The sequence below is a fragment of the Vitis vinifera genome, chromosome 9 (genome assembly GCF_030704535.1).
Source record: "Vitis vinifera cultivar Pinot Noir 40024 chromosome 9, ASM3070453v1".
NCBI classification, from domain to species: domain Eukaryota; kingdom Viridiplantae; phylum Streptophyta; class Magnoliopsida; order Vitales; family Vitaceae; genus Vitis; species Vitis vinifera.
In genome coordinates this window covers 24,158,229-24,286,861 of record NC_081813.1, presented here as the reverse complement: position 1 = coordinate 24,286,861, position 128,633 = coordinate 24,158,229, and the positions used below count along the sequence as shown (strand labels likewise).

At 36.2% G+C, this 128,633-nt stretch overlaps 9 protein-coding genes and 1 long non-coding RNA gene across 24 annotated transcripts; 6 read left to right on the top strand and 4 right to left on the bottom strand.

Annotated features, from left to right (window-relative positions):
• Positions 1-12,331: 12,331 nt before the first annotated feature.
• LOC100245966 (uncharacterized) lies at positions 12,332-17,075 on the bottom strand. Of its 6 annotated transcripts, none has more exons than XM_010656903.3 (2): positions 16,702-17,075; positions 12,332-15,576 (listed from the first exon to the last, which is right to left on the bottom strand). In XM_010656903.3, the coding sequence occupies exon 2, from the start codon at positions 15,537-15,539 to the stop codon at positions 12,504-12,506; it is 3,036 nt and encodes a 1,011-aa protein (XP_010655205.1). In that variant the 5' UTR covers positions 15,540-15,576; positions 16,702-17,075; the 3' UTR covers positions 12,332-12,503. The 6 variants fall into 6 exon arrangements, with proteins under 6 accessions (XP_010655205.1, XP_002267070.2, XP_010655206.1 ...); XM_002267034.4 differs by having other exon boundaries at positions 12,332-15,551; XM_010656904.3 differs by lacking the exon at positions 16,702-17,075 and adding an exon at positions 16,508-16,693.
• A 29,488-nt stretch (positions 17,076-46,563) lies between these two features.
• LOC100251355 (protein FAR1-RELATED SEQUENCE 4) lies at positions 46,564-51,375 on the top strand. Of its 2 annotated transcripts, none has more exons than XM_002274591.4 (4): positions 46,564-46,699; positions 48,112-50,306; positions 50,412-50,468; positions 50,996-51,375. In XM_002274591.4, the coding sequence occupies exons 2-4, from the start codon at positions 48,246-48,248 to the stop codon at positions 51,146-51,148; spliced, it is 2,271 nt and encodes a 756-aa protein (XP_002274627.1). In that variant the 5' UTR covers positions 46,564-46,699; positions 48,112-48,245; the 3' UTR covers positions 51,149-51,375. The 2 variants fall into 2 exon arrangements, with proteins under 2 accessions (XP_002274627.1, XP_010655208.1); XM_010656906.3 differs by having other exon boundaries at positions 46,565-46,699; positions 50,999-51,375.
• Positions 51,376-51,408: 33 nt separating this feature from the next.
• Positions 51,409-54,791, bottom strand: LOC100258126 (zinc finger protein GAI-ASSOCIATED FACTOR 1). Of its 2 annotated transcripts, none has more exons than XM_059739795.1 (5): positions 54,707-54,791; positions 54,058-54,510; positions 53,398-53,876; positions 52,715-53,111; positions 51,409-52,631 (listed from the first exon to the last, which is right to left on the bottom strand). In XM_059739795.1, exons 3-5 carry the CDS (start codon positions 53,558-53,560, stop codon positions 51,803-51,805), a joined length of 1,389 nt encoding a protein of 462 aa, XP_059595778.1. In that variant the 5' UTR covers positions 53,561-53,876; positions 54,058-54,510; positions 54,707-54,791; the 3' UTR covers positions 51,409-51,802. The 2 variants fall into 2 exon arrangements, with proteins under 2 accessions (XP_059595778.1, XP_059595777.1); XM_059739794.1 differs by having other exon boundaries at positions 54,623-54,733.
• Positions 54,640-57,725, top strand: LOC100263263 (DEAD-box ATP-dependent RNA helicase 21). Its single transcript, XM_002270608.4, is given in 3 exon segments — positions 54,640-55,420; positions 55,422-55,467; positions 55,470-57,725. Coding segments are annotated over 3 exon segments (2,127 nt in total). The 5' UTR covers positions 54,640-55,256; the 3' UTR covers positions 57,387-57,725.
• A 14,027-nt stretch (positions 57,726-71,752) lies between these two features.
• Positions 71,753-78,764, bottom strand: LOC104880408 (uncharacterized). Of its 6 annotated transcripts, XR_002030753.1 has the most exons (6): positions 78,429-78,747; positions 77,043-77,542; positions 76,701-76,907; positions 76,333-76,530; positions 74,726-75,262; positions 71,753-72,011 (listed from the first exon to the last, which is right to left on the bottom strand). It is a non-coding gene; the product is annotated as an uncharacterized LOC104880408 (long non-coding RNA). The 6 variants fall into 6 exon arrangements; XR_002030755.1 differs by lacking the exon at positions 76,333-76,530; XR_786661.3 differs by lacking the exon at positions 74,726-75,262 and having other exon boundaries at positions 71,808-72,011; positions 78,424-78,764.
• On the top strand, positions 72,569-73,737 carry LOC132254339 (ethylene-responsive transcription factor LEP-like). Its single transcript, XM_059739793.1, has one exon. The coding sequence runs from the start codon at positions 72,698-72,700 to the stop codon at positions 73,496-73,498; it is 801 nt and encodes a 266-aa protein (XP_059595776.1). The 5' UTR covers positions 72,569-72,697; the 3' UTR covers positions 73,499-73,737.
• A 13,509-nt stretch (positions 78,765-92,273) lies between the features above and the next one.
• LOC100251243 (histone acetyltransferase HAC1) lies at positions 92,274-108,277 on the top strand. The gene is made up of 17 exons (XM_010656911.3): positions 92,274-92,709; positions 93,540-93,824; positions 95,735-95,846; positions 96,181-96,496; positions 96,578-97,063; positions 97,141-98,978; positions 100,280-100,576; positions 100,672-100,950; positions 102,622-102,750; positions 102,840-103,040; positions 103,151-103,293; positions 103,416-103,728; positions 103,975-104,114; positions 104,664-104,742; positions 104,869-105,261; positions 107,266-107,483; positions 107,575-108,277. Exons 2-17 carry the CDS (start codon positions 93,631-93,633, stop codon positions 107,687-107,689), a joined length of 5,253 nt encoding a protein of 1,750 aa, XP_010655213.1. The 5' UTR covers positions 92,274-92,709; positions 93,540-93,630; the 3' UTR covers positions 107,690-108,277.
• A 499-nt stretch (positions 108,278-108,776) lies between these two features.
• Positions 108,777-119,652, top strand: LOC100256501 (protein HIGH CHLOROPHYLL FLUORESCENCE PHENOTYPE 173, chloroplastic). Of its 3 annotated transcripts, XM_002274145.5 has the most exons (13): positions 108,777-109,592; positions 109,688-109,900; positions 110,198-110,402; positions 110,651-110,726; positions 110,862-110,997; positions 111,123-111,227; positions 114,970-115,050; positions 115,998-116,087; positions 116,215-116,280; positions 118,898-118,954; positions 119,026-119,103; positions 119,176-119,223; positions 119,330-119,652. In XM_002274145.5, the coding sequence occupies exons 1-13, from the start codon at positions 108,996-108,998 to the stop codon at positions 119,399-119,401; spliced, it is 1,824 nt and encodes a 607-aa protein (XP_002274181.1). In that variant the 5' UTR covers positions 108,777-108,995; the 3' UTR covers positions 119,402-119,652. The 3 variants fall into 3 exon arrangements, 2 of the variants coding, with proteins under 2 accessions (XP_002274181.1, XP_019077878.1); XM_019222333.2 differs by lacking the exon at positions 114,970-115,050; XR_009466630.1 differs by lacking the exons at positions 119,026-119,103; positions 119,176-119,223; positions 119,330-119,652 and adding an exon at positions 117,847-118,794 and having other exon boundaries at positions 118,898-118,941.
• A 4,447-nt stretch (positions 119,653-124,099) lies between these two features.
• LOC100256402 (uncharacterized) lies at positions 124,100-125,636 on the top strand. The gene is made up of 3 exons (XM_002270477.4): positions 124,100-124,696; positions 124,921-124,965; positions 125,426-125,636. The coding sequence occupies exons 1-3, from the start codon at positions 124,275-124,277 to the stop codon at positions 125,481-125,483; spliced, it is 525 nt and encodes a 174-aa protein (XP_002270513.2). The 5' UTR covers positions 124,100-124,274; the 3' UTR covers positions 125,484-125,636.
• Positions 125,637-126,040: 404 nt separating this feature from the next.
• Positions 126,041-126,948, bottom strand: LOC100261598 (uncharacterized). The gene is made up of 2 exons (XM_002274076.4): positions 126,460-126,948; positions 126,041-126,352 (listed from the first exon to the last, which is right to left on the bottom strand). The coding sequence occupies exons 1-2, from the start codon at positions 126,799-126,801 to the stop codon at positions 126,182-126,184; spliced, it is 513 nt and encodes a 170-aa protein (XP_002274112.1). The 5' UTR covers positions 126,802-126,948; the 3' UTR covers positions 126,041-126,181.
• Positions 126,949-128,633: the final 1,685 nt, after the last annotated feature.

Sequence of the window (128,633 nt, the reverse complement as noted above, 5' to 3'; positions counted from 1 at the left end):
AAAAGATTACTCAAGAATTCAACCCTTTGTTCATCAATAAACTCATCATCACTATTACTATCATAAATCACTATCATGCATAGATTCTGCGGATGCAATAAAAACTAAGAAGTCATTAGGATCGTATACTGCATCTTCAAAAGTTGTGGAAACACTTTCTTCAAAGTCGGTATCACTCCAAGTAGCCTACATAGACTTTTTGATATCTTTGGGGATAGGATAATCATTAGCAAAGTGTCCCAAACCTTCGCAGTTAAAGCATTTAACTTTCTTACCTTTGGAGGAACTTTTTCCTTTCTCATTAAACGATTGCTCATTAGGTCTCTTTCTTTTTCCAAATTCTTGGCTTTTGTAAAACCTTTTGTTAAATTTCATGATTTTTTTTAATTCTTTTAGTCATATGGCATTTCGATATCTTTCTTTTCATTCTCAGAAGCCTTAAAAGCATAGTCCTTAGGTTTTTGAGAACTAGGTGGGGTTATCTCATAAGTCTATATGGAGCCTACAAGTTCTTCAATTCTCATGGAATTGATGTCCTTGCTCTCATTTCTGGCAATTACTTTAGGTTTAAATCTCTTTGGTAGAGATCTCAATATTTTTCTAACTACCTTTTAATCTATAATAGGTTCTCCAATTTTAAAAGGGTAATTAACAATATATATCACTTAATTTAGAATCAAAGGAAGAAAAGTTTTGATTTTCATGCATTCTAATATTCTCAAATTTAGTGGCAAGCATTTGCAATTTAGAAATTTTTACAGCAAACATACTTTCATGAGTAACAATATCCCATGCTTCCTTTGCATGTTTACATTTTGCTCTCCTATGAAACTCATTTGGACAAACTTTGTTAAAAATACTAAATAAATCCTTTACATTGGCTTCACTACCTTCATTATTGGTTTTTCCATATTCGTGTTTAGGTTTAAGTTCTCTAATTGATCTTTCTTGAGCATTAAGGATTAATGGGGATCCACATCCATATTCTACAAAATTACATACCCTTTCACCTTACATTTTAAGGAAAAACATCATTCGTACTTTCCAATGGGAGTAGTTATTATCAAAGTAGGGTAAACCATTCAAATGGGTACCACTTTTTCACTGTTCCATATCGAACTTACAAGATCAATAAAAATTTCATTTTTTTTATCCTATGTGATTAATAAAAAATTGATTTTTAAACAAAATTATCAATAAAAATATATTTTTTAATAAAAATAAATAAAGAATTGATTATTTATCCCACTTTGATTCCAATCGATTATCTCACAAAATTAATCTTGCAAGCATATTTCTTAATTTTGGCCTAAGTTATATTTTCAGGTTGTCAACTTAGCAGAATTTTTTTTTTTTTTTTTTTTTTGTCGTATGCAGGTTTTCAACATCGCGTTGTAACAGTAAATACCCTTTGGAGTATGAAATGTAGTAAGTTCTTCATCCCTTGGCGCCATTTGTATTTGATTGTACCTTGATGATCAATCCATGAAGAATAAAACTTTATGACTAGTAGTTGCATCGACCATGAGCTCAGTGATTGGTAAGGGAAAGTCATTTTTTGGGCAAGCATTGCTTAAATCTCTTAAATCCACACAAACGCGAACTTGTTTATTTATTTTCTTAACTAGAACAATGTTTGCAATCTAGATCATGTACTTTACCTCCTTAATGAAACCAACTTCAATTAGTTTGTTGATTTTTGTTACTATATGTGAACCAAGGTTCAAATCATCTCTAGGTTTGTTTAATCAGTTAGACACCATGCTTCACCATGATTTGATGCACTGCAACTTTTGGATCAAGACCTTACATTTCTTTATATGTCCATGCAAAGACATCTTTATATTCTAGTAACAACTCAAAATAACTTTATTCTTCAGAAGAACTTAAAAGAATACTAACATAGTAGGGTCTTACATCCTCATTTGTACCCAAGTTGAGTTTTTTTAACTCATCTACAGTGGTTTGCCCCTCATTCTCAAATGCTTGAGGAGCTTTCCTTAGTTCATCATCTGAAGATTCTAAATTAGAGTAAACTTCTATCGTAACATGATAACTAGTGTGCATTGAATTTTCTTCAACATCCTTAGGACATCTCTTGGCCGACTGCTTGGTAATTACGATGGTACATCGTTTTACTTTTAATGAACCATAAGTACAAATTTCCCAAGTTGAATGACGTTTCATCTGTGATGGGATTAAACTTTTTGCCTCTACATCCTCTTTTAATTTGATACACCGTTTCTTTTTGGCATTTCATTGCCATGACTTTCGGGATAGAGTCTCAATCCTTTGTTGAGTTGACCTTTGTGGAATATGTGGAATATGTAGAATATGTGTTAAATTACATTCCACTTGGTTAAAACTATCCATATTGGTGAACATTGAAGTTTGTGTAGTTGGAGCCTCAATCCGATCAAACATTGAAATTCAAGGAGGAAAATTTGACCTACTACTCTCCTCCATATCTTCCATAATGATATGTTGTGTACTTACCCTAGTCTTTTTAGTCTTAACTAAAATTTTGATAAGCTCAAAAGGTACAAATCCTAAACCTGCCCAAAAAGGTTTGACTGCATACCCTTGTTGTTTTAACTGCTTTTTGAGTTTTGTTAAGACTATACATCTTTTCACCTGTGGTCTTGGACTAAGTTCTCCTAATTGTGATGACAAAGTGAAATCATACCCTGTCTTGGCTAATAACTTGTAAGCCTTAGGGTCAAACCTCCCATTTGTTTTTTGTTTTTTATTAAGGAATAATCTTTGTTCCCTTTGATCTCCTAAGGATTTGATGGATTTTTATGTCTCATCTCTAAAGATAAGTTGTAAGTTTGGAAAATGAATGATCACCTCTTCTTTCAAGACCTAAAGATTATTTTTATTTTTTTAATCTTCGAGGTTGTATTTTACTTTTGTCTTTTATGAAAATTGGTTAATCCTCACTTCATCGAGATCTCATAATGTACCTAAAAATTGAGGGAGTAGTGGCACTTCCCATGTCTGGCGTCGATCCTTCAAAGAATTTCTTTTTTTCTTCAATTAGAGTCATCCATAGCTATGAAATATCCCTTGTTAGTGTTGGATCAAAATGCTTAACCTCTTTATTAAGTTTAGCTTTTCTAGTGGAAGGGATAGTTGCATGGAGGACTCCCTGTATGACATCATTTCCTGTGTAGAATTTAGCATCAGCGAAGTAAGACTCAACTTCTGTAAATGGCTTAGAGTCATCCTCTACTTTTCTCACTTTTCCTTTATAGAATTTGACAATGTTTTCAAAACCAGACTAGACATTGAATTGGAAAAGTTATCGGTTCACGATTCACTAGTCGGACCGGTGGTCAAACCGCTGTTGAACCGAAGACGTCTTAAATATATAATTTATATTTTATTAAATTAAGAATAATTTTTAAATATTTAAAATATATATAATTAAAAATTAATAATATTTATGATATTATTTATTTATTTTATATAAATGTATTAATATTTTAAATTTATTAAACAAAAAATATATAATATTTTAAATATGAAAATATATTGAAAATGGTAAAAGAAATTGTATTTAACTATTTAAGTATGAAGACATATTGAAAATGAAAAAAAAATTATGTAATATATATATATATATAAATAATTTTTTGAAATAAATCCTAAGTTTCTAACACATGGAGCATGAGGGGCGGGGACTTGGGGGTAGGGGTGGCTATTGCAGTTGCAATTACAGGTTGCAGTTGACATAGAAGGAATAGGGGTTTTAAGTTTTAACACGAGGGGTGGGGGAGGGAGGGATTTACAGTCGGTGCTGTCGGGGTAGAGGGTTTACAGTGGATGCCGCTAGGGGAGGGTTTCACAGCACTACAAGAGGGTGGGGTGGGGGCTTTGCTGTCACGGGGAGCCGCTGGGGGAGTGACGTCCGACCATTGGCAGCTTCATGTCGAGGATAGTGGACAACTCCTAGAGAGGTTGTTGGATGGGAGGGTTGAAACGTCGTTTTAATACTGTAAAAATAATAATAATAAATAAATAAATTGATAATTGAACCAATAGCTCGTTGTCCCCCTTGATTAAAGCCTTGGAACATTAGGTGACTCTATGCTAACTCTTTTTTGACAATTCCCAATCGTTTCATTGTCGTCTTAGGCATGATATTCACAAAAAATCCTCTATCAATTAAGATGCGAGTGACGTTTTATTCTTACATATATCCGGTAAGAAATAAGGGTTGATTATATGGCTTTGACCCTAACTGAAGGTCTTCGTCGATGAAGGTGATAGCTACACAACATGTGACACAATTGTGACTTTCATTTACCCCATTTATTTTGGTGTCATAGAGTGTTGGATTCTTAAGTACTTGAATCAATGCACTTTGCATCTTATTAGGAAGTTGTAGTATTTCATGGCTACTAAAATGCGAGGTAAGCATTGTAGGCTTGCTACTACCTTATTTTCTTCCTTGGTTTTACTTGGCTCTACAATAAGAGTCTTTTCTTCGTCTTTAGTTGATCCATTTTCTTTTGAAGTCTCGTTACAAGAGACCATATGAGTTGGTGTCGTCACTCTTTTATCGAAAAACCCTAAATGGAAGTATTCTCCTAATGTGATAGAGGTGATAAGTTTATGCACCAAGAGGTCATTTACTTGTACAACTGTTTTTTTTTTTTTTTTCAAGCTTTTTTATTAATTTCTTTTTTGGATGTTGATGGGTATTTTGCTCGTATTGTTCCTTCCTAAGAAGGTTTAAGAATAGATGGGATACTTGATTCTTACGACATCTTCTTCATATCACCAATGTCCAACATTTTTCGCTATATGACATTGATTCATTATCAAGGCAAATGTGACCTGGCACAACACTTGTGTTTTTTATGGTTTTGGTGACTTGCATTGAATAGTACTAGCACATGCCCCCAATGTCTTAGGTAGAACATGTAACTAAAAATGATTGAAGGACCCAAATGTGATTGTAGCATGATTTGACTCTACTACTTCATCTAAATCTAAATGAATTCTTCCTTGTTTTGCAAGTTTCATTATGAGATATTTTAAGATGAAACATTTTTTCACCGAGTGATTGACGATTTGGTGGTAATGGCAGTAGTTTGTATCATTAACACGACTCATTTATTCTAGACGTTTGCACTCAGATAGTTCAATAACCTTTTTCTAGAGCAGATCTTACAACATGTTAGGCACATCAGAATCAAGAAAATGATACTTCTTCTCCTCTAATTCCTTCAAGGTGAGCCAACACTTCTCATTTTCTTGGGTTAATCTATTGGGAAGTGTCCCAATTTCCTAATTACTAAAGATTCTTTTTTGTAATTGATATATAATTGTAATATTATATTTCCTTATAGAATAAGGAAAGTTATTAGGAATATCTCTATTCATGAGAGAAAAAAGTTATGAGATGAAGATGGATTTGTAGAGACTATACGAGGTGAATAGAAATATGAGAAAGAACGAGAGATACTTCGTAGAGTGAAAAAACTCATGGTTCGGGGCATGGATACAAGGAGTGAGGAAATATGAGATGTTTTGTGAACCCAATAGTTGTTGGGCTTTGTGGAGCCTAGTTTTGTTTGATCCGGTTTGACAACCCGACCCGAATAATATTGCTTGGCCTTTTTAATGGGAGATTTATTGAGGCCTGTTGGGCCCGTTTAGCCCATTGTGGAACCACCTTTTGTAATTAGGGTTTTTTAGTATGGTAGGGTTGTCGTGCTATATATATATAGAGAATATTGTAGCCGCTAAGTTGTACTCTGTATTCTTCTCTGATAATAGTGATATCCCTGCAACTCCGTGGACGTAGGCAAATTGCCGAACCACGTAAATACTGTCTTGTGGGTGTGATTGTTTTTCTTTGGCGTGTGTTTTCTCTAATTTTTGTTTCTCACGGGTTGGGAATTCGGTTTAATTCCCTACAACTGGTATCAGAGCTTGGGTTGAAGATTTCTGGAAGAGTAAAAGATCACAAAGCACACAAGATGAAAACAAAAGGAATTTACACTGAAGGTGGAGTCGATTGCTCTTTCGTGGTGATATGATACAAAAAGGTTTGTGTCATGGAGAGATTGAAGATTAACTTCATGTAATTTGGTCCAAGGTGGAGATTGTTAGGAAGTGTCCCAAATTCCTAATTAGTATAGATTCCTTTTTTATAAAGAATATTATATAGAATATTTCTAGGTTGATATATTATTGTAATATTAGATTTCCTTATAGAATAAGGAAGGTTGTTGGAAATATCTCTATAAATATTTTAGGTCATGAGGGGAAAAAGTTATGAGATGGAGATGGGCCTATAGAGACTATACGAGGTGGATAGAGATGTGAGGAAGAACGGGAGGTACCTGGTGGAGCGAGAGGGCTCGTAATAAGGTATGGATACAAGGAGTGGGGAAACATGGGATGTTTCGGGAACCCAATAGTTGTATCTGGTTTTATCCTCTGTAATATTCTCTATTGTATAGTGGAATTATTCTCTCTCATCCGTGGACGTAGGCATGGTTGGCCGAACCACGTTAAAACCTCGTGTACCGTATGTGTGATTGTTTTATCTTTGTGTTCTTGAACTAACATTGTTGGCATCAAAGCTTTCGTTGGCACTACAATAGTTATATCTGGTTCTATCATTTATAATATTGTTTATTCTATAGTAGAAAGAATCTCTTTCATCCATGGATGTAGGCATAATTGGTTAAACTTTGTTAAAACCTCATGTACCGTTGTGTAATTTTTTTATCTTTGTGCTCTTAAATTAATATTGTTTGCATTAAAGATTTCGTTCACACAATATGGTCCAAACTCTTTTACTTCCATTGTCATTGATTCTTGGACGAGTTTCTTTGAGGTCTTATCACCATTTTTCCTATCATGGCTCTTTCTTTGTTGGTCTACAATAAGGTCCTTCTTAGCATCATGGTTGGCTATGTTAAGCTCCATGTCATGTGCTTGAGTAGTTAACTTTTCAAAGGTGTGGGATCATATCCCTTGGAGAACGTACAGAAAACCCCAATGCATTCCTTATATGCACATCTACACAATTGACACCTCAAATAATCTATCCTTGTAGTTAAGGCTTAAGGAACGCCAACAATTAATGTAGTCCACAACCGGCTCATCTTGCCATGGCATAGTATTAGTAAGTTTCATCATGCTTATAGTTCATTGGGTACTATAGAAGCGGTTAAGGATCTTGCGGTCCATTTGGTCCCAACTGTCGATACACTCAGGTGTAAGGTCTATGTACCAATCAAAATTGTTCCCTCAGAGAGAACGAACAAATTGCTTGACTAACAGGTCAGCATTTGTACCTGCATTGTTTCAAGTTTCGATGAAATATGCAAAGTATTGTTTTGGATTTCCATTTCCGCCAAATGATTGAAACTTTGGAGATTAATAACCTACAGGTATACGTAAGTTATCAATCCTCTTAGTGTAAGGCTTAGAGTACATGAGTGTACTCTATGAGGGTCCACCATATTGCACTCTAATGGTGTTAGTTATCATGTCCTGAATTTGTTGGATAGATAATGACACCACCGAGGCAAATTTTGTCATTTGTTTCTCAACTTGCACCGTCTTAGACATATGTGGTGCATTATCAGGAGAAGATGCAACATTCAGAAGGTGATTAAGTCCTTGACTTGACTCACCCATATTTTGTACTTATGCCTCAACCTTATTTATGAGGAAGACTATCTACATATCATTTTCTTCGATTGTCTTGGTGAGTTTGGAGATGGCGCGAGTCATTTTTGCTAATTGTTCCTTTATGGATATAATGTCTGTTGCCATTACCGGCATAGTCATCAAGAAGAGAGAAGTAAAAGATTTGGAATGATTGGAGTAGTTATCCTCCTTTGTCATTTCAATGGTGATTTGGAGTGTAAGTCGATGTTGGAGTTGGCATCGGTAATAGGGTAAGGGGACTTATTCCCAAAGTTTTTCAATGTTGAAGGGAGTTTTCTACTACTACGAGAACTATGGCCTTTTGCCCCTAAAAAGGCCAAGGTGATGAATGGTTTGTGCCCATCATGTGTCCTTACTGGTTTTAGCAAACAAGTAGGCTCGCTTTTTTTTTTTTTTTTAATGTGAATATGTTGATTTCTCTTTACTATGAGTCATGGGGCCCATAGCATTATTGTGTGTCGATTGTATAATGACGATCTTGTCACTGCCCTTGTTGACATACGCAACTTGAGTCTTTTTGGATGTCATCAATGTAGTAGTGATTAATCTTCTAATGAAAGATATGAAAGGTAGAGAGGTCACACCAGGCGGGCCAGAAATTTGTACGCACAAATTTCACAAAAGTCCTACAAAATTAACAAAATAATAGGAAAAAATAATGCCAACAAAGATTTTGTTAAAATTAAAATTGTGGGATACAATCTCAAATATAATATTCTTTACAAAAGAATATTTTCTCTCTGATTCTTTCGTTTTGACCACAACTCAAAGAACGATGGCGGAATTATTTTCTTAGATTTCAATATCAATCGAGGGCCTAGAGTGCCTTTTTCCTTAATAAACTTGTTGAATGGCCAAAAACACGTGTAGCCCTTTTACTGTTTACCAAACTTGCAGGGAGATTTCATGAAGCTCCTTTTCTTTTTGTGAAACCCCTTTTCCCATATGAAGTCACTTTATAGATCTCATTTTCTTGATCTGATTTTTTTTTATCTCTTACGGATTTTCTAATCTCCCCATTTCTTAAAGGAAGTCACTTCTATTTATAGGTGAATGTAGAGAATTGAATTTTGAATTTATGATATTTAGTTGCTTAATTTAAGGGATTTAGTTTCATGATTCTAGAAACTTTTTTTCTTTAGAAGGTTTTATCAATAAGATAATAATAATAATAATTATTATTATTATTATTATCTTTTTTATAGTTGGAGATTAGTTTTTTTTTTTTTTTAAAGAAACTTATCCATAAGAGGATATTTCATATATATAAAGATCAAATTAGTGATAATTTAATCCACTAAATTTTTTATGCCTACACTTTGTTTAAAATATCAACCACTATTCTAAAGAAATTTTAGACAACGATATTTAACCATTTAAAAATGGAATACCAAACATATTTGAGAGAGAGAAAAAAAACAATTTTTGATTCTTAAAAAGATATTTCTCCTTTTATTTGCTCATGATTTCTCTATATTATGACTTTGTATTACATTCCAGTAACACAATTTTTTCTTATGTAAGTAAATTAATAAAATTAAAGGAAATTGACAAGGAAAATATGTACGTAACAAGTATAGCTTTGGATAAATAATCTATTTTTTATTTTTTATTTTTTAATATTCATCTACTTTTCATAACATTAGGACAAGTGAAATTGACATTCTGCTATCTCCAAATTGCAATGAATTTGAATAAACAATAAACTCAAACTTGAGGAGTGTCATTAGAAAGTTGATTATGTTAATTGTTGAGCTAGCAAAAATATTGGAAATACAAAGATAATGAATGATAATGACTTGTGGTTGTTAAGAGAAAAAATTATTTAAATTATATATAAAATGATCAACTAAAAAAATATCATAAATTTAATGTAAAAGAAATGGATGATGTGTTTAAATAAAATTTGGACTAAGGTTGTATTTATTTTACTTTACTTAGAAAAATTGATTTTAAAAAGAATTTTAGTAGAAGACATCCCATCACACGTGGTGAAACACTTACTAGTTTATTAAAACGTATAAGCATCAGTTCTACTTTAATGTGACAAATTGTCTGAATTTATTAACAATTCATTGTTTGGCCATATTTCGATAAGAAATGGAGATGGAAAATGTGAAGCTCGTGGGTATTTATTAACAGCACTGCACCTCACTTCTCTTCATATCGTCATCATTCCTCTATACCTCTCTGTTCCTCTCTCAACAGTCTCCACACTTGGAGCCATCTCCACGCCCGTCACGAAATATGTTTCCCTTTTCACCTTTTCATATTCCTTCGTTTTACCATACCATCGGTTACATTTTTGTCCAGAAGGTTATATGTTGATATTCGGCCAGGCATAGTGATGCACCTCCTATTACGCCTACATTAGTCCTCGGCCTTGCTTTTGTTTTTAATCTCTGGGCAAATAGTAAATTTTAGAAAATAAAAGAAAAATAATCAACCTGGACTTACTACTTGGAAGGGGTTTTCAAGTATCTATAAATAGATATAGTCATCGCTAATGCAAGTAAATAACTTCCAATGAATTTCTAAGGACTAACAACATAGTGTGATATGATCATTTCGTGAATTTGTTAGGTGTTTCAAGTGATTTGCAACCTTCAACAATACTAACAACAGTGCATACTTCATGGTGGATTGAATAGAAACTAAAAGTCCACCAATAAATTATCCGGTAACCTTACACAGGCAAGTGTGAGCAAATGAAAAGCAAGAGGAATTTTTGGTAAAAACCTCAAATCAGCGTAGTACTTGTAAATTGATAACAGGTTGCTGTGTACAGAAAACAAAAAAATAAAAGGAAAAAAAAAAAAAACCTTTCTCCTCACTTGAAGCTCAACCAGTTTCCAAAGTCTTATTTGACTTGAGTTCAAGCTAGTTAATTTCTGTTTTAAATTAAATGAACATTAAATATTGTTTCAACATTAGTAGTTGCATATAAACTTAACTCAAGTCTCAACCTAAAGTGAAAACTGAGAAATTGCCACCTCTCTCTCTTTGGGATACCATGCAGCAAAGGCTTTTAGGAAATAATAATAATAATCCCATTTCTAAAAATCACTGTTATAATGGTGAAAGGGAGAGGCAACAATTAAAAAGAAGGCAAAATATGAAGTGTTTAGTAGGCACTAGGCAGTTGTCCTAATTGCTGATGCGTGGAAGCAAACCTAGGTGATATTTGCCTATGCCTCTACCTTCGAATTCAAGAGCTTTGGTTCATTGTCGGAGGGCACAATTGCACAACCATTGAGCTACAATTATGGGGGTAAGAAATGGTTAAACTGTGACTGTACTGCGATTATGGGGGATATCTAAAATGGCACACAAGTAACTATTAGATGACAAACACTTGGTGGTTGTAAGTTTGAGACTAGAAACTAATTTTCCCCACAATGTTCAGCTAATTGCAGAGAATGTTTATTGCTTTTAAAATACATAACTGCAACTTCATAGTATTAAAGAAGTCAAATCATTATTATTATTTTTTTTGATAGGTTAGGTCAGAGTCAATTATCAAAATGACGATAGGTTAAAGTTTGAATCTGAAGATTAAGGCTACAGATATATGAGAAGCAAAGTAGATGAACCGGTTGCCTTCTTACCTCTTAAAGCACAGAAACATAATCGCTTCCCCTCTCCCACCACATTTATTGATCACTTCTTCCAAGTGGTGGAAACTTTAAGTTGAAGTCTTCAGATGAGCAGGTTGCCAGCCTGGCTGAATTGAAGTCTCACTTCCTGTTTGATAACTGGTAAACAAAGTTAGAACGGTAGAAAAGAGAATGAGAATATCAGATCATGAAGTCAACTTCCGGAAAAGTGAACAAAAATTTTTCCAGCAAGGAGTTCAGCTTTGTATGCCCAGTTTGAATAAAGCAAATGATTTGTTAGCCTAACATGAAACCGAGAGGTTCATGCATAGAACAATACAAAAGCTCCAGAAGGAAAGTTATAAAAAAAAAAAAAAAGAGGAAAAGATTAGAACTAAGAAATTTCCGAACCATTAAAGGAAGAAAAAAGAATAAATAAAGTTCCATAGAGAGAACAGTTGAGAGTGGAGATACTAAGAACTGAACATGGTTGGATTCCTATTTGTCCAAGTACCTAATTTCGCTCCCATTTTCAGCAACTTCTATGATTCCAAACACCACTCAAAGTTGAATCAGCACACTTCAAGATTCAAAGCAGTGAACCGAGGAGCAAAACCTGCCAGGTCAAATTTTTCAAAATGGAGGATTCTGATTTTCAGCAAATTTCAGAACATATGGGTCCCAAAAGGTCCTGGATGGTAAAAACTCCAAAATGATCATGCATTACAACATGCAACACAAAATGTTTTCCTGCTGCAACAATGATGTAACAGGATGCCTAGATATCAAATAGTAGAAATCATCCAACTACCTATACCTGGAAGCCTTGGAGGGAAGAGTGAGTCCCAATGCCCTCATATTACCACATGCAATTTTTTGCAATTGGTCACTGCCCACCTATAAAGTTTTAGTTACAAAATAAAAACCTTAACCAAGAACAAAAATTAGATATAGATATCATAATTAAATAGTTCATGTAAGAGAAAATGCATAAAAAGGATTTGAAAGCAACAAGTAATTTATGATGAGGCCTATAGAAACGAATTCACATCAAGATAACATAAAGAAGGAATTCAAAAATGTATGATCATCTCATTCGGAAAAGAAAATGGTATAAAAGAATTTCCTCTAAAATGTTTAACAAAGTTTTATTCCAGATCTCTGTATACGTCTAATGTAAACTCTTTCTTACAAGAAAATTAGAATCTATGGGGATGTATGAATTTGAACATTTGCAAGAAGCCTTGTGAGCTTGCTCAGAGTTTCACGAGCAGATATGGTGTCTGGATGATCATCACCGCAGATAGAAGTTCTAATAAAAACAGCTTTTCGAATTAGATCATCCGCTATGTCAAATTGCCCCCCTCTTAGCATTAGCTTAGCCCTAGTTTCCAGCACGGTTGCTCTCGAGAGTGCCAGTTCCTGCCAAAGGCAAGGATTTAACTGAGCATTAGTTTGGATGGGTTTCCAACAAAGCGATGAGTCCAGCCACTTCTCTACTGGTGTGACAAATGCTTGATCTGCTGCTTCCAGTGCATTGGTGCATAGCCGTAGGAGTTCTAGAGCAGCACTGCACCGTGAAAATGTGATGAATGTCCGAATTGCAAGAGGGAGAACCACTTCTTTTACAAGAAATAACAATTCCGACACCTTTAACTCAACCACAATGGGATCATTCCCGAAACCAAATAGCAAGAAACATGCTGCCCATAAATGTTCTGAATGTTGTGAAATAGACCCACGACCAATTACTGCTTGAACCATGGCCTGTGCAACTCCAGTTACTCCTTTTTTGAGGGCATAAAGCTTGATGAGTTCATTGAAATGGAGGTAACCTTGCTTGGTACTGCTTCTAGCAATATTGAACCTCAACAACATGGAAGACGCTTCAGCTTCTGATCTCTTGGTGTAGGATGATGTAAGGCCACAAGTTAAGGAATGCAAAAACTTCTTCCACAACCTAGTGCCTTGGTGCTTCTCAGGGACCTTGTTAGCAGCTAGTGCTAATAGGAAAATGGGAATTGCTGAGGGTGCAAACCAACCACTCACCTGAACCATTCTAGTCGCCAAACTCCTTGGGCCATCAGCATGATCAAATATCGAGAAACAAACTTCAAACAGTTGGAAGAGGAAGGTATTCCGTCTCAATAAATGACCCTCTCTTCCACTCCAGGTCAAGTCCCTCAAAGGCATTCTATTAATTGTATCCAAGAGCCTGCTTGGATTTATAGGAAGCTCGGATAGAATTGCTCCTACAATTGCAAGGCCTAAAGTGAGCCTCCCAAGTTTCTCCTCAATAACTCTGAGAGCATCAATTTCCACAATAGGGTAATCTTTGACACTTCCCTGCATTAAAGACATAGCCTCAACCCCAGATAGGTAAGAGAGTTTCAAAGGCTCCAAGTTCATTATGCGAGGAAGGCGTGTGGAAATTATAAAGTGAGTATCTCCGCCAAACCGGGGAAGGAGATCCATTATAAGTTTCTGATCCCACCAATCCTTTTCACTCTCTAGGTTATCAAGCACTACCAAAAATGGGATGTTCCGCATGAGCTCTTTTCGAACTCTAGAAATGGCTGCTTCTTCATGCTCCTCAAAGCTTTTTATCCTGCTTTTCTCCGAGCAATTCTCAATCCCCACATCAACTTCTAAAAATGACCATAGATTTAAATAATTCTGGCGAATGTATCTACTTCCCCCGCCTACCCATAATACCATCTTGTACCTTTGGTGATACCTGTAAGCAAATTCAAGAAGAAGATCGGTCTTTCCAATTCCTGATTCGCCTGATACACAAGCTATTCCTTTTCCATACAAAATTTTGGCGGATCTTCTACTTCTCCCATACTTTCCTCCATTCTTTGACCTCAAAGAGTACTGCCTTTGAGGGAGTTCAGAACTTTGCATCTCAATTTCCTTCTCTGACTCCTTCCATACCACAGCTTGTTTCCCTTTCCTGTGTCCACTCTCCATATGTTGTTCCCTCCGTCTTTCCTCAACTGAACTTCCCTTACTCCACCCAATTGTCAAATTCTTCCGCCTAGGTCTAGCTTTAAGTTCAAAATAATCTTTTTCTGATTCTCCACTGACATCACCAAAAAGTATAAATTCAAGCTCGGACAATTCTTTCTTCCTACCAATAAAATTCTCATTTCGAGGGAAGGGAAACTCCTCTTTCTCTGCCTTCTCTCTCCATTTAGTCAACCGCTCCACAACGCTTCTCCTTCCAAGCCTTATAGCCAGAAGTGTGACTGCCCTCAGTATGCAATCTCTCCACTTACCATCTTGAGCCTCCAGTTTCCAATCATCCACCCGAGAAAGGCCATTTACTGCTTCTTTCCATTCGTTCTCTAAACCTCCATACAAAAGCCATAGCTCTCCCCCATGTTTCTCCCACATCTCTCCCCTCTTCTCAACTATATCCCTGACAAGGCAATCATCCGGACCCAAATCAAAGAATAACGGGACCAAATTCTTCTTTCCTGAGAAAAATCGCAGTTCCTCAATGGTGTATGGATTCCTAAAAGACTTTCTAGTTAAGATTACAACCCCAAAAGTAGAAACATCCATTGCCCTCTCAACAATACCATGTTTTCTTGAGTTCCGACACCGAGCTCTGTCAGATACAAAGCAGCTCATTCCTTGAACTTCCAACTCAGCACGGAGCCAATTAGCAAACCTCAGCAAAGGTGGTTTTCTACCATGCAAACCAATGAAGACATCACAGCTCCTCAATCTATTAGAGGAAAATGAAGCTGAAGTTGGCGCAAACGAGATTCCATGGCTTCTCCCAAGCTTTTTCTGTTTCTCTGTATGCTGAGAATAACCATTGCCATGGCCATGACTGTGATTGGACATGGTGGTACTATTGGAAATGCCAGTTGAGGGAGAAACACGATTGAACTTCTGAAAATCACTTGAAACATGAGATCCTGGGATGATTGACATGTTTGACAAGGTAAACCGGACATTTTTTAGAGATTGAGGATCAGGATTTCCTGAGCTGGAACTGAGGGGATCAGCACTTAACACAGTACTGAGGGGATCAGCACTTAGCTGAATATTGTCACATGGAATGTCTGATAGTGTCGATTCAGATAATTGACACGTTGGTGATCTTGGAGAGAAAAATGGAGACTGATTGGCTGAAAAGAATGTTGACGAGGAAGACGACAAATTCCTTGAAGTTGTGGCTGGTAACGACAAAAACCGGGAACTTTCTTCTCCAAGATCCATGCTCATATCATTTCCTACCTTCAAAAGATGAAACCCATGCAGTCTGAAATGGTGAGAATGGTTTTAGTCAGTAACATTACCTCCTAAAATGAAATAAAATGATCTGAAACCAAAAAAAATCAGTAGAAATTAAATGACTGTTCTATTGGATACCATCATTCATAAAAGTTAAGAAAATCATATCAACATTTCGTACAACAGTGCAACTTGAGCAGTATGTATGAAAATCTTAGATGGCAAAAAATTAAAATATATAACTATATATTTAATAAAATAAAATTAAAATAAAACTAAAGGATTTCAAATGCTACAAGGAAACAGAGAGCAAAAATAGGGAGCATCAAGATTAATGATGGGATTTAATACCTCAAACCCAAACACAAACTGAAACTGAGCAAAATCTACATATTTGAAAAGCTGAGAAAAAGGAAAAAATAATACACCATTTTTCTGGGAGTTACAGCATCCATGCTAAAAAGGGATTGACAAAATAAAGGAAATCCATCATCTAAATCTAAAACGCGGAAAATAAGATAAAGGCATGAACTTTATAAATTTTCATGCTTCTAAGATCCATGTAATCTCATTCAAACATATATACATCTCAAAACAAAGAAACCAACTTCCAAAAATTGAACAAGAAACTATGAAAGACACCTATAAATCTTCAAACTTTAGGGCATTATAGATCCAGAGAAGCCCTAGAACACAGAGAAGGTTTCACAACAAGAGACCGACCTCTCAGTTAAAAAGAATAGAACAAAAATTCCATGATGATTCAGATCTGAAAACTTGGTTGGCTTGAAATCCTGAAACGGTCTCCTAGATTCAAGCTTCTATCATCAAATCAAGCAACCCACTTCCTCAAAACCAGTGATATACACAAAAACAAATTCAAATTTTGAACAACCCAAAGTTCTGAGATTGCTCTACCATAGGAAAGGGAAAAAAAAAACTCAAATCGATAAACATACTCCTCAGAAATACAAATCCAATCAAATAAACACTTCAAATTGCGAAAAACTTTGCCCCATAAACCATTCTCTTCTCGCTGTAAAAACCTAGTCGCCAAAATTTGAGACACAGCTGGTTGAGAAAAAAAAGCCAGACAAACAGGAGATTTGAGTGAATGTGAAAGCGAATGCAATAGAAAGAAGGAATGGGTTACCTGGAGCGAGAAAATCTGAGGCTTCAGCCCCACAAAACCGAGTCGCTCAGTCACTCTCACTCCTCTCAATGTCTAACAAAAACGTCCCTTTCTCTCCCCAAAACACTCACTAAATGTGTCCGCAAATCTTAAAGAGAAAAAAATGGACTGATTTCTGACAGCAAAAGAGAGCAGTGGAAGAAGAAAATACATGGGACCCAAAGGACGGACCTGACGAGGATGTGGTTGGCTGCACCTTTTATAACTGGTCGTTCCAGAAAATCCACTGTTGTTTTTGGGTTTTGGATTCACACCTACTCCAATCCACCACTGCTCTTGCTGTTTTCCTGTGGGTACTGTAGTAAGAGTAGGCTTTTAACTCTATGCACTGCCCTTATGGTAGTCTTGGAGTGTGGCTGGCTTTGTAACCATTAGATGTGGTTTGGTTGGTGTGCCGAATGCCGATAGGGGCTGCTTTTAAGGTATGTTTTGGTTGTCAAAATAACTTTCATCTCTAATATTTTATTTTAAATCATTGTTCCTGGTATTTAACCATTAATATATATATATATATATATCAAAAAATTATGAAAGTATTTTCAAGTTTAAAAAACTATTTCTCATTTAAGAACATATTTCAAACCAACTCTTATACTCTTTTCATGAATTCCCTGGTATTCAGACTGTTAGGACTCTTATGCATGGAATGGGATAATAAATAAATTAAAAAATAAAAAGTGAAAAATTTTCTAGGAGTCAGGTTTATTGCTTAAAAATTACTAACAGGCATGACTATGGTTGCAAGGTATTACCCTCATCTATTAAATTTTGAATTTTAATAAAGAATCGAAAATTTTACAATCCAAATACGATAGAGATGGATGAATTATAATCATAAAATGGTCTAAATGTCTCATTTAGGAAAATTACATTAAGTCAAGTAAGAATCATTTGTAAAATTTTAATTTAATTAAAATTTGTAAATGTTTACCTTGACACACATTAAATAATTTGTTCAAAAATTGCATATTTAATATATTTATGTGAATCATAAAAACTAAACCCATGAGTCAAATTATATGATTTCAAAAATCATAGTTGGCTAACTAATATTCAATGAACAAAGTTATTGCATTTCAAGTTACTTTGCCATTCACAAAAAAGTTCCTACTCATTTCAATATTGATTTGGACTCCACTAATTGGGAAAAAAAAAATGAACATTGGCTGACCACTACAAATCATGCCAATTTGATTCAATTGCAAAACCCATAAAAGCATATGTATGCCAAACCAAATTGTCTCTCTCCTATCATTTTTTATGTAAGAAAATAAAAAAGTCTTTGTCCATCGAAGGACTGGACTGTCTTGAGTTGACTTAAATCATTTTGGATTTGGCTCTTTCAACATCACTCCAAAATACCCATTTGGTATTCTATCAGTGAGCACATGGATCCATGTGAGGCCACCCATCACTGGACCACTCTGATCTAGTCTCACTTGTGATTTGTCAATCTGATCAATGGCCCAAATATCTTTGAGGGTTTGATATTAGATCAAGCGCACTCCTAACTTGCTGACAACTTTGGAGTACAAACATGTAAAAGCATAAACAAATATCAACTTTTTTCTTTCCTATTGTTTGGTAGCTCTCCAAACCACAAAAGCTTTCAAAGTTTTGTTTTAACTAATTTTTATATTTTTATTTCTCTTCATAAAAACAGTAAGTTAAAAGATTCAATTGCACACAATGACAAGATATACATGAAAAATTATTTATAAAATCTCTCATACACGTTATGAATGCAAAAACCACGATATCAATAGATGACAAAACTCAAATCCACTACTCAAATAAAATATACAAAATTACCTAATGAAAGTTATCCCTAGAACTTACAATTCATAACTTATACTTAATCTCATGTTCACGACCAACTACTCTCTAGTGAATTCCTTGATGTCTTAAAATCGATGTGGATCTCTCTCATGATCCTAATAGCAAATCATAAATAATTTTTAAGAATTTTGTGATGTAAAAAGGATAATAATCTTTTTGACAATGTACACATCTAAAATAAAAGAAACTTTTTGTCACGCCCCAAGACCCACTCCAAGGGCGTGACGGTCATTTTACACCTCAAACCCGAAGGCTTAAAGTATAACCTGACCCAAACAATCATATTACAATTGGAAGTAACCAATTACCAAAAACCTATTCAAAGTAACAGAATAAAATTCTAAAATCTCCAAACTTAACTTTAGAACTAAGCATCCATCAACCAAAATCCATTATCCAAATAGATTGCAACTCAACAAATCAAGTACTAACGAATTTTTATAATCTCCAAATCTCAACTTCAATCTATCATAAAAAAAAAATATTTAAAAGCTCAATATCTAAATAGTTTCCAAAAACTAAATAAACCAAATGAACATAAACTTATAAGCTAGCAATGTTCAAAAATAACATCCTAAGAAAAATCCTAATGATGACCAACTTTTCCCCCTAGTCATCACTCCTCGCCCGAACTAAAGGTACCTGAAAAATTTTCAACAATTGGGAATGAGCTCACAGCCCAATAAGGAATATTAATGCAGTTCATGGATCAAATATTTTCATTTCAAATAGAAGATATCATTTTTTTTTCTCATCAAATATCAGAGTTTCAAAAATACCAATATATTTAAATTTCAACCAACCATTTTCATATTAAATTCAAACACTTTCACATAAGATTCAATTAAATCCATTCAATTTTCATTACTCTGGTTATCAAATATCAAATGCCTAGTTAGGTGAGACTTTTCAAATGGGTGGCTAGCCTCAAATTGTTCCTGGTGGACGGAACCAAACACTACTAGTACTAGTAACCTCTAACCAAACCCCTAGAGGCTGGGATCCAAATCAATTACATTCTCACCATGAAATGTAAAGGTCAACTATTATATCCCGTTGACAAGGGCCAAATAAACCAAAGTGATGTTTTTGTTCGAGTATTCAAATTTACACAACATAATATCTCCATATTTTGTGTCATAAATAAAACAAAATATTCCAACATAATATCTAGTGCAAAACAATTTGATCCATGCATGGTAACAAAATATCATTTTCTTTTCCATAATTCAAAATAACATATAAAATAATTTAATTTTATAAATATTGCATTAACTTCCCTTACCTCAAAAGAAGTCCTTGAAAGCTTGGGAGAAGAATAATTCTGAAAAAAAATCTACTCTTCACCTAATATAACATAAGAGAAACAATTATTACTTTTTATTTATAATTTAACTAATCTATTCCTTATTTAAATAAAACTAATAAATTCCCAATTTGTTTCTAATAACACATTACTAATTTAATTAAATTACAATTTTATTTCATTATAAAATTCTATATGTATATATTGCTAAATCTCTCATTCTATTTATTACAAAAAGACCATTATTACTATTATCTTATTTATTAATCTAAAACTAAATATCATTATTTTTTTAATTATCCAATTCAATAGCCAACCAACCATTACTCATCTCGGGTACACACCAAAAAGCAAGTTTTTTTTTTTTTTTGGCTAATAGCACTGTCACGCCCCACCTGTTTTTTTTTTTTTTTTAATAAAATTAACCCTAATATAAAATCGAAACCTTCAAAGGAACCTTTTTTTTTTCATCTAATAAAACTTAAGATCTCCCAAATACTAACAATAAATCAAAATCTTAAATTTTTATTTTATTATTATTATTATTATTTTACTATTGACATTAAAACGAATTTAAAAAAATAAAATAAACTAACCTTAATCTAGATTTGGGTTTTCCAAAAGATATCTAATGTGTTTGAAATTAATCAATGAATCTAAAATATTAAACTAGGGGTTAGAATCTTACCTATAGAGATCTGTTCTTCAACCCTGAAATCTGACTCCAACCTACGTTCTTTGAAATTCTGCGAACAGGAACTCTATTCAGAAAAGAATAGGAAGAAATAGAATTTCTAATTTATACCTAGGGTATTTATTCGTAAAATTACACTTTTACCCCTCTTCCACTTTATTAAATTAATTAATTAACTAATTGAATTATTATTAGTAATTTCCTAAATTACCCTTAAAAAAAATACTTGGGCGTTACATCATCTCTTCCTTAACAAAAGTTTAGTCCTCTAAACTTGACATACCTGAGTCTTGAAATAATTGAGGATGTTTTTCTCTCATCTCTTCTTCTAACTCCCAAGTGGCCTCTCGGATACTATGATTGCTCCACTGGACCTTTACCAACTTGACAACAGCATGTCGCAGTACCTTATCCATCACATCCACAATTTGAACGGGTACCTCTTCATAGGTCAAGTCCTCCGAAATTTGAATAGGCTCCAACTCCACAACATGAGATGGATCATAAATATACTTCCTCAAGGTTGAAACATGGAAAACATTATGAATCTTAGATAGACTTGGGAGCAAGGCTACTTTATATGCCAAAGTGCCTACTCTTTCTAATATTTCAAACGAACCCACAAAACGAGGACTAAGTTTTCCTTTTCTCCCAAATCTCATCACAGACTTCATAGGTGAAACTTTCAAGAACACATGATCACCCACCTCAAACTCCAAATCTCGCCTACGATGACCAACATAACTCTTATGTCTACTTTGAGCTGCTTTTAATCTTTCTTTAATCAAAGCAACTTTTTCAACAGTCAACTGCACAAGTTCAGGCCCCAAAAGTTTCCTTTCTCCAACATCATTCCAATAGATAGGAGATCGACATTTCCTACCATACAATGCCTCAAAAGGTGCCATCCCAATGCTAGCTTGAAAACTATTGTTATAGGCAAACTCTACTAAAGGTAAATGATCATCCCAATTACCTTGTAGGTCCAAAATACAAGCTCTCAACAAGTCTTCTAAAACCTGAATTACTCTTTCTGATTGACCATCAGTTTGAGGATGAAAAGCAGTACTAAAACTCAACTTAGTGCCCAAAGCTTTTTGTAGATTATGCCAGAATTTAGAAGTGAAACGAGGATCTCTGTTAGACACTATAGAAACTGGTACTCCATGCATTCTCACAATCTCCTTCACATAAAGAGAAGCTAAACGATCTAAAGAAAAGTTGACTTTCATAGGCAAAAAGTGAGCAGACTTTGTCAACCGATCAACAATCACCCAAATAGCATTATTACCTCCTAAGGTTCTTGGCAATCCTATCACAAAATCCATGGTAATATGCTCCCACTTCCACTCAGGAATAGCAAGTGGCTGCAAAGACCCTACTGGTCGCTGATGCTCAACCTTCACCTGTTGACACACTAAACACTAAGCCACAAATTGTGCAATATCACGCTTCATACCTGACCACCAATAGTTTTGCCTCAAATCCTTGTATATCTTTGTCCCTCCTGGGTGGATTGCAAACTTGGAACAATGAGCTTCCTCTAAAAGCTCCCTCCTTAAGTCTTCATCATTTGGGACACAAAGTCTAGTCCCAAATTTCAAGATCTCATCATCTGACAAAACAAAATCAGGCTTACTGCCCCTCTTAACTTCCTCCATAACTTGCACTAATTGGGAATCATTCTTTTGTAGGGTCTTAATTCTCCCAACTAAGTCTGGTTGTACTCTGAAATTTGCTACAAGTGTTACTAAGCCCATAACTTGAAAGTGGACTTGTAAACTCCTCAACTCTTCAAGTAATTGCCTTTGACAGCCTCTAATAGCTACTAGAGAACCAACTGACTTCCTACTCAAGGCATCAGCTACAACATTCGCCTTCCCAGGATGATACTGAATAATACAATCATAGTCCTTAAGTAGTTCTATCCATCTTCTCTGTCTCATGTTCAACTCCTTTTGGGAAAATAGATACTTCAAACTCTTATGATCTGTGAATATCTCACAAGTTTCACCAAAAAGAAAATGTCTCCAAATCTTAAGTGCAAAAACCACAGTAGCTAACTCCAAATCATGAGTAGGGTAGTGATTACTACTCAAAAAGTGCTATTTGATAGCCTTTAATTAATCATTTTTAACACTTTTGAGTAGTAGTTTAGGCCTTTTAACTCAATTGGCATGTTAAGGATCCTTTAAAGCAATTTTGATCACTTTGTGTAAGTTTTGGTGTTTTTGTTAGTATTTTGATCACCAAAGCAAGTCAAGAATGAGGAAAGCTATGAGGAATCTTGGGCAAAGCTTAGAATTCAATTGCCAAGAGTGAATCCGGATTGCAAGGAGAAAAAGCAAAGAGGATCAGTCATGGAGCATATTCTTGATGACAGTCGTAGCAGCCACTTTTGGAGTACTTTCTGAAGTCCAAATGATGCAAGCTATATACCATTTCAAAGCTCAGGAAGTCAACAATCCAATGCTTCAAACGGTGTGCGATTCGGAATTGAAACGAAGAAGTTGCAGCCATTACAAGCCAGTCACTCTGAAGTGTTGCGGAATCAGCCTTTTGTTGCGAGAATTTCGCAACACTTTTGTACAGTAAGGTGTTTCTCCTTCTAACGATGCACGAACCATGCTGCAAGAAGGGAGCTGGAAACTTCAAGATGGAAGCCAACTTTGCAGCCTGGTGAAGATAGCTCAGTCTTGCGAAATAATTTCGCAGCCCTCTTGGGTGTCTGCGAAATTTCGCAGACACCACTTTTCTCCTGCGAAATGGCTCCTGAAGCCTCCCGAAGCTTGCTACCGACATTGGGAGATATTTTCCATTAGATTTTTGTTGTCTAAATCCCAAAATACTCCTTGTAAACCACCAATTACATGATTCCTTAGTTTTTAAGTTAGTAAAAAGACCAAATATCTTTGTAACAATTAGTTTTATATTTTGTTGATATAAATACCTCTCGGGAGCCTGTTCTCAGGGAGGAGTTCCTTCTGTAACCATTTTGGAAGCAAGTAAAGGTCTTTTCTTTCTACTGCCTTACCTTCTCACTTTGTATTTTCATTTTATTTCTAAGTTATGAATTCTCTGAGGAGTTTTCCCCAGAGAATGAGTAACTAAACCTCCGATTCCTTGGAGCTAAGGTTGCCGGGGAAGGTTCCAAGTGCAAGAATGCAAAGCTTTGTGGTTTTAGTTTTTAATGAAGAGGAAGTGAAATCCTTTAGTGATTTCAATGTTTTTAGTTAACTTAAAACACCTTGGAGTCACCTGGGCCAACACTTGGTAAGGCAAGTGATTTCCAACCATGGAAATGCACTAGTTTACCCCTTGCGAGCCTCTGGTAGGTGACTTCAAGGTAGGATTTTCTGGAATTACCAACACTTGGTAAGCTTTTGGACTCCTAGGAGACATCCATTAGTTATCTCTTGCGAGTTTGTGAAGGGGAATCCAAGGTTAAAGATCACCTTGAATGGTAAGTGCTCGTGAGAGGCATGAACCATTGCAAGTTGTATCAGTGAGAGAATTAAAGTGAAATCTAATTGAAGGAGTCTCTGTACATCACCGGTTAGAGAATTGACTCTAAGTTGAATCTCTAATGCGAGGAAATGAACCATCTGACCGGAGCTATGTATTTTGCATGAGGAACCACCCCAGTGAACCTAAATCTCCAAGGAATGCTTTTCTTCCTAAATTATTCCAAACTTCTGTTAAGTTAGTTAGTTTAAGTCTCAACCTTTACCAATCAAAATTTTGTGTTTTATTTCTTAAGCTAACCGTGAAATGAAACAAGACCAATTCACTTGGAATTGGTATCATTGATTGCTTGCAAATCATTCCCAGTGAACGATCCTAGAGCCACTATACTATAGTAGCTTTGTATTTGCTACCCTAGTGTATGGTGTTATAGGTATAAATTTTGTTGATCACTTCCTCAATCAAAGAGCACCAGCTGAACACAAATCAGCTGAGACACCAATTGGGCATGAGTCAAATGGCGCCGTTGCCGGGGAATGAGTGTCAAGTTCATTATGATACCATTTTTTGAGCACTTGTGATTTTCATCACAAGTTGGTAAAGTTTCTTTCACTTCACTAATTTTTATTCTCTCTTTTTTTATTTACAATCTAAGTTTATCTTTTTAAATTTTAGTCTAGTTTAATTTTGCTGTTGTAGTCCTCTGTTCTTGTTGCCCTCTGTTTTCATTTTAGTTGCAGCTGAATACTAGTTGTGTATGCCCAAGTGGATACGAGACATTGGAGGTAGGCTTGTTAAGTGTGATACACCTCAGAGAGGATAATTTGAAGTAATCTTGAATATCATGGAGGCTGCACCTGAAGATCAGCATAGTCACCAAGGTCGTCAAGATAATCTCAATGAATTCAGATCAATGAGGGACCGTATGCATCCACCTCGTATGAGTGCACCATCATGTATAGTGCCCCCTACAGAGCAGCTAGTAATCAGACCATATCTTGTTCCACTTCTACCAACTTTCCATGGGATGGAAAGTGAGAATCCGTATGCACACATCAAGGAATTTGAAGATGTTTGTAATACATTCCAAGAGGGAGGAGCTTCAATTGACTTGATGAGGCTTAAGTTATTTCCTTTTACTTTAAAGGATAAGGCCAAAATTTGGCTTAATTCTTTAAGGCCAAGGAGTATCCGCTCTTGGACTGATTTACAAGCTGAGTTCCTTAAGAAATTTTTTCCTACTCATAGAACAAATGGCTTGAAAAGGCAAATTTCAAATTTCTCAGCTAAAGAGAATGAGAAATTCTATGAGTGTTGGGAAAGATACATGGAAGCTATAAATGCTTGTCCTCACCATGGCTTTGATACTTGGCTATTGGTGAGCTATTTTTATGATGGTATGTCCTCCTCAATGAAGCAACTCCTCGAGACAATGTGTGGAGGAGATTTCATGAGCAAAAATCCAGAGGAAGCTATGGATTTCTTGAGCTATGTAGCTGATGTTTCAAGGGGATGAGATGAACCAACTAAAGGAGAAGTGGGAAAGATGAAGTCTCAGTTGAATGCTTACAATGCAAAGGCTGGGATGTATAATTTGAAAGAAGATGATGACATGAAAGCAAAGTTGGCAGCTATGACAAGAAGATTGGAGGAGCTGGAGCTGAAAAGAATGCATGAAGTGCAAGCTGTTGCTGAAGCACCAGTGCAAGTGAAGCTGTGTCCCAATTGTCAATCATTTGAACATTTGGTGGAGGAGTGCCCTGCAATTTCAGCTGAAAGGGAAATGTATAGAGATCAAGCAAATGTTGTTGGACAATTCAGGCCCAATAACAATGCTCCTTATGGAAATACCTACAATTCAAGTTGGAGGAATCATCCAAATTTCTCATGGAAGGCCAGAGCAACTCAATACCAACAGCCGGATCCACCATCTCAGCAATCTTCAAGTATTGAACAAATAATAGCTAATCTCAGCAAGGTAGTGGGAGATTTTGTGGGAAAGCAAGAAGCCACCAATGCTCGAGTGGATCAAAGAATGGACAGAATGGAGAGTATGTTGAACAAAAGAATGGATGGAATGCAAAATGATATGAATCAAAAATTTGATAACATCCAATATTCAATTTCAAGGCTTACAAATTTGAATACACTGCAAGAAAAGGGAAGATTTCCTTCTCAACCTAACCAAAATCCCAAAGGTGTCCATGAAGTGGAAAGCCTTGAGGGAGAATCATCACAGGTGAAAGATGTGAAAGCTTTGATCACTCTAAGGAGTGGTAAGAAAATTGAGCAGCCAACACCCAAGCCACATGTTGAGAAAGAAGAAGAGATAAAGAAAGGGAAGGAAATGGAAGATAAAGGCAGTGAGATCAGTGAAGAAAAGGACTCTGATGCAACAATGAAAGCAATTCCAGAGAAAGAGCTTCTGAAGGAAGAAATGCTGAAGAAATCAACTTTTCCACCTTTTCCTCAAGCATTACAGGGGAAAAAGGGGGTTAGAAATGCAGCTGAAATCCTAGAAGTATTGAGGCAAGTGAAAGTTAATATTCCACTGCTGGATATGATCAAACAAGTTCCAACGTATGCAAAATTCCTAAAGGATTTGTGTACTATCAAAAGAGGGTTGACTGTAAACAAGAAAGCCTTCTTGACTGAGCAAGTAAGTGCAATCTTACAATGCAAGTCTCCTTTGAAGTACAAAGACCCTGGAAGTCCTACCATTTCAGTCATGATTGGAGGTAAGGTAGTGGAGAAAGCCTTGCTAGACTTGGGAGCAAGTGTGAATTTGCTTCCATACTCTGTCTACAAGCAACTGGGACTTGGAGAGTTGAAGCCAACAGCAATCACTTTATCTTTGGCAGATAGATCAGTGAAAATTCCAAGAGGAGTAATTGAGGATGTATTGATTCAAGTAGATAATTTCTACTATCCTGTAGATTTTGTTGTTCTTGATACTGATCCAACTGTAAAGGAAGCTAATTTAGTTCCTATCATCCTTGGAAGGCCATTTCTTGCTACTTCAAATGCAATCATCAATTGTAGAAATGGGCTTATGCAACTCACTTTTGGTAACATGACACTGGATCTCAATATTTTCTATATGTCTAAAAAGCAAATCACTCCGGAAGAAGAAGAAGGTCCAGAAGAGCTATGTATAATTGATACTTTGGTAGAGGAGCACTGCAATCAGCATATGCAAGACAAGTTGAATGAAAGTCTTGTGGATATTGAGGAAGGTTTTTCTGAATCTCCTATTGGGCTTGCTACTCTACAAAGTTGGAGAAAGATAGAAGGAATTCTACCTTTGTTCAATAAAGAAGAGGAGGCAGCTGTTGAAAAAGAAATTCCAAAACTCAATCTGAAGCCTTTACCTGTGGAGTTGAAATATACATATCTTGAAGCAAATAATCAATGTCCTGTTGTGATATCCTCATCTCTGACCAGTCATCAAGAGAATGGTTTAATGGAAGTTCTCAGGAGGTGTAAGAAGGCAATAGGATGGCAAATATCTGACTTGAAAGGCATTAGTCCTTTAGTTTGTACTCATCATATATATATGAAGGAGGAAGCAAAGCCAATTCGTCAATTTCAAAGAAGGTTGAATCCTCATCTACAAGAGGTGGTGCGAGCTGAGGTGCTGAAGCTACTTCAAGCAGGAATCATTTACCCTATATCTGATAGCCCTTGGGTGAGTCCTACTCAAGTGGTACCAAAGAAGTCAGGGATCACAGTTATTCAAAATGAAAAAGGGGAAGAAATTACTACACGCCTCACTTCAGGTTGGAGGGTGTGTATTGATTATAGAAAGCTGAATGCTGTCACCAGGAAGGATCATTTTCCATTGCCATTTATTGATCAAGTGCTGGAGAGAGTCTCTGGACATCCATTTTATTGTTTCTTGGATGGGTATTCAGGGTATTTTCAAATCGAAATTGATTTGGCAGATCAGGAAAAGACCACTTTTACATGTCCATTTGGAACATTTGCTTATAGAAGAATGCCTTTTGGTTTATGCAATGCACCTGCTACATTTCAAAGATGTATGTTGAGTATTTTCAGTGATATGGTGGAGAGAATTATGGAGGTTTTCATGGATGACATCACTGTATATGGAGGTACATTTGAGGAATGTTTGGTTAATTTGGAAGCAGTTCTTCATAGATGCATTGAAAAAGATTTGGTGCTGAATTGGGAAAAATGCCATTTTATGGTACGTCAAGGAATTGTCCTTGGCCATATCATTTCTGAAAGAGGCATTGAAGTTGATAAAGCAAAGGTGGAGCTTATTGCCAAATTACCATCTCCAACAACTGTGAAAGGAGTAAGGCAGTTCCTTGGCCATGCAGGGTTCTATAGGAGGTTTATAAAAGGTTTTTCAAGTCTTTCAAAACCTCTTTGTGAGCTATTAGCTAAGGATGCTAAGTTTATATGGGATGAAAGGTGTCAGCATAGCTTTGATCAACTGAAGAAGTTTTTAACAACAACTCCAATAGTGAGAGCCCCTAACTGGCAGTTACCTTTTGAACTGATGTGTGATGCCAGTGACTTTGCTATAGGAGCTGTGCTTGGCCAAAGAGAAGATGGGAAGCCCTATGTGATTTACTATGCAAGTAAAACACTAAATGAAGCTCAGAGGAACTACACAACTACAGAGAAAGAATTGTTAGCTGTGGTATTTGCTTTGGACAAATTTCGAGCTTATTTAGTGGGGTCTTTCATCATTGTGTTTACTGACCATTCAGCCTTGAAGTATTTATTGACAAAGCAAGATGCAAAAGCAAGGTTGATTAGATGGATTCTATTGTTACAAGAGTTCGATCTTCAAATCAAAGATAAGAAAGGAGTGGAGAATGTAGTAGCTGACCACTTGTCAAGGTTAGTTATAGCACATAATTCCCATCCCTTACCTATCAATGATGATTTTCCTGAAGAATCACTTATGTTCCTAGTGAAAACTCCTTGGTATGCTCATATTGCTAATTTTTTAGTAACTGGTGAAATTCCAAGTGAGTGGAATGCACAGGACAAGAAGCACTTCTTCGCCAAAATTCATTCTTATTATTGGGAAGAGCCCTTTCTCTTTAAGTATTGTGCAGATCAGATTATTAGGAAGTGTGTCCCTGAAGATGAGCAGTAAGGGATTCTATCTCATTGTCATGAGAATGCATGTGGAGGCCACTTTGCCTCTCAGAAAACAGCCATGAAAGTATTGCAGTCAGGGTTTACTTGGCCATCTCTTTTTAAAGATGCCCATATCATGTGTAGAAATTGTGATAGATGCCAAAGGCTTGGAAAGCTAACAAAAAGAAATCAAATGCCTATGAACCCCATTCTGATAGTTGAGTTATTTGATGTATGGGGCATTGACTTCATGGGACCTTTCCCAATGTCTTTTGGTAATTCTTACATCTTGGTAGGGGTAGATTATGTTTCTAAATGGGTTGAGGCAATCCCCTGTAAACAAAATGATCACAGGGTGGTTCTCAAGTTTCTTAAAGAGAACATTTTCTCAAGATTTGGGGTGCCCAAGGCCATAATCAGTGATGGAGGAGCTCATTTTTGCAACAAACCTTTTGAAGCTCTGTTATCCAAGTATGGAGTGAAGCATAAGGTGGCCACACCTTATCATCCTCAGACTTCCGGGCAAGTTGAGCTAGCTAACAGGGAAATAAAGAACATCTTGATGAAAGTGGTGAATTCCAACAGAAAAGATTGGTCTATTAGGCTTCATGATTCATTGTGGGCATATAGAACAGCTTATAAGACTATTCTAGGGATGTCTCCCTATCGTCTTGTCTATGGCAAAGCGTGCCATCTCCCTGTGGAAGTTGAATACAAGGCTTGGTGGGCAATAAAGAAGCTGAATATGGACTTGATCAAGGCCGGAGAAAAGAGATTTCTAGACCTTAATGAGATGGAGGAATTAAGAAATAATGCTTATATCAATTCCAAAGTTGCAAAACAAAGGATGAAGAAGTGGCATGATCAACTCATCTCCAACAAGGAATTTCAAGAAGGGCAAAAAGTTCTGATGTATGACACAAGACTCCATATCTTTCCTGGGAAGCTCAAATCAAGGTGGATTGGTCCATTTGTTATTCACCGAGTATATTCCAATGGAGTGGTGGACTTATTGAATTCCAATGGCAAGGACAGCTTTAGAGTCAATGGATATCGTCTTAAGCCGTTCATGGAGTCATTCAAATCAGAAAAGGAGGCAATCAACCTCCTTGAGCCTCAAAAAGCTTAAGTGAAAAGGGTTTGCTGGGCGTGGTTTTACCACAGTCCAAAATTTTTGTAAATTTTGTAAATTTTCAAGTTGTTTCCATACTTTTGATCTTAGTTTTTGATTTTAAATCATGTTTTTAGGTGTGTTTTAATCGTTTTATATGATCCCAGGTGGAAGAAATTTCAAGGGGATTGAAAAGAAAAGAAATCGGGCCGAAATTGGAGCCGAAACAGAGCAAAAACAGGGGAAAAACAGAGCTCTGCGAAATTTCGCAGGGTGAAGGAAACCTCTGCGAAATGAGCATTTTGTTGCCAAACCATTCCGCAGCACTGTAGAAGCCTCTGCGAGTGTATTTCGCAGCTGCGAAAGTGGATTTGGCACACGAGTGCCACTTTGCAGTACAGTAGCACCCATTTCGCAGCTGCGAAACTCATTGCGAAATGGAAAAGCGTGATTTCGCACCAAAAGTCCCATTCCGCAGGGTATTTCGCAATTGCGAAAGTGGTTTTGGCACACGAGTGCCACTTCGCAGCACAGTGACATCAATTTCGCAGCTGCGAAACTCACTGCGAAGTTGCTGCGAAAATGGCAAGTTGCTGCGAAATTGGCGTTTTGTTGCGAAACGTAATCTGACCCCTGGGCTTCCGTTTTTCCTATTTATACCGGTCAAAAGTGCTGCGAAAAGGGTTTCAAAAATCAGAGCACCATTCTCGCAGCCCCTTCGTCTTCTTCACCAAGCCACGCCGTCCGTTTCTCCGGTCGTCTTCTCCGCTTAGCAACGCCGGCCAAAGATCGATATCTCCAAAATGGCACGAACGCGAGGAGCAAAATCTTCATCTCCTTCGAACCGCAAAAGGAGTCTGCGAAAGGAGCCAAGTCCAGGCTCTGTTCCAGAACCTGCTCCACAGCCTTCGCCGTCGAGACCACAACCTTCTCCAGTGAAGCCGGCGCCACCAAAGCCGCCGGCAAGACGATATTTGACAAGGTCAGGCGGTCGGCCATTGAAGAAGAAGCCCAGGGTTGAGAGCTCTGAACCAATTGATTTGACTGAGCAATCCCCAAACCCATCACCGGTTCAATCTCCGGTATCTTCACCAAACCCTTCACCGGTACAAATTCCAGTGCCGTCACCGGTTCCCTCGCCAATTCCCTCACCAGAGGCAACTCCAATTCCATCGCCGGTACCATCTCCGGCACTCCAAGAAAAAGCTCAGGAGCCTCAAGCGCCAATTCCAGAGCCCCAAATTGCAGCTGAAGCACCTCTGGAAGAAGTGATCCGAAGGCCAATGCTGCCCCAGCCCCCAATCGAAGGAAACTTGGATTGTCGAACTCGGGCATTTCATTCTGAGCTCTGCTTCGACTTAGCAGCATTCAGAGTGAGGCCAGAGCTTGCCCAATCATTCCAGCTGCTGAGGAGATATCATATGGAGCATCTGCTAGCTCCAAGGGATTTTTTCTATCCTCGGGTAGTCACGGACTTCTACCAGACCATGACAACCAAAGAAGTAAGAAATCCAACTCTGATCCATTTCATAATTGATGGAAGGCATGGTATTTTGGGAGCAAGACACATTGCTGAAGCTCTGCAAATTCCTTTTGAGCCAACCCAATTCGACAATTATAAGGCTTGGGTAAATCCAACTGAGCTAGAGATGGTTAGCACCCTGTCCAGAGGAGCTGCCAATCGGTCACACCTGTTGAGGGGGGAGCTACCTCCAGTGATGTTTTTGATTGATGCCTTTTTGAGGCATAATATATATCCCCTGCAGCATTGGACCCAAAGAAGGGGAATTCTCCTGGAAGCCCTATATAAAATGTCAGAAGGATTCTTCTTTGGGCCTCATCATCTTATCATGGCAGCCCTTCTCTACTTTGAGGAGAAGGTTCACAAGAAGAAACTTCAAAGAGCAGATTGCATTCCACTCCTCTTCCCAAGGCTGCTATGCCAAGTTTTGGAGCATCTCGGATACCCCTCTGAGCCTCAGCAGGAAAGAAAGAGAATATGCCGTGAGCCATTTACCCTTGATAAATGGAATAATATGACGGCCTACAAAATTGATCAGCCTGGGCAGCCTCAGCCAGCAGCAAGGAGAGCCTCCCCAAGACATCCACCTGAAGGTATAACACTTGCTACTCCTGCCATCCCTCGAGCTCCACCAGCTACACCTGCTGCATCTCAGCCATCCACATCAGCTGAGCCGAGGATGGCCATCCCTATATCCGAATATCGAGAGTTGTGCCGTGCATTGGAGACTCTTACAGCTTCCCAGAGCAATCTTGCTCAGGAGTTGGCAGCCATCAAAGCATGCCAGGAGCAGATGTTAGCCTCTCAGGCTCAACAAGCTGCCATCCTAAGGCAGCTTCAAATCCATTTCGATCTGCCACAAGCTGTAGAGCCCTCCACTGAGACTCCACCAGAGCCACACTCTCAGCCTTCAGAGTCTCATCCTCTAGAGCCCGAAGCCCCAGCTGATCCACCTACTGAGGAGGCAGATCCTTCTGCCTAGCACCATCACCCCACTCATCAGACATTATATATATTTGCTATTTATGTTTTTATGCATGTTGTTTTGTTTTAGTTGAAATGAAATCCCAGTATTTTGGTATATATATGGGATTCCTTGTGTTACTTGTCCTTAGCACTGTAATCAAATGAACTCAAAGTAATACAAGTTGAATATTTCTTGTTAAAAATTAGCATTAAGTTATTATTATTTCCTTTTCTCACATATTCTATTCTTTTTGAAACATGTGGTTTTCCCCAATCAATATTCGAATTTGATATCAGCATGGAGGTACCACTTCCTCCCTTTTATTACAGTCACTCAAATCACATTGAGGACAATGCTCAGTTCGGTTGGGGGGTATGAGGAAGGAAGTTTTCTAAACCTTTTTGGTATTGCAATTATATTGGTTAATTAGTTGTAGTTTTTACTTTTTACTAGTGTTACTCTATTCTCCATGAATTTTGAGGAAAAATTTTCAAATTAAACCAAGAGAAATTGAACTGTTGTTTTTCACTTGACTTAGAGTATGGATTATGCTTACTAAAGTGGTCCAATTGTTGAAACTTCTACTGAAATTGAATTGAGTTCTTCCATTTTAAGCTATCCACACACTGTGCACATTAGTTTCCGATTATAAGATGAAAAGCTATTTCCCTCTTGACTTAGTATATTTTTGGGACTTGGTATATTTGACCTCATTTGATAAAAATTGAAACACCCTGCAAAAGGCCAATGAGCCTTTGAAATAAAGAAAGTTGTTTGCTTGCCTTGAAACCCGAGCAAGGTCTGAGGGGTATATGGTGAAAATCTTTTAAGCCTGGTGCCCTAAGCCTTAATTGGTTGGGAGACACCGACCTCAATGCTCGTTACAAGGGTGAATAGGTAGAGCTAGCATATGGTAGATGCTTGGGTATTAGAAATTCATTCTTAAAAGTCCGGGGAAAAATCCGAGGAGTTAGTGGTTGAAAGATCCTTAAAACTTGGTGCCCTAAACCTTAATTGGTTGGGAGTCATCGATGGACCCCCATTACATGGACAAGTCAGAAAGAGTACCCCATAAAGCTACCTTGAAAAAAAAAAAAAAAAAAAAAAAAAAAAAAAAAAAGATGAAAGTGTGTTCTTTTCTTATTGACTTTGGTCAGTTTGCTAAAGTGTTGAAAAGAGATAGGTTGGGGGGTGAGATTAGTAGCATATTATTCTCGGAATCTAAAGATCCAATACACATAGATTTTTGTGGAAGATCGAAGTTTAGTTCTTAGAAAGTGAAATGATTTTAAAACTTCAGTTTGCATAATGCACTCCCTTGATTGACAGTGTTTAGCATAGTTTGTTATGACTCTTGTTGAGATTTGGGTTTGTATTTCTTTAATGATTCATGTGAGAAGTAGATCATCATGCCACTTGAGAATTATTTTCCTTTCAGCATGATGTTGTAAATTTTAAATTAGTTTGCTATTTATTTTCATTTTTCTCTCCTTTATTGCTAAGGGACTAGCAATATGTCGGTTGGGGGGAGTGATTACTACTCAAAAAGTGCTATTTGATAGCCTTTAATTAATCCTTTTTAACACTTTTGAGTAGTAGTTTAGGCCTTTTAACTCAATTGGCATGTTAAGGATCCTTTAAAGCAATTTTGATCACTTTGTGTAAGTTTTGGTGTTTTTGTTAGTATTTTGATCACCAAAGCAAGTCAAGAATGAGGAGAGCTATGAGGAATCTTGGGCAAAGCTTAGAATTCAATTGCCAAGAGTGAATCCGGATTGCAAGGAGAAAAAGCAAAGAGGATCAGTCATGGAGCATATTCTTGATGACAGTCGTAGCAGCCACTTTTGGAGCACTTTCTGAAGTCCAAATGATGCAAGCTATATATCATTTCAAAGCTCAGGAAGTCAACAATCCAATGCTTCAAACGGTGTGCGATTCGGAATTGAAACGAAGAAGTTGCAGCCATTACAAGCCAGTCACTCTGAAGTATTGCGGAATCAGCCTTTTGTTGCGAGAATTTCGCAACACTTTTGTACAGTAAGGTGTTTCTCCTTCTAACGATGCACGAACCATGCCGCAAGAAGGGAGCTGGAAACTTCAAGATGGAAGCCAACTTTGCAGCCTGGTGAAGATAGCTCAGTCTTGCGAAATAATTTCGCAGCCCTCTTGGGTGTCTGCGAAATTTCGCAGACACCACTTTTCTCCTGCGAAATGGCTCCTAAAGCCTCCCGAAGCTTGCTACCGACATTGGGAGATATTTTCCATTAGATTTTTGTTGTCTAAATCCCAAAATACTCCTTGTAAACCACCAATTACATGATTCCTTAGTTTTTAAGTTAGTAAAAAGACCAAATATCTTTGTAACAATTAGTTTTATATTTTGTTGATATAAATACCTCTCGGGAGCCTGTTCTCAGGGAGGAGTTCCTTCTGTAACCATTTTGGAAGCAAGTAAAGGTCTTTTCTTTCTACTGCCTTACCTTCTCACTTTGTATTTTCATTTTATTTCTAAGTTATGAATTCTCTGAGGAGTTTTCCCCAGAGAATGAGTAACTAAACCTCCGATTCCTTGGAGCTAAGGTTGCCGGGGAAGGTTCCAAGTGCAAGAATGCAAAGCTTTGTGGTTTTAGTTTTTAATGAAGAGGAAGTGAAATCCTTTAGTGATTTCAATGTTTTTAGTTAACTTAAAACACCTTGGAGTCACCTGGGCCAACACTTGGTAAGGCAAGTGATTTCCAACCATGGAAATGCACTAGTTTACCCCTTGCGAGCCTCTGGTAGGTGACTTCAAGGTAGGATTTTCTGGAATTACCAACACTTGGTAAGCTTTTGGACTCCTAGGAGACATCCATTAGTTATCTCTTGCGAGTTTGTGAAGGGGAATCCAAGGTTAAAGATCACCTTGAATGGTAAGTGCTCGTGAGAGGCATGAACCATTGCAAGTTGTATCAGTGAGAGAATTAAAGTGAAATCTAATTGAAGGAGTCTCTGTACATCACCGGTTAGAGAATTGACTCTAAGTTGAATCTCTAATGCGAGGAAATGAACCATCTGACCGGAGCTATGTATTTTGCATGAGGAACCACCCCAGTGAACCTAAATCTCCAAGGAATGCTTTTCTTCCTAAATTATTCCAAACTTCTGTTAAGTTAGTTAGTTTAAGTCTCAACCTTTACCAATCAAAATTTTGTGTTTTATTTCTTAAGCTAACCGTGAAATGAAACAAGACCAATTCACTTGGAATTGGTATCATTGATTGCTTGCAAATCATTCCCAGTGAACGATCCTAGAGCCACTATACTATAGTAGCTTTGTATTTGCTACCCTAGTGTATGGTGTTATAGGTATAAATTTTGTTGATCACTTCCTCAATCAAGGAGCACCAGCTGAACACAAATCAGCTGAGACACCAATTGGGCATGAGTCAGGTAGTTCCTTTCATAAGGCTTCAACTGTCTAGAAGCATAAGCTACAACTCTCCCATACTGCATAAGAACACAACCTAAACCCTGATGAGAGACATCACTATACACCACAAATCCTCCTGAGCCTGAAGGGATAGTCAAAATAGGAGCTGACACTAATCTATTCTTCAACTCTTGGAAGCTACATTCATAATCATCAGACCACTCAAACTTAACTCCCTTCTATGTCAACTTAGTTAAAGGTAGGGCAATCTTAGAGAACCCTTCTATAAACCGCCTATAGTAACCAGCAAGTCCCAAGAAACTTCAAATCTTAGTCACAGTACTAGGTCTTCTCCAATTAGCTACAACATCTACATTTCCAGGGTCAACTGAGATGCCATCATTGCTTACCACATGCCCAAGGAAAGAAATTCGGTCTAACCAAAACTCACACTTCTTCAGTTTAGCATACAACTGCTTATCTCTGAGGGTCTGTAATACAATACTCAAATGGCCCTCATGCTCCTCTCTACTTCTTGAGTATACCAAGATGTCATCTATAAAAACCACCACAAACTGATCTAAATAGGGTTTGAATACTCTATTCATCAAGTCCATAAAAGCAGCAGGTGCATTAGTCAAACCAAAAGGCATAACAAGAAACTCATAGTGCCCATACCTAGTTTGAAAAGCAGTCTTGGGTACATCTTCCCCTCTAACCCTCAACTGGTGATAACCCGACCGAATATCTATCTTAGAGAACACACAAGCACCTTGTAGTTGATCAAACAAATCATCAATCCGAGGAAGGGGATACTTATTCCTCACTGTCACCTTATTCAACTCCCTATAGTCAATGCAAAGTCTCATTGAGCCATCCTTCTTTTTTACAAATAGAACAAGAGCTCCCCAAGGTGAAACACTAGGCCTGATAAAACCCTTGTCTAATAACTCCTGAAGCTGAACTTTCAACTCCTTAAGCTCCACAGGTGCCATCCTGTATGGGGCCTTAGACATAAGACCTATTCCTGGTACCAGATCGATGGTGAACTCCACCTCTCTTTCTGGTGGCAAGTCAGGCAAATCCTCTGGAAAGAAATCAGGATACTCCCTTACTATGGGTATGTCTTCCAACTTCAAATCACTTTCATTACTCACCACACTAGCCAAAAATCCTTGGCAACCCTTCTTGAGCAAGCTACTAGCTTGCAAGGCTGAGATCATACGTAGTGGTCTGTCCACATGCTTCCCTTCAAAGCTAAACTTAGGCTGACCAGGAATACTAAACGTCACCCTTTTCTCAAAACAGTCAACAGAGGCATGGTAGGAAGCTAACCAATCCATCCCCAAAATCACATCAAAATCCTGAAGGTTAAGGAGTACTAAGTCAACTGGCATTTCCCTATAACCAATCATCACAATACAATTTCTAAGCTTTCTACTGGCTACAACAGAATCTTCCACAGCAGTAGCAACAATCAAATCAAAGTCCATGCTAGCAACAGGCAAACCCAACAAACCAGCAAAAGATACTGAAACAAAAGAGTGTGTTGATCCAGGATCAATCAAGACTCTAACAAATAAGGTGTGGATTCGGAGAGTACCTGTCACCACATCAGCAGTGGCCTGAGCATCTCGATGAGTCATAGCAAACACCCGTCCTTGGGCTTTGGGTTTCTGTTTATCCTCCTTATTTTTCTCTTTAGGCTTCCCAGTGATGAACTTCCTATTCTCTGGACAATCTCTGATCAAATGTCCTTGCTTCCCACAACCAAAGCAAGCTCCAGTCTCTCTATAGCATGACCTACCCCCATGCTTCTTACCACAAGTAGGACAAGCCCCATCTAAATTCTGCGCTGCCTTCCCTTTATTCTGATTTCTTCCTGATGTAGACCTTCGTTGTTCTTGATTACCATGAGCACCATCACTCTTATTTCGCTTCCTTTGATGTTCCCTATACTGATGAAGCTCCTCATTATCTTTCTCTGCTATAAGGGCTCTGTTAACAACCTCTGAATAGACACCAAGTTTCAGAATAGATATCTTGTTCTTCAAATAAGGCTTCAATCCATCCTGAAACTTAATGCCTTTTCCTCCTCTGTAGCAATCAACTGTGGGGAAAAACATGATAACTCTGTAAATTTGGCCTCATAGTGAGCCACAGTCATATCCCCCTGTTCCAAACGAATAAACTCCCCCACCTTCTGTCGCCTAACACTGTTAGGGAAATACTTCTTGTAGAAAGCCTCCCTAAATTGTCTCCATGTTATGGGTCCCTGATTCTCCAAAAGTCTCCTAGTCATACGCCACCAATGATCTGCCTCTTTATCTAACATAAAAGCTGCATAAGAGACTTTTTGCTCCTCAGAGCAATCTATGACACCAAAGAATTTCTCCATCTTAAGGATCCAAGCCTCTGCCTCTGTGGGATCTGTAGCACCAGAAAAGTAAGGAGGACCCAATTTCTTGAAGTCATCAAAAGAGCTACCCCTAGAAGATGAAGATTGTCCCTGAACATAAGTCCCAACAACTCGAGCTTGGCGTTCAACTAAACCAGCTAGTGTCCCAAGATACCTATAGATCCCTTCTGCACTCACGGGTGGCAAACCCTCAACTGGAGGTACATCATCATTAGCCTGACTGTTTTGTGAAGAAGTTGCTCTTCTTGGTCGCTGATTACTACTCAAAAAGAGCATATTTTAAATAATAATTCTCATGAGTTTCACGTCTTTTGAAAAATAATTATGCCTAAAACACTCAATTAGCATGTTGTTATCCTTGCAAGAGTTACTAACAAGTTTTATGAAGTTTTGGAGTCATTTCAAGGTATGATTTTGATAAATTGGTGACAAAAGAGATAAATCAAATTAAAGAAAACAAATAAAGTTGATGATGATCCAAATGCATAATGAAAGAAGCAATGCAATCGGTTTGGATTGGGATTTGGAGCTTAATTGAAGGTGGTGGAGATGGATTAAAAATGAAGAAATGGGAGAAATTGCAAGGAGGAGTCGGAAAAACATGTTTTTCAATTTCGCATGACCATGCGAAATGAAACAGCATGGGTGTTGGCTGCAGCATACTAAGGGAAAAGTGAAAAGCAATTTCGCATGACCATGTGAAATTTTCGCACAGTCATGCGAAACGCTCCAGAAGAACGAAAATGAAGCTAATGGACTCTCCACTTTACACCATCATGCGAGATTGCTAGGGGCTCGTGCAAAAATGCATTTTCTCCAGATTCCTTGATGAAGAAGCATCCGAAAGACCTCTAAAATGTTGCCAAGTGTCCTTTTAACCTTGGCCTATAAATAGAAACGGGATTTACTCATTTAAGAATTTTTGGATATTTTCTAATTATAGATCTTTCCAAATTTCTTCTCTCTATATAATTCTCTACTTTTCTTCATTTTCTCTTATTTTCTCGGTAGCCAAACATGTCTTGTGAGATCAAATCTCCAAGCATGAGTGGCTAAATCTCGTTTTTCTCGGAGGAAAGAGGATCTAGAGGCAAGATCTATGGTGAATTAGAGAATTGAGCTTAAATTGCAAAGGTAATTTGATCCAATTGATTGATTAATTGAAATTTAGGGATTTTTCTCTTCAAATTGTCTTGGATGATTACTACAATGCAAGCTAGGTAGATTCATCAAATTCTTAATGCTAGATTTGATGAGATTGAATAGTTGCATTGTGTGAATCATTGGAAGATAATTTAAGATGAATTGAATATATGATTCAAATTGATCTCTTGGATTAGATTACCTAATTTGAAGAGAAATTAGATTTAGATCTAAAGCTAAATCAAAAATCAGTTTAGATGAAAATTTAGGTTTTCAATCTAACTTGATGAAAATTAGATCTTAACACCTATTCACCATGGAAATTGCTCTCTAGAAAATCCTAACTCCGAGAATCTCACATCTTATTAATTTTCTTCTCTTTTACACTTCATTTTCATTTCAATTTGAATACATTGCTATCTTGAGATTTTATCATGCAATTTCAAGTAAATTTCACTTGATCACCATCATTTCTTATCATCTTGTTCAAGCCTTAATTACCAAGAATAATTCATCCTTGTGGACGATACCTAAAAACCACTATACTACAGTAGTTTGTACTAAAACCACTTTTTGATCGGGTACAAATTGCTATAGAATAGTGAATTGGGTTATAAATTTTGTTTTGATCCAACAAACGACAAAAATCCGAGCGATTAGTCGCATGATGTCCTAAAATAATAAGGCATAACTAAATTAGTCACTAAAGAACCAATTAGAAAATTTACAAATAAAGAAAGAATTGGAATTTATACTAAATGAAACTAAAACTTAAACAAATGCGTCACTCATCTATCCCCAATCTAAACCAATTCAAATTCCCATCAAAATCAAAACCTAGTGCTTTGATACCACTCTGTCATGCCCCAAGACCCACTCCAAGGGCGTGACGGTCATTTTACACCTCAAACCCGAAGGCTTAAAGTATAACCTAACCCAAACAATCATATTGTAATTGGAAGTAACCAATTACCAAAAACCTATTCAGAGTAGCAGAACAAAATTCTAAAATCTCCAAACTTAACTTTAGAACTAAGCATCCATCAACCAAAATCCATTATCCAAATAGATTGCAACTCAACAAATCAAGTAATAACGAATTTTTATAATCTCCAAATCTCAACTTCAATCTATCATAAAAAAATATATTTAAAAGCTCAATATCTAAATAGCTTCCAAAAACTAAATAAACCAAATGAACATAAACTTATAAGCTAACAATGTTCAAAAATAACATCCTAAGAAAAATCCTAATGATGACCAACTTTTCCCCCTAGTCATCACTCCTCGACCGAACTAAAGGTACCTGAAAAATTTTCAACAATTGGGAATGAGCTCACAGCCCAATAAGGAATATTAATACAGTTCATGGATCAAATATTTTCATTTCAAATAGAAGATATCATTTTTTTTTTCTCATCAAATATCAGAGTTTCAAAAATACCAATATATTCAAATTTCAACCAACCATTTTCATATCAAATTCAAACACTTTCACATAAGATTCAATTAAATCCATTCAATTTTCATTACTTTGGTTATCAAATATCAAATGCCTAGTTAGGTGAGACTTTTCAAATGGGTGGCTAGCCTCAAATTGTTCCTGGTGGACGGAACCAAACACTACTAGTACTAGTAACCTCTAACCAAACCCCTAGAGGCTGGGGTCCAAATCAGTTACATTCCCACCATGAAATGTAAAGGTCAACTATTATATCCCGTTAACAAGGGCCAAATAAACCAGAGTGATGTTTTTGTTCGAGTATTCAAATTTACACAACATAATATCTCCATATTTTGTGTCATAAATAAAACAAAATATTCCAACATAATATTTAGTGCAAAACAATTTGATCCATGCATGGTAACAAAATATCATTTTCTTTTCCACAATTCAAAATAACATATAAAATAATTTAATTTTATAAATATTGCATTAACTTCCCTTACCTCAAAAGAAGTCCTTGAAAGCTTGGGAGAAGAATAATTCTGAAAAAAAAATCTACTCTTCACCTAATATAACATAAGAGAAACAATTATTACTATTTATTTATAATTTAACTAATCTATTCCTTATTTAAATAAAACTAATAAATTCCCAATTTGTTTCTAATAACACATTACTAATTTAATTAAATTACAATTTTATTTCATTATAAAATTCTATATATATATATTGCTAAATCTCTCATTCTATTTATTACAAAAAGACCATTATTACTATTATCTTATTTATTAATCTAAAACTAAATATCATTATTTTTTTAATTATCCAATTCAATAGCCACCCAACCATTACTCATCTCGGGTACACACCAAAAAGCAAGTTTTTTTTTTTTTTTTTGGCTAATAGCACTGTCACGCCCCACCTGTTTTTTTTTAATAAAATTAACCCTAATATAAAATCGAAACCTTCCAAGGAACCTTTTTTTTTTCATCTAATAAAACTTAAGATCTCCCAAATACCAACAATAAATCAAAATCTTAAATTTTTATTTTTTTTTATTATTATTATTATTATTTTACTATTGATATTAAAACGAATTTAAAAAAATAAAATAAACTAACCCTAATCTAGATTTGGGTTTTCCAAAAGAATTTCTAATTTATACCTAGGGTATTTATTCGTAAAATTACACTTTTACCCCTTTTCCACTTTATTAAATTAATTAATTAACTAATTGAATTATTATTAGTAATTTCCTAAATTACTCTTAAAAAAAAAATACTTGGGCGTTACACTTTTCAAACATAATATACATAGGGATTAAACCCTAGTGGACAAAATCTTAATTTTCCAAAAAAACCAAATTAAAAAATGAAAAGGATTAAGAAGTCACAATATTAATTTTTTTCAAAAATTTTCTTCAAATGATCAAGTATTAGTTAAGGGTGCTTGAATATTTTAAGTCAATGTTTAAGTGATAAGTTTTAGCACTTAAGCGTTGGATCAATTATTTTATTTAAAAATTAACTTTAGTGCTCAAAACTATAACAATGTCAGTGTTTTCAAACTTTTTTATACTTATATATCATCTTTGATTGACTGTATGACAATCTTAAATCTTCAATGAAATGTATGTCACAAAAAGATATAAAAGATTTTAAGTTATGATGAATGGTAAAAAATTATCAACTTAAATTAAACAACCTAATGCTCTAACACTTGAAAAATATAAGCATAATTTCCTTAAGGCAAATACTTCTACGTGTACCTCTGTCAATTGATTTACAACATACTCTCTTCTCATAAGATGACACCTCTTTCAATTGATTCACAACATACTCTATTCTCATAAGGTGACAAACACTAGCTAATAATTCTCTAGGTGCTACATAATGGGTGTAATGCGAGCGTAGATAATTATAACATAGTTGTTTCTAAGGTTTATGCCTTACCGTCATCTTAAGCTCTTCCATCCAACCAGTGCTAGAAAAAGGTGCTTAAATGGAATATCAATTCCCATACTTTATTTGTATATTCTTTATTCCTCAAGAATCAAAGCCCAAAGATCTATGAACCAGCCCAAGCTAAACAAACAAACAATCCTTATCTTTTTAATCTCTATTTGATTGACTCTATAATTAAAATTTTAATATGATTAAATAAGTTGTATCTAATTGGTTGCCCATACAAGACTAACATGTCATTTTTCTTACTAAAACATGATCCAACCCAAAGTCATAGGTTGTGTTTTTTTAACCCATGTAAGAAATCTACGGTGGTTGTGTCCGAATGTGGATTCTTCTCAACTTGAGTATGTAATTATAGTGTTTTTCACTTTCACATAATATAAGAAGACTAGCTTCCCAAGTAAAAGGTATAGGTATCAACTTAAATAGAGATGAATATTATCTAAGATGGTCTATTTATTGTTTGATAAATATTTCGGTCACATGAGTACATTATTTTCAAATTAAAAGATCTTGAAAGACTTTTTAGAATAATTTTGCACTCTAAACTTGTGAAAATTATTAACAAATTTTATTGGTATAATTATGTTTGCAATATACCTGTAGACCCCTTTTAACAGGCCACCCGGAGGAGTAAAATTTTCGTTTTTTAGGGGTGGGGGACGGCTACCAACGGCACATGCATGGGACGCATGGTGAAAGGCACCACCACCTTGCCATGGTGGTGGTTGAGAATGGAGACGGGGCTGATGGCTAGAAGAGGAGAGCAGTTGGGAAGGAAAAGGAGGAGAGTTTTTTACTGAAAGAGAGTTTTTGACTGAAGGAGAGGGTTTTTGACTGAAGGAGAAAAGGAAAGAAAAAGCGTTCTGGAGGTGGCTGGGATTTGCTGGAAAGGAGGCCCAGGCGGAGTCGCGGAGAGCAGGGAAAGAGCTTGTTAGTTCGATCCAGAGCTACAAGATGGTTTTGGGTTGAATGTGATTATCTGCCCATATATGCTCTGTTTTGGTCCTCTTTGCTGCTCTCGTTTTTTTTTTTCTCTTGTAAATGGCCCATGTGCATGGAGAAAAGTTTAACTTGTCCAAGCAAAGGCTTCATGTTCTCATGATGAATAACACGGTTACCACATGCCTACGCCTTCTTCACTGTTCGCGTCAGCCATACCCATTTCCTCACTCAAGCTTGCAGGAATCAAGCATCCTCCACCACACCCATTTTCCTCTCATTCATTCTCCATCCGACTCCCTCACTTACATGGAGTCTCACGGGTGCATGCTATCCTTCATTCCTTCACATACCCATTAAAACCACTCACCTAAGCCTCCATATCCATACAACCCATACCCATCCTTCATGCTACTCATAACCATGTTCTACCATACCCATGTGTACACCCATTTAACCATACCACCAAACCCGTTTCTCTCTCTAAACCTTTACCTACCTGTGGGATCCTCCCTAAAATACGCCACGTGGCTCTCTCTCCTTTGCACACGTAGACGATCCCCCTTGCGACGCGCGGCATAGCTCATTCCACCCGGGAAAGAATTCTGTCCGGCCGACGTTCAACCTTCTTCGGATATCTCACATCCGGAATTCTGTCCGGCCGACGTTCAGCCTTCTCCGGATATCTCACATCCGGAATTCTGTCCGGCCGACACTCAACCTTCTTCAGATATCTCACATCCGGAATTCTGTCCGCCGACATTCCACCTTCTCCGGATATCTCACATTCGGAATTTTGTCCGCCCTGACATTCCACCTTCTCCGGATATATCACATCCGGAATTCTGTTCGGCCGACGCTCAACCTTCTCTGGATATCTCATATCCGGAATTATGTCCGCCGACGTTCCACCTTCTCCGGATATTTCACATCCGGCGCCTGATGCCGGATGGGAGAGGAGGGCGATTCAACTTCCCCGGTCAGACATGTCCGGATCCTCTAATAGCGTTTTATGGATCACTGCCCAGGTACGCATCCACATCCGCTCGGGTCATTTTCTGTATGCATGTTTAGATTCTCACATGTGCATGATCACTCTGAGTATTCATTGATTCCCTCATCAATTGCCATGATTGCTTCATTTTATTAGTAGAGACCCAACTTTAGGGACTTAGAGGGGTGCTACGGTCTTTACCGTACCTTCCCGATAAGTAATCTGACCCCCGAACCCGATCCGGTTTTTCGTAGACCAACCTTTTCCAAAACAAGGAGTCACACCTAGGGTTTTCTTTCTTATTTTGTTTACCCCTTTAAAAATAAAACAAAAATAAGTGGCGACTCCAAGTCATTCTTTTAATAAATAAAATCATTTTTCAAAATGAAAATCAAGCTCGCCATTGAGTGGGAAACGCATGAGCCGAAATGCGGGGTCCATAATACCATTCCATAAAAACCAAGTCAAATTATAATTTATATGGTTCTAATAGCTTAAAGAAATTAAATAGTCCTTCAACTATACAAGGTGAAAGCTGTTGTTTTTTTTACTTTTTATTCTTAATGTTATTCCTAAGGTCTCAATTCGATATACTTCTTTTAAATAAATAAATAAAAATAAATTTTTTATTTTTGATTCCTTTTTAATATTTAGGGAATGAAAAGAGAAATCAACCATATATAATACAACGAGATTTTTATGTGAAAAATTATCCACACGGTCTCCCAAGGACCATGCAGACATAAAAATTATCTTGATGCATCCAATGGATGTTATCCCCGAGCCCTGCTTCCCAATGGATTACTTTAATACATGAAGGAATCTAGATCTCTTCATGAACCCATGATAAAACAAACTTTTAAGAATTTGGGATGTCAAAAGCCTATACTTAGGCTTTTCAAAGTTTATATCAAAAAGCAAAAACATTTTTGATAAGGCAAATGCCCCAGTGGATGAAATCAAATTTTTTTCTTTTGAGGGCTTGAGCTATTCAGCACTCTCCAGCACTTGAACGCTACTACAAGCAAGCGTTCGTGTAGTTTTCAAAACTAATTTGTAAAACCCTTTTGGCTCCACTTCTTGCCATAATTGATCACAATTAACCTTTTTTGAACCTCTCTATATAACCTGTGTCATCCCGATTGATTACACAATAACCTTAAGACACAGTAATTTAGGAAAAGTCTAACTTAAATTAAGTGACCTAATGCACTAATAATTTCAATATCAAATATAGAAATTTTTATATATATAAATTTATGTTATTTTCTTAAATATTACTTTTAAAAATTCTTAAATTTGAAGCAATAAAAGTTTTTATATCTTAATTTTTTTAAAATAGAAAACTGTCGGCGCTTATACCTCATTATTACCATTTTCGGTTGGTTCTTGTTTTGAACTTATGAGATTGGATTGAAGTTGACCGGGCTTTTAATTACGAGGCTTCTAACACTTCACTAGTTAAAAAATTGGGCCGGCCCTGCCTCAGCCCATTATCATCTGACTGATGCTCTCGCGTTAGAATTTGCTAGCAGCACGAGAAGACCTGATCTCCATTCAGAAAAGCATTCAATCATTCTTCTCCAAACGCTGCGATTCCATCGATAGTTCAAGGTACCGTTCCAATCTCTATTCCCAATTCCATGAATTGACTTCGTTTGGATGCAAAGGAAAAATGAGAAAAAGACAGGAATTTTTTAATCTTAAATTTTCACCATCTAGGGCTCAAGAACACAGAAAAAGGCACTTTACCTAAAGCTCATGTGATTCTTTGGCCTAGTGGATCTTTTTTTTTTTTTTTTTTTTTCTTGTTTTCGTTTTGGATTTTTGGCAGCAAAAAAAGTGAGAGATGACATAGGAATCGAAATGTGGTTTCTTTTATTTTTCTGCATTTTCTTGGTAAGAAAACAGAGGGCTTGATTTTCATTTTCGGTGTTTTATAACTCGGGAATGCTATTGCTGGAAGTTTGAATTCTAGGTTTACCTTTGCACTGCCGTGGAACTATTGCAAGTTTTGATTGCAGCTCTGAAACTTTTATTAGATTGACCGTCTGTTGCGATTTGAGAACGCTTTCTAATACAAAAATAAATTTAGATGCAGAAAAAAAAAAAGAGAAAAGGAATTATAATTTTGAATTGGAAAATTTTCACACTGAGGATTTGGGGGAATACAGAAAAATGCCATTTTGCTTAAAACTCACACTACTGTTTAGCCTAGTTGACCTGAGATTTGCAAAATATGTGAGATAACATAGGAATGAAACTGTTATTTTATTTTATTGCTATATCTTGGAAATGAAACACTGGGCTAGAGCTTCTCTTTGAATGCTTCTACCTTGTCAATGCTATTGCTGAAAAATTTGAATTCTAGGATTTCACAATGAGCTAAGCTCACACTAGAATTTTTGTCAAATTAACTGTGAACTTTATCTTTATCTTTTTTTTTTTTTTTTGATAGGTAAATTAACTGTGAACCTTATCTTGTACAATTATATACAAAAAAGATTTGGCTTGAATTAACTTTCATTAATTTTACCATGGAAACATAAATGGTGCCCACCATGTCACCAATAAATCCCAATGTAAATAGAACCCTTGGAAAAAGAAAAAAAAAGGAAGAGCAACAAAAATGTAAAAACTCGTATCTTAAAAGAAGAAAAGAAAGAACTTTAAAGTGCAAAATAAGTAAAATGAATTTAATTTTATCTGTTATTACCGACAGATAATAAAAACGTGATTTATTATGACATCTAAGGTGAATTTGTTATGACTATTATAATCAAGTAACAAAGACATGGAATATGAAGGGAAATAAGTGATGATATCATATGGGTATCTTGGTTAGAAAAAAGTCTGCAAACTCTTGATATGTTGAACATACTGGATTTCTTTATTGGTAGAATTTATTTCATAATTAAATTAGAGAAATGGTAACCACCTTATATGTAAAATCCATCTTTTTTTCCCCAGGAAAACTTTATCTTATATTTATTTTGATCCATACATGTGTATGTTGTTTCATTTAGGTGTCTTTGAAATGGGCTTTTGAGATACACAGCAGAAAACATTGAGCAATATTTATGGGAAAATTGTGTGGAAAGCTTTTGGGGGAGAAGCGCATGATGGATGTGATGTGGGTCTGAATGATCCTGCTACAATAATGGATTCTAATATTATCATGGAGAGTGCAATCGTAGAGCCTCGTGATGATATGGAATTTGAATCACATGAGGCTGCATATGCATTTTATAAAGAATATGCTAAATCTGTGGGGTTTGGTACTGCTAAGTTGAGCAGTCGTCGTTCTAGAGCATCAAGGGAATTTATTGATGCAAAATTTTCATGCATAAGATATGGAAACAAGCAGCAGTCTGATGATGCCATTAATCCCCGACCTTCTCCAAAGATAGGTTGTAAAGCAAGCATGCATGTGAAGAGAAAGCCAAATGGAAAATGGTATGTCTATACTTTTGTAAAGGAGCATAATCATGAGCTTTTACCTGCCCAAGCACATTTCTTTCGAAGCCACAGGAGTACTGATCCACTTAAGAATGACGCTCGGATACGAAGAAGGAAGATCTTAGCTGCAGGGTCCAAACAATTCAGTGCTTATCAAAACATTGATTGTATAGAGAATTATATGAGAAATCAGCATGATAAAGGGCGGAGTTTGACTTTAGAAGTTGGGGATGCTCAAGTGCTGCTTGAGCTTTTTATGCATATGCAGGAAGAGAATCCAAAGTTCTTTTATGCAGTGGACTTAAATGAAGAGCATCGATTGAGAAATGTTTTCTGGGTTGATGCTAAAGGCATGGATGACTATACTAATTTTGGTGATGTAGTTTCTTTTGACACTACATATTTCTCAGACAAGTATAAAATACCATTAGTTCTTTTTATTGGAGTGAACCATCACATTCAACCCACATTGCTGGGTTGTGCATTGATTGCAGATGAGACGGTATATACTTTTCTTTGGCTAATGCAAACATGGCTTATATCAATGGGGGGACAAGCTCCACGAGTGATACTGACTGAACAAAACAATGCCATGAAAGCAGCTATTGCAGCGGTCTTTTCAGACACACGTCATTGTTTTTGTTTGTGGCATATATTAGAAAAAATCCCTCGAAGGCTTGATTATTTGACTGTGTGGCATGATAGCTTTATGGTAAAATTTAAAAAATGTATTTATCAGTCATATACGGAAGAACAATTTGAAAATAGATGGTGGAAATTAATTGACAGATTTAACCTTAGAGAGGATGAATGGGTTCAGTTACTGTATGAAGATCGCAGGCAATGGGCACCTACATTTATGAGAGATATATCTTTTGCTGGGTTGTCTCCACCTTTACGATCTGAAAGTTTGAACTCCTGGTTTGACAAATATGTCCATGGGGAAACTTCATTGCGAGAATTTATTGAACAATACAAACTTGTGCTGGAAGATAGGTATGAAGAGGAAGCCAAATCAGATTTTGATGCATGGCATGAAACACCCGAGTTGAAGTCTCCATCTCCTTTTGAAAAACAAATGTCACTAGTATACACACAAGAAATATTCAAGAAATTCCAAGTTGAGGTTTTGGGAGCAGCTGCTTGTCATCTCAAGAAAGAAAATGAAGATGAGACAACTGTTGCATACACTGTCAGAGACATTGAAGATGATCAGAATTTCAAAGTGGACTGGAATGAATCAAAATCAGATATTTATTGTTCATGCCGTTCATTTGAATACAAAGGTTATCTCTGTAGGCATGCTATTGTTGTTCTCCAAATGTCTGGTGTTTTTCGCATCCCATCTAAGTATATTTTGCAACGGTGGACAAATGCTGCTACAAGTAGGCATACCATCAGTGAAAAATTGGATGAGGTGCAATCTAAGGTCCGCCGTTATGATGATTTATGTCGACGAGCCATAATATTGGGTGAAGAAGGATCTCTTTCTCAAGAGAGTTACAATATTGCTCTATGTGCCATAAAAGAAGCTCTAAAGCAATGTGCAAGTTTGAATAACTCTGCAGAGACTGATGCAAGACCCAACAACTTGGTTGTTCATGCTATTTGTGGAAGTGAGGAAGAGAATCAAGACAGCAACACCATATCTAAAGACAAGGTACCCAATCCGAAACTGACCAGCACAAACAAGATTCCTAAGAGAGCTGAGGCTAGGAAGGAGAAGGCTAGTAATGAAAATAATGCAAGCAAAAAAGGAAAGGTTAGCGAGTTTGGTGTTTGATATGTTTACTTCTACTTGTGTTGCTGTTGAAAGTTGTTCTGAATGTCAGCCAAATAATTTGAGTATGCTTCATGTTTCTCTCAGGTACCTTTGGAGGCGGAAGTGATGAGCGTTGGAACACAAGACAACTTTCATCAAATGGTTTGTCATACTCGCATCTTTATCCTACCTTGGGTGCCTATATTTCTATCGCATCAGTTTCTGATGAGTTTTGGTGTTACTTAACAGACATGCAATATGGCATTTGATATAAGCAATTACTATATCATATTGGAAAAATAGACTTTGAGTGTTCTTTTTTTTAACTAGGATAAGTTATAATGATGATTGAAGTTATGGCATGCCCTAAGTATGACCATTTGCATGGGCAGAAGGGTTTGGTTTTGTAATAGCAAAAAGGGTGATATTTTGAACTGCTCATTCTTATACAAATGCAGGCTGTTAGATGTCAATTTCGCATATACTTCATTAAGGCATGGCTCATATGATGATTATAAGCTTGTCTTTGTGTGAGCATTGTTCAAGCAGGATTATTGATGAAATATGTGTATTCATAATTATGATATGCTTCAGTATTAATTGAGTCTTGTTAGTCACTAACCTAGTGGGGAGTCCTAATTAACAAAGTTTTTCAATTTAATAATGTTAGTTTTCTGTTGTGCTTGTAGCAGGAATTATCCAACATGAGGCCAGCACAGTTTCATAATGTAATGCCAGCACAGTTCCAAAATATGGTGCCAGCAGTGTTTCAGAATGTCATGACAACACCATTTCATAATGTGGCTTCAACAAATTTGCACGAGAAGCGTATCCCTCGTTAGGTCAATCTCTTGGTTTGTTTTTTGTAAAGGTTTTCATATAAGCTACTTAGGATTGTACAAATAGGAGTTTAACATTTTGCACGTTCCTAAGAGAGGTCAAACATAAAATTGGAAGAGAGTAAAGCTTTGATATTAGGTTATGCTTTATTTTACTTTGATATTGATATAGTTGACATAAGTTTGGGATTCATTTGTTGACCAGGAATGTAAAGGTAAGTTGTTCTAAATTGAGTATGTTACTATTCTATTTGAGTTTGATTATTCTTTCTGCCTGTTTTAAGAGGATTCCAACAATTCGTATCTACCGTTGTGAATGTAGAATTACATTAGTGCAGAAGTGTCAATAATTTTGAACGGGTCAAGTCTCAAGACTGGTTGCTAGGCAGTAAGCCCACAGAAGTGTACTGCTTCTTTTAACTTTATACCCATAAGTCATGATGAGAACTTGTATGGTCATTTGGTTCTATGTTTCACTGTAACTGAAGGAAAAAGGAAAAGTTCACATTCTTGAAAAAAAAAGAGGGGTGGGGGGAGGGGGCGGTGGGTTTGGGGGAGGAGGGAAAGAACATGCAGCAACTAGAACAGATTCAAAATATGGAGCACAAGTTATCTGGTTGGGATGATTTTGCCATTCTAAACGCAATTTGTGCAGGCTTAAAGGTTTTGCTGTGTGTTTGAATACTCCAAACCCATAAAGTTACCATCATAGCTTCTTTTCTTCCCATTACTTGGATATGCAGTAGGCTCCACCCCTAAGAAGTCAACTGTCATTTTCTCACCATCGCCCATGAATAGTTCTTCCAACCGGTCTGCAGGGTTTTGATTTTTCATCTGCATAAACAAAGAAGAGTCGAATAACCCACTGTGAGAAACAGCATAGCTAGGTCTTACATCTACTGCATCCAAGTCCTTGTTAAATGTTTCTTGATTTCCCACATATAAACCATTTGCTGTTGCAGAAACTGGTCCCATACTGCAACTAATTACTGAAGAAGTCTCCTGGACCGACCCACATGAGTTCGTACTGCCAACAGAGTATCCGGTAAATCCTCTGAAAAGAACTGGGGCGATAGAATTGTCACTTATCTTAGCACCCATTTCAGCAGCTTTTTGCAACAAGGCAGTTGCGGATGTGTAAGTGGAGCCAATACCCATGGGAGAATTATTCGATCCAATTCCTGAGCCAAAACATTCCTGTGAAGTTGTTGGATTGAAAATCTGATTTAAGTTATTTGATATGGTAAGCCCAGGTGAATTCAGAGATGCCGGCCTTGTTATATTGTCAATATTCTCGTTGAAAACTGACAAATTCATCGACATGTTTGCACCAGAGCTTGATTCCGAAGTGGGCATCGAAGAAGAGAACAGCACTTGAGGCTGGTTGTGTGGCGTTCCTCCTGCGGCAGCAATTTGCTGGTTTGCCTTATAATTTTCCGCCGCCGATGCATCACAGAAAGCTCTATGTGTTACGAAACTGTCCTTCCTGCACAATGCATCCATAACAACAAAACTCATTTCCTTTCATCATATTCAGAAGAAGACTATAATCAGGAAGAAATGTTCTACCTAGAGAAGATTGTACCACAATCACAGCGATATTCTCTGGTTCCACATATCTTTGTATGTGCCTTCCAGTCTGATTGAACAGCATAACGTTTTGAGCACTTGTCACACTTCCATCGCTTCTCTCCGTGCTTTCTGCAGAAGTGCTTCTTTATTCCAGTCAAGTCACCAAGAGCCCGGCTTGGGTCATGATGCACGCAGTTGGGCTCCGGACACACATACACCCTCTTCTTAACCTCTGTGTTTGACCTTTGCTTTAGCTTCCATGGCAAGTTGTGCCCTCTTCTATGGAGCTGAAGGTTTTGATCTCTCTGGAATCCCTTGTGACACACCTCACAAATGTACCTATTTGTTGCCATCAGAGTCCTTGGTGACAATGCTACAACCTCTGCATCTGGGTCTGAAAATTTTCACCCACAAGGATATGACTGATAATCTTGGGAGGTTTTAAACTTGATAAAACTAGGGAATTCCACCAGACATGACTTGGTCTGAATTGGAAAATTTTTTCCCTTAAAACTACCATATTGCAAGTGACAAGCTGAATTTAAGAAGAAAAAAAAATCTAATTTGAGTTGAAACTATACAGTTTTTATTCCATACAAAAATGATGCTCCAAAACTTTGTGCAAGGCATTCCAAAATAAATGGACAGTATGCATTTGAACAAGATTTATCTTTACTTGCCTGGATTCCCTGGAAGATTTCTTTTCTTCTTTAATGCAGTGGTGATGGGAGTGGGACCATCAGCTCCGTTTTCACTGGGATTAGGACTTCTATTAGAAGACTGTTGAATGATGGTGCTCTGCAATTGTTCGACTTGTGCAAAGCCCTGAAACAAATTCGACATGCTTGAAAGTTTCAGCTCTATCCTACGTTGGGAAGACTCAGAGCTGAGGATATATGCTAAGAGAAGATGAGGTTTGGGTAGCAGACAAAAAGAGGAAGAAATTTCATACCAACCCTAATCAAAGACAATGGTCCCTCTAATGACATGAGTGAGAATGGGATTAGAATTCTTTGATAATAACATCATTGTATCAAATAATATTAGTTAAGATTAAATATAGTATAAATGGACATTTTGAGTTGGATCTGTTTGTCTCTTTTGCTAGGTGAAGCAGGAATCAGCACATCCTCAAAAATGTCTCTTTCAGTACTTCAACCTGAATTGCAGAAATGTAGGTTTAGAAAGATAAAAAATTCAAGCCATGGGTTATGAACTTGCCAATATCAGAGATTCATATGAGCAGAAGGGTTAGAGGCAATCTGAAAAGGACAAACAAGCGGATGTCAAAAGAGAGGTCCGTGTAAAGAGACAAATTTAGCCTACTATGTTATGCCTACCTTCTGTGGTGATCCTCCTGGGCACCCACACCAGTATTTTGGTGTTTGTCATGCCTAATTGTCCTTTTGTTTGGGAATTTGAATATATTTTACACCCTGCATGCAAATATGAAATCAAATTATTTGAAGCGCTTCTATGCTGTAAGCTTATTATAATGCTTGAACAGTGACTTTGTCCATATGCAATGAGTATATCGGGTGCATTAGAATTATACAAGTATCATAGTAATATTTGAACTGGCGTTGGTACTTCAAAATCAAGGTCATTCCAGTAGGATTTTAGGTACTTGCTCTGCGATCTATTATGTTGGACGGGTAGTTGATAGTTGTTTAGGATTCCAGTAAATTTTTAGCTGGTGAGGGTTTGCTGGGTATCACACCATCATTTACTCGTACTAAGCTTGGACTTGGTGGAAGCAAGTAGCAACGAGCCAGCCCATCTTCTGTAATGGCCTGGACAAAGAGTGGGGATATGATTATAACCTCAGTCTGAAAGCATGTAAGCGCAATAGCGGCTTCAGTGTGAATTAATTAAGAACAATTAGAAAGGGCGTGGGAGCATAACTAATGGGTGGTGCAAGTGCTTAGGAGGATTCCCATGGATGGGCAGTGGCCACAAACGTCTTGATGAATTAGTTGGCAATCAAACCTGTTACTCTTCGGATTTGAAATCTGCCACATGCTGCAAGTTCGATAGGGGCCATAGGAGTGAAAAACAGGTAGCCTTTTTTGAGTAACAGTTGCAGGTTTGGCAGCGGCCAAAAAAGTTTGAAACCCGCACAAAACCGTGTTATCTATTTTGCCACAGCCGAGCTCTGAATCTCACATCTCGCCCTAAGGAGCCTAGTCCTCACTCCTTGGCCCTTTGCCTCAACTTCTACCTCAGGAATCTTCTTGAATCATTGCTTTCTCCACAATTTGCATCTCCTCTTCGCAGACTGGTTGGTTTACAATGCCTTTGCAGGATAGTCTGATGAAGAGAGGTTGGAAATTTTGGTCTGAAGCCCACCCAAGTTTTGGGTTGGGAGTTAGGACTGCCCTGGTCCGTCAAAAATGGAAATGCAAATATATATACCCTTGTTTTCTTTGCCTGACATGAGTGTGTCCTAGGTCTTTATCTTTTTCTTGCTTTCCAGTTTCCCCTCCTGCAACCAAGCGAATCTCTGGGAGGACGGCGACGACGCTCCGCCGCCGACGCTATGAAACGATCAATTGAGGAAGACATCAGCACCACCATCGCCTCCACCACCACCACCAACATGAAGAAGCCCGTCTTCTTGACCAAAGCCCAGCGCGAACAGTTGGCCCTTCAACGTCGCCAGGAAGAAATCGCCGAACAGAAGCGCTGTGCTGAACAACAGCTACTCCAAGCCCGCTCCTCCTCCGCCAACAACTCCTCCCACACCGCCTCCACCAACAAACCCTCAGATCCCTCTCTGGACAGCCGCCACCACCGCTCTTCCAGAGACCGAGACCGGGATCGCGATCGCGACCGTGACCGTGATTCAGAGCGGAGAAACCGCGATCGGGAACGCGAGGAAGAGGCCAAGGTTCGGGGGCTCGCTCGCTTAGAGAAGCTAGCTGAGCGGGAGCGAGAGAAAGAGCTTGAATCCATCAAGGAACAGTACCTTGGATCCAAGAAACCTAAGAAAAGGGTTATTAAGCCTAGCGAGAAGTTCCGATTTTCCTTCGATTGGGAGAACACTGAAGACACCTCCCGCGACATGAATTCACTCTACCAAAACCCTCACGAGGCTCAGCTCTTGTTCGGAAGGGGGTTTCGTGCTGGCATGGATCGCCGTGAGCAGAAAAAGCTCGCCGCCAAGAACGAGAAAGAAATGAGAGAGGAGATTCGCAAGAAAGAGGGCGTTGAGGAGAGACCGGAGGAGGCTGCAGCTCAGAGGCAGAAGGAACAAGCCGCCGAATTGTATGATACTTTTGATATGAGAGTGGATCGCCACTGGACAGAAAAGAAGCTCGAGGAAATGACTGAGAGGGACTGGAGAATTTTTAGGGAGGATTTCAATGTATCTTACAAGGGCTCTAAGATTCCCCGCCCTATGAGGAGTTGGGTAGAGAGCAAATTGAGTCCTGAGCTGCTCAAGGCCGTGGAGAGGGCTGGCTATAAGACTCCTTCCCCTATTCAGATGGCAGCTATTCCTCTCGGACTGCAACAACGCGATGTGATTGGGATTGCTGAAACTGGTTCTGGTAAGACTGCTGCATTTGTGCTTCCCATGCTGACTTACATTTCTAGACTCCCTCCCATAAGCGAGGAGAATGAAGCTGAAGGGCCTTATGCTGTTGTAATGGCCCCTACGCGAGAACTTGCACAGCAGATTGAGGATGAAACTGTTAAGTTTGCCCATTATTTGGGTATCAAAGTGGTTTCTATTGTAGGTGGTCAGTCCATTGAAGAGCAAGGGTTTAGGATCAGGCAAGGGTGTGAGGTTGTAATTGCAACGCCTGGGCGTTTAATTGATTGCTTGGAGAGGCGTTATGCTGTTTTGAACCAATGCAATTATGTTGTTCTGGATGAGGCTGATCGCATGATTGACATGGGTTTTGAGCCACAAGTGGTGGGTGTTCTGGATGCAATGCCTTCAAGCAATTTGAAGCCAGAGAATGAAGATGAAGAGCTTGATGAGAAAAAGATATACCGGACCACTTATATGTTCAGCGCAACAATGCCACCAGCTGTGGAACGGCTTGCAAGGAAGTACCTAAGAAATCCTGTGGTTGTCACAATTGGCACTGCTGGAAAGGCCACTGATCTGATCACTCAGCATGTTATTATGGTGAAGGGATCAGAGAAAATGCCTAAGTTGCAGAAGTTGCTGGATGAACTTGGAGATAAGACAGCAATTGTGTTTATCAACACTAAAAAGTCTACAGATACTCTTGCCAAGGGTTTGGATAAGGCAGGCTACCGAGTGACAACTTTGCATGGTGGAAAGTCACAAGAGCAGAGGGAAATTAGCCTTGAAGGTTTTAGGACCAAGAGATATAATGTTTTGGTTGCAACAGATGTGGCTGGGCGTGGGATTGATATCCCTGATGTTGCTCATGTTATAAACTATGACATGCCTGGGAATATTGAGATGTACACGCATCGTATTGGACGGACGGGCCGTGCAGGGAAGACAGGGGTGGCCACTACATTCTTGACTCTGCATGATTCCGATGTCTTCTATGACCTCAAGCAGATGCTTATTCAAAGTAATAGTCCCGTGCCTCCCGAACTAGCAAGACATGAGGCTTCAAAATTCAAGCCAGGATCAATTCCTGACAGACCACCTAGACGCAATGACACAGTTTTTGCACACTGAGCAATTTCAAATTTCCCATGCCACTTTAGTGATAAGTCTGACTTAATTTGCCATATTTTGGCGTTTTAGCAGATTAAACCAACAAGCACAGTGAAATGAGTTTGCTTCTTGATTGGAATAGAAGTGTCTGTAATGTGATAACAAGAAATCCAGAGTGCTGAAAGTAGTGGATGAAGCTAGTACTTCTGTGGTATAGCTGCTGCTATGCCACTGTTGCCGTCTAATTCAAGGACCTTCATAATGATATTGATTGAGAATTTGCTATTATCCCTTATTTTCTTTTTGTTCATTTATGCTGAAGTTGATTTAAAGGGATTAATTTTTATTTTTCAATGTGCACATAGGAGTTGTTATTTATCTGACATCTAATACCAATTTATCTCATGCATTACCATCCTATCAAAATGTGTTGAATTCAGTTATGCTAATAACTTCCTTAGCTTAAAATAGCAATTCATGTATTATAGCTTAGAATGTAGAACTAATATAGTTATTAGGTGCCTTGGTTTGAAACCTGTAATTTAGCTGGGTTTTCCTTTATGGACTATGATGCCTCTTCTAGAGGATCAACTGAAATCAGGTAGATTAGCTGTAATGAAAAAGAATGGAAAAGAAAAAGACAAAGGAGGGGGTGGGGGGAGAGAGAGAGAGAGAATACCAAAAGTTAGATATTCAAAGACCTAGATTAAATTGATCTTACTAAGCCTGTCATGAGAAATGGATCAGTTGGATCATGGATTGTTATTTTGTATTTTTCATTCATTTCTCATTAATGGAATTGCTATGTAATATTGGGATATTTGGGTAACAAGGTAAATTTAGAGTATTCAAGCTTTTTAAGGGATTTACTAATACAGCAAAAGCAAATTATGGAAACTAGTTTGGATGAAGATGAAATTTCTCAATATTCTTCTGAACTAGCCTTTCTGGAGAGACCATGATGCATCATCATCATAATCATCAGCAACACATCATTATAATCTAAAATTTCCCCAGATGGAAATGGATTGGAAACAAGTAATTTCAGGTTTGAAGCAGTATGTATGTGTGTTTTCAGAGTTGGAGGAAAGATGGAGGAAAATGGTTTGTTTTTTCGGCTAGAGCAAATACTTTCAACTTATACATTTATGCTTGTAATGGAAACTAAGCAACAGAACAGGTTAGTGCTTATATAGTTATGTTTTCTTTAAGATCTTCATTGTTTAAATTTTTTCCTCTCATTCTCAATTTTGAAGCTAATTGAATATCTCCAATTTTCTTAGCCTGAGACCAATTATTGGAATCCTGCTGTGCACATTCTTTTAGGAATGCCAGGAATGAGGAAATTCTGGTTACAATGGTAAGCTCCTGTATCTTTGCTACGCATATGCTTTTATTTGAATTTTGATAAAGTCATGTTTGGTCGCTGTGCCATCAGCATCTTCTGGAGCTTTGGGTGCTTGAGCAAACCAGAAACTGTACGTAATTAAAAGAATTACTTTAAAACATGTGAGTCAACACAGTTCTGCATTTGATATGTAGTTACTGAGATAAAAAAAAAAAAAAAAAAAATCCTAAATAGGGTCATCCAAGCTCTTGGTGGCACAATTCCTTTAGAAATTAAAGGCTGTTTTAATGGAAAATTTTTAATGTATTTTTACCAGTCCTGGCTTTTTAGGCAGTGAGTAACTCTTGAATTGTTTTATTGATAAAAAAAAAAAAAAAAAATTATGTGGCCATTCTGGCAGGAGAAGGTTATCAATTGATCCCCTCAGGATTGGTATTGAAGCCATTATATTGTAGGTTAATTTTTCAGCTTAAATATTGAGTAATAAAATATGGTTTGTATAATTTTATGCCTAGATGTTTCTTTTTGCACATAATGTTATTTTTATTAATGGTGCATTTTGTTGAGAAAGAATACATTTTACAATGTGAAAGGATACAGAGAAATAGTGATGTTTTATCTTGTTACTTCCACTCTGCTTCTTTCAAATAAAGTTGTTAGTGCCATCTACTTGTTAATTTATTCTTCGTATGACTTTTTGATTTGGAATGTTGAGGATGAGTATGAGAAAAGAGGATGATATTGGGACAAGAGATCAGATCATTGTCCAGATATTGGAATAGAAATTTAGGAATGATATTGTGGTTGTCTCTCTATGATTTGAATAGAAATATAGACAATCATAGTGCAGTGATCCACCATTTTCCAGTAAGTGATAAAGCCTGCCTAAGTCTTAGCCTACAATAATGATTACATTCTCCATAATAGATGAGACATGGGAGAACATCATGTGGTATATTTTTGGTTTTCATTTTCTTTCTAGCATATTTAATGAATAGCATATCACAACAGCTTTTGATTTAGAAGAGATGAGTACAAGACCATGCTTTAGATGCCAGTAGCAGAATCTTAAAGAGGAGAAACAAATTCGCAATGAGATCCCATAAGCAGCTATGCTTTGTGAACTCTTGCCTTTGCTAGAAATTCTTTTATTTGTTGGTGTAACAATGACCTTGTAAAACATAATAAGGAGATAATATATATCAACTTTCTAAATTTCTTTGATACTGCATGCAACATCAATCTTGAAAAGCCTCCTTAACAAATCGTGGTCCTGATCCCCTCTATGCAATGCCTCGTTCGCCATTCTCTCTCTCTCTCTGACTCTCTACTAGTATTCCATGAATTCTTGCCTTTGCTAGAAACACTTTTTGCCTCTGAACATTATAACAAGATGGTGTATATCAATATTGTTAGCCTAAGGGTTCTCCTACTCACGTTTTGATGATAACAAACCATGGTTAAGTTGCTAATCAGTTTGAATCATAAGGAATTTCAGTTGTTAGTTTGGAAATTCATCAAAGGACCCAATGGATATAAGATCAAGGCATTTGGAAGGCCTTTAATTATAGGAAACATATGTAAGATGAATGTATGGGTGCATTTAAGATTTTCATATCTTTTCATGCATCTTTAAAAACTCGGTTTATGCATTAAAATTATATTTCCATCAAAACCTAAGTTTTATCAAATGAAACTTAGGTAAATCGTTCCAAAATTGACATATTAATTTACTTAAAGACCTTGCCTAAGTGTTAGAAGAGAAAAAAAAAACATAAAAAGATAGGTTTTCGGGCCAAAAATGGTGAATCGGTCAAGGCACCGGCCAACCAGCTCAATCGGCTAGGGTACCGATCGACTGGTTATACCTTCCCAGTCGAGGTTTGGTTGAGAGATGCAAAAAATCTTCTCTCTGCTTAGCCTTGCATTCCCGGTTGAGGGATATGCCTTCCCGGTCAAGGTTTGGTCGAGGATTAACGGTCACCTACCATGCATTTATTGCCCAACGACTAGTCAACCAATTGACCCCCCACTCGACCGGTCAAGGCTGTTTTTTGGTATTTTTGGCTCTTGAGGCTAAAAATTTATAAATTGAGAGCTCCACTTCATTTATGAGTAAGAGAATATCTGCATTTATTTGTCTGTCTACTCGTTCATGCCTCAAAAACTCTCATTCTTTCCTTGGTACATTAAATCTCCATTTGCATATTCCTTAGTGCACCCTTGTGATACTTCCTAGCATTTAAGTTGCATTTGAGCCCTTGTTGAGCTAGGTTGAGAGATTCAAACTTGTTATTTGAGTGTTAGAACCTTCAAGTGAGTAGAGACTTGAAGAGATTGTGTAAGAGCCCATTGGAGTCGGAATCCAAGTGTAAAGGAGTTAGAAGCTTCAAGTATAGTGGAACCCTCACTCGGTTAGGAGCTTGAAGAAAGTTGATGTAGGCAAGGGGTGCCGAACCACTATAAAATCTGAGTTTGCTTCTTCTAACCTTATCTCTTTATATTTGTGCTTCCTTTGCTTGAATTTGTTGTGGTTGAAAAAGATTTTTAAAACCCAATTCACCCCTCCTCTTAGGTGTTTTCTCTATTAAGATTAGCCTTTATTTTCTCAAATACCAATCTCTATCTATCTATCTATATATATACATAAATATACATACACATACACATATGTTTGTATAGATATAGCATTCCCTCTCTCTCTTGCTCTCACTCTCTTTCCCCTTGTGCAAATGCTCCATTAACTCTTTACTTTGCTAGAAACACTTTTGGTGGTTACCAGAAACACCATTCCTTACTCACCAGAAAACTTTGTTAGAGAGTAAACTCCATTCCTAACTAACCACCCTCTACACTAATACAAGACTTCCCCTTGAGAAATCTGCTCATGTTCACCATGGAAGACTGTCATTTGCCAAATTCCAGCTCATGTTCCCCAAAAGTGCCAGGGTCACCATGGAAGAAAGAAATCATTTTTTTTTATCCAATTTGTTCATTTGTGGGTAGAGGAAGAAGCAGATAGAGCGAAGCCCCCTCTTTCTGTCTGCTCTTCCTGAAGTAAGCGAATTGCATGTAGAGATCCATAGGGGCTGGAGGGGTAAAAATCTGACCATGTCCAATAGTTACAACCTCACAAGCCCTCGATATTAGTATCATCTAGGCAAAAAGATAGACCCAGAAACCCGGCCTGACAAAGGTACCTACTCTTTGACTAAATGGCGCAAAGCTGGTCAAAAGCTGTAAACATCTGAAGAACGCAACTCCAGAAGTTGAACGATTCTGAAAAGTGCCTGTCACTAAACGACATTTAACGCATGAAGCTTGAAGAGTATAAAAAGAGGCCTCATTTCACAACTAAGCAAGCCGACTTCATTTCCTTTCCATTTGTAAACCAACTTGCACTGAAAACCCAAAGTGAATCTTTGTATCTTCAGGGGCTTATGTTTTTGTGGGTGAAGCTAACTCCTTATGAGGTAGTTGTATGATTTTCCTAGGTAAAAGAGCCCCTGCATCCAAACTTTTGCTTCCAGAATCAGATACAGCTTAAACATTGTTGGAATCACATGTGTTCAGATAGTTGAAATTATCAGATTCCTCCCTCAAGATGAATAAATCTATTTATTGGGTCTGTCGGGACTAAAGAGGCTTGAAACCATAGCTTCTGCCTTGACTAGGTGGTACTATAACCAATTGAACTACAATCCTAAGTGTATAGCCCACATACTCTTATGATTTAATTCAACCCATTTCTATTTGGAAGTGATGGAGCATAAGCATATCTTTGTGTTGTGGAGCAGCTATTCTTGCTATCTCCCCAGTAAATCATAATCCTTTCTTGGTTGGGCTGAAACCATATTTCTATGTGGCCCACAATTTACGAAAGACTGTGGGCTAGGGCTAGTGGATCTCACCAACCCACCAGTCCTTTAAGCACCTCAACCTGGTTTGCTGATCGTGTTGTCTTTTACTGTCACCCCAATCTGGGCTATGCCACCACAAGTCTTTTAGGAAGGGAAAGCCTTCCCTATCTAACAGAATGACCAATTGCTTATTGTACGCAGAATGGAGAAGAAAAAGGGATATTCTTCTTATTCAATAGTTCTGAAATTACATGGGAATAAATAGGCTGAAACAAAAAACCACAAATCTAGAACCTAACAACTTGAACAGCCCAACAACTTTGACCTTATCCAAAATTCCAAATTTGATCAGTTTAATCAGTTCAGATTTATAGGAAAATAAAACAGAAACTTTACAAATAATCCTAATATTTCTACACTCACCCTCAACTTGGTGCATATATATTAATCATGCTCAACTTGCTAACTAGAGTTTGGAACTCTTGTCTAGAAAGGCTCTTAGTTAGAACATCTGCTATCTGTTGTTCTGTGGCGATGAATGACATACGGATAGGACCAGTTTTATCAATCTTGACATGTTTCGTGCTATCATGTTGAAGATTGTTTGCTATGCTAATCGTTGCCTTTTTATCACAAAACAATTTTATGGGAGGTTTTGAATTTAACTTAAGCTCTTCAAGAACTTTTTTCAGCTATAATATCTCACACACTCCATTTGCTATAGCTCTGAATTCTGCCTCTACACTACTTTGTGCTACTAAATTTTGCTTTTTGCTTCTCCATGTAATGAGATTGCCCCAAAAAAAGACACAATAACCAGAAGTTGATCTTTTATTTGTGACTGAACCTACCCAATCTACGTCGGTAAATACTTATACACTTCTCTACTCACTTTTCTTGAACAGTATACCTATTTCGGATGTACTCTTTAAATATCTTAGGATCCTGTATACGGCTTCAAGATGTTTTTCGTCACTCATTTCTGTTTCCTCAAGAAGGTCCACAACGTACTTTCTTTGTGTGACAACGATTCCCTATTCCCAAAAAATACTGTAAGGAGCGCAAGTCTTTAATCTCAAATTTAGCTGCAAGGCATTTCTTCAATCTTGCTATCTCGGCTTCATCACTCCTAGTAAGGATGATGTCTTCTACATACACGATCAAAATGGCTATCTTACCTCCTCTAGTATGCTTCATGAACATTGTATGATCTGTTTGTTCTTGATTGTAGTCATGATTTTTAACCAGCCTTGTAAATCTCTCAAACCATGCTCTTAGAAACTGTTTTAGACTATATAAAGACTTCCTCAGCTTGCATACTTTGGTTCCAAAGCTTTCCTCAAAACCTGGTGGAGCATCCATGAAGAATTCTTCTACATCACCATTAAGAAATGCATTCTTAACATCTAATTGGTGTAGGGACCATTCCAAGTTTACAGCCATAGAAAGTAGTACTCAAGATTATATTCAACTTGGTAATTGGAGCAAAGGTTTGCTAATAGTCTATCCCATAAGTCTGAGTGAAACCTTTAGCCACCAACTTGGCTTTATATCGTTCCAGAGATTCATCTAAATTAGACTTTACCATGAATACCCATTTACACCTCACTAGCGTCTTTTCTTCAGGCAAATTCACTTTTTCCCACGTGTTGTTCTCTAGAGCCTTCATCTCCTCAAAGATAGCCTCCTTCCACTTTGGAACACTTACAGCTTCCTGTATATTCTTAGGTACATCCACACTACACAATTGTGAAATAAAAACAGAGAAGGAAGGTGACAGATTTTTGCAAGACATATGATTGGAGATTGGATGCCTAGTACAATTTCTAATGCCTTTCCTAAGAGTAATAGGAGCATCTACAGGTTTAGGACCAACAGAATTTAAAGAACATGACATTTCAGAAGGAATACCTGGACTAGATACAGGTTTAGGACCATTGGAATTTAAAGAATATGACATTTAAGAAGGAATACCTGGATTGGATGAATCAGTTGCATTCTGATCTGGGCTCAGATTGAACTTTTGGCCTTGTAAAGTTGTGATGTCATCCTTACTTTAAGTCTGTTTGTTTCTTGAATATACAAACTCAAATAATTTATCCTCTTTAGTTCTTGTATCATGATCTATTCCAGTTTCAATTTCATAAGTAGGCATTGGATTAGGCAGTCCCACTTCCAGATTCGAAGTTCCCAAATCCAACAAAGGTAAACCAGAATTTATCAAACTTGGTTTTTTAATAGAACCCATGCGATTATTCTCAATTTCAAACGAGTCTTCACAAACATTCTCCCCCTAAAAGAGGAGTGTTAAAAATTCTTCAAGACTCGAAGAATGTGACATCCATAGTCACAAATAATTTTTTTTTTTTTTTTTTGGATCAAAAGATCTGTACCATTTTTGTGTTGGTGAATAGCTAAGAAAAACACATTTCAATGCTTGTGGATCCAATTTACTACAACTATGATTATATACATGCACAAAAGCAACACAACTAGACACTTTAAGGGGTAAATTAGAAATTAACCATGACCTTGGCAAACATTCTTTAAATATTTTTAGTGGAGTCTGAAAATTCAAAATTCTTGAAGGTATTCTGTTTATTAGATGAGCAGTAGTAAGAATAGCATCCTCCCATAAGCCTTTTTTTTTTTTTTTTTTTTACAAAAGAAGGATGAGAGGTCCTTCCCTAAAAAATACAGAATCTGATCAAAGTAAGAAAGCATTCCTCTATAAAAAACTATACAAAGATAAATCCCAACTAATTAAAACTTCTAAATCACAAACTATAGTCCAATTCAGTTGTAAAACACTAAGAGGAACTCCTTTAAAAGCAACAGTACAAGAGGCCTAAAGAGAGAAATAAAAATGAAGTAAGATCCCATAACATCCCTTCTGATCTCCCCTTATCCTAAAAAATCCTAGCGTTTCTCTCTTGCCACACATTCCACAACAAAGTAAGGCAAGTAATTTACTAAAGTGCCTTGCTTCTAATTGAATTCCCCAAACCTCTAAATGCAATAATCATCATGTCTCCAATACTCCTTAGTGGAAACCTATCCAACCTTATTAGATTGAAGAGCTTGTACCAAAGCCTAATAGTTAAGGGTCAATGTAGAAAAAAGTGGTCAATCGATTCTCCATTTCCTTTATATAGAATGCACCATTGAGGACAAAGGGATTTGTAGGGTCTTCTCAACTATAGCTTGTCATTGGTGCTTACCTTCCCATGTGCTACTAACCAAGCAAGGGCTTTAACCTCTGAAGGGGCTTTTGATCTCCATAAAAACTTGGCTGGAAGGAACAAGACAAAATTTAAGAAATTTGACAAGGCCAAGAAAAAAAATTTAACAGTAAACAAGCCTGATAAGGACAAAGACCAAACTCTTGAATCTGTTGCAGAAGGAGAAAAATGCACTGAACCAAGGGAGGACATGAGTTTCTAGAGGAGATCAATTTCTATATCAGTGAGATTTCGAAAGTTAAAATTCGAAGAGAGTGGATAGGAATTGTCAAGGACAATTAAGATAGTGAGACTTTTCATAGAAATAACTCTATAAAGACCAGAGAATTGAGAGCACAAAGGTTGATCAACCCACCTCCCCACCACTAGATGGATATATGGGGAGAACTCCTGAAAAACTTGTGCAATAACCTTTAATTCTCCCCATAAGTATTTAGGTACTTTAATTGTAAACATTAAAGACCTAGCTACTTCAAGGAGGTGTTTAATTTTTCTTTCTACTACTCCATTCTGTTGTGAAGTGTCATTACAAGAGTTTTGATGAATTATTCATTTTTCAAAATTGCATGAATTTTATATGATCTCCAAATATCACTATGAACAAGAGTAAAAAATTTGGTGATTGTAGGGTTGCATAGGAAATAACAGAGGATGATTATTTTTCAATTTGACAAATATCACATTGAAAAACAGATGGATTTTTATTCTTAAACAAATTGGGAAACAAATACTTTAGGCACTGAAAATTAGGATGGCCTAACAGATAGTGCCGCAACATTATTTCATTGTCACTAGAGCAGAAACCTCGGGTAGGGACTGTTTTAGCTTGAATATGAACAAGATAAGAGGATGCCTTATCTATATATATATATATATATATATATATATATATATATATCTCCTCCCCCACTCCACCCCCTCCCGCCCTCTCTCTTGCTCTCACTCCCTTACCCCTGTGCAAATGTTCCATTAACTCTCTTCTTTGCTGGAAATGCTTTTTTTGCTAACATATTATAACAAGATGATGTATATCAAATTTATTTGATATTACAAGCAATATCAATGTCGAACACCCTCCTAACAAATCTAATCTCTCTCCCTAGGCCATTGTTCCATGAACTCTAGCCTGTGCCAAAAACAATTTTGCTGGTTGGTATGACTTCAAAACCTCTAAAACATTATAACAAAGATGATGAATCTCAAATTTATTTGATACTACTAGCAATATCAATATCAAACACCCTCCCAAAAAATCTCATCCTCTCTATCCCTTTAAATTTATTTACTACAGGAAAGATCAATGCTGAAAACCTTCTCAAGGTCTCCAGATCCTCCTTCCTTTCCTTTTTCTTACACTGTCTCCCCTCCTGCGCTCTCTCCTTCCCTCTCTTCCTTGCCTTTTTTGCTAGAAACCCTTCCATTGGCTGGCATAACTGTGAGTCTTTTAAACATTACAAGAAGATGATGTATATCAAATTACTTTGATGCTGCCAACAATATCAGTGCCAAACAACCGCCCCTACAAATTCTGACCACCCTTATCCAATGCCATATTCCTAATCTAATTTGGATAAGGGGCCAGGCTATGCTGGATTCTTCAATCTGTGTGTGTGCACTTGTATATGTTTGTGCACGTGTTGTCCCTCACGTTCGGAACATCACCAGTGAAAATGAATAGAATACCTTTTTTTCTCCTCATTTGGAGAAAAGAACATTTTGCATTTTCTCATATGAGGATAATAACCTCCTTGGTCTGGGAGATTTCTTTTTGGTTGTAGTCATGTTCATGGTCGGTCTACTTCTGATGATTGCTTTTAGCACTCGTTTGTTCAAAATACAAATCCTTATAATAGTGTATATGCTAAATAATGAAGATTATTATTTCCCGATTATTATCGGGATGAATTGCCAGTTAATTACATGCATAAGAAACCATACACTGATGAAAAAATAGCCGGGGCAATTTAAAAAATATTATTTTTATCTTGATCATTACCATAGTGTATTTTCAGACCTTTTAGGCAAAACTCAAGCTTATGTAAGCTCTAAGTATTGATTGAATTGGTTCAAAACTGACTGGGCTTAATGATCATCATTCCTTGTTTTCATGAATGGGGAGTTTGATTCTATTAAGTTGGTATGTCTCTTTTAAGGACAAGAATCATAGAAAGGTTTGGCGGGCAGCTCCTCTCTGTTTATTTTGGACAATTTGGAAGGAAAGAAATAGGATAGTCTTCGATAACGAGGCTTTGTCGACTCAAAGATTGAAAAACTCTTTTGTTTGTAATATCTTATCTTGGGCTAATTCTTCTATAGTTGTAGGCCCTTTATCTTTGTTTAACTTTGTGGATTGGTTGGGTTCTTGTTGAGGGTCGGTGAGTGCTTGTGTTTTTGTTGCTTGTTTTAGGTGTCTCTTGTATACTCCCTGTATGCTCTGGGTTGCCTTTCAAGCTCCCTTTCTCTAATATATCTTTGTGCTTTTGCCTATCAAAAAAAAAATGAATGGGGAGTTTGATTCGTTGGTGTGGTTCCTTATTTTATGGCTTTCTCTATTAGAAACATGTGACAATTGTGGTTTAGTTTCTTAGGCCTTGTTAGAGATAGGTTCAAAGCTGGTTGGAAATAGTAGATCAATTGACATACGGAACTTATTATTTGTCACCTGTGGCAGACATTTTTGAACTGCTGTGAAAGTTCTTGGGAATGGATTAGAGGATTGTTGTGGAAAAGTTTGTGTTTTTTTAATTTATTTGTTGCTGGAACTCAAAACATGTATCAAAATGTTTGTAATGTATTTAAAGCTTCTAAAGAAATTTTTTATGTCCCCAAGCCTTTTTTATGATGATTCATTAATTTTTTTCACATATCTATTTTATTTCCTGAAGTTCTTTTTCCGTACTTATTCTCTTAACACTTGATTTGCTTTCCAGAAGTCTTTTTTATTTATTATTATTTATATTTTCTACATTATTCAAGTTGTTTTCCCTTGGCATTTCTGCTTCCTGTCCAGCTTCATTGAAGATTTTACAGGATATATACTCAAGAAAGAAATTGCATTGGTAAGTCTTAACTGTTTGTACTTGAGATAATCACTGTGCTATCAGTCAATTGCAAATAGTTAACTGGATGCCTGTTGAGTGTAGTTTTTCTGGAAGTCATTCAAATTTGTGGGTTGATTAAAAACATGAAATGTAACTTTTTTTTGTTTTTGTTTTTTTGCTAAAAATATCTTTCAACAATTTATTAATCTTTATCCCACATAACCAGTAAAAGTGCTTATTGAAATTATCTTTCCGAATATAGGTATTATCCTTTCAACACAAGACAAGGCCCCATGGGCGAAACAGGTTTCCACTAATGATTTGGGATGGGGCATTCAGCATTGGGCTCCCCTTGCCAGGGTAATCTTCCATTTCCTATTTATTTTAACTTTTGATTCATGTAATTAATAATTCTAATTATATTGATGGCTGAGTCTTTTTCGACAAATACAATCCTGAAAACCAGCCAGCCTCAAATTCCGGGCGTGACCCCTCAGATCAGACAAAACATGACAAGCACACACCCCCTGGCTTCAAATGGAGTTGGACAACAAATCACGACATCAACTTGATACTTGTCAGCTTGACAATACAACACACGGCCAGAGAAGCACATTCTAAATGAAAACCACTGTGTCATGTCTGCGAGTGGACAGCTCCACCACTTCCAACTTTTATCTTTCTGTTCCATGTAACAAGGGAAAGAGTCCCTTTGACTCTCCCTGTCTTCACATATTGTTGTTCTACCTGTATCTTGGAAACTGCGATTCCTGGCTCCTAGAAAAGGACCCAAAAAAAGTTCTTTGTTCTTCCATTAAATTTTTATTTTTTTTAATCCACTTCGTCACTATTCCCAAGTACTATCACACAGATATTATATTATATACACCATTACTACCATTATTAGTATTTTGCAACTTTGTATAAGAATCTCCTGTGACTACAGTTATCCCTTCCACAAATTGCTTGTGACTTGTAGTATCTTAGTTATAATAATTCATGCTAACCTATATATAAATACATAAAAGACATGGGCTACTCATGGTCACGGTCAGGAAGAGCTATGGCATGCCTACAGAGTGCCAGGTGGACCATGCCATTTTAATCATCATATACATTTACTAAAATCCTCTGAAGTTTAAAAGTACAAAGCCCGTCATACATACAAACACTAAGAATTACGAAACGTTTTTGGCCTAAAAAATGTTTTTTTTAATTAAAAAAATCAATTATTAGATAAAATTAGAAAACATGTTTCATAATTTGAAAAATCACTTATAATATTAAAATATCATTTATAATGTTTTTTTAAAAAAAAACACTTAACAAAGTAATTCTCCTAAAGTCACCTAAAAAATATCATCAATCGCATTCTAAACGTTCGAGTTAATTTGGACCAATCATGAGTCGATGGATACCAATATCCTAGTCAAGTGTACTCTACAATTTAAATGCGCCCCCATTGATTTCTATGAAATAGGGTCGGCAAATTAAGCTCCCTATCTTGCAAACAGGCTAGGGATGCGGATGGAAGAGAGGCTTTGTAGCTAGTCGGCCTTTCACTAGTGCAAAACTTTTTTAGTGCTAACTATATGAATTAATTAAGTAGCCCTTTCTCCATGTCGATATATACTTCGTTGCAATTATGAAATGATGTCTACTCTTATTTGCTTGCACATGGACATGGAGGAAAAAGCAACTTTAGAAGCCGTGCATGAGTGGCGTGGGCTTATTTTCTCCTAGCTACTAGTATACAAGTCCTGCATGCATATTGCATTGGAGAAAGTACATAAAAAATAAGAATATGACCTTCTCTGCCCCTGCCCCTGACTGAAAAACATCGAATGCACAGCTACAGCAAGGGAAAACAAAGTCATAATTACAAGACATAAAACATCTCTAATAATTCCCTTGATCTCAGCTGGGTTATTGCTTATAACAATAAAATTATTGTTCGTCTCACTTCAATACTTGTTGAAAATTTTGTGCTTCCACCACCAAATTTTGAGATATTCCCAGCTTTCTTCTGGAAGGAAACACATTAAACTGCCAGATATTATAGCCCTAAGAATGCTTTCCAGAATCCAAGGACAATTTTGGTTCGAGGTTAGGAACTTGGCAGTTGTATTCATATGAACCAAAGGGCCTTGATAAACGCAAATTATTGTCTTATTCTAATTTAGATGGAATATAACAAGTACGTTTACTGAGCCGGTAGGTCCATTGGGTCAATGCCCACTTAGTAAAGTTAAAAAAAAGTATGCTTCTGTGCCCCTCTCACATGCGGCCCAACATGTGTTTCCCTCATTTTGAGGCCAATGTGTAGTTCATCCTAATGCGCAAAGGAAGGATGCCACAAACTTGGCACAATTAATAAGTTAAAAGTAAAGGAAAGGAGGGCCTTTGGATTTGGAAAAGGTGACAAGGCTTGTGGAACATATCATTAAATTTGGCTCAAATTGGATGCACATGGCTTATATAATGAATGTACTCCCCACTTGAATTATATATATATGCCCACACACACATTTACAGATGGGGTTAACATTATCTTTTGTGCTTGTATGTTGTTCCACCTATTAAGTCACAAACATATATAAATGCATTTTTCTCTTTCTATTTATTTTTGTTATCTTCATTATGACTATCTGCTTCAGAAAAGCTCTTTCGAAAGAAAAAAACATGTCTCTAGAAAACATTCTGACAACCAAGCTAGCATTCATAAGCAGTTCTTCATAGATTGCCCCCATTCCCCTCAACTTGCTTTGAACCCTAACATAAAAGTTCTCAATTGGGCAAAGCATTAATCAGCATGGCAAACATATTTTGCAGATAGTATTTTTTGGGAGAAAAAGAGAAGGGATCATCCAACAGTATTTCCAAAGAAAATAAAAAAGTAAAAAGATATGCCAACATAATTGCATTGGGATGATGGGTCCCTGACAATTGAATGATCATCTGGAATGATAATCAGATTACTGATCATATCTTAAGCAATCATATGGTGCAGCATCATTTTTTATGAACTTCTTTGTTTGACTGGACAAAGTTCAAAGCCAAGACATGCATGCTTATAAATTATAATACAGATGATGATTGCATTAGTACAGTTCATGATTAGTACCCGAGTCAAGTGCAGTGCTCCTTCTCTTTCCCTGAAAGTAACATGTAAAGAACTTTGGGTTAGACAAGGTAACCAGAACTAAAGATGTATGTTTATTAGTGTGTTCAACATACTGACTTCCATCAAACAAAATTTTGTTTATGGTAAAGTTGGAATATATTTTTAAGGGACTAAACATTTCAAGCTTTTCCCATGAACACAGACTTCCAAACAATTCAAAATAATTGAACAATATGCACATATTAATTAAATGATTCATGTACCAATTAAGTAAAAGGCAGCTTCTGGGTGGACAAGGATAAAACGAGTTGCATCATACTATCAAACTAACTAAAGTTAGTGGGTTGATGATCATTCTCAGATTATTTACAGGTCTTAGATGCCTCACTCAGTTCATTCTATAACTTATATTTATTTGTTGTACTGAAAAGCTGTTATATTCATGTAGGGATGTGGATGACATTTCGAAATTGGTGAGGGTAAAGTGTGGTAAAGGACCAAAGCTCTCCTTTATTTAAAGGGTTGGCATGCAAAACAGAGGCTACACTCACAATTCAACTGAGTAAGAGAGAGAGACAGATACTGCCATCTCCATCTCCATCTCTCTCAACAGAAAATCTGCCTTTTCAACTAAGGAGAAATTGAAAGACAGACAGAAATCTATCTCCACTGAACCGTTCAGCCGACCAAGCCTTGTCTAGCTAGGTACCTCTTATCATGGATTTTAATACCCAAATAGCCAACTCATCATCTTCATCCAAGATTAAAAGGAAGAATCAGCAGCAGCAGCAGCAACAACAACCAGGAACACCAGCAAAGTTTCTGGGTGTCCGAAGAAGGCCATGGGGCAGATATGCTGCAGAGATAAGGGACCCTTCAACCAAAGAGCGGCATTGGCTTGGGACTTTCGACACAGCAGAGGAGGCAGCCTTAGCCTATGACCGAGCTGCCCGTTCCATGCGTGGTGTACGTGCTCGCACCAACTTTGTTTACTCAGACATGCCACCTGGCTCTTCTGTCACCACTATCATCTCACCTGATGAATCACAGAATGATATCTCAGCCCTCTTCATTCCTCCACAACAAAACAACCCCACCAACCAACTCGTCTTTAGTCAGGACCCAGTTAATGCATGCCAGTTTCCAAGTGAATTTTCAGGTGCAGGTGGATGGGTTCCTGGAAGTGTCACTGGTGGGTTCCAACAGGCTGTCACAGGTGTTATTGGTGGTAGTGGTGTGTCTTACCAGTTCAGTGGTGAAGACACGCAGCTCCCTCCTCTGCCTCCTGACATTTCAACACCTTCTTTTGGTTCAGATATGGGTCAGGGGGTCTGGAATGAAGCTAGTTTCCTTGGATTCTCGGAGCAGACAACTGGGTTAGATTTGGTGAGTGGTGGATCATGTTTTGGAATGATGGACTCAGGAGAGTTCGTGCAACACAATCCACTATTTGGGAGGATCACTCCTTCAGCCATTAACGAGTTTGATTTGGGTTCAACATCCTCTTATTTCTTTTAATAAATTTTACTTATCAATGTTCAAGTTTTTGGTAGCCAGTGACTGGCTTGAGGATGTAGGGTTAACTGTTGATGAATCAGTTTGCTTTCAATATCTGTATGTTTTAACATGCCTTGGGTTGGAGTGTAAGTGTACGGCATTCCATGAGACATTTAGTGCTCTATTGGAGTGTTTTTGATTGTTAAATCATTTCCCTACATTCACCGCTATTTAAGTTACAAAGCAATTAAGATTTTTCTGCTTTCAGCTTACATGTACAATGGGTTTTGTATGTGGAGATTGACCACATAGATGCCAAGATTTTCCAATTCAAGCGAGAGCAAAGCAGAGTGAAAGGCAAGAGGTATGAAGAGAAGTAACAAGAACCCCATAAAAGGTCTCTTGGAGCTTCTGAAGTAGAGAGATTCAATTGTAGAAAAAATTCAATCCAAAGGATGAATTCAAATGAACCCTTAATAAATAGGAGTTGATTGGGCGAAAAAATTAAGAGCCAAAAAGATGATGTCATGCATGCATCAAGGATAACAAATTTGACACAACCCATCAACACAAAGGAAGTTAGTGGGATTGGGTTCAGGACAATCGTATCATCTTATGTAACTCCTTGGTTGGGGTTGGGATCCTCATCAATCTGTTTAAACTTTACAAATTTACTGACCTATCAACAAATAAGAAAATTTCTGTATATTTCATGTTGGAAAACATGGAATATTTTTTCTAATTTAATTACAGACTAAAATCATGGGATTGGATTTTATATGTTTCATGTTGGAAGACATGGAATCAGTTGTATATATAGGAGAGTTAAAGTAATTGTAGGAATTTGTTTTTGTTTGACCTATTTCCTTTTGCTTCCTCACTACACAACTCCCATACAGATTGTAATTCAACCAAATTTCCAGGCTTCATTTAAAAAATTATAAAGATAAAAAATATTTTATAATTAGAAAATAAGCAAAATTCTTATCTTCTATCTTACAGATATCTTATAATTTAAAAAATTAAATATTAGACAAAATATAATATTTTATACATTTAAAATCTGGATGGATTAAACAAGTTAGAATATGGGTTGTTCACGTCAATTCATATATAAATCCAATCCAATCCAACTCATTTATTAAACAAGTTAAATAGGTCATGTCATATTCTAAACATATCTTATTTATATCTAGTCATCCCGATACAATTATTAAACAGATTAAATAAATTTTCGGTATTTCTTACCTAAACACAATGTAAACTTGACACAATCCGACCCCATAACCACCTCTTGAACCTTTTGGTAGGAAATGTAGTGGGAGCAGTACTCGTCCATGTAATGACACCCCTTTAATCTAAATCCAATCAAATTAGGCATGCCAATGTCTAGGCCGATCTCATCTCAACAACATGCATCCAACTCAACCCAACCCAACCCAACCCAACCCACAATCAAGATTCACCAGGACCATGTTAAGCTCCTAAAGCCTTGCTCTTGATTCAAGGAGGCATGAAGCCTCTTGGTGTTATACCAGTAGACACCTTCGAGGAAAGTCTCAGAGATTGCTTCTATACGATGACAACATGCTAAAGTGACCCTTGTGGAGATAGCCATCAAGATATCCTCTTAATGCAGTGAAAATGAACTACCATGGACGACAAGTGGAAAGGAAGGGAGTGACATCGGGGGAAAACCCTCGTTCATTCACCTTATGCCGTGAATGCTTCCAGCATGAGTTGGATAGGAGCAGTGACAGCCCCGACACAATAGCGGTAAAGTAGCTGCAACAGTTTACTGGCAACGTTACTTATCAAAAAAAAAAAAACAGTTTACTGGCAACGTGTCGCAGGGTAGGATTGAGTTTCCTGATAATGAAATTCCACTCACTCATCCACATGTTACTAATACAGCATGTGATGATAGTTGGGTGGCAAATATTTGTACACGTTGAATAAGAAATTAGGCGTCTACGCCTAAAAACATTACTTTTGGTTCACTGTTGGTTTTGAATATTTTTTTTCCTTGTAAATTCTATTAAATATTAATCACGGATATGCGGAAATAATCTATATTAATTTATACATGCTTACCAAGCAAAATAATCACCAGAAAAGCTAAAGGTACTAAACTGATTAAGAATAGTATTTAAATTTTGATTTTCACATATTTCAACAAGTAAACCAAATTATCAAACAATTTTGTTTTGCCTACTGACAGAGATTGACAAAGCAGAGAAGACATATGAGAAGAGAAGATCCTGATTTCTATTTTTAAGAGATTTGTCTTCTTCCCTGCATTTGTTTGATTCACTCCAGTAATTATTGGCTAATGGTTACTGGTCACCTTCTCCCAGCAGTTTTGTTTTTAATCTTTGCTTTCATACAGTTTACCTGTTGAGGAAACTGATAAAAAGCCATTCGTGTGACCTTTGTACCATATTCCAAATTGATAAATCAAGTAATACCTAGCATTAAGAATCTAAGACCTCATATCCATGCCCTTCTTTATTCCCAACATCTACTGTGAAAAATTAGTGGGTACAGACATTTAAGATTACCAAGCCCTGGCTCCATGTTCTTTATTTACTGAGGTTTACAATTAAACATAGTTTATAGGACTTGTGCATCATATTTTTTTTGGTCTAAATCAAGAAAGATATTTGTAACACACGAGATAAATATAGTTATGCTGGAAGACACCATCCCCTTGTATGTCTAATAAAGGGATGCATATTTTTATGCCTTAAGAGATGAGTATGTGCCTCATAAGCAAGCTACCCCTACATAATTTTAAATATCATTCATAACAAAACATAAAGATATTCTGCAACAAAAATTGCTCATTGCTATACCTTGTATTGCAGCTCTGTGACACTCGCAATATACCTCAACCAGGGCTTGGCAACAGGCTCATATTGCTGAAGGGAAAGATTATTGAAAACAACAATATCATCCCATTGTGCCCTTGAGGCCTGGCTCAAGTGCTAAATGGGATGGGGAGGGTTTGTGGGAGGTTCCAGGTTCAAGTCTCAATGGTGACAAAAATTTACCTATTAAAAAAACGATATCATCCGGTTGTTCAAAGTTCAAACAACTCAGACCAGAAATGCCTTCTTACCAGTAAAAATAAGAAACAAATACCAACCAAATGCATCCTAGCACATCAATTTTCACTTAAATTTAAATGAATGAAATATAACAAGCATTGCATCTTACTAACCTCTCTCAGAATAGGGGGAAAGACGTATTCATGTTTCCTGGACCATCAATACACATTTGCAAGAACTTTTTAGGAACTTATCTTCTCCAATCTTTGGCATCACGATAATTGATGTTCACTGAAGCCAATGGTGCTCCCTCGGCCATCCATTAGCCTACCATGATTTAAAATTTCAACCAGACCCACAAGACCATGCTGTTTATAGCACTAGGATGAAAAAAAGAATCGCAGCAACATAATCAGAAACTTGACCAAAACTCAAAGCATACCCTGCCTCAAAAAAGAAAAAGGGAAAGAAAAACAAAAAGGACAAACAAAAAAAAAAGCCAGCCAGCCATTTACCTGATTCGAACACCAATAAGGCTTGATCAGAATACTAATTATGCCAAAATATCAAACTGTTTCCGCACGTTTTTGTTATCAAGGTGGAAAACTCTTGCTTCCCTAAGCTCTGCACCCCCAAGCCCCCTGCTGAACCACGTGGGCTACATAGGAAGGGAAATGAACCAAAACAGTGCAGACCCACTTCTTGCAGGCTTATATACTTGGTAAGGCATTGGCAACTTGAATTATACCTTGTTCTTGAACAACTGAATTATAACCTACAGAAACAAACGCCAAAAGCATGCTAGTTCACTTGACAAATCTCTGTAGCTCTTCTTTAGGATCTCTACCCATGTAACAACAATGCTAACAATGGATTCCACTTCCCCGCAAACATGTCACAAACCATAAGCCATATCCAGCCTCCACTTCTCTTCAAAGCTTCCTGTGAAGTTAGAACATTTGCCATTATCGTCACTCAGATCCTAGAATAGAGACAATATTATATCAGCCAATACCTGCAATAAACAAAGTTTGTAAGCATATAATTTCATAAGTATGAGTTGAAGAATGAGAAGAAAAGAAGGAGAGAGAGGGAGGTAGGTAGAAGAATGACGGTTGCCACAATGAGGATTCATAGAAAAAGATGAAAATAGTTTGAACAAATAGTAGGAGCAGGCAGCAGTGGGAAGATTTGACATTGGAGCTTTTGATATATCTTTATTAGACAATCTATACCATCTATATCGATTAGATCTTACGGATATAGATGTCTACTTGTTATAGTTATTCAAGCTCAAGTCAAGGGTGCTTTGGGATTGAACTAAATAATATTTTGAAAAAATAACATTGTCTCCTGATGTTCCTAACAACTAAAGGACCTTCTCTCTAGTTTTTAAAGCAATATTACTCTCTCTTGATTAGATGGATGGAATTTGTTTCCTTACATTTTAAGAATGTCACCTCCCCAAAGCTTAATTAAGGAAGGAGCCAGTAAATATAAGTCAGTTTTGAGAAGTTCTGCAATTACTTACTTCCCTTCTTGATTCTATTTCCAAAGCAATTGAAGCAAGTGGTGAGATACGTTCAGAAGACCATTCACAACATATTCAAGCCATTTAAGCAGTGTAAAAATCTCCAACTTATTCAATTCTTTCTTTGTTCAAGAGCTCAACTTTCCCACTCACTGCTAATCCACAACATGCAAGTTAGACAAAAAAAATAAAAATAAAATCCATTCCAAGTTGCAAGAACCTTCGTACAGAGAAAAGGGGAAAGAGGTGCTAAGATCGATTAAACCCTAACTTCTACCTAATCTGCAGTATCTTTACATAATGAATCACTTCCAATCAACCCAACAATTCCCATTACAAGATTGCATAAATTAAAATGACATTACCCGACCTCATCTTTTATCAGGTCTACTATGTTGCTCCCAAAACCATGAAAGTTATTCAAAATGCTTTTTCCCAGATTGATAGGAGAAGAATATGAAAACGAAGAAAAAGAAAGGAGGAGCTGGAGGAGACAGTGGGGTGCCGAGCACGGGGCTGGCACATGGATGATGATGGCCTAGCGGAGTGGAGTGTGGGAGTTGGATGATAGCGGTGGAGGTGTCAACACCGGCACATCCTTGGCCGTGTCTGCTTCATTTGATGACGCTGTCTGACTCTTTCTTTCACCTAGAGGCGTTTTTTCAGACATTTTGAGACAAATGTTAAAATTGTCTGTTTCATTTCTAAAGAGAAGTTGTAAATTTAAATATTTAAATTGAAATTGCCTTTTCAAGATACTTCAAAATGATATTTTTAAAAATAATTTAAAATTAACATTTTTTTAATAAATATTTTTTTATAAAAGAAAACCTTATTTTTTTCAAAATCCCACCTTTTCTCTCTTTTCTTTTTTATCCGTTTATCACATATGAAAGGTTAATTTAAATTTTTTTGCAATTAGGTTGTTCGTTTTAATTTTGCATATTTATTTTTCAATTTATTTTCTAAAATTTGTATAAGTTTTTAAATAATTTTTTATTATATTTTTCTTTTTTTATAAAATAAGTTAGAGAATATGAAATTCATTTTTAAGTTTTTTTATCTTTTCTTTATATATATTAGAATTTATCACTCATTTAATTAAAAAAGTTATTCAATGGTTGAATTTATATATATCAATCTTTTCACTTTTGTCTTTAATACTATCAAAACTATTGATAAATATATTAATATTTTAAATTTAATTATAGAAATTATGTATAAAATTTAAATATGAAGATATATATATATATTGAAAATGGAATAATAATTCAATTATTTAATTCTATCTATCTATTAAGAGTTATATATCCTATTATTTTATAAATTTAAAAATATTATATTACATTATTTTATTTTATTTATATTATATGATATTCGTTATTATAAAAATTTATAAGAGAAAATCATATTACTTTACGTAGAGGTATATTATTTTGTCCAAATACCAACATAGTGGTCACACGCACTACCTTTTTAACTCTCATGTCAAAGGATCAAGTCCCTATTTGTTCACATTCTTTAAATTACCAATACCACATCGGAATGAGATGGAGATATAGAGATATAGTGGAGTTCAAAATAAACACTCAAGCTTCCCTTACCCATACCACATCAAAAGTAGCCTCTCTAAATTACCCATACCCCATTATAAGGAGATGGAGATGTTATGGAGTTCAAAATAAACACTAAGCATGATCAATCATGACTTTAGCAAGTCCAATAGGTGATCTATGGCCTGACCCAATCATAAAGCTTCAATCTTTTGCTTAGGAGAAAGAAAAAAGAAAAATGAGAATTGATAAACCAGTTCCCCGATTCATGGTATAATCATAGATTTGTCTCTTTAATATCGATTCAACTTGTCCTTCAATTTAAAAAGTGAACCAAATTGGACGAAGGCATAGTCGGCAATTTATTCAATTGAATCAGCATATCTATTTAAAACATTAAATATAAATTTAATTATATGTAATTGGTGGTTTATCCATGATTAGGTCAAAATCAATTCAACACCTTTTCAACAAAATGACCTCATGGCTTGGACAAGCCTATCAAACTGCTCAATCAAGCCAAAGCCTCATCCAACTATTCTAAAAGAAAAACTAGTACCTTTAAAGGTCAATCTATCCATAAGATAAGATTCATCCAAGTATAGCACATGCCCAGGGATAACCCAATTAATATGTCATCTATTTAAGCTCATAGAATGGTTAGAACATACTATGATGAATGGTCCTAACCCACTCTAACTAAAAAGTCATATGACTTCTCAATATGGTCATATCATGCTTGATGTCAACTAATCTTGAGAAGTCGATTAAACAAGGTTCTAATAGTTGGAATCAAGGTTAGAAGTTTATTAGTTGGTAGGTTATCCAAAAGAAATAAGAGATTATTACTTTTATAGTCAAGTCAATCAAAAGGTAATTGTTAGTACAAATGTTAAATTTCTAGAAGATGACTATATGATAAGTAATAAGGCTAGTAGTGGTACCAATTGGAGAGCACTAATGACACTCCCACAATAGCATAGAATACTATGGATCCAATACCTACTATTCCTAGCATTTCTAAAACACTAATGCCTCATCGTAGTTAGAGGGTTGTTGTACAACTAGACTAATTCATGTATATGGGAGAGTCTTTTAAGACAATTCTAGAGGAATATGAGATCGACCCCATAAATTATAGTGAAGTAATGAGTAGTGTGAGTGCACATCTTTGGCAAGGAGTTATGGAGGTAGAGTTAGAACCTATGCATTCGAACAAAATCTGGGAGCTTGTAAAAGCTCCTAATATGAAGAGACCTTCTTAACGGTAGCCATGCTTCAATCCATTAGAATAATTTTGTCTATTGCAATATATCTCGATTATGAGATATGACAAACGAGGATGAGTCTTATGTGTACAAGAAGGTGTAGGGAAGCATGGTGGTCTTTATGATCTTGTGTATTGATGACATTCTACTTATTAGAAATGATGTAGGGTCATTATCATCAATCAAAATTTGGTTGTCTACTTAATTCTAGATGAAAACATTTAGGAGAAGCATAATATATTCTTCTAATCAAGGTTTTAAGAGACCACAAGAATAGGAAGCTTGCACTATCTCAATCCACCTACATGGACAAGTTCTTGGTCAAGTATGTGATATAGGATTCCAAAAAATTGTTTCCTACCCATTAGGCATGGAGTTATTTTTTCTCAAGATAAGTGTCTTACGACAGTTAAGGAGAAAGAATGCATGTAGGTAGTACCCTATGTATCAACAATGGATAACCTTAAATATGTGATGTTATGTACTAAACCAAATATTTGCTTTGTTGTAAGGATGATAAGTAGATATTAATCTAATCCAAGTCTAAAAACTAGACAATAGTCAAGCATATACTAAATCATCTTAGAAGAATGAGGGATTATATGTATGTGTTCCATAGTGATGAGTTGGTACCCAATGGTTACATAAATTCAAACTTTTGATCTAATAAGGATTCTCATCAATATACCTTTGATTTTGTATTTACTATAAGTGGTGCAGCTGTTAATTAAAGGAGTATGAAGCAATCTTGCATTGTTGACTCCATTATGGAAGTCAAATGTGTTGCAACTTTTGAAGCTTAAAGGAAATTGTTTGGCTTAAGATGCTTCTCATGGGACTTAGGGTAGTATCCTTAGTTGTATCGCTCATAACATTGTTTTGTGACAACAGTGGGACAACAACACAGTCCAAAGAACTAAGAAGCCATTGGAAGGTTATACACATTGAGAGAAAATGTCATTTGATTTGTGACATAGTATTGAAGGGTAATGGAGTAGTGAAGAAGATACTTTCTACAAAGAACCTAGCAAATCCCTTCACTAAGACATCATCGAGCAGTGTCTTCAATAAGTCATAGGTGTTAGTTGCATTCTCGGTGTGTTTTGAGAGCTAGTGGGAGATTGTTAGGATAAATCCTTAAAAGCATGAGATGCAATCTATATACTAAGACCAATTAGGGTGCATGGAAAATCTACCTAAGGCTCTCTAGATCTATGCACAATAGAAACTATTGCATTTAATCTAATCCAATGAAGTAACTTTATAGACATAGATCTCATAGACCCCATAATCTTTCACCTGGTCACTCTTTTCACAAATCTTGATAAAAGAGAATGATGATCTTCTCTTTAAAGGGGATGTTATTCTCTTTAGAGTTTGAAAAACAAAATGCTAAATTGAAGCCCTAAACCCCTAAGGGAGTTTACATAGGCTTCCTTATGGGTTTAAGTGAATTGAGTCCAATTTGTGCTTGACTTACTTAATCCAACCCACTTGGGTCCTAATTAATTAATTGGTTATATTGGGCTCTAATTAATTAATTAACTCAATCTAGAAAGACCGCTAATAAGATCCAATGCAGTTTTACATTTTTACTAACACGCCTTTATGCACCCATATAAACTAGAAACCCGAATTTCTTAAAATAAAAAATAAATAAATAAAAAACTATCCCACATGAACCAGAAGCTCAAGTAAAGACCACTATAACTCATAGGAAAATATTAACTCATTCATAATTCAATTTTAAAATTGACTCAACATCCCACTATAGAGAGTTAATCCCACTGTAGTATCCTATGCATTACAATGAAGAAAAACTTGGATTTATGACCTACCATCCATTACATGTAAACTCTCTATAAACTAGTGTCCGTAATCTAACAAAGCATGTGTTGTCATTCTTTCAAGATTATCTCTTTAATACTTGAGTTACAGATCCTTCTATTATGTAATCAATTGATATAAGAATGAGAATGCTTACTCTACCTAACTTGGGTTTGGGATAAGGATGGAAAATAATTTTAAATTTTAAGACAGGAATAGGATAGGGGTGCCTTGTCCGAAACCCGCCTCATTAACACCCCCATTGCTATCCAATATGTAAACATATACATTAGTGCACTTATCATAGAAAAACCATAACCAAGACAAATCATCCCTCAAATTAGGAAGTAGTACACTACAATATTTGATGGATAACCCAAATCTATGAACCGACTATGAACTACTTATGATCTTGCAAGGAACACCATTGTGGGGGTGGTTGCTCCCATTATAAACATGTCTAGTATTGTCTATTTAGAGAATCTATATCTCTTGATTCCTAGGATTGACCCTACCATGAGGGTGGTGATGAACCTAAATGAAGATGGGCTTAACAATGGAGACTCATGGGCTTTGTTAATGTCCTCTCCTACTTAATCTTTTAAAAATAGATATTTTAAGTAATTTTGGTAACTTTTCTTAAAATAAATTCTTTATCATGAAATTTTCCAAATTCGTTATTTGTTTCTTAAATTATGATTCATGTGCCAAAGAGTTGCTCTCATATTCCTTATCCTTGAACTATTCATATCCATCATAGTTCTTTTCTTAGGGTAGGAGAGCTTAAAGGACTTGGTGTTATCCTTCTTCTCTTAAGGCAAGAGAGCTTACAGGGCCACCACCATAAGTGTCATTTTCCTTTTCTCAGGGTGGGAGTGTTTGAAGAACCACCAATCAAAACAAAATGAGTAGTTTAAAAAAGGAATAGAAATCTCCTTAGCAACAACCAATTTATATAAATAATATTGAAAAATGTCTTTTCATGAAAGTTTACTCTTCTAAGAAAAATCTAAAATTACTCTTTATTATTATCTTTTAACAAATATTTTGGTAGGCCTTCTTAATTATAAATGATCTATTAGGGATTTTCCAAAATTAACATTTTTTTTTTAAGTTAGAATCTTGTGCATAGTAGGAAAAATCTTATTTTATAAAGACTTGGAAAATTAAGAGCTCCTCCTTAAAAGGAAAAATCTTATTCTTGGATATCCCAAAATTTGAGAAGATTTTAAATGAAATTAAAATCTTTAAGAGTCAATTTTGAAAAAAAAAAAAAAAAAACTCTTATTCTATTTTCCAACTTGCCTTTTCCTAAAATAAAAGATTTCATAAATCTAGCACATTTCAATTTAATAAGTTATCTAATTTAGAAAAATCACATGAAAAATTATTTCCTTACAAATACCAAAATATTGAATTTATGCTTATCACATTCCAAATAACATATATAGCATAATAACATAAAATATTTCCCATGGTCATAAGGACTTTGTTGCATATTTGGTAATTAAATTTGGACAAAATCCAAATTACCAAAATTACCATAATGATCCTGTAACCAAAAATTAGAATTAGTTAACCAAAAACCCTAAGCTAATACATAATATCCTAAAAAGCCAATTTTGCCCTTACCCCCCATCTAGCACTCGAGTGCACGGACTCTTGTAATGCTTAAGCTCTAATCTAAGCGTTTGAACTCTTATAATGCTCAAACTCTCTTTCTCCATGGATTTTGATAGTTTTTTCTACCAAAAAACTAATGTTGGCCACTTGATTTCTCTACCATGGACATGATTGAAGTCGTGGAATGCTTCTTCATATTGTTTTAGATTACAAAAATAGGGGAAAAATACAATTTTTATATAGAAAACAAAACTCATGCTCCATGCATCTGAAGCTTATAACATATTTATCAAAAGGAAAACTTTTTACAAGAAAAAATTTTTTTCCTATGCTCTTAACCATGGAGCTTACAACCCATCTAGATAAATAAACAATTATTCATTAAAAACAACAATCAATATTCAATATATATGAATGAATACAAATCATTCATTCATCATTGGGGTCATAGGATAAATTAAACAACCCCTACAAATAGAGTTAGTACACCTTAGAGCAAATCTAACATGTAAAGTTTTATCCTAGAGCTTTGATACTAGCTGTTGGGAAATCTAAATTTCTTTGTTCTCTAGCCTTAGATCATATAGGGTGTATGCCTTCTATCCTAGGCTTCTCTAAATCTATCACAAAAGAAAATATGGTATCAAAAACCATAAAACAAACTAGATCTAGAGAACTAGAGAATATATCTTCAATCTAGATGTTCCTAGATCATTTCCAAGTCGATGAAGTCCTTGAAAATGCTATAGAACTCGTCTACGTTCTGTTTTCCCACCCAATCTTTCCTTCAAGGGTCTAGGCACGAGAAATGGTAGACTTTTCTCTCTAGAAGACAACTAGGGTTTCTCTTGTTGGAGGTTCTCTGAAAGATAACAGGAAGAAGACTAAAACCCTAACCCCTTAAGGGGTATTCATTGGTCTGACTATGGGCTTAAGTGACTTGAGACCATATTGAGTTTAGGTCACCTGATCCAATCCACTTGGATCCCAATGGATTAATTTGTCCTATTGAGTTCCAATTAATTAATTAGCTTGATCCAAAAAAAAAAAACTCATAAGGTCTAGTTCAATAATGTGTTTTACCAAAACGCCTTTATGCACACTTATGAAGTCGAAAACCAAAATCCTCAAAACAAATATGCCACCAAGATCTAGAAGCTTAGGTGGAGACCACTAGAACCCTTAGGAAAATACTAGCTCCTTTGTAATTAATTAACAACCTACTTGGGTTCTAATTAATTAATTAACTTAATCCTGAAAAACCATTTATAAGATTCAATGTTGATGGGAAACCTAGATTACTCCATTCTTAGGCCCTGAATTATGTAGTGGTGCATGCAATTTTGTCGTAGGCTTCTTTAAATCTAACGCAGGAGAAAACATGACATAAAAACCATTATTAAATATAAATTTAGAGATTGTAAGTTCATACATGCGATTTAAATGTTCCTAGATCAAATCCAATCCGAATAAGAGGTTATAAGCGTCATAGACCTCATCTACTCAAGGATCTTTTGCCTAATCTCACCCTTCACGAATCTTGGTAAGGGCGAGTTTCTCTTTCTCTCTTAAAGGTGGCTAAGGATTGTTTTCTCTCTTTGTTCGGAAGACAATGATAAAAAAGTTAAGCCTTAAACTCCTAATGAGGTATATAAGCTTGAGTGACTTCAACCCAATTTGGACTTTAGTCACCTAATTTAACCCACTTAGGTCCTAATTAATTAATTAGCTCACCTAATCTATATGATGCAACTAGATATTTTCATAATAAAGGGTCATGTGTGTACAAGAAGAGGTAAGAAAGCATGGTGGTGCTCTAAGATCTTGTCTTGTGTTGGGAATATCCAAATTTCCCCATTCCTTGTCCCTAGATCTTGTAGGATGCATGCAAAATATCCTACGTTTCTCTAAATTTATCATAGTGAAAACATATGGCTATAGACCATATTAAAATAAAGATTTAGAGAAATAGTACTCATACCTACATCTAGATGTTCTTAGATCAATTCATGGCGGTAGAGAACATGTTTCAAGGTCTTGTACACCCAAGATCTTCTACCTTATGACTCGAACCTCAACCTTAACACTCCAAAGTATGGGCTTTAGAAAACTATGGTTCTCTCTCTTTTTAAAGGTGAAATACGGCTCTCACTTAAAAGTGATGGAAACTAATGTTTTAAAAATCGGATTAGATTGGCTAGTCCAACCAATTAAACTGTCGACCAAAGCCTTGTCCAGTTCAATTCAATCTCTAAGCCACCTTTTTGAGTTGCCTTTTTTTCCCCTCAACTAAAAGGTTGGGTCATGGGTGGAACTTGAAGGTTAGCCCAACACATACCAAACCCAACCCACCTTATGGGACCATGACAAGCTTTGCCCTCAACCTCTTTAATGTTGTTGACATCATGAAATGAACATTTATTTTTTAAAGTGTTCTCATACTCATGAGCTTCCAATGTGGGATGAGTTATAAAAAATAACAAAACGATATGACAACCGATGGAGTGAACCATGGACCTTTAAATCATATTTAAGCTATCACTACTTTACTATAATGGTTGTTATTTAAAAAATGTAAACTAAACATAAATTAACATAATGATTTTAAATTTTTTTAATATATCTAAAATAATGTAATATAAGTAAAATAAATTGTGAATAAAAATTTATTTTATTTAAATATATTTCTTCATATTTGAATATTACACAAAATTTATTTATAAAATTTAAAATATTAATACATTTATATTTATTTATAATTTAAGTTTGATAATTTTAAAGATGAAAAATAAATTTTAAAATTTCATAATTTATTCTTTAATATATAAATATATATTTATGATGTTACCGGTTCAATCGTGATTCAACCATTGGTCCAACAACTGAACCGTGAACCGATAACTGATAACTTTTCTAATTCAATGATTGGTCCAATTCTAAAAACATTAATGGAAACCCTAATCCCTAATGAGACGTTTATAAGTTTCCTCTATTGGGCTTAAGTCACTTAAGCCCAATAAAGTTTGAGTCATTTAATCAAGTCTAAAATGGGTTCTAATTAATTAATTAATTACATAAGACTATCTAATTAACTCGATTTAGAGACCTTGTTCACTATCCTTTGTGCAACCTTATATAATTATCAAAACATTCTTATGCACTAAAGTGAACTTAGAGTCAATCCAACCTTCATAAACCATGTCATTATGGTATATGAGCTCAAAGTGGGAACCACTAGGACACATAGGAGTATTGACTCCCTTATAATTCAATTATGAATTTAATTCAACATTCCACTAAAGATAATTAACTGTACTCCAGTACCTTATGTAAATAACGAGACAAAGCTTGAGTTTGTGACCTACTATCCACTGTATGTAGACTACCCATGAATTGATGTCCGCAATCTAACAAGGTAGTGTTGTCACCTATTAAGATTACCTCTTCAATTCTTGGGTTATAGATCTCACTTATTATGTGATTAAATGGCATAATCTAGTTCATAAAAACCATATGTCAAATTCCACTTAAGGAATTACTACAACGCCATAGATTCATGATTACATGTCATTTGGATCACCCAAGAGGACACACTATCTCAATCTTACGAGATATCATAGTGTCTATATTAAAAATATCTATTGCTACAAATTTTTATCAATAGTGACCTAATCCATAAGGATATATGACCACTTTAGGATCTCCCTTATAGGTCAAAACCACTTATTAATTTTGGTATAGGCTCAATATTCTCTCAAGGCTAAGAGTCTATTCAATACAATAGTTTGATGAATTATGATAATTGATAGTCTTGCTTCATGATTAACCATAGGTTATATGTAGTGTACATCACATACATTTGTGCACTGAGCATGGGAAACCCATCCTGACATCCAAGACAAGTCATCCCTCCTATTAGGAGGTGATTCAATACAGTTTCTATTGGATTGCCCAAATTCATGAACTAACTATAGAAAACTTATCTACTTATAAAAAGCTTATGACTTGTATCTTCTGTGCAACTCTTAACGCACTCAAGTCATGTACAATGTAAGAAACATGAACTAAATGTTCAAATCAAAGTCAATGTATAAAAGAGATAGCAAGGGGCTAGTCAAATATAATTTTGTTATATCATGTTTGGCTTTTAGGGGCTCAATCTCAATAGTGTTGTAGATGACAATTTATTCATTGAAAATGATGTAAGGATATTGTCATTAAACATGATCTGGTTGTTTACTTGATTCCAGATGAAAATCTAGAAGGGACACAACATATTGTTAAGTTTAAGGTTCTTAGGAATTGCAAAAATAGGAAAATTGCGTTATGTCAAGCTTTTTACACTTATAAACATTTAGTCAATTACATGGTATAAAACTGTGAGAATTTGCTACTTTTTAGGTTTGAAGTTGCATTTTTTCAAGATTGATGTCCTTTGACATTTGAGAAGAGAAATTTCATTAAGGTGGTACATTATGCCTCTACAATGTGTAGCCTTATTTATATATGCAATTCTATATGTTAGACCAAATATTTGTTTTACTATAGGTATGGTGGGTAGATATAACTCAAATCCAGGTCTAGAACACTGAACAATTGTCAAGCTTATCCTTAAGTATCTTTGAAGAAAAAAGAATTATGTGTTTGTGTTCCATAATGTTGAGATAATACAGAGTGGTGATATGATGGTTAACAAAATACTTTTGTGGAGAACCCAACAGATCCTTTCATTAAGACATTGATGGAGAGAGTATTTGTTGGTTATAGGGATAACATAGGTTTCAAATAAGTATCTAATATGCTTTGATAACACTATGCTTTGTGGGCTAGTGAAAGAATGTTAAGATAAAACTCTTAAAAGCATGATATGATGTAACATATTTGGAATTCATTATTTATATAATGATATTCTAGTTACACTTTTATTTATCATTATTCCATGTATTGTATTTTATGAGCATTCTCACCTAATATGTCTTGCATTGTACACAACATGGATGCATCTAGAGTTGCTTAAAAGATCTAAGTCATGGGTTCCTTGCAAGTAAACAATTTGTTCATAGCTAGTACATAGGTCAAGGCATATCTAATAAAGTTTGTAGTGTTACTACCTCTTAAGTGGATGGATGATTGGTCTTGGCCATCATAATGAACTTTCCATTGTGAATGCACTAGTGTGTGATCATACATTGAACAAGAATTATGATGAGTCATGACGTAAGACTATCAAGTAGTTATGATTTAAACAAGCTGTTATGTTGTATTTGTTGGGATTAAACCCCTAAAAACAAGACATGATATAACAAAATCAGATTTGACTATCCCCTTGCTACATTTTTATGCAATTTGAGCATTCAACCCATACTTCTTACATTATATATGACTTAAGTGTATTAAGAGTTACATGGAGGATACAAGTCATAGGTTCCTTGTAAGTAAATAAGTTGTCCACAATTAGTTAATGGATTTAGGCAATCTTGTAAATATTGTAATACTACCTCCTAATCGGATGGATGACTTGTCTTGATCATCGAGATGAGTTTCCCATGGTGAGTGTACTAGTGTATATGAAATACATTGGACAAGACCTTTAATGAATCATGATGTAAGACTATCAGTTGTCTTGATTCGCCGAGCTATTATACTATATAAACTTTCAACCTTAATAGAATATTAAGTCTGTGCTAAAATCAACAAAAGACTTTGACTTATGTCTTAGACCTTAAAGTGATAATATATTCATATGAATTGGGTCACACACTAGTGTATGTGATATACATTGGGCAAGACCTATAGTGAATCATGATGTAGGATTATCAATTGTCATGATTCACCAAACTACTATATTGTATAGACTCTCAACCTTAAGAAGATATTGAGTTTGTGCTAAAATCAACAATAAACTTTGACTTATGAGTGAGACTTTAAATTGATCATATATTCCTATGAATTAGGTCATTGTTGATGGAAGTTGATAGCAATAGGTATTCTCAATAGAGTTACTATGATATCTCAGTAGGTTTAAAACATGTCCTTTAGATCATCCAAAGGACATGTAATCATAAAATTTGTGGTCTTAGTAATTCCTTTAGGGGGTGTTTGGTACATGGAAATGAGAAATGAGAATTGATATTTTATTTTCGTTCTTATTTATTGTGGAATAGAAATAAATTTGTGATTCCATTTTTAGTGTCTGGATGAACTTAGGAATCTAAGGTTGGAATGATTATTTGTTTTCATTCCAACATTTGATAACAATAAGAATGGAATGATGGAAATGAAAATAAATAAATTGACAATAATACACTTATGTTTTAAAAGAATAAATTTTGGAATTTTTTTTTGTTACTAAATGATAAGACTAAACAAATAATATATACTCAATAAATAAAGAAAATTAACCATAAAAAAATCATACAACCCTAATATAGGAATATTCAATTATTCTTTTTATAAAAAAAATTGAATAATTGTCAGGCTTAAAAAGCTATAAAATTATATTTTATCAAAAAAAGAGAAGAAATATATTTATTATCATATTTAAATTCGCAAAGTTAGCAAATACTTTTCCTATTTCTAAAAGAGGGAAAAAAACTCAAACTTCATTCTAATTTTCAATAAGTATTGTATCCAATAAAATTCACAACCCTAAAATATGCAAAATATCCATTTATTCTTTTATTAAATTTTGAATAATATGTCATGTAAAAGAAGCTATAAAATTATATTTTACAAATATATATATATATATATATATATATATATATATATATATATATATATATATATATATATATAAAAGAACATTTAAATTTCCAAGGGCAAAACAATAATTTTATATTATCTAATAAGATGAATGAATCATAATACTACTTACCTACGATAAATTAAAATCTCACTTATAAGTGGGATTTGATTTCTACCAAAATCAATTTTGATTCCATTCCTATCTTAATAAAATTTATTCAAACATGAAAATGAACCAAAAAAGAATGAAATATCAATTCTCACTTTCCATTCTCATGTATTAAACACATGCGGTCCTTTGAGTTAGAGTGTGTTAATTGATCATACAATAACTGAGATATGTGTTGACACAATAACCTTATTATGGTTGATTGTAGAAGATTCTTGAGGTTGATCACTATGTATGAACACAATCATAAAACATTTGCGGGGATAAAATAATTAGTTTTGGCTGGAAAAAGTGAATTCCTAAAAATATTATACACGAGAGTAAATACCAAATTGTTACACGAAGAATATAAAACTTTCTTTCATTCATTTTGTAGATAACATGAGAGTTGACTGGTTGGTATGAAGTTATGCTAGCTAGGTTTGGTTTGTATATCATTTTGCACCCTTTGTCATGGTGCGCTTCTCCGTATATTTACTTTCAATTTGCCAATAATAAAAAAAAAAAATCAATTTGGATTAGTCTTTATTGTATTTCTCTGTAGATTACTTAACAAACACAATTTAAATAAGAAGTGATAGGTTTGGCTTGTATTTTGTCCATACATGGCTACAACCTTGTTTTGTTTTGTGCCAAGAGACTTGTACTAATTTTTTTAACCCCACCTAAAATTTATCGACTCTTTTCCTTAATCTATTTGGATTATTTAGTTATTATATGGTGTTGATATATTTAGTTTTAACTTTGAATAGCTCTATATATTCTTATTAAATGAAAAACTTGTTAACAATTTTTATTCATATACAATTAAATAATTTGTAACTTAATTGGTGGATTTTTCAAGGTTAAACACATGGTTTTTTTTTTTTTTAATTAATTAAGAGTAGGCATGAGATATTTTTGTCTTGCAATAAGACTGCACGTATTCTCAAAAAGGCTGCGCTTGGGTTGGATGGTTTGAAAAAAAAAAAAGAAAAAAAAAAAAAAAGATAAATAAAAACATAGAAGGATGCGTTTCAGAATGCGTTGCGACGGGCTAAAGGGATTGGGGGAGATTTGTGAGTAATGAGAAGGGCAATTTGATAAATTCGCAGAGGTAGTTTATTGGGTGACTACGAACCTCCCCGTTTACTCATCTCTCCTCCTCTCCGTTGCTGCTGTTGTTTTTTTTATTTTTATTTTTAATTTCCAATTTTATTGCTAAAATTTAAACTTTCGTATTATCGTCCAAAACTCCATATTTTTGATTTTCAGATTTTAATTTTTTAGCGATTAATCCCCATCATCAGATTCGGGAGAAAGAGAAAAGTCTATATCTTGGTCTGATTTCTGGCTGTGTTGGTGGTGGTGGTCGTGGTCGTCTTCTCATTTGGCGGTCTCCCGACCGTGCTTGCTCCTCTCTGCAATAATCAACCAACCATCTGAATTCATCCTGCAATTTCGAGCTCCGATCGCTGCTCTCAGGTTTTGTCACACCCCTCTTTGTTAGGGTTTCTTTGATTCTATGTCTAGGTTAACCCTTCCTTAGGGTTTTGACTTTTATTTCCCAATTTATTCATTTATTCTTTTAATTTGTTATTAATTTTCTTAATTACCATCCTGGTGAAGATGTGCATATCATCAATGTGACTATTTGGTGCTTTTCTTGGGCCGATTGGAAAATTATGCAACTTTAGGCAAACCCCTTTCGATTCGATTTTGTTTCTTGCTTTTTTTGTGTTGGTTAATTCTAATGGCGATCACCATCGCCCTCGTTCTTTGTCTCGCTTCCAATTACTCATACAAAACCCCTAAACTTGGTATTGCTGGAGGATGGCCCCAATTGTGGTTGTGTTTGTGTTTGGATATGTATTTGTAGTATGCTGTTACACCAGCAGTGTTATTATTGCGCAACTCGATTTGATTACACTTGTCCTACTTGCATGTGTTAACGAACTTCCGCCACACTTGAAAAAGTATAGGTTGATCTTCTACTTGCTGATTATAAGTTGTAGATCTACATTTTTGTTGTGTACTATGATTTATCCCATATTTTAGTAATATAATATTTTCCCTATTCAATTCTGATGTTTTTCTGTTCGATTTTGTCAATTGCCCCCATGTAAACCTATGAATTGATTGCCCCCATATAAATCTATGACTTTTGGTATTGAACTCTCTTTGTTTTTAATAATTGCTGATTTGAAATTTTCACATAGTAACTTGAAGTTTGATTGATCGTTCTTGGGTTTTATAATACAAGGAAGCTTTTTAATCAATCAAACATGAGTAGTTAATGATGCATGTCGTGGCAGGTGACTCAAATATGGGATTCTGGTCTGAATTGTGAACATGTGAAAGTCTGAGTTATGCGGTACTTGGTGTTCAGAAGCATACAAGGGAAAGATGAATATTCAGGCACATATGTCAGGACAAATGTCAGGGCAGGTACCTAATCAAGCTGGAAGTCAGTTGCCGGGATTGCCACAGCAAAATGGAAGTTCTCTCCCTTCCCAGATTCAAAATCTAGGTGGTCATCGCAATACAGGCAATATGGATCCCGACATTGTGAGAGCACGAAAAAGCATGCAAGTCAAAATGTAAGGCATTCTTTGACTAATGTTTTCAGTTTATTATGGGTTATGTGTTGTTAGTGTGTTGGCTTTGTTATTATCTCTCCTTTTTTTGGTATGAAATGATTCTTTGTTGGCTGATTACATAGTCATTCATATAGAATGTGGATAAAAGCCATGCAATAAACTATGCATTTACATTGGCAAATTGAGGTGAACTCCATTAACCACGCTGCGGTTTGAATGCTATTAATGGCAATTAATGTACTTTTTATTTCTCATCTTCCTGCCCTCTTTTTTGTGACCTCATGCATACTCATACATATGATAGGTTTTTGCATATAAATATATTGGAATTATGGAGGCTTTCTTTGCATTCCTTCGTCAGACAAAAGTTTTACAAGTGAGAAATATGGTTATTTCTTGCACATGGTTTCATAATCATAAATGATATTATTCCTTCTTCCGCCCACCCCCTTACAAAAACAATTCATTTTCCCTCATATGGAAACAAAAGCGTCTTAATAGTTCTAATAATAAAGTTACACCTTTACATGTGGGGAATGTTGAAATGGGGTGTGAGCACTCAGTTGCATGGTGCATTGATGAGCGCTCAGTTAAACTTTTTCTGCTGTTCTCTTGTTAATGTTTTATACATTTTCTGGAGGAATAAAACATAGATTTGAAAGCATGAAAAGGACTTATAGAGTTGTCTTTTGGTATTCATTTGGAGTGGTAGTTCATAGAGGAGATAGAGGGAGGTTTCTTTTTTCATCATCCAGGGTCCCAATAATCTGAAATAAGGTTAGGTCATCCTAGAAAAAGTAGTGGGCAGTTTCTTTGTAGGGAATCCAGAGGCCTGAAAAGGTGAGTGACGTCGCTATTTTATGCCTAAAAGACTGTGAATGGACAAATTTTCATGGTGTAAAATGTTTTATGGGAAAACAGATATGGACCGTACATGCTGTACAATATTTATAATTGTGTAGCATGCATCCAATATGCCTTTGCTTAGTTCATGTTTGAAACAAAAATAAATTGGGGTTCAGGAATGGATATGGATGATTTATGCACATTTAACTCTCTTTTGGCACTTTTAGGGAAGTGTAGTTTTAAAATTTATTAAAAAGGTGCATTTGAGGTTAAAGTATAGCATTGAAAAGCGCTCTTGCTGTCTTTTTGCCTTGCTTTCCAGTTGCTAGAATCTATTCCATTTCATGTGTAACAGTGTTTAGGAATTTGATCTCTTTTTCAGAAAATTCAAGCTGTGTCTCTTTGCGAATCTTCAAGTCCAATTCCCTTTTTCTTTTGTTTCTCTCTATCATTTTTTAACTTGTTTTCTACATCCAAGGAGAAATTGATATATTTTGCCAAGGTTGATCTTATGGCTTGTTTTTGGTATATTGGTGAACAGTGGTTGAGTTTAAAAGTATGCTTAAGGGTTTATTTTTGGAAATTTGTGATGAATTAATGCAGTAAAATGTCATGTGTTGTTAAATATGTTTGATCTAACTTCCTACAAAAAGTGTTTTTCATGTAACTCCTATATGGCATTAATTGATGCATGCCTTACTGGGAACTGGTTTATATCTCCTTATGTTTCATCTTGTTGTATATATTCATTTAATATATGCATTTCTATTTTTTTCTATCTATTTTTTAGGATGCTAGTGTATCTTATGATCTATGACACAGTACATGATCTGAAGAAATAGGAAAACGATTTACAATATAATTCACATGGGAAAAGTTTGATTGTTATCATGATCATTATCATTATTATTGTTGCTATTTCTATTTGTTATTTAACATAAACTTCAGATCAGATTCTATAGAGAAATTTCTTCATTTTATATTCTTGTGGCAATCACTTTTGATTGTGCACATGGTAATTATAATTGAACACTGATCACACTTTTTAATCTCCTCTTTTGCAGCTATGAATATCTTACACAACGACAGTCATCTCCTTACGATCTTCAACCGAAGAAGTTGGCAGATATTGTTAGACGCTTAGACGATGTTTTATTCAGGAGTGCTGCCACAAAGGTTTTTATACTCATTTTTTGTTTTGTTTTTGGGCAAAGGTTCTTTATGCTCATATTTTGTTCCTTATTTAAGCTTTTAAGCAAGCTTGTGACAATATCTTGAGTGTTATCTCTTATTGATTGAAGTCCCAAAGCCATTCAATTAAAGGAAGCATAGAGCAATTAGCTGCTGGGCCCTCTGTTATCGTTTTGGGCTCTTTTTAGTTGTATGATAGCATAGAGGCCTGATGTGGATCTGTTAGAATCCTTGGATTGTTGTTTGGTGTTTTTAAGTTTTAATAATGCTACAGTTAACTGTTCATTTTGTTTATGACTTGTTCACTTTTTATCTTCAGGAGGACTATGCTAATCTGGATACCTTGGAGAGCCGTTTACATGGTTCGATTAAAAGCTTGTCTCTGAGTAGTCACAACCAACAATTTCCACAAGCAGTTAATTCTTCCTCTGCTGTTAGTACAATGATACCAACACCTGGTATGTCACACAGCGGGAGCTCAAATTTAATGGTTACATCTTCTGTAGATACTTCCATGATTGCTGCTAGTGCATGTAATAGCATAGCACCTACAACTGTCAACACTGGGAGCCTGTTGCCAGCTGGCGGTGGGTCCTCAGTTGGCATACACAGCAGTTCATTCAATTCATCTGATGGTAATTTCTAACTCTACTGATTAATGTAATGTTAATAGCTTTTTTTCCTTCACACCACTGTAACAGAATCTACTTTTGCAGGATCCCTGTGTAATGGATATCAGCAATCAACATCCAGTTTTTCCATTGGCTCTGGTGGAAACAGCATGATGTCTTCAATGAGTGGGCAAAGAATCACAAGCCAAATGATTCCTACGCCTGGATTTAATAGTAATAATAATCAGTCTTACATGAATTCAGAATCTTCCAATAATGGGGGTGGGTTTTCGAGTGTTGAATCCACAATGGTATCACAACCTCAACAACAAAAGCAGCATGTTGGTGGTCAAAACATCCGTATATTGCACAACCTTGGCAGTCAAAGGGGTAGTGGAATTAGGTCCGGTTTGCAGCAGAAAACTTATGGTTTTTCAAATGGGGCTTTAAATGGTGGGTTTATTGGGAACAATATGCAACTGGTGAATGGACCCAGCACTTCTGATGGCTATCTGTCTGGCACACTGTATGGTGATTCATCCAAACCTTTACAGCAGCAGTTTGATCAACATCAGCGACCCCTTATTCAGGGTAATCACTGTTTTTGTGTGTGTGTGTGTTCACATGTGATGTAACAGTTTTCTCACAGAAAATAGTTCATTTGGCAGGTGATGGATATGGGATGAACGCTGCTGATCCTTCTGGGTCTGCAAACTTCTATAATACTGTAACATCAGCTGGATCAATGATGAATACTCAAAATTTGAATCCAGTTAGCTTGCAGTCGATGTCCAAAACCAACTCCACTTTGATACCCAATCAGTCGAATTTGCACAATGCACAACAGGCTGTGCATATGAAGCCTCAATCGGTCAGTCAATCAGAAAAGGTGAACTTCCAATCTCCACTCTCATCGAGGGAAAACCTCTTACAATCTCATCAACAGCAACAATTTCAGCAACAACCTCATCAGTTTCAACAACAGTTTGTTCCACATCAACGTCAACAGAAGCCACCAAGTCAGCAGCACCAGATTTTGATAAAGAATGATGCTTTTGGTCAGCCTCAGCTGACATCTGATCTAAGCAGTCAAGTAAAGGCTGAGCTTGGAGGGGAACACCATAACGAAATTCTGAATTCACAAGTTTCTGACCAGTTTCAACTTTCTGAGTTGCAGAATCAATTCCAGCAGAACTCTTCTGATGACCATTCTAGAGGTGCTCAGTTGCACTCTCTACCATCTGGAACGCAGGAAATGTGTTCATCAGTGTCTCAAAATTCACAACAAATTCAACAGTTGTTACATCCACAGCAGTTGATTGCGGAGTCTCAAAATGATTTTAGCTGCCTATCTATTGGAGAACAATCAGAATCAGTTCTGCATGGTCAATGGCATCCTCAATCACAAGGCAGGCCTCAAATATCAGGCAACTTGTCGCATGATCAGCATGTCCAAGAAGAGTTCCGTCAGCGAATAACCAGGCACGATGAAGCCCAGCGCAATAATTTGTCTTCAGAGGGATCTATCATTGGTAAAACTGTTACTCCCCGAAGCACAGGGGAGTCTCAATTAAGTGCTGCTGCCTGTAAATCGGCAAACAGTAACCGGGAACGGCAGTTTAAGAATCAACAGAGGTGGCTTTTGTTCTTGCGACATGCTCGTCGTTGTGCAGCCCCAGAAGGAAAATGTCAAGATGTTAATTGCATTACTGTTCAAAAGTTGTGGAGGCATATGGACAGATGTAATCTGCCACAATGTTCATTTCCCCGTTGCCAGCATACCAGGGTATTGCTTCATCACCACAAACATTGCAGGGACCCAGGATGTCCTGTTTGTATTCCTGTCAAGAATTATTTGGACTTACAACTGAGAGCACGCACTCGTCCAGGTTCTGATTCTGGCTTGCCAACTCCTATAGATGGATCCTGTAAATCCCATGATACTGTAGAGACAGCTAGATTGACTTCAAAGGCTTCTTCAGTTGTTGAAACCTCTGAAGATCTGCAGCCTTCATCAAAACGCATGAAAACAGAGCAGCCCTCCCAATCTCTTCTTCCTGAAAGTGAAAGTTCTGCAGTATTGGTTCCTGTAATTACTGAATCTCATGTTCCACAGGATGTACAACGCCAAGAATACCGACATGGTGATGTTAGTATGCCAATTAAATCTGAGTTTACAGAAGTGAAGATGGAAGTTCCTGTGAACTCTGGGCAGGGAAGTCCTAAGATTAGTGAACTAAAGAAGGATAATTTGGATGATATCTACAACCAAAGGCCTGATAGTGAACCTATTATATATGATGAGTCTGCTGGTTTTGCTAAGGAAGAAAATGTTAAACTTGAGAAAGAGAATGATCAGGCTAGGCAGGAAAATGTGACACAGCCTTCTGAAAGTATTGGAACCAAATCTGGGAAGCCAAAAATAAAGGGGGTTTCATTGACTGAACTGTTCACGCCAGAGCAAATCAGGGCCCATATTACAGGTCTCAGGCAGTGGGTTGGACAGGTCAGTCTATGGATCTGTTTATATTGCAATTCTTTTGAGTTCATTAGTTGTATTATTGTGGATGAATGGACTAAATGGTATATTCACTACATTTTAAAGTGCGTTTTGAAAGCAAATACTATTATTGATGTGATTTAGGAATGACATGTGAGAGTTGCTATTTATGAGAAGATAGGATATATGAGTTATTCTAGAAATTAGAAGAGCTATTTTTGAGATGTCACATTCTACTTTTATATTTTGACTCTTAACTATTTTGCTTAATCACATAGAAAATTGTCCTTCTTTTCTTTTAAGAACTTAATAAACCTTGAAATAGTGTAGCATTCCATGATCGGTTTCTATTATTGGTAATTTGAAGTGCGTAAATAAGTTGTCAGGAAGAATTTAAAAGTGGTTGTTCAACTCACCCTCTCTTGACATTGCTGCCAATCTTTGTTAGTTGTTCCATCAGGTAAACCAAAATTTTAATGTATTGTCCTCAATTGATTTTTTCTTTATGCAGCTTCTTTTGTTGGTCTAGGGTGCGTCGCATCCTTTTTTGGTGTCTTTTCATGTCATGTTTATCCTGTTCAGAGCCTTCATGGAAATTAAATAATTTTTTTTATTGCTTTTCTACCTTTCTACAATTTTCTCTTTTGTGGAATTACAGGGTCTAAATTTTTATTTTTTTTCCTATCCCTTAGTTAGCTTGTATAGGAAAATATCTTTTGCCTGTATTTTGTGCCTGTGAAGGTATTATGGAATGTATGGTTGGCTTTTCTTACTTTTTATAGCTTTCTTTTTTCTACATTTACATTTTTTTTTAAAAATCCTCTCATTTATAATCCTTTTGCCAGCTCCATTAGCACAATTTGTTGGGAATTGGTGTTTGAACTTGATTGTCAGTTTTCTTAGAAAATTCCTTCAAATAGGTCAATCGAAAAGTTGTTGGCTGTGGTGATTCAGTTTCTTACAGGATTTCTTTTCCTTCTGTTCTTTAATGCCACCTTCATCTTCAGTATCGCGCAAGTCCATCAGTACATAGTGATTTTTGGAGGTGATTGATATTGTTAGGATGTTCATATTGTGTCTTGTCCTGCCCCTGAGGCCTAGCTCAGGTAGCAAGAGGTTGGGGTGGGGATGAGAAAGTTCCTGGTCCATAAAAAGGAAAAAGGGAAAAAAAAATTATGTATTGTCCTGTCGAGGGTATTAAATCTTGTGGCTGTTGAGAATGATTTTTCTGTTTTGTTTTTATTTTTATTTTTTATGTACTTTGTCTAGGTTTGGTGGTGATTTTTTTTCCTCTTCCCTTTTTCTAGAGCAAGGCCAAGGCAGAAAAGAATCAAGCAATGGAGCGTTCGATGAGTGAGAACTCTTGTCAGCTGTGTGCAGTTGAGAAGCTTACTTTTGAACCTCCACCTATATATTGCTCACCATGTGGTGCTCGTATTAAGAGAAATGCAATGTATTATACCATGGGAACTGGTGATACGCGACATTATTTCTGTATACCATGCTATAATGAAGCCCGAGGAGACAGTGTCGTGGTTGATGGGACTTCTCTTCCCAAAGCAAGGCTGGAGAAGAAGAAAAATGATGAGGAGACTGAAGAATGGGTATGTTTTATTCATTTCTTTTAGTATCTGTCATTATGTTGGATTATTGTCTGAGCAATCGCTCTTATGTTTGAACATTTGCTTCTATTTTGCAGTGGGTTCAATGTGACAAATGTGAAGCTTGGCAACATCAAATTTGTGCCTTGTTCAATGGTCGGAGGAATGATGGTGGGCAGGCTGAATATACTTGCCCTAATTGCTATATAACAGAGATTGAGAGAGGAGAGCGTAAACCATTACCTCAGAGTGCTGTTCTTGGGGCTAAAGATTTGCCAAGGACAATTCTTAGTGACCACATAGAACAGCGGTTATTTAAAAGACTCAAGCAGGAAAGGCAAGAGAGGGCAAGGCTTCAAGGGAAAGGTTTTGATGAGGTACTTATTAAAAAAAAAAGAAAAAGGTTTTGATGAGGTATTTTATTGCTGTTTTGTAGGATGATGGCTTAATATTTGCTGTGAATCTTGATAGCAGTAAGATTTTCTCTGCAGTGGTTCAATTCACCTGCTATCCATTATTGATGACTTCTTCAAAAGTTAACCTAACCTCATTAGATATTCAAGAAGCTAAAGTATGCTTAGATGGATGGTTTCAAAAATGATTTTAATCATGGCTGCTACACTGAAAAAATGTTATCCATAGTTGTAAGATGAACAACTCACTTACCCTTTTAGGAATTAAGGGCTGTTTTGATTCAGGAATTGACTGCATCATTGGGATCTTAAGTATCCATCCAACTATGTTTTAGGGTCAGGTTGAGTTCTCTTAAATATGTCAGCTTCTTTTGATGATTATAAATTGATAACGTCCTGCATATGCGTCTACATCAAAAAGGAAAGAAGAGATGGAAATTAAAGATTAAAATGAAAATGGCCATGCCTCAATTCCAGGATATCAATAACAAAATTCCATAAAGTTAGTTTCAAGCTATAGAGGATTTCTCCAAACACAAAGAGAATTTAAGGTGTCACCCTCTGCATGAGCTTCCTTTGTGTCAACCCATAGCTCTGAAACAATTTTATTTTATTTTATTTTATTTTTATATTTCTTCCTGGGGTCTGGAGCAAAATTTTATGGCTAAAGGTAATAAGTTCCCATTGAGTCTTTCAAACAGCAAGTACATCGAAATCACCTCCCATTACGCTCAACTCTTCTGTAAAATCCCTCTCATCCTTCCTGACATTGGCCCATAAAACCTGCTGAAGACCCACAGAAAGCCATCTTCCAGCATCTTAGATCTGGAAGGATAGAATAATCCCAATCTTTCTCTCGCTCCTAGAAGGTCTAGGATCTCCCTATCCCAAAACCCTGAACAGTAAAACATCTTGAATGGATACAGTGCCTTCCAATCCTTCACATCACTGCCCTTTAACCCAAATCATGCAATCCCTTTATGTTCCAAGAAAAGTGGTGGTACTTAATGAAAACATGATGATATATCCCCACCCCCCCTTACCCCATCTTTTCATTTCTCCCCCATATGCCAATAATTAATGGACGATGCTTACTTCCTCGACTATCTATCCTTCCTTGAACTGGGCCCCACCCTCCCTTTAGTGGAGCTTTCCCATACTATGCTCCTACCTCTTCTTTCAATGGCTTAAAACAAGCTTATAGCTTCCTCATGCCCTGAAGAGAAATCTCCAACCAGTATTTAATCCTTGAATCTTGCTGAGAACTGAATAGTGGCCAGTTTAGGAGACCGCTTCAATATAAATGGTCAAAAATCCAATTTAAATTTTCAAGGTGATGCTATGTTTCTGAACTAGTTGTCAAGGGAATGTGACATAGTCATTAACTTGAGCTTTTGCTATTTACTTGGAATATTTGTTTACTTAGATATGTAGAGATGATTGTTTTCTCAGTTAATTTCTGCATGGTATAACTGTTGATTACTCATCCTCCATCCACATGTATTGTTGCATGTCGCATGCAGTAATGTGGGTAAAATTCTACTGTCATGGATTCTTGTGAAATTTTTTTACCTAGAATGTGCAAATCAGAATTCTAAGTGTGCCAATTTTCTCCCTTTTACATTGTTTTGCCAGGTTGCTGGAGCTGAAGCACTTGTGATTAGAGTTGTCTCATCAGTTGACAAAAAGTTGGAAGTGAAGCAGCGGTTCCTTGAAATTTTTCAAGAAGAGAATTACCCAACGGAATTCCCTTATAAATCTAAGGTATGCAGGATGTATATTAAGTTGATGTTTTTTCATATAGTTGACAAAGACTTAAATTATGAACTGAAGATTGTCTTTTTCGTTTCCAGGTAATTTTGTTGTTTCAGAAGATTGAAGGAGTAGAAGTATGCTTATTTGGGATGTATGTTCAAGAATTTGGATCAGAATGTCTATTCCCAAATCAACGTCGTGTTTATCTCTCATATCTGGATTCTGTGAAGTACTTCAGGCCTGAGATTAAATCAGTGACTGGGGAGGCTCTCCGTACATTTGTTTACCATGAAATTCTGGTGAGTTTTAGTATTACGCCAATCTTTTATTTATTCTTGATGAGCAATTCTTATGGTTTGGAATCTTTTTATATTGGGCTATTGGCTTATATATCCGATTCTCTTTCCAGATTGGATATCTCGAATACTGTAAGAAGCGGGGTTTCACAAGTTGCTATATATGGGCTTGTCCTCCTTTGAAGGGTGAAGACTATATATTGTATTGCCATCCTGAAATTCAGAAAACACCAAAATCTGATAAACTCAGAGAATGGTGAGAGTAGTTATCGTTAGAAAATAGAAGTTTGAATCATTTTACTAGTTTCAATTTCCTGAAATAAGTTTTTATTCCTCCCTAATCCTTCTGGTTGGTGTGCACAAAATTTTCTATTTCAGGTATTTATCAATGTTAAGAAAAGCTGCCAAGGAAAATATTGTGGTCGACCTTACTAATTTATATGACCATTTCTTTGTATCTACTGGTGAATGTAAGTCTAAGGTAACTGCAGCTAGGCTTCCGTATTTCGATGGTGATTACTGGCCTGGTGCTGCGGAGGATATGATCTATCAGCTTCAACAAGAAGAAGATGGCAGAAAACTACATAAGAAAGGAACTACCAAAAAGACTATAACAAAAAGGGCTCTAAAGGCATCCGGTCAATCTGATCTTTCTGGCAATGCTTCAAAGGATTTACTACTAATGCATAAAGTAATCATAAAATTTCAGACCTTCCAGCTTATGAATTTTTCTTTCTCCAAATAATTTTGCATATTCAATGCATAAGTGCATAACATGTGGTCCAATTTTTGCTAATTTTTGAGTTATTATTAGATTATAATCAGTAGATTGTAGGGTTTCAAACGTCTTCACTGATATTATATTTTCTCCTGACACTTTTGAACAAATGAAAGTCAATTTCTGTTTGTTCTTATGAAGCTATCTATTCTTCTCCAGCTTGGTGAAACCATAAGCCCAATGAAGGAAGATTTTATAATGGTTCACTTGCAACATGCATGTACTCATTGTTGTCATCTGATGGTATCTGGAAACCGTTGGGTTTGCCACCAGTGCAAGAATTTTCAGCTTTGTGATAAGTACGTATTATGCAGCCTTTACCCATGTTGTTTTAAAGAGCTGTTCAATTTTCTTTGTTTTAAGTAAATAAGAAATAGAAATATATAAATGATACCTAGTGGAAAGGGTACAACCCGGTAAGCAGAAGGTATAGAAGGAGTCCCAAAGCAAAAGGAAATATAAGAGTCTCTAGACAGAAAAGAAAAAAAGACAAAAACAGAGACTTGAGGGAAAACACTTTCAGAACCTGCTCTAAACATTCCACATCATAAAAAATTCTTCAACTCTGCTCTTTCAAGAGGCTCTAAAACAATCAAAATGGGTCAATCCTTTTTTTATCAGAAACAACATCAAAACGGGTCAATTCTATGCAGTGACTTTCCATCCTAGCCTTTGAAACTACCATACCAACTAGTCTATACATTGCTTAACTGAGTCAGAACCCATGTTACACCAAAGATGTCAAACAAAAAGGATGACAACCTATGCTCACACACCTGTGATGAAGTCAGTAACCTCCAATTTTGGTTTTCTCAGTTATCCCTTTGGGGTTTCTTATATCCTTGCAGGTGTTATGAAGCAGAGCAAAAACTTGAAGAGAGAGAGAGACATCCTGTCAATCACAGGGACAAACATCTACTCCATCCAGTAAGTTCTATAATCCATTAGTTAATATAGTTAATTTTTGTTATGTTTTGGTCAACTATTTGAAGGTTACATCAATGCTTATTTGCAATATTCTGATCAGAAAATTGAGCTTGCTAAACCCTGCAGGTTGAAATCAACGACGTACCTTCAGATACTAAGGATAAGGATGAGATTCTGGAGAGTGAATTCTTTGACACCAGACAGGCATTTCTGAGTCTTTGTCAAGGAAATCATTATCAATATGATACCCTACGCCGGGCTAAACATTCCTCTATGATGGTCCTTTACCATCTTCACAATCCAACTGCACCTGCTTTTGTGACTACATGTAATATATGTCACCTTGACATTGAAGCTGGTCAAGGTTGGCGTTGTGAGGTTTGCCCCGATTATGATGTGTGCAACGCATGTTATCAAAAGGATGGGGGTATTGACCATCCACATAAATTGACCAATCATCCGTCCATGGCCGATCGTGATGCACAGAATAAAGAAGCAAGGCAGCTACGAGTTTTACAGGTACTGCATGTTGTTCCTTTGTGATTAAAGAGTCTTCATAATTCTTTGGAGCCATAATCATTTTCTTCAAGTTGCCTATCAAAAAAGAAAAAGAAAATCATTTTCCTCAAGTCATTTTTGCTATATGATATGCTTCTCGTGGTGCAGTTTATTGCACATCTTGTTAGCATACCTCTGCTTAAAGTTGAAGTATTGACAATGAGCAACAAAGGATTATTGAGTTTTCTAACTTATTGTTGTACCTCTGCTTATTGTTATTCCCATGGATATCTTGTTTTCTAACTTCAAAACAAAGGATTAAGTAGAAAATAAGGAAATTAAGGAAAAATTATTGAAAAAGAGACATTTTGATGATGTTTAATAGATGTTAACTTAAAGTTGGTGACACGTGTTTCTTTGACCTTTGATAATTTATTGAGTTTGACGGTGCAAATCCCTCAGAAATCTCGTGGCTGTAAATTCATAAAAAGCTTAATTAGCTGTTGATTATCTATTTATAGGTTTGGATCATATCAAATTAATGAAAGAAGTTAAGAAGACATTTCTTGTAGGATAATGGTTATTCATCTCCTTGAAATTATTGCCACCCTTAATGTTAAGTACAGACCAATATGATTTTTCCAACTCTAAATATGTTTCTTAACTAGTGAGATGTTAACTAGAGTAAGGCAAATAAATTGAAGTTCAGAAGTTGCATTAAAACCTTCCTAAATTTAGATAGTGGTGCGCAAGGTACCTTCTTTTTTAAATGTATAAAGGGTGCCAGGTTTTGGGGTTTTCCCCTAATGAGTGCTTCACATCTTCACTACTTGAGGCATGAGCCATAGGTGAAATCAAGGCTCTACCCTGTGGCCTGAAAGTGTTTTCTGGATGTAGTTTCTGTTGGTGCTTATGCATGTAGTTTTGTTGATATGTGTAGCACTCATGTGGATCATGTTATGGCAAAGCGTGAATATTGGGTATTGTGTTTAGCATGGCCTTTAGTGGGACATGTAACCAAACGTTGTGGAAATGGGAACACTTTCATATATGCTCTAGGTCTATTATGTTTCTTTGTTGCTTGGAGATTTTAATATGTTGGAAACCTTATGTTATACCTGATTTTGGCCTAAACTATGGAAGGAAAAAATGGATAATTAGATTGGACAGCTTCAAGTTTTATCATATTGGAGCCCTCGTGCTATGGCTTAGGATAAACCTCTCTTCTTTGTTTTTCTCTTTTTCATTTTTGAAGTGACTCGTGAAATTCATTAGTGGATTCTTTCATTTTGCTTCAATGTTTTCCTTTGATTCAGTGCTGATGATTGAAAATCTCTGATGCATTGTGTTCTACTTTGATTGTGGAATTACATATATGGTTCTTGGTCCCAGGAAATTGCCTTCTTGTGGTATTCCTCCATGTTATGATGTGAATGTCTTATTTCTTTTCTGCATTTTCCAGGTTGTCTTGTTTAGTGCACAATTACCATAATTTATTAACTTATTGGTGGTACAACTATGTATTCTGGACGGCTTCTGTTACATGTAAACTTGGAGATATGTAATGTGGCCTTGTTAGTTGCAATATTACATGCTGATGCAGAATTATAAGAAATCTTGTATCTGTGGGTTTTGGGCCCTAAATAGTAGGACATACACCTGCACGAGATACAATAATTCATCTGAGTCAGTGAAAGGAAACGTATGACTGTTGCTTAGAATGAAAAGATGATCACTTGATTTTGAGATGAGTGAGGATAAGGATGCCATTAATTAATATAGAAATGATTTCTCTTTGATTCAACAATTTAAATAGATTTTTTTTTTTTTTTTTACATAAGACACTGCATGTCTTAAATTACAACTTGTTGAATAGTTTTCCAATTAATTTCCGTCACTTCAATCCCCTCCTGTGCAGTCCTCAGAGAGAAATGAACATGGGGGATCTTGCTCTGTGCATGCATTATTGGAATATTATCATCTTTCTACAAAGGCCTGACATTATTTGGTTATTTGACACTGCAGCTAAGAAAAATGCTTGATCTACTGGTGCATGCATCTCAATGCCGTTCTCCACATTGTCAATATCCAAACTGTCGCAAAGTGAAGGGCCTTTTCCGCCATGGGATACAATGCAAAACACGGGCGTCTGGTGGTTGTCTTCTCTGCAAGAAAATGTGGTATCTCCTTCAACTTCATGCTCGAGCTTGCAAGGAATCTGAATGCCATGTACCACGTTGCAGGTTTGTAGTTGTCAACTTGTGGTCAATGCCATCTTAAATATTGTCTATGAATATCACATATAAATCTTATACTTTATCTTAACTCATTCAGAGATCTGAAGGAGCATTTGAGGAGGCTGCAGCAGCAGTCTGATTCTAGGCGAAGAGCTGCTGTGATGGAGATGATGAGACAGAGAGCTGCAGAGGTTGCTGGTAATGCTGGATGACCAATTTGTACATAAAAAAATGGACGTCTTGGAGAAAAGCTTCCAGATAGATAGAGAGAGAGGGTGGTAGGTTATAGTTTTGTGCTACTCTGCTAAGGGACTGTTCGGAACCAGGTTGCGAGGACAAAAGTGGCAGGTCTACAACCATCTGGGGCTGAAGCAAGTGAAGTATAGCAGATTGGTTAATAATCACTGGGTAGGGAACAATTCTTTCATTCATATCTCCAATGCAATATCAGAATTCTCCCCAAGAAAGGAAAACAGAAGGAAAAAAAGAAAAGAAGAAAAAAAGTTTGAGTTAATAGAGCAGAGCAGAGCAGAGCAGAAGGTGAGAGGTGCCCTCTTGTTCCACAGTTGCTAACCAATGCCCTCTTTGGAGTAGAAGTACTGATAGTGTTGTGTCTGTCTGTGGCTCCCCCATTCTGTGATTCTTTCATTTTATCCTCTTGTATTCCAACCAAGATGTGTCCATCCCATCCTAGGTTGGGACTGTACTATAATTGTTCTAATCTGTCTAAAAATGTTTGCTTACAAAGGAATTTGGGAGGGAGCTTAGTCTCAGTCTCAGGTTGTTCTCCTCTTTCTTTACTTTTGTCCTTTTTGGGGTTTTGTTTTTATTTTTATTTTATTTTCCTCCCTTAATGTTGACCCCCTTTTTTGGTTTTTCCTTTGTAGAATTGCCCTTTTTTATTTGAAGAAGGAAAAAATAAGTAGCATGATCTAAAAACTGCATCCATTCATTTCTCTTTCATGCCATTGCCATCTTAATATCTCTTATAGGATTACATTATTCTTTTATGATATTTAGAGCTTATTAGAATTTACAAATGGTAGTTACGGATGACCTCTTGCTAATCAAATTCAAATAAAATTATATTTTGAAATAAAATTTTGTGTCGGAGTTCGTTTTTCCGATTTATTCGTCCAAAAAAATTAATTATTTTTAAAAATCGAAATTTAAAAAAACTAGAAAAAATTTCTTCCGCTTTTATTAAAACAAATTTAAAAAAACAAAAAACAAAGCATAACCCTTGTGTGAATGTAGAAGAAAGGACGTGGCACGTCAGCTGGCTGTAGTCTGTAGCTGGTGGCACATTAGAATTTGTGGCTGGAAATCTAAAGTCGGAGCTCCGCCAAACTCTAGCCAATCAATCAACCATTCCTCGTCTTTTTCTAATTTATCTCTTGGAAAAATGTTAGGGATGAAATTATCCAATTACGAGTTGTGGCATGGAATTTCTATGTACATATGGTTGCTTAATGGAGTAGTTGAAGGAGTTGATGGTACCTGCAACTCTCCAACAACATGACCATGGCTGCAACCTCTGCCACCACAACCGCCGCGGTCCTCAGTAATACCAATGCCCACCACCACCAGAAATGGATGAGATGTTCGGATGTGGGAATGGTTTCCCTCCCGAACTCCAATTGGGAGCCATTTGCTACTCGATGGCGCCCTCACACCCGCTCTCCCTTGCTTGTCCCTAGGGCTGCTTCCGCCGAGACCGCTGGCAAGGACAATAAGCGGAAGAAGAAGAAACGCCCCGACGAAGAAGAAGATGATGATGGTGGAAAGGACAAACAAGAACAAGAACAAGAACAAGAACAGCAACTGCAGCAGGCTTCTGTTTCTATGATAAGCTTAGACGACGTGAATCCGGTTGGTTTAGGACGGAAATCGCGCCAGATATTCGATGAGGTGTGGCGGAAGTTCTCTGGATTGGGGCAGATATCGAGGACCACTCGCACCGATGAGGAGACTCTGCTCATAAGGGAGGGTGGTCCCATGTGTGAGTTCGCCATCCCTGGTGCTCAGAACACCACTGTCCTTGTCGTTGGTGCCACCAGCCGTATCGGCCGCATCGTTGTCCGCAAGCTCATGCTCAGAGGTTACACTGTCAAGGTCTTGAAGCCGCTTCTCTGTATCAAAATCCCCTTATTTCCAACTCTTAACCCTGAATTTAGCCTAGCTTCACTTTTGATTGATTCTGCATTCAGGCTTTAGTGAGGAAGGCGGATCAAGAAGTGGTGGACATGCTTCCAAGGTCAGTAGAGATCGCGATCGGGGATGTAGGTGATCCGGACGCTGTCAAGGCTGCTGTTGAAGGTTGCAACAAAATAATATATTGTGCCACTGCCCGCTCTGCCATCACCGGGGATCTCAACAGAGTTGATTATCAAGGAGTTTACAATGCCACCAAAGCATTTCAGGTTTGTCACTCTTCTTTAGCTCTCTCTTCCACCCACCTTTCCAATTTGAGAGAGTCCATTCTGTTTTTCCTGGGATTTGAATGAATTCATCTGCCTACATGTTTTTTCTTCAGACTTTGAGAAATTAAACATTTTTCAAATAAAGCAATATCTATTATATAATGATCATTATGGTGATGTCGCTGCTTTGCATTCCCAAGATTTTCAAAGTCCACGCAACACATAGACTCCATGAGGGGTTCTACTGCTTCTTTAGGATATTGCTCGCCAAAACTGAGGTCTACCACAAATTTGCAGGACTACAACAATAAACTAGCACAGCTCCGGGCAGGAAAAAGTAGCAAAAGCAAGCTGCTGCTTGCAAAGTTCAAATCAGTAGATTCATTGAATGGGTGGGAAATTCGACAAGGAACCTACTTCCAGGATGTGATTGCTGCTAAGTATGATGGAGGAATGGATGCTAAATTTGAATTCATGGAGACTGGAGATGCTGTTTTCTCAGGTAAAACTACTGGACATCAGCTCAACTATAGCACATGCACTTTTTGTGGCATTTACGTCATCGCCATCTCCTTACTTCCATCAAATTCCTCAGAAATGTATGCATTTATGCACAAGATTTGGCTGTATCTATGGGGGATGAAAGAGGGAAAACGACTTAAAAAAATCTTAATAATTTGTTCCAGTTATGCAACTGTAACACGGGAAAGTTCTAAAAGTCTAAGCTCTGTTTTTTGTTGTATAATACAGGGTATGTTTTCACCAGAGGAGGGTACGTGGAGCTGTCAAAAAAGCTTTCACTTCCTCTTGGGCGCACTCTTGACAGGTATATAATACTTGCATTATCTCTGAGCTCTTGTTCTTGCTAGAGCCAGCTACTATTAAGGCGTTTTATTTTCTTATCCATTTTTTGAGCTGCAAATCTCGTCATGGCTTCCATAATCAAAATCATTTTGGTCAGATATGAAGGTCTAGTTCTATCTGTTGGTGGGAATGGAAGATCTTATATTTTAATTCTTGAAGCTGGTCCATCAGCAGATACAACGCAAAGCAAAATGTATTTTGCAAGGATTAGCACAAAAGTGGGATTTTGTAGGGTAAGTATTCTCTTTCCCTTATATAGAAAACTTGTGGTTCAACCAAAGACCCTATCATGCTTTTAGATTTTTGCTTAGCTGCATTTGAATATAATCTTCATATTTTCTCCTATTGTATTTTGCAGGTCAGAGTACCATTTTCTTCCTTCCGCCCTGTGAAACCAGATGATCCACCATTAGATCCATTCCTTGTACATACTTTGACTATACGCTTTGAACCAAGAAGACAGGTTTGTTTGTTACTTTGACTTATTTTACATATACAATTGGTCAATGTTTCCTAGCCCTTCTTTCTCTAGTTCCATAACCAATTAAAGTCATGTGGCTTTTCTACTCACTCACACTACCATGCACTCAATATTTGGATGATTGTTGGTGATATATGATAAAAGATGAGGACCCATACTTGGCTAAGAGGGTCTATATAGTGGATAAGTAACAAGAATGTATAACAGTCTTGTTTAACTATTTGGTTCTGATGACACTGATCTGTCCTCACCATTTTGCTCTACCTAGAGACACCTTTTATAGAATCATAGGCAAATATTTTTTTTCCACAATCATTATTTAATCTCAGTTTGATATTTCCCATGTCATACACAATCAATATGAGCTGATGATTATTCCTTCCAATTGGCATATATTGTGAAGTATTACTCCTTGTTGAATTTTATCAAACCATTTCAACTAATTTTCAATCATCTTGTTCTTGTGCTCCTCCATTTGACTTCTAGCTTCTTAGGAATGCATTAGTCTCTGTTTATCCTTTTCTTTTTGTGTAAGAAACTATTCTTGCAGTAGTATTAAAAATGGAAAGATCTACAAAAGAAGGATGAGAAATCCTTCAGAACAAAAAATGTAAATGAATCTATAAAAGGGAAAAAACTCCCCAAAGAAACCACCTAGGCTTCCCAATCCCAAGGAATCCACTAAAATCACAGAGAACATGGCATCTCTATCAAAGTCAAGGGAAGTGGTTCCTTTTTTAGCCAGCTTATCAGCTTTCTTATTTGCTGCTCTAGACTTTTACAATAAAGAGTTATTCTAGTGAGATACACAGTCTTCAACACCCAATGACCATATCTCCATGACCATCTCTGACCATTAGCCACCCAGGAGTCCATCTCTCTTTGAGAAAGCTTGGATAATCCTGCCCCTGTATTTTTGTATGGATCCCCCTTTGTCACATCATCAAACTTAGATAGCTTTCCATACTACCCTCTCCTATCAATCATATATTGTAATGCTACACCATAGTAGGCTAATGATCTCCATCACTGGTATCTCTAGTCACACAGAAGTCAGTTAATGAATTCCTTCTCAAATGTATTCCTCTGAACGTGACTTACTTGGCAATAGTGAAAACCCTAGGATAAACAGGTGCCAGAATTCACCACAGGTTTAGACCTTGCTGGAGGAGACTGAAATCACCGTTTCATCTCATGTAGATGAAAGAACACAGCCTCAGAGTTGTTGGGGTATTTCACATTTTCAGGCGCAGACCTGCCTATCACCTTGGGAAACTAGTTGCCAATTATGAGAACGATGCCTTATTCTAAGAATATACAGAATTTTCATTTCTACATCCAACTGACACTGTCTATAACTGTCTTTTGGAATTGTTTTTCCCTTGAAAAATAACTAAATTCATTGTGGAAGTATCTTCATATAGGATTGAAGACATGTCATGTAGGTTGAAATAGAGAAAACACAAAGTGAAGAAATTAATACAAAGCATGACTGACAAACTAATTTGTAAAAAATTTCACATGTTAGTACATTAGTTTTACATTTAATTTCACTTATACTATCAATATTGAGGACACATTTCCCTTATAGATTTCACAACACTATCAATGTTCAGGACACAATCATTGTATAGGTCTAACACTCCTATTGTGTGATGTATTGGAAAAAGTTCATGACATTATACATGTAATAGGCTTCTTTTAATTGTTTAGACATATTTTAAAGCCGTGGGGGTGTGTGAGATTGTGATACCTCACATTTATTAGGAGAAGTTCTTGATACTATATATGTATTGGGCTCCTCTTAACTCTATAGACAAGTTTTAAAGTTGTGAGGGTCTATTGAGCCTAGAGTGCACAATATCAACATGGAGGGAGGGGGTTGTTACACGTTGAATATTCCATTTTCTGTGTCTATCATTATTGGGTTATGAAGATTATTTATAGACGACTCTAACTGAGTTAAAGTTGGCTCTACACTAGTTGAGTTTATAGCTATCATTGGTGCAACACTCTCCCTGGCTCTACATGTGGATGGTGGTGACTTCCTCAGAAGCCAGTGGCGGGACCATGTCTGAATCATATAGAGGCACAAGGTGCAGTACTAGATGCAGTTGTCACCGTCTAGTCATCTGCAAAGGCAATTGCACCAGGACCCTACATAAGTGGGCTTGAGAGCCTGGAAGTTGCAGAGAGGATGGTGCTGAGCAGAGTCAATACCCCTTTTGATCAAGGATCATAGGGCATGCAGAGTCTGGATGGTCAGATGAACCAGAATATATCATGGTTCACTGCCACATGGCGATGTGGGACCCTTTTTCAGGATAAATAATTTTCTTCATTGTCAATAAGGCATTTCAAACATTTCTGTCTAACCCAATTGAAATCAGAAAAGTCATGCATAGAAAGAGAAGAAAAAGAGGTTTGTTGAAGCCGAAGAAGTTGAATAAAATCTCATTTCTTCAGAACCTTGAGAGCTTTGCTCCAATGAACCTTGGAGAAGATAAAGAGATGGAAACTATGGCCTGTAAGAACCCTAAGATGCAAACCAAGGAGCATCTACAGGATTTTTCCTTTAAAGGTCCTCTCTCTCATTTTGTACTAATCAGCAAGAAGTAGAATCTCTAGGCTTTCCTTAATCTTGACTCTAACTACTTATCATTCCACAAATTAACTCAGTTAAATAATAAACCAGTTAATTATTATCATTAAATAATAATACAATGAAACACTTGTTAAATAACTTTAATTATGTCCCTCCAATCAATATCTATAAGTGACACTAGGATAAGCTAAGCATACAGCCTAACTACTGTGCAAAAACATCTTATAGTCTTTCTAATTAAACATCTTTTAATCACTACTTACATTGTAGTAAATAATTTACTAAAATACTTGATCAGTTTATAGTAGTTCACATTGTAATTAGCTTAGGAAGTCGTTGAGAATTGCTACTTCCACAGTCCTAATAATACAATTACAGTGATCATTAGCTTAGGAGGATATTTTACTTCTCTCAAAAAATGGGTAGATTCCTTCCTGAGAACAAATACTCCCAGAGTCCTAATCTTGGCTACCTAGGTTACCAAGATGTTGATCACGAAGACCTCATTCTTTGTCATTGGTGAATTGAACCTTAATTTGGTACACAGTACACTAGAAGCCCTAAGAGTAGGGTAACACATCAAATCAAAGCCACATACATCACCATGCTCTCAGAGCCAGTGTGATTGACAAACCTCACTGTGGGCATCTTTTACCGTGGGGGTAGGTAATCCTTTCCCCAACTTTAGATATGTCACACTTTGCTTTAAGTGGACCTTTCTAATGCAGCTCTCACTGTAGTGGTAGATAACCTGTTTCTCTATTTTGAGGCAGTTTTCTCTCTGCTCTGGGAGGCCTACTTTCCCATGACTTGAGCTTGAGAAGTGGAGCCTGCTCTAATACCAAATGTTACAAACCTTGACAAATACACCATTAGTCCCAGAACTGATGAATGCATCAAATCAAAATCCTATAATTCATTATATAACATCAGTAAATGTAGCTAATGTAATCCACAGTTTAGATTTTGTCTTCATCTTTGTCATATAGGAAATGAATCTGCTTGATGCTTGAGTCATACAATTCATGATGGTGACTTCTTATATGATACAAAGAAATCTAATTCCCCTAATTCTACTATTTTGTTGAATGCTGATATGTAGTACTTTTCATATTGCAGAGACCTATTGACGGACCCACAGGAACACAGCAAGACCTGAGAAGCTTTAAACTTATAATGGAATACATAAAAGCCTTGCCTGTAAATGCTCTAATCTATTTTTCCATTAGTTTGTTGCACAAATCTATCTCTAGTATTGGTTCTGGACTTATTACACTCAGGTATAGGAAGAATGTAGTGAGTGTTAGCTTACTCCTGGTCATTATATACAGCATGAAGTTACAGGTCTCTCTCTCTCTCTCTCCCCCTCCCTCCCTTCCTCGCTCACTGTCATTATGGCTAGAGATATACTGCATATTGATGTGTTTACTTGAAGGGTAGCTTGCAGAAGATTTTCATGCATGTTCCCTTAGGAATCAAGCTTTTTCCAACTTAAAAACTCTCTTTAAATTTTATGCTGAATTCACCACCAAGGCACATTCCTAAATGATTGGCATTCAAATACTTTATTTGATTGCATTAATGGGAAGTACAAATGGAAGATTCATTGTCAAAAATCTATTCACAAAAACAGATTCTGATTCTAATCCTACCATCATCTGGGGTATTACTTAGACCAATTCAAAGGTCTGCCCAGTCAACATGAAAATCAATAAACAAATAAATAAAAATTTATTGAGTTTGCAATCAGTCCATCTTGTGATTACCTAATTTTAATAGTATCTTGAATTCAGTCAACTTTATAAACCGAAAGTAATTATCTTCTGAAATGAATTTTAACTGTGGCAGTTCATTAGCTTTTTGTATGGCATATATTTTTATTATGGCCATGCTTGCTAAAGATTGCATACAGATTATATCTCGGTTATCATCCTGAATATGCAAATCAGAAATGTTTCTAAAATGTGGAAAAGTGAATCAATGAAATAGGGGGACAAAAAAATTTGATTTATGTGCATCACTGTCTGGATAATGATCCCTGCTGCTATGCTGCAGGGCTTTGGTTTACAAGCTTAAGTTTATATGGAAATAGGAGTTTCCTACATTCTTCTTCATCCTTAAAAGAATAAAATAATGGATGTTTGCAGACTGGGCAAGAAACGGACTTCATCTTAGTTTCATGTACAGGATTAGGGATAGAACCTACTAGAAGGGAGCAAGTTCTGAAAGCCAAAAAGGTTAGCCCTTCCTTCATCTTTTTGTTTTTTCTTTCCTTTTCCTTTTTCCACCTTTTTGTGCATACAGTTTCTGTTTCCTTTAATTTTGCTCACATGACATTGGTTCTAAGTAGTTACAATTCTCCAGGCTGGGGAGGATTCATTGAGAAGATCAGGCCTTGGATACACAATCATTCGCCCTGGTCCCCTAAAGGTAAAGTTGTTATATGAGATGGTGGGTTTATGAATTGACTTTGAAAAGCCAATGGACATTTCTTTTTTTTTATCTGAAACAATCTGCACATTTCTTTTTTTATCTGAAACAATCTGCTATATAAAATCTGATTAAAAGAAGGAAAATAGATCTATACTAGTCTACAAAAGCAAATCTAACTGCAGTTGGTCATTGACACAGATGTTTTTTTCCAAAGTTATGACATACTAAGCAGTTGGCTATGTTGGCTGGTTTTCTTCCAAGTTATGACATGCTAGGGAGTTGGCTATATAGTTAGTGCCCAAGTCATTTGTCCAGGTTATGCTTAGTTTCAGAGCTTCGAAGAAAATTGTTAGGAGTTTGCTTTTGAACTGGCTTTAGAATTACACTAGCCAGCTGGAATCCTTACCATAGAGAACATGAAAATTCTAGGCCTTGTTTTGAAGCTGTTGATGAAAACAGTTTTTTGATCTTTTAAACAGAAATTAGTTTTCTAAATTAGAAAACATGATTGACAAAATAGAAATAGAAGCCCTTTTTTTTTTTTTGAAAACAATAAAAAAAGAAAAACATCTTTGGTAGCTAAAAAATGGAAAACACTATAACATGGTATTTTTTGAGAATATATTTTAGTTGTTTTCACTTGTTTTCTGAGGTTTGTTTTTAAAAATATTGGGACAAAAATGAAGAATAATTGAAAATAAAGCACTATATATATATTTTTAAAAATATTTGGAAACATAGAAAACAAATTGCAAACATTCCAAATTCCCATATAGAATTTTATTCAATAAATCATCAGAGAATTGTTTTTAAAAACTGTTCTCAATAGTTGTTTTTTGAGAACAATTTTTGAAAATGTTCCCAAATAGTCCCTAGTTTTAAATCGGAAAACATGATTGACAAACTTTTGATAGAAACAGTTTTTTGAGGATTCGTTCTAAAAATAGGTTGTTTTTTAGAACAAATTTGAGGTCTTTTCAGTTGCTTTTTGTATGGTGATTTGAGAAACAACAAAAAATATAGATAATACTTTGAGAACTTTTGCATTGTACATAAATGTATAGTACCTTCATGGAGAATTAGCCAAGAAAACTATTTTTCATGTTTGAGTTCCCAAACAGAGTTTTGTTCCTAAAAATAATTGAAAACTGGTTTTGAGAACTATTCTCAAAAAACAGTTTTCGAAAACAATGCCAAATAGACCCTTAGAGTTGGTTCTTCCACATCTAGTTTTCTTTCTATCTCATGAACCTTGGGATCATGTAATTTGGACGTAAATCTTACTACATTGAAACCTTGGATGGAAATCTTACTACATGGAAACTGCACTGTTTACCACAAACATGTCTATGCAGGTAGAGATAGAAATATTTCCATTTGGAAGAGAAAACAAAAACCCTTATTGCCAGTTCTCCTCTTCCAGTTGCTTTTCAACTACATGCATCTTCAAGTCATGTGATTAGGATTTGATCTAATATGCTTTTCAACTTCTGTATTAAATAAGATGTATCCTAGGATGTTTTTTGCTAAATAACATTAAAAATGTACTTTAATACATTGTAGGAAACCAGCTGAACAAGCACTATGTGCTGGCATATATAGGAGGTGCATGTGCAAAAGCATCCATCTTCTCCACTGTGTATCAACTATAAAACCCATTTGTAATGTGTATGTACCATAAGTCAGTGCTAATAATCTGTTTTTCCATACAAACAATGGTGCTTCTTTTTCCTCTAGTGAATTGTATGCATTTCGTCGATTTATTTTCTATTGTGGGGCTTTTTGTTCATATCATAGCTGGGCATTAGCAAACAGCCACCAATTATCTGGAGCATTTCGACCATCAAAAGTGATTAGGTACCCCGATTTCATGGTGGGATTAGAGTGGCCATAACTTCTGATGTAAAAGAAGCTATATCAATCTTCATTTGCCATATGCACTAAAAGTGCCTTAAACCAATTCATTGTTCAATGATGCCATTTGAATGTTCTAGGATAGGCAATTTACAGTAGAAGTTGCGAATTTTGCTGATCGAAAGAAAGTTTTTGGTTTCTTCAAGTTTAGTTGTTGTTCTGCTTCTGAACTGATTTCTAGTACTATCTTATAGCAGCTTAAGTGATTCTATGGATTTTGATTGATATGGTTTTTGAAAGAGTTTTATTTTCTATTTTTCCTTGTGGATTCAAAGAATGAGCTTGGGATTGAAGAAAGTGATCTTCCTTCCTTTTCTTGCTTGCTGCTACATTAGAAATGGGCCAGGCAAGTATACTTTTGCTAATGGTAGTGCAGGATGCTGTGAAACTGTTTAGGGAAAGGGGAAAACATGTACATCTTGTAAAACCCATGTCATATAGGGGCTTGCAGGCTAAGTTATTTCATGCTCCATAAGGATTCATGCTAGGGTAATTCATGATACATATATTGGAAAAGGACTGCAGAAATGTATCAATTAAAGTCAACAGAGAAAACAGTCATGAGTCTGAATACAAGTTTGCCTTCTCCTGTCAATGGTTAGTAGTGATATTTTGATATCACATATAGCATTTCTTTTGTGAGTTGAATAGCTGTTTCCACAGCAAAACTTAAAGTGTGATTGCTAATTAATTCTTTCAGGAAGAACCTGGTGGGCAACGTGCTCTCATATTTGATCAAGGAAACAGGATTTCTCAGGTGAGGATGATAAATTCTATGGACAAACAGCACATTACTGGATTTACTTTAATCTTTCTATTCACTTGTAGGGAATCAGCTGTGCTGATGTGGCTGATATCTGTGTGAAAGCACTGCATGATTCAACTGCAAGGAACAAGAGTTTTGATGTGGGTAACACTTGTTAGTTTTGAAGTTCCTTTTAAGTGGAATAGAGCTAAGGTAACTTTGATTGTGACCAGGTATGCTATGAGTATGTGGCCGAGCAAGGGAAAGAGCTCTATGAGCTGGTAAGTACTGTCCGCTTTTATATATTGAAAAATGAAATTAGATATCTTCTCAGGGCCTGTAATTTCTTGAATTTAACTTGCTAACAATCTTTTTTCTCCTTTTCAGGTTGCACATTTGCCTGACAAAGCAAATAACTATTTAACACCAGCAATGTCGGTTTTAGAAAAGAACACTTGACATGTTTGATGTTTATTCCCCAAGAAAGTTATTTATAGATTATACAAGATATCCTTCCCCACACCCCACCTTCTTTCTTTTTCTTTTTTTAATCATTTGTTTCAGTGACAATCAGAAGTCACGTACTGCTTTCTCAGTGAATTCATGTAGATGAGTAGTGTAACACATGTATTTCTATGAACTGGAAAAAGTGTAAATGACAAGAACATTACTCTTATCTCTTTTATAAAGTCAATTTCTTTTTGAGATAACCTGATGGCATAAAAAAATAGAGATGGTGGAGCATGTCAACAATCCCATTTGTAGTGTGAATTGCTGCTGAACAGAAGTGATGAAAGCCCTCAGGTAAGCATTTCCCTTATCCTTATGAGTTTTTTGGTCCATTAGGATAATCAAATTAGTAACTCAAGAAACTTTTGACCCTATGTAGATATTGCCTGTCTTAGGTTCATTGACCTGCAAAACTTTAAAACATGAATATAAATTAAACGAGTTGCCTCGTGCGAGTATCAGGACTTGATGACAAGCGATCATTCCACGAACTTGTGATTTTACGTGGATATTATTTGTTTCAAAACATGAATATAAATCGGACGAATCTTCTTTTATAAGAATCATAACCTCTTTTGCTAGGCGAATATAATAGTGCGAAACCCTTGCCATATGCTAGTGAATGCATAGATGAACTAGAAGTGAAACATTGCTGTATCAAAGATGAATGGGAGAACCTTTGGATGAAGAGAACCCCAGCAGCAATGGGTTGAAGAACCTTTGGATGAAGAAAACCCCGGCAGCAATGGTTTGAGCTGACAAGCTTTGGTTGCAATTGCATAATTTCTTCTTTTCCACCAAATTGGGAATGTCATCTGTGATGATCCCCTCGCAATATATATATATATATATATATACACACCATCCACATATAGACAAACTCCAAATGTTTTCTAAATTTAGCAAAAAAATTTACAAAATGAATGATATCGTCGATTTTCCTAATATGTTAGCACAACTTTAAAACACAAAATTAAGAGGAATCCACACATATACACATATGAGGAAATTTGAGGGAGAAGAAAAAATACTTCTTTTTATTTTTCACCTACTTTCAAAATGATTCTTGCATCGATATTTATATATGAATGATTGAGATTACTTGTCTAAGAAAAAGAAGTCTAATCCTTGATCTCAAGAGAAACTCTCATAAAATCAGGAAATAAAAATAGAATAAAAAATAACTACATCACAACTATGCATTTAGCTTTGACATAGCTCTAACATAGTTGTGGCACAACTGTAGTTGTAACACAATTGTGCATACAATTGTACCTCTCAGATTTCCTTTGGATTTCCATTCCCCCCTCTAGCTAGGTTGTAAATGTCGATTGTGCCTAGCTTGGATCTCAATTCTTCAAAGTTGGTTCTAGAAAGCGCCTTGGTAAGAATGTTTATCGTCTGGAGAGTTGTTGGAGTGTAAACTATTGAAATCGTTCATTCTTCTATCTTCTTAATAAAATGAAGATCTATTTCCACATGTTTTGTTTGATCATGATGAACCGATTTTATACTTATGGCAGCTTGATTATCACAAAATATCTTCATACTCTTCTACTAGAGTTTTTAGCTTGTTTAGGAGTCTCTTTAACCACATTTCTTCATAGATTCCATGTGTCATAACTCTAAATTTTACTTCTGCACTACTCTTAGTTGCAATAGATTATTTCTTGCTTCACTAAGTAACTAGATTCCCTTATATGTAGGTGCAATATCCTGAGGTTGGTCTTCAGTCAATTATGGAGCCAACCCAATCTACATTTGAAAAATTTTCAATGTTTCTCTTCTATGTTCTTTTGAAATAGAGTCCCTTTCTTGGAGTCATTTTGAGATATCTTATAATACAATACACAACTTTCATATGTTCCTCAGTTGGATTGTTCATGAATTAGCTAATCATGTTGATTGGAAAAGCAATGTCTTTGATATCTCCCTTTATTCATTGGAGCACTTCCTTCGACTATTCCTAGTTTAGTAATGTAGCCCATAGGTGTATCTGCAGGTTTACACTCAAGCATCCCAATCTCCTTTAGCAAGTCTAAGACATACTTACGTTGGGAAACTATATAGTACCAATTTTTGATCTAGTAATTTCCATCCCAAGAAAATATTCAAGATTCCCTAGGCCTTTAATTTCGAACTCATGGGCAAGGAAATTCTTGAGCTTGCTTATTTATTCTTCATGATTTCCAATCAGGATTATGTCACCCACATAAATAATAATAATGATAGTTCTTCCCTTAGTAGTGTGTTTTACAAATAAAGTGTGGTCAGATTGACATTGGGAGTAAGCATATCCCTTTATGGCCTTGGTGAAACGCTCAAACCAAGTTTGAGGAGATTGCTTGACTCAGTGTTCAGACCTAGAGGAATTTCCATGTACACTTCTTCTAAGTCACCATTAAGAAGACATTTTTTATGTCTAGTTGATGAAGGGGCCAATCTTGGTTAACAACTAACAACAACAGAACATGAATTGTGTTCAATTTGGCAACTGAAACAAAAGTTTCTTGGTAGTCAATTCCGTAGGACTGCGGAAATCCCTTATCAACTAGCTAAACTTTGTACCTATCAACACTCCCATTTGCTTTGTACTTGATTGTGAGGATCCACTTACTCTTGATTAGATTATTTCCTTTTGGAAGTCCAACAAGCTCTCATGTCCCATTCTTTTTTAGAGCTCGGATCTCTTCCTCAATGGTTGTCTTCCATTCAAGTATTTGTATGGCTTAGTGGATGTTGTTGGGAATCCAAACATCCATAAGACTAGTAACAAAGGCCCGATAACTTGGTGACAAACTCTTATAGGAGATGAAGTTATAAATTGGATGATTTATGCAAGATCTTACTCATTTCCTTTCTGCAATTGACAAATTGAGCTCATTATCTTCTGACTCATTAGGATTAGAATCAATGTTACTTGAGTGTGTCTTTTTTAGGATTGAATTCGGTTCAGTTTCATGTACTAGCCCAAGATGTGTTTGCAACTCTATATCTTAATCTTATTGAAACTTCTTCTTTTTCCTTGAGTAGACAATGGACTCATTGCTATTGACAGTTTGAGATTGGTTTGGGTGAAAAGGAGTACTTGGCCCGATGTCTATGGATTGAGTAGTTTGGAGCAAGAGACTTGGAAAAAGAGAGATAGAGTTAGAGTTGTGAAAAATAACAAACTCAAGTGTTTGAGGTTTGGTCATGATTTCTGTTTCCTAAAATTGGTACTCATGAATTCTATTCTCCCCTTGAATATTGGTTTTGGAGTAATAGGATTGATTTTCAAAGAATGTCACATCCATGGAGGTATGAATTAAGCTTTTTTGTGATAGGAGAGTAACACTTATAACCCTTATGGTTTAGAAAGTATCCTAGCAAAGTACACTTAGTGACCCTAGGATCAAGCTTACTTTGATGTTGTTGGGGAATGTGAACAAAGGTTGAGCACCTAAATACCTTTGGTGGAATGGTGGAAATGAGTTCAGTCTTAGGATATGATTTGAGAAAGACTTTGCACAGTGTTTGAAAACTCAAGACATGGGAAAACATTCTATTGATGAGATAGGCTACAGTAAGTACAACTTCTCCCCAAAAATTCTTTAGGACATGGGAGGAGAGCACAAAGGCTCTTGTAACTTCTAACAAGCGTTTATTCTTTCTCTCGGTTATCCCATTTTGTTGAGGAGTATTAATGTAAGAACTTTGATGAACTATACCTTTTTTTTAATAAAAATTCCCTTAGGTTAGAATTGAAATAATATCTTGCATTGTGAGTTTTCAACACTTGTATTTTGACATGGAACTGGGTCTGGATCATGTTATAAATTTTTTTAAAAAATTGATCCACTTTTGATTTTTCTTTCATCAAGAATATCCAAGAAATTCTAATATGATCATCTACAAAGGACACAAATCATTTAGTCTTTGTTATTATTATTATTATTATTATTATTTTTATCTTAGATGGCCCCTAAACATCATTGTGTTTTATGGAAAAAGGATGAAATGGTTGTTTGTATGGTTGAATTGGATAGGTTTTTCAAACATGCTTCGATAATTGACAAAACTTCAAGTGAATAAAGATGGAAAGAATTTTTTGAGGTACAAGAAACTATGATGTCTTATATGATAGTGTCATAACATAATATCGCTATCTTTATTAGAACTATAGACAGAAAGAAACCAGTTGAGGTTGTCTTTCAATATAATCAATAGCTTTGAAGATATAGATGCCCGGACACACCTCAGTAGCAGACGAACTCCAATTCACAAACAAATGTGGCCATAGGAAAAATACGATTACAGGCGGATGATGCCTTTCCATACTTGCTTAGAAACTCAGTTGTGAAATTTTGTTTACTGCAGTAGCCAAGTGAAAGGAGAAGACTGTAACCAAAGAATTTTGATAGAAGAAAACCACAGCAACATTGACTAAAATCTCACTTTCAAGCTTTTGCAAAATTCTAAATACCAAATTTGAGAAATCTGTGGTAATTTAGAATTTTGACCTTTTTTTTTTTTTTTTTAATGATTATTAAGCTGAAGGTCAGCCCAAAGGCCCAGTTCAGCTTAATTGCAGTTGTTTGTTTGTAATGCAACTCTCACCACCCAGGGCCTAAGTCTGTCTCGTGTTTACACGTGGATGAGCTCTAAAGCTGAAGAGATAAGGAGGGCTATTCGCCTCTTCCACTCTTGGGTGTGTATTGTATCTCTTTTGGAAACAGAAAGAAGAAGAAAAGGGGACGGGTAATGAGAGACATATACATCATCATCATCATCAGAAGAAGACAAGGCTAGAAGAAGAAGAAGAAGAAGAAGAAGAAGAAGAATGCTAATGCTAAGATATGGCGGAGGAATTTCAAGTGTTTTGATGTTGAAGAAGAAACGACCCAGCTCCAACTCCATATATGTGGCATCAGCAGTAGTTGGTGTGGTGAATAATGGGAATGGGGAGCATATTGGTAGGAGGTGGTACGGGCGGCCAGCAGCAGCAGCAGCCGGGTTGGTTGCAGCTGCAATGATGTTTTCAACGGCATGGGCATGGAGGTCAGGGGCAATAGAGGCGCCGGAGACACTGTCCAACATCCCACAGACGCTGTCGGGGGAGTGCCCATCTGTGCAGGACTGCAAGAAGGCCAGAATCCAGCGCCCCAAGTCCAGAAAAGCCGAGTCCTGCACCATCAAGTGCGTTACCACCTGCATCCGCGGCGGGGACGGCTCCCCTGGTGAAGGCCCTCTCAACATCCGCAGGTGTTCTATATATATATTTATCTTATCTTCAACCATTTCATCTTGTGGATATGGAGTAGCAGGCGAATAGGATTATTGCCTTTTACCAGTATTTTTGTTTTCTTTAATATTGTTAATGGCATTATGAAATGTTGAATTCATATGAATTGGAACTCATAGTTGATGTATCACCCTCAAAGGGATAATTAGTAACCTAATTTTGGGTTTTCTGTCTTTGTTTACAGGCCTCTAGTCGTATTTAAGCAGGGGTTTCGAAGCCGTCAATATTGGTATGTTTTAGCCTTCTTTTAAATTAACATTGCATCATCCTTATAGTTGTTGCTCTGTTTCTGTAACACAGACAACTCCATCAATCAACCTAACTTCATTCATTTGACTGGAGTACTAGATTTTGAACCAAATTCTATTTGAGAATTTAAATTCTTTTTAATCTTTTCTCTATAAAGATATCGCACATTTATTGGTATTATAAAAGCTTTCAAACTTTCAATTATTATTTATAACATTTCATAAAAAATTTGTCAAAAACTTACCACTTCTAAACTCTTCTTTAATTCCATTGTCATGAGGGTGTGCATGTTTGAGTATCATTCACAAATTAGAATTACTAGAAGAATAAGTGGAGGGCATTTGATTTTGTGGCAAATTGCCTTGATTAGTTACAACTAAAATTGCATTTGGATTTGTGATATATTGATGGTAGTTTTTCCTTGTCTGTGTGTTGTGCAGTTTGGTGGAGTGTTCTGATATTTGCAACCTGATTGGAGATGGTGATGATGGTCCATGAATTGGACCTATGTTGTTTCATCTTTCATTCATGTACATATATAAAAACCCTCCAAAATGCCTTTTTTTGTTTTTTTTTTCCTTCCTTTTGCTTTTTTGATATGTTAATTTCCATTTTTGAAGAGGAGAAAGTTGAATATTCATCCCCCAAAAATCTGAGTATTGTACCGCATTGTTAAAAAAGGCTTTAATTAATACTTTCATACACCAAAAAGATTTAAGGGTGTGTGTAAAGTTTTCGAATAAAATTTGATTTCTAACAAGAAGAATTATTCCCCCCCAAAAAATAAAAAAATGGAAATAAGTCCTTGATCATGATCTTATCAACGCATGTCAGACAGGCCCTTAATGAGAAGCAATTCTTATCAGGAATGATGAGTAGGAGAGGGTGTATTACTAATTTACCATTAGCTTGGATTGTGATGAGGGAAGTTTTGAAGGCAAACCAAAAATCTCTTGATCCCCCATGTTGAAGATGGAACTAACAAGGACGTCCAATGCATCACAAATACCAATTAGCCCAGCGCCTTTTTATTAGAGGTCTAAGATTCATTACAGTGGTGCACCAAAACTGCATGTTGCTTGCATATATGTGAAACATCTGATGGATGTAGATTGGATTCAAAATATATGTAGCTACGTTGAAAGCAGGCAAGGAAGAGAGAAGGTGGTGGTGCTTGTACTACATATATACATAGCTTAGAGCCTTGACAGCGGTTTAACCAATGAAGCAAACAAGGATGATGCTGGGGACATAAACGACGCAGACTTATTATTCCCACTGCCTCCCTGTTGCTGCTGCCCTTTGTTTTGCTGCTCATCATCTCCCTCCTCCTGCTTTGCTGCTTCCTTCTCCGCATCTTCAACCATCTGTATGTTCATTAATTTACTACTGTTACGCATGCAAATACAACTCCAAGATATGTACATAGATATATGTAGTTGAACAGCTAGGAAGAGAGAAGCTAGAGAGAGACCTTCTTAGCTAGAGCTGGGGAGAGAGAAGGAAGGAAATCAGAGAGGTGAGACTTAATCCGGGTCAAGGCGTCCATGGTGAGACCATGAGCTGCCACCCTCACATCCCTCACCACTGTCTCCAAGAAGTGGCGGGCGTTCTCCAAGGCATCAGTGGGGACAGCAGCAGCACTCAGCTTCTCCAACAACCTATCCTTGATCACCCCCACGTTCCTCCTGATTCTCCTCCCGTTGCTCTCTTCCTCCTCCTGCTCATCATCTCCCTTATGGCTGCTCCTCTTCTTCACCACTTGTATTGCGTGTGCCGGTGAGTACAGCTTTCCCTGCCCAACGTCCTCGTCCATAGAAGAAGATGATCATATGGGCAATGGGCGATGGGCAATGCGCTCTTGGCTGGAGTGTAGGTAAGTCGTGTAGTTGTGTGGGCCCTGAAATGATGGAAGCCACACCGCTCGTAATTAGTCGTATCTTGTTGGTGTCGTTACTCGCACAGCCTACATGAGGCGGTGGTGTCTGCTGTCATTTATGCCTGACGCGTGTTCTCTGCTTCTTGTCTCCATGCGATACCATTTCCACTGCTGTCGCTCACTCGCTGTACCTGGACGGCAGTCCTAACCACGCCCGTACATTCATCCGAGCTAGTTATAACTTAGGGTCATGCTTGGTGCCATATATGCTTTTCGGTACCATACCTCCTATGACATTTTGCCACATGTTAGGATTGTGAATAAAAAAAAAAAAACCTACTATGTGAGTTACCAACCGGTCACAAAAAAAAAAAAAAAAATTGCTATGTGGTTATCAACCGGTCAACTCTGTGTCAAAAAATAAAATAAAATAATTCAATACAGCATAAAAGTTTTAATTCTTTAAACATCCAATTATATAATATGATGAATTGTTTTATAAAAATTGAAAAATATTAAATAATTTTAAAAAATACAAATTTTCTACAAAAAGAAATTAAAATTTATTTTATTTTGTAATATAAAGTGATAAATCGAGGAGCGGAAGGAAAAAAATTAAAATAAACTAAATGTAAAAAATTAAATCTATAACAAAATTTATAAATTGAGAGTTAGTTAATTTATTTAATTTTTAATTAAAATTATTTGTGGAAAAAATTGGATGAATATTGAAAATGCAAAAAACAATATAATTGGTTTAAGAAGTAAAAAAATAAAATAATAATTGAATAATTTCAATGAATTTCAAGTCTAGATTAGACTTCTATTAAAAAATGAAAAAAAATTAAAATAAATTTAAATAAGTATACATTGCTCAAACATTAAGATAGTTATGTACTCAATTGAAAATTGTATTAATAAAATAATTATTATAATTTACATTTAATTACATAAAATATTGGTTCAAAATATTGAAAATACATAAAATAAATATAATTAGTAACAATATGAAATTTCACACTCCTCACTAATTTTTGTATCATTTTGAATTTTCAAAAACTTTTAAAAGTTTAAAAAAGTAGAGAATAGAGAATCCTCAAATTCTTATCCCCATACTAATTATATAGTATTTTTGGATTATGATTATTTTTTTCATCCATTAAACACACCCTAAGTGTAATTAACCTATTTAAACAATATTCAAGTCATATGAAGTCTCTAATTTTTTTTAAAAAAATTCAAAGAAGTGGAGAATTGGAATAACCTTGAAATTTTTTTAGTATTTTCGGATTTTGATTTTTTTGGACATCATTGGAACACCTCCTAAGTGTAATGAACTTATTTAAACAACATCCAAATCATATGAAGTCCCAAAAAATTTTAAAAGTATCAAAGAAGAGGAAAAATGAGAGGGTACGAAGAATGTGAGGATTCCTCACATTCTTCGTACCCTTCTTAATTTTTTAGTATTTTTGAAGTATGATTTTTCCGGGCATCATTTCAACACCCCTTAAGTGTAATGAACTCATTCAAAAAATATCTAAGCCATATGAAGTCCCAAAAAATTTTAAAAGTATCAAAGAAGTGGAGAAATGGGAGAGTACGAAAAATGTGAGGATTCCTCACATTTTTTGTACCCTTCCTATTTTTTTTTTAGTATTTTTGAAGTATGATTTTTTCCGGGCATCATTTCAACACTCCTTGAGTGTAATGAACTCATTCAAACAATATCAAAGCCATATGAAGTCCAAAAAATTTTAAAAGTATCA

Bases quoted from the DNA above. Each gene is read 5' to 3' on its own strand.
- LOC100258126 (XM_059739795.1), bottom strand. From the start codon at position 53,560: ATGTCGAATTTGTTTCAGGGCTTTGCACAAGTCGAACAATTGCAGAGC. The intron at 53,112-53,397 runs GCAAGTAAAGAT...GAAAATTTTCAG, and splicing joins AAATCTTCCAGGGAATCCAG to ACCCAGATGCAGAGGTTGTA. The intron at 52,632-52,714 runs GTAGAACATTTC...TGCATTGTGCAG, and splicing joins TGTGGTACAATCTTCTCTAG to GAAGGACAGTTTCGTAACAC.
- LOC100245966 (XM_010656903.3), bottom strand. From the start codon at position 15,539: ATGAGCATGGATCTTGGAGAAGAAAGTTCCCGGTTTTTGTCGTTACCA.
- LOC100251355 (XM_002274591.4), top strand. From the start codon at position 48,246: ATGGATTCTAATATTATCATGGAGAGTGCAATCGTAGAGCCTCGTGAT. The intron at 50,307-50,411 runs GTTAGCGAGTTT...TGTTTCTCTCAG, and splicing joins ATGCAAGCAAAAAAGGAAAG to GTACCTTTGGAGGCGGAAGT. The intron at 50,469-50,995 runs GTTTGTCATACT...TTGTGCTTGTAG, and splicing joins AAGACAACTTTCATCAAATG to CAGGAATTATCCAACATGAG.
- LOC100256501 (XM_002274145.5), top strand. From the start codon at position 108,996: ATGACCATGGCTGCAACCTCTGCCACCACAACCGCCGCGGTCCTCAGT. The intron at 109,593-109,687 runs GTCTTGAAGCCG...TTCTGCATTCAG, and splicing joins TCAGAGGTTACACTGTCAAG to GCTTTAGTGAGGAAGGCGGA. The intron at 110,998-111,122 runs GTAAGTATTCTC...TGTATTTTGCAG, and splicing joins CAAAAGTGGGATTTTGTAGG to GTCAGAGTACCATTTTCTTC.
- LOC100251243 (XM_010656911.3), top strand. From the start codon at position 93,631: ATGAATATTCAGGCACATATGTCAGGACAAATGTCAGGGCAGGTACCT. The intron at 100,951-102,621 runs GTACTTATTAAA...TTGTTTTGCCAG, and splicing joins AAGGGAAAGGTTTTGATGAG to GTTGCTGGAGCTGAAGCACT. The intron at 103,041-103,150 runs GTGAGTTTTAGT...TTCTCTTTCCAG, and splicing joins TTGTTTACCATGAAATTCTG to ATTGGATATCTCGAATACTG.
- LOC132254339 (XM_059739793.1), top strand. From the start codon at position 72,698: ATGGATTTTAATACCCAAATAGCCAACTCATCATCTTCATCCAAGATT.
- LOC100261598 (XM_002274076.4), bottom strand. From the start codon at position 126,801: ATGGACGAGGACGTTGGGCAGGGAAAGCTGTACTCACCGGCACACGCA. The intron at 126,353-126,459 runs GTCTCTCTCTAG...ATGAACATACAG, and splicing joins CCCCAGCTCTAGCTAAGAAG to ATGGTTGAAGATGCGGAGAA.
- LOC100256402 (XM_002270477.4), top strand. From the start codon at position 124,275: ATGCTAATGCTAAGATATGGCGGAGGAATTTCAAGTGTTTTGATGTTG. The intron at 124,697-124,920 runs GTGTTCTATATA...CTTTGTTTACAG, and splicing joins GGCCCTCTCAACATCCGCAG to GCCTCTAGTCGTATTTAAGC. The intron at 124,966-125,425 runs GTATGTTTTAGC...TGTGTTGTGCAG, and splicing joins TTTCGAAGCCGTCAATATTG to TTTGGTGGAGTGTTCTGATA.